We start from the raw sequence: 121,896 nt of genomic DNA on the forward strand, positions 1-121,896 counted from the left end.
GTAACATATGTAGATGTAGCTAAAGTATACATACTGTAAATATGTTTTTAAAACTCTTATTATTATAACAACTTTTTATAACAAGGTACAAGTGTACATACTGTAAATATGATTTTAGAACTTTTATTATTACATTTTTTTATATCAGGGTACAATACTGTAGATATATTTTTAGAACTCTTATATTTTATAAACACCTTTTTTTTTATAAAAACGTACAAGTGTACGTACTGCAATTGTGTGGACACTCCCTGCCTTCTGATGGGGTGTGGGCAACTTTTGTGCCATGATTCCTCAATTTAACAGGTTTATTTTGGATTTGCGTATTTCTGATTATTTTGTTTAATTTGGAAAGAAATCCGCGATGTATTGAAGCCGCGATAAAGGACAATGTAGCATGGGATTTCTGTATTTTGTTCTGCCGCCCTTTATTTGGGGTCTAATCCCACCGTCGTCCGTGAGATAGCAGTGCACTATTTTATGTGATTCTACGGAAATTTTAAAATAGAAGTAGAGTGAAAACAGGAAGTATTTAATCTTAGCCTTGTTTTTACCGTAGATTTGTGAATCCACTTCAATCTAGCTTTACTCTTACGTCTGCAGAAAGCGATTGCTGTAAATTCAGCTCTTGTAAGTAACACAATTATTTCAAATGTTAAAAGAATCGGTCTTGTCTGTGAATTGTAGTCACAGCAAAGCATCAATATAAATGCTAGAATTGATTCAAATGTTAATCAGAATTGCCACAGCAGGATTTTGATATATGGACTTTTGACTCTGACTGTTTTCTAGTTTATAGAGCGTATTGATTCAAATGTGTATTGTCTTCATTTTTTATCACAAATCTGACTTTTTTTTTTTTACTAGACTAAGTCCAGCCAAGCAAATTGTGCCTTAAGTTGGACTGATGTGAACCGCTTAGTTCCAAAAGTCACCTGTTGACAAAGTTGGGTGGGTTCCCACCTTACAGTTTAAAGGGCAAACCCATTAACCCATGACTTCCTCGGACACACAAAAGCAAGACACTTCACCCGGGCCTTTTTTTTCTTACTCGACTTCTTAGAAAAAAAAAAAAGAAAAAAAAAGACGACGGTATCAAATTTTATACATGTCCAAAGAGTGTCAGAGTACAAACACTCCATTGCTGGCTGTTGACTTCCACACGTTCGCCCTCGCCAAACAGTTGTGAAGAGATATCTTTTTATGGTTTTCAAGATCGGAACAAGATAAAGCTAATGCCCTCGTAATCCATTTGTTTGGTGCACTTCGGCTCACTCTTTACAATGAAACACAAGCCATGATGTTTGATACAAAGATATCAATCCCAAACATTTTTGGTTGAACTTCAATCTATTTGACTTTTGAGGGCAATCAAATTGGTTCACCTCCAAATTATTTTGAAGTGAAGCTCACACTACATTAGCTGCTCGTCAGGGTAATAGCCGTGTTTAAGGAATCAATTAGTTTCCCGTGACATGTCTCCCAGGAGCAAGTTGAGGTCTTGCAATAACAAAGGAGGAACAATCATGTCATTGTTGTCTTTTTCCTTACTTGTTGTTTGCTTTGGAAGACCAACAAGATTCCGGATTTTAGGTTCCCCGCGAGACGTCGCGGTGTCGAAACCCTCCGAGGTCCATAATTTGATTCGATGCTGTTAAAATCATCTCATTCCAGACGCCCCCCCCTCCCTCTGCTATTATTGTTATCAGGGATTGTTCGCAATGGTTTCCCGCTGAGATGTGGCTGGGAAACGTGGGGAGAAGTGGAAGGCCTGCAAATGGCCAGCGCTTGCTGTATTTCATCAGCAGGAATGTCGAGAGCGCTTATCAAAGGAAGCACTCGGAGTTCAACCTGCGTCTTTTTACGATCAACCTGAAGCGCATCTGGTCGCTGGCCAGATGCGAAGACGCTCCAGTCGTGTCGGGTCTCTCCACTCCCTGCGAACGCGCGTCAGAACATGCCGTTGACGACGATTAGACCGTTCACGTGTGTGTGTCGGCCTGTGAAAAGTCAAATATTTGCGGTGCTCGAAGCTTCCCCAAGCGGTCGCGCGGAGGGCAAGCTGCCAAGCCGAGCGACTGCGCACAACAAAGCTTGTGGCCTCTGACTTTATTTATTGCTAGCACGCAAGGAGCGAAATCAAGCCTGGAACATTTGATGTTGAAGTTCTAGCACCAGACGTTTGACAGGAAAGCACCAGTTGTTCTCTCTCGTGTGGCCGAATGAGCTTGTGCGGCCCCCCGAGGCCTTGATGGAACAAATTGAATACGCTGACGGTTCGCCGCTGATCGGAAGAGGCATCGGTAAAACGATGATGGCGCGGCATGCATGTACACGCACACCGCCAGACATGCGCTCTCTTGTCTGGCTCGTGGAGGATCGTAAAATTGTCTTCCTGCTCATCCTCGTCTGTGTTCTCGGCACTTATGATGCGCATCACACGCGGGACGACAAGCCCCGCCTCCAACTTCCGTCCATTCTAGGTTCTTGGACTATGATGCTCTTTGTCTTCACTTTTTAAACTGACACAAGTTGACAAATGCACCCTACTAGCCAATTAGAAATTTCTTCCCGTTAGCATCTCACGCTTTACTACTCATACGAGTTGTGTTTCCAGTCCTGCTCCTGTGTGTTGCATTTTTGTGCCACCAACATCACGCAAAAGACCTTCATTAACTCTGACACATTGTTTCCATGTTGTTGTCTGACTCGTATGCCAAACATGTCCCACCAGTGTGTGGAAATGCCTCACTAGTGAGGATCACGAATGTCCTCGTACATGGACCTGGATCTTGACTAAATGTAATCTGTGTGTGTGTGTGTGTGTGCTTTGTGCAAATATTCCACCCCCTCAAAAGCCGCCCCTTCCTTCCGATGACATAAAACATTATTCTATTATATGACGATGTCATGGTTGAATTCCCCCGATGTCTGCTCCCTTCACACCTACTCACTTGCTCCACATATGGCGCACACACACACACATGCAAGTGAAGGGGGGGGGGGGGGGGGTCGATGATGACCGCCTCCAGCTCTCCACACACCCTTTCACTTCCACCCTATGGCTTCTTCTTTGGCAGCTGCATGCAATTGCAAGTGGGGCGCTCATTCCACCCCCGAGTCCCTCTAACATCGTCATGCTAATAGGCTAACCGCTACGCTTCTGACCCCCTCGTGGGGATGCGACCTGAGTGGGAGATAAGACGCTCCATCTGCAGGCCATACGTGCACGCACGCAACACGCACAGCTCTGCCAAATTGTACAAAAAAATATTTGTATTTGGACTTTTATTGGCTGTATTTCGATTGTAAAAGTCAACTGGAATGGATTCGAATCCAAAGAACTTGTACAGTCTCTGCATCACCTGGCTTGAAACGTGCGGCCCACAGTTTCAAGCCCCCCTCCGGGTAATAGCGAGGCCTAACGAGCATTCTTGTCGGTGTCAAAGGTCCGAGCGAGCCTTATCTTGGTAGTAAAAAAAAATAAATCTTATCAAAAGTCATATTTCATGTCAAAAGTGGCGTCCGGCATTTTGAAAACAATCGCGCGGCGGCCACGTGCGGCCTTGTCGCAAGAGGGAGGGTAAACACGCAGGAGTCCTTTGGGGTTACTCATTGAACAACATCAACAATAGGTTGCTTTCTTTTGCTGGAAAAACCACACACACACGTTTCTTGTTTGTATTTTTGTACCCCCTTGACCAAAAAAATTAAAACATGTTTATTTAGCAACAATAAAACCTAACCAACTGATAAGGGCAGTTTGGTCCCTGTATCATCGATGCCAGAGTTTGGTCCGCATTTCCGGCAGTAAGTCGGATTCATTCCCAGTGAGGGTTGGACTCCGCCAAAGGCTGCCCTTTGTCACCGATTCTGTTCATAACTTTTATGGACAGAATTTCTGGGCGCAGGTGTGTCGGATTTGGGGACCTCAGCATTGCGACTCTGCTTTTTGCAGACGACGTGGTGCTGTTGGCTTCTTCAAGCCGTGAGCTCTCACTGGTGCGGTTCGCAGCCGAGTGTGAAGCGGTCGGGATGAGGGTCAGCACCTCTAAATCCGAGTCCATGGTCCTCGGTCGGAAAAGGGTGGAATGCCCTCTCCAGATCAGGGATGAGATCATGCCCCAAGTGGAGGAGTTCAAGTATCTTGGGGTCTTGTTCCTGAGTGAGGGCAGGATGGAGCGTGAGATTGACAGGCGGATCGGTGCAGCGTCGGCAGTAATGCGGACTCTGTACCGGTCCGTCGTGGTGAAGAGAGAGCTGAGCCAAAAGGCAAAGCTCTCAATTTACCGCTTCTACCCTCACCTATAGTCAAGAGCTATGGGTCGTGACCAAAAGAACGAGATCCCGGATACAAGCGGCCGAAATGAGTTTCCTCCGCAGGGTGTCCGGGCTCTCCCTTAGAGATAGGGTGAGAAGCTCGGTCATCCGGAAGAGACTCGGAGTAGAGCCGCTGCTCCTCCGCGTTGAGAGGAGCCAGATGAGGTGGCTCGGGCATCTCATCAGGATGCCTCCTGGACGCCGCCCTGGGGAGGTATTCCGGGCATGTCCCACAGGTAGGAGACCCCGTGGACGACCCAGGAAGCGCTGGGGCTGGGAACGCCTTGGGATCCCCTAGGATGAGTTGGATGAAGTGCTGGGGAGAGGGAAGTTTGGGAGTCCCTCTTAAAGCTGCTGCCCCCACAACCCGACCCCGGATAAGCAGAAAAATGTCGCTGGATGGATATAGTATGGCCATAAATACAGATTTAAATGGCCCATGAGTTGTAATATTGTCTGTCTCCATGTGTTGCTGCACCTTTTGTGTTCAAATCATCTTTAGCTTACCGCCACATTGATGCTAATCATGAGCCCGTCGCAGAGCATTGGCATCAAACAAATATGGTGAGCTCTCTCCAATGGGCAGGTGTGCTCTCCCCGCCGCTGGCCTCCCACTAACCTCACCGTGTACTCGTACGTCGCTTTGGGTGGAGAGCCCCAGACATGCTGGAGACGACGGTTGTAAAGTTGGGAAAGTCTCATGAAAACACCGGCGCGCTTTTCATTCAACTCCATGACTAATCTTTTATGATATCGTTCGAAAAAGAACAAAAAGAAAAGAGTAACGCCCCATTTTTTTGCAGCCAGCCATTAAAGGTGATTTGGCAGGATTAATCTTTGAAAGAAGAGACTTCTGTCATGACTAATGTCTTCCCCATTGCCTTTTTTTTTTTTATGTACGCTACATAAACAGAAATATTGGGACACTCACACAGTCGTCATTCTTGACCTTGACAGTTAAATATTGTGAAATTTTAAAAAATACCAACATGTACAATAGAACTACTTAAATGTTGTGTGCTGGATAAAACACGAATGTTAAACCTCTGGCACAGTTTGCTCATTTGTCATCCAAGCCTTCCCACCTACGCCCAATTTTGAGTCTTCCTTGAGCCTCAGATTCTTGTTTGTGTGGGTGTGCAAACTCCACACAGGAAAGGGCTCGGCCACTGGGCCACCGTGCTACCGATCATATTTGGGAGTTATGTCGGCATTAATATCGCACATGCAAAGGGTAAATGAGCTCCGTGTTCAAATTGAAACAAAGAGGCTTTCATGAAACCTTTACTTGCTCTGCAGGTAATGCTTTCACTTTTATGATGACACAAGTTGACCTCTGGAAGATTAAATCAAAGCCAAATGAAAGCAAAAGCATCGATGTACTTGGCAGATAAGTGTTGTGTTAAGATTAAAATCCTCTCACAAAACAAACCGACAAAGAATTTACTTTTTTTAAGCTCTTGCTTAAAACCTAAAACGTGCAAGCGCGTCTTGTAATGCAGGTTGTGATGTGCTGCCCTCTGCTGTTTATATAGTGCATTACGATTCTAAAATGTACGGCTCTATTAAATTAGAAGTAGGTGGGAAACTACTTATTGAACTTTATCTAACCAAGCATTCAATTCCAAAACGAAACTCGTGTATTGTAAAGATTCGCAAAACACTGGATTTTACTTGATAGACTTTGGGTGAAATTATTATTGGCGAGTCACGTGATTTTTTTTTTTTAACTCTGAGGCGAATAGCATATATAATATATATATACATAGCAAATATATATATATATATATAATATATAAATATAAGTAACTGACACCCTCCCGTTAATTACACAAGATGCAACAATGTACCACTTTTGTCTAAACACATTTCGACATGGCACAAACAGGTGTAAAATCCAAATCTTTAAATATGCAAACTTGTCAATGCGTCAATATTTGTGTTAGCTTCAAGCTAGCAAAAGTTTCTCAATTATTTGATTGAATATTTTGATATTCATTTTTAAAAACAGTATGCATTTTAATTTGGTTGAAATGACAGCGACACAAAGGCTTTGTACAACTCATCATCACACAAATTTCTGAAATTTATTTGGTCCAGTTATTGTACACGTTTCAACCCAGTGTCAACAATACATGCACACACACACGCACACACACACATTCGTACGTGTGTCCGGCTCATCAGTTGCATGAGGGGGAAACTTTTTTTTTCTTTTTTTGCCTCCTCTACGTGGCTGCTAAGCTGACCTAACATTGGAGTCTACTTGATACAGATTAGCACCCGCTTATGAGATAAGAAAATCCAACAAATGTTAGTTTGCTATGAGTGCCGGTTAGCTCGCTCTCAAATCCTCATCGGAGCTGATGATTGCACATTTCTTTCTACTGACTCGGTGGACATGAAGATGAAGCACTGCACAGATAAAACGCACACACATGTTGCACATCACGAGGACATCATCTCCTATCGCACGACTTTAGAGCCAATCAAAAAAGACAGGCCTTCTGGCATTACACAATTCAGGCCTGTCAAGCTTCGGCAACAGCAGACACGTTGTTATATTATTGTTTGTTTAATTGCAACTTTGTGCACGTGGCCAGTGTTTAATATTGAAGGTTACTAAAAGTCAGTGCGGGACATTTCGTAGTTCTCTCACACACACACACAAAGTGACGACGACGTTGCTTTGGATTAGTAATCAACAAAATGACAATCTTGGGTCTGCGTGATTTGTAAACAAAATAGAAACACACAAAGTACGGTGCCGACTTGATTACAGCAAATTGATTGGCTTCATTTCATACATTGATATGTACATAAGCTTTGTCATCCGGAACATCCACTTCATTGGTTCACTTTCAGGTAACAACTCATTTTAGTATTTAAAGGGGGACATATTGTGAGAAATATCATTTCTTTCATTTTATATGAACAATCGGGTCTTCCTACCCACCTTGTGTGAATTTAAACAACCACTAAATTTGTGAACGTGTTCAAGTATCCCCTTCTGCGCTTCCTCCAGCCCATGACATGATGGTCTATGCTGGGTGAAGATCCTGAGCCACTTTCAAGCAACAACATCTCCCCAAGTATTCAATGCCCTAGCCGTTATGTAAAAGCTAACAAGTAACGAGAGCTGGAATGATTTTTGACAGATGTCCAGATTTGAATTCTTCGTCCTGGAAGTGTGATAACAAAATTTGTTACTCTGGAAATTGTTTTAAATTATGACCCCCAAAAATGCATAACGCATCTTTTTTTTTAAATGATTATTTAATTCCCTGTCCACTGGCCAAAATAGTGTTTGTTGCCTAGCAACATCATCTTCATTTTGAGTCAAATTGTTGAATGCTGCAATAGGGGGACATTGTTGCCATTGTTGGTTTTGAATAACACGTTACACGTTTTCTCCGGCATTTCAGAGTCAGAAATGAGAAAGTACTATCTTGGAACAATCACGTGATCTCACGTTATCTTCACACTTAGCGACTCTCCCTATCCCGTGACGTGATGTTCCGTATTATTTACGGTACGACCCAAATGGACACAGGAAGAGTTGCCACTGCTTGAGTATTGTGGTGGTGGTGGGGGGGGGTGTCAATGTGAATGTAATGGTGGGTGTCAGGTGAAGGGCGCCCCCCGGCGGCGGCCTTCTCACAGCGTGGGCGAGTCATCGTCCACGTCCAGCAGCTCCTTGACCAGTTTCTCTCCAAACTGCACTCGGCTGTAGCGCTTGGCAGCGTAGGCGTCGGACATCTTGTAGAGGACGTAGGCGTTGTTGATGGCGATGCTGATGCTCAGCCAGAACACCTGCTGCCATGTCTTGTTGGGCTTATGGAAGATAAAATACCTGGCGACACACACGGGCACATGTGATACGCGCTCGCTGGACGCTTCATTAGGGACGTGTCAAAATGTTTGGCACTCAGGCACACATACTTGCTGAACTTGTCATCGTATTTGCAGATATAGCTGAGATGCGCGGCGAAGGCCTCCACCGCCAGGGGACACGCCACCTCGCCACTTTTTCGCTTGATGATCAAACCTGACGCAAACACGCCGTCTTGTTGAGATTGTTTATATCGTGACCGGATCCATCTCAAAAATGGATCCAAGTCGCCTACCTTGCTTGGTGGGCGAATAGGCGTTGGTGAGGAACCTGAAGTGGCCCTTGTTGTACCAGCTGATGAGCGACATGCTGCCTTGCATCATCACCCGCCAGTGTCCGCGCTGCGCCGGCGTGGAGCCGCACACCAGCATGCTCTGCGGCAGGCCCGTGCAGTCGCTCTTGCGTGTGCTCAGCAGGCCGCAGCAGTAAATGTCTGCGCAGGAACACAAGCACCATGACGCCGTGCATGGAATGCCGTCGTGCGATCGGACGGACCTTGCTTGCTGAACTCGGTGAAGAGTCCGAGGCTGGTGATGGACGGCCCCGTGAAGACGATGGTGTTCTTGCCAGAGATGTTCTGGCACAGCTGCTTGGCCACCAGACTGTGCAGCTGAAGTTTGTTCTTGAGGGCGGCCAGCCCGTCCGAACCTTGGCCCTCTTTCAGATGAACTGAGATCTGCGCACACAAAAGAGGAGGGACGTCCATCTTGTTGATGACACGCGCTGCATTAGGATGATTAGCCAACATGTAGCCCGCCTGTGGCTATCCTGCTAAGTGGCCTGCGTGCGTGTGGTGGCTAATGGAATCTGATCGATTGGCTCCATTAACTCGTCTAACTCCTCTCCGCCTCATCGTCAGAGCAGACGCATCGGTTGAGTGGTAATCATCAGAAATAATTGTAACCCGTTTGCTGAATGGGCGGGACACATTGGCGTTAGTTGCATCATTTTAAAAAAAATAATAAAGCTGCACAGTGCTTCTACTTAGATTTTAAACAGTGATGGCTCCATCCACGCACCTGACAGATGAAACCGGTGGAGGTGCACTGTCGAACCCAGAGACTGAACTTCCTCTTCTTCCTCTTGCGTTGCTCGCGTTCAGTACAGGTGCTGATGAAAACCGGGTCCTCGTCTATTAAGGGTTCGTGAAGAACCTGCAAAACAAAACAAAATCCCACTTGAGTAAGCAAGCAAATACGATGAGTGGATATAATATGTCTGCACACTGTCATTATTCATTTGGACGGTTGCTCAATTTTCTTGTGTTGTATAATTTCCAAGTAATCCGTTGGGAACCATTCGCCTGCTTGTTTTTTTCCCAAAGTGCTCGCAATGGAGGATTTCTCCTCGCTTAAACTGCTGCATCCAAAAGATGGCTTTCCAAGTCTAAACATGGAACGTTACATAATTCCTCCTTGCCCTGCATGTTTGTCCTGACAGTGGTGCGACTGTTTCCATGGCAACCAGTCAGGTCAGCCGCTTCGTTGGGTCGTGACAAAAATGCCGTTTCTGGTTTGCTGACCATTGGACGTCCCAACAGCTTTTTAGCAGGTAATGCTAAAAATGCTAAACATGCTAACACTTTAGAAAGAATGATGTTTCATGTGCATGTGGTTTGTCCTTGCTTTGGCTTTTATGGCTTTTCCTCCTCCTCCTCCTCAGTTAACATTTCCCTGTCAAATACTGAGCTGATGACATTCGCCAGCCACTAGATTAGGAACAGCTTCTTAAGCTAATTAGATCCAACATAACTTTCGAAACAACTCGCTATACTGGCAGCGTCAATCAAATCAGCAAGCAATATTTAATCATCAAGGCAAAACTTTAAACTCGAGCTTTTTGGGTCACATTGAGTGAAATGGATTTTGGACAGCCGTGACACCCGCTGGCATTGACGTCTTACAGATAAAGTATGCTGGCCTAGATACACAATTCTTCGCGTGACACACACACACACACACAGACTGCCCTCAGATTGTCATTCCTTGCGGGGGACTCACTTGGCTCGACCTCAATCAAGAGTACTTTTTTTGTTATCTCGCCGAACGTGAAGTGCAAAGTGCAATTTGATTTTCTCAGCTCTCGTGTAGGAATGAGTGATGTGGGAAAGTTCTTTTCTTTTTTCTATTTAAAGAAATCTAATGGTGACTGGAATGGATATTGCTGGTGTGGACCCACCTGGGTCTGCGAAGGCTTGAAGGTGCAGCTGAAAGCCTGCTGCAGCGAGTCTAAGAAGGGCTGAATCTTGTACAGGCCCTGGTTGCTCCCCTGCGACGGCCTGAATGCCACGATGTGGAAGTACTTGAGGATCTTTTCGAAGCGCGCCTGGCTCATCTTGAGCGCGATGCTGCGGTTGCTGAAGAAGCCCGAGCTCCAGATGCTCAGCACCGACTCGCAGTGGTGCACGCTGGTGGACGTGACGAAGCCCAGGAAGGCCTTCATCTCCTGGGCCGTGACGGGACGCCAGCCCTCGTCGGAGCCGAAGCGCTCTTGGAACTTTTTGGCGTACATGTTGGTCTGCGTCACCATGTTTTGGATGCAGTTGTCTGGGACGAAGAGTTGGAAGAAGTCCAGAGCGCTCGCCGTTGCCGGCATCTTCTGAGCGGGACCTGGAATGAGTTGCACAACATTGGAGAGGCGCAACACTCCATTATCTCGCTTTCAGTGGCTAACAAATTAGAGCGAGTTTGCTGAGTCCCTTTTAACACATGCGAAGAAGCAGCGCGACGGGTACACAATAAGACGTGGGCCGGTGAGCGGCCATCGCCCACTCAGCCCCGATGCTTCTTCCACATTTGAATTCCATTAGACTTGCAAGCTGCAAGAAGGAGGATTGGGCCAAAAGGAATCGTTGCTCGGGATGTGACTCACTTACTCACCGCCGACTTTTCTTCCTCCCAGCAGGCAGGAGTGAATCAAAAGCAGCAGGAGCGGGGGAAGATAATGAAATTATCCCAGCAAATATGCATTTTGTTCCCTATGGATGGATGGAGCAATTGGACCATCTGGCTCTGGATCAACTTAAACAAAATAGTTCCATCAGTGTGCTCATTTTCTAATTTCCCACAATCTTTAAAACAGCAACATAAATTTAAACGTTGCATAACACACAGACGACAGTCAAAACACGGCAAGCCCAGCCCATCCCTGATCTCTTAAGAGCAAATCAGTGTTTTAAATCCCCTCCAACATCACGATAAGCGGTTACATCATTTTATAATCTTGGCCCTCCTCCATCACCCTCGCACGACCCCGAAATGAAGATAAGAAAAACTTGACCTGGAGTCAATCTTAAAAAAAAAAAAAAACACACGTAGTCAAAAATCTGGAATGCTTTCAAACTGCTGTTTCCAAGCCGAAGCGGGAACCAGATGGAATTTTAAAGCCAGGCCAACATGATTTCTGGCTTTTTGACGGCCGCTGATGATTTATGTACACGGCGCGCAGCCCCCTGTGGCGGCGGGCTGTCACATCAATGTCAGTCAGCTGACAAAAAAGCAGGAAGCCGACTTCTCCTGGTGGGAGAAATGGCCATTTGAGGATCAGTAAGCACACACCTTGTGCATTTCAAGTTTCGGGAGGATGGATGATGATGTTGGCCGCACCCACGGCGGTTGTGCAAATTCAGAACCATGCTGCGCAAACACAAGTGCAGGATGTAAAGCATCCGGGAAAACTTTGAATATTGAGCCAGCCATTCCCATTCCAGGTGACTTGGAGTCAACTGCAGACAATAAATTTGTAGTAGTGCTGTGGTGCCCCCGCCCCCTAGCGCCGCCACTGCGGTCTGTACTATTCCGACGTTTGCCTAACAACAGCTACTGTCATAAAATGGACAAAATTAGAAGATTTGTTTTTTGAATTTGTAGAGAAAAAAAAAGACACCATTTGTAGAAATTTCAAGTACTGCTGCCGCGCAGAATGACAGCGTGGCCCAAGTCAATTTACAACCTGGGCAGGAATGAAGGAATGCTCTGCACACCAAAACCGACTCGCCCTTCAGTGCGTCTAAAGAAGATCTACGTTTCTCCACACTGCCAGCAACGGCGTAATGTGTCCACAAGTCGTCTTTTACAACAATTGGACCTGCTTCAGTGCAGAACTTCACTCCCCGACTGATCCCCTGACACTGCACTACCACTAATTAAATGATGGCGTATCCTTTTTTGATTAGAATGGGGCACACCTATTAAAAATGCCCTGTCACGTATGCATTAAATGATCAATGTGCAGTAGTTCCATGTCCAAATATTAAAAACAGCCACATGTCCCTTTTTTCAATCATCAGTGACTCAATAACAAAATTATATTGCTAAACTGCCAGGCCATTTTAATGCAGTGCCGTCTTTCTTCATATTGTGACCACTGACAGCAATTATGATGCTGTGTCACCCCCACCCCCCCACCCCACCCACCCACGTAAGGTAAAATGAGCTACAATTGCCATCAATGTGCTGTCATAAAACGTGAGGACGACCTTCCTCATCCCGCCTCACCGTAAGAGCCTTTAAACGGCGGCACGGTGACATCTTGCAGGGTCTCCGTCCAGCCTTGCTCCTCGGCTTGGCTCCGGGACAGAGCACCGGGCGGACCGGGGCTGCCTGCCCCTGCTCCCCCGCCGTGTGAATTCTCTCTGTCGGCCCGTCTCTGGTGATGGTGGTGGTGGTGGTAGTGGTGGGGATGATGATGATGATAATGGTGGTGGTGCTGCTGCTGCTGTTCCTCCTCGCCCGCCTCAGCGATGTAGTTGTCCGAGTCCGAGTCTCCCGAGGTGCTGTAGAACGGGTTGTCGCTGCTGTCGTCCCCGGACTCGCCGAACACGTCGTCAGATATCTGCAGGCTCTCGTAGCGGGAGCGGGCCGCCTCCAGGAGGGACAGCGCCTTCCGGCCGCACTCCGCCATCTCTCGCCCTCTGCGGCGACGGTGGCGCTTGTCTTGCTGCTGATGCTCGGATCAGCCGCTTCCTCCCTCCCTCCCTCCTCCCTCTCGCCCTCTTACGCGGAAGTCGTCACGATCTCACAGGAAAGCACAGGCTTCGGTAATGGATTGTGAGCACCTGTCTATGGGATCCGGGCCTGGTCCGCCTAAGGATTATGGAACGTTTACGCCTCCTGCTGGACACAAACTAATGGTGCGATCATCTCAACAGGGATAAAAAAAAACCTCGTTCATCGCGGATAATTGGTTCCAAAAAACCACCCGCGATAAGTGAAATCCGCGAAATACGGTCACCAACAAGAAGTACTGGGCAGGCAATCGAGTTTCGCGGAAAGATGCTAATTCGCGATCGCACTAACACGCAAAAACACATGTTTCCTCAATGTAGAAGTTTTATTTTGACTTTAAATGGGTTTTTTTTTAATTTGGAAAAAAATCTGTGATGTAGTGAAGCCGCGATAAACGAAACGCGAAGTAGCGAGGGATCACTGTAATGTGAAAAACTACTCGAGACTTGGACTCAACTTCTCTACAAACAACCCCCGATGAAATTTAATGCACAAACTAAAGTAACAGACATGAAGCAAAATGTACGACAATCACCCGTTTCGTATTTCGAGTCTCGTACCATTTGAAACGTGTATTGCGTGTTTTAAGTTGACACAACTACATAGCGTGAAAATGTAACGACTACATTTTGAATTATGTGTCATGTATTTGTTTCGTCGTCAAGCTTTTCTGCATTCAAAGGGCTCCTTTTGTCAGGTGTTGTTCGTTGTGGACCGAGAGGAAATATTTTTATTTTCTACTTGCAACCGAAGTTCGACGACGCCGAAGATAATCATGAAGACCAAATGTGCTAAATGTGCTCGTGGAGTAACCACAAAGTCGAAGGCCGTCCAGTGCAGTCTGTGCGACGGATGGATTCACATCGCCTGTTGCGGTATTGAGAAGGCGGAATATGAATGCCTACGGATGGTAACCTCCTCGGCTGTGAACTTCCTCTGTGACCACTGTCAGTGTGTATTTAGCGATATGCGCGTAAAGTCAGGACTTCCACCACTCACTCCCCAAAACGCTCCCGTAACTCAAGTTTTGCGCTCTGCAGACTGCTCCCCGGTTCGGGTCACCTTTCCTACCTCATCCTGCTCTACGACAACGCCATTGACAAAGTGTAACTCAGAGCCGGATATCTCCACCCTGACAGCACCCACAGTCCTAAAACAGCCTGCTCCAAAGGCAACCTACGCCGCTGTTGCTGCAAGCCCAGATCCCGACGCGCCCAAAGAAGAAGAAGAAGAAGAAGAAGAAGAAGAAGATGATTTTATTCCTGTACGGAACAAGAAACACAAACCAAAAGCTCCGAATGTCAGCTCTCAGATGCAAACTGTCTTAGACAAACTCTCAGCGCTACAAAAACAGGTGACTGAAAACTCCAAGCATCAGGCAGCCGAAAACTGCAGAGCCAACCCGTCTATTCCACCTCGTGAAAGATGTTTGATAATTGTGAATGCCCCGGAATCTTTGAAAGAATCTTCGGCCGAGAGAATTGTTGACGATCAAACATTTCTCCAACGTATGGTGTCACTCATGTTTGACGAAGGTGAAGAAGGGATACACGTTATCTCAGCTTACAGGCTTGGACGCAAATCGGAGGACTGCTCAAAAACGCGCCCGCTGAAACTCGTACTTAACAACGAAGCGGAATGCCACCGCGTTCTCAAAAGAACCTTTCGCCTGAAAGGTGAAAAGTTCTATGTGCTGCGTGACCTATCGCCGGAGGATCGAATCAAAATGAAAGATGCAGTCACTGAACTTCGTACTCGCCGTGCAGCCGGTGAAACTGATCTACGCATTGTGGATTTTCGCGTTGTTCAGAAGAGGACCAGAGAGACCTGGAGACCGATTACCTTTATCCCGAAGCATTAACATCGCCTCTGGGATTAAGGGTGATCACGGCCAACGTTAGAAGCATTCGTAACAAACTAGATGACATTGAATTCCTTGTAGAGGAACAACATCCTGACCTGCTTGCTTTCACGGAAACGTGGTTAACCCCAGAGATCGCTGATTCTGAGATCCAGCTTCCAGGTTACCTCCTAACCCGGTCCGATCGTCCCGAACACCGAACTGGTGGCGGTGTCATCCTTTACTGGAAAGCGGAACTTCGTGTCCACTCGATAGTAACCAACTGCGATGCTGACAACGGAATTGAAACCCTATGGTGCCGCGTCAACAATGGGCGCAAATCAGTTACAGTTGGCGTCATCTATAGAAGCCCGTCTGCTCAAGGAACTGAGCTTGAGCTACTAGATCAACTTCGATGTCACGGGAGAGGCAGAGACTGTCTGATTGTCGGTGACTTTAATGCGCCCGCTATTGAATGGGACAGCCTCCACTGTAACCTAGATCAAGGAACTTTCGATGCCCAACTGCTTGATACAATCCTCGACTGCAATTTGACCCAGCATGTCATGTCTCCAACCCGTATGTTTCCTGGTCAAACCTCAAACATCCTGGATCTTGTTTTAACAGCGTCCCCAACTGACATCGACAAATTGCAATGTTCGCTGCCAATCGGGAGAAGTGATCACTGTACAATTTCCTTTCACTGGAGCGGTTGTGCATCAATTAACGATTCTGGTAGACCTCGTCGAAATTATTGGCGTACAAATCAACCCACTCTTCAGGAAGCTGCTGCTCAAACAGACTGGAGTATTCCGTCTCATCTCGAACTCGAAGATGCCTGGACCCTGTTTCGTTCCAAACTTGAACTTCTTGTGGAGGAGCATGTGCCAATTTCTCGGAAACGAACCTTCACCAAAGGTCCTCCTTGGTTTGATGGTGAACTAAGACTCTTGCTGAAAAGTCGTCGTAAACTATGGGATCGATTCAAACTGTCTCAATCTCCCGTGGACTATGATCGCTACAAAATAGTTCGAAATCGGTGCACACAAATGAAGCGGAAAAAACGAACCGAATATGAACTGCGTCTGGCGGAGACATCCAAGACTTCCCCAAAGCTCCTGTTCGCTTATTTGAAGAGAAGGACCAAGGCAGGAAGCGGCATACCTCCCCTTCGTTCCCCGGGTTCTGAGGATCTCCTTCTCCAGGATGCCGAAAAAGCTGAATCACTCGGCTCACAATACGCCTCTGTGTATACCGTCGAGCCGCAGATCCTGGATTCCCATATTCCTGTTCCTGACTCAGGCTTCCACCATCTTGTATTTGAGCGAGAAAATGTTATGAAAGCACTTCTGGAGTTACGGCCGGACTCCTCTCCTGGGCCAGATGAGATGCACCCAGCTTTCCTCAGAACTATTGTCGAGCATATTGCAGAACCCGTCCGACACATACTCCAGCTTTCCTTGGAAACCGGACGTCTACCTGTCGACTGGAAAATCGGCACAGTCAAACCAATATTCAAGGGAGGAGCTCGCCATGATCCGACAAATTACAGACCCATATGTCTGACCTCGATCGTTTGTAAGGTCATGGAAAAACTACTAAAGCGGGCTCTACAAAATCACCTGAACGAGCTTGACGTGCTAACTGCTGCTCAGCATGGTTTCCAGGAAGGACGTTCCTGTGTATCGAATCTCTTAGTAGCCAGAGAGAAGTGGGTAGCTGCCGTCGACGCTGGTAAATGCCTTGATGTCATTTTCGTGGACTTTAGCAAAGCCTTTGACAGAGTACCTCACATGCGTCTCCTGCTTAAACTCCAAAGGGTTGGTGTAACTGGGAAGATCTTATCCTGGATTGCTGACTTTCTGGAAGGACGTTATATGCGAGTGAAAGTCAACGACGCATACTCAGCGCCTGTGCTTATGTCTAGTGGAGTGCCACAAGGATCGGTCCTTGGACCCGAACTCTTCAAGCTCTATGTCAACGATCTCCCGCAAGAACTGAACATTGAGTGTTTACTGTACGCGGATGATTTAAAACTTTGGGCTGAAGTTACTAGCGTCGAGGATGCTGACCGTTTCCAAGACGTGTTAGATAGGCTCCAAAGTTGGACGGAAAAATGGCTGCTTCCAATAAACCATGCCAAATGTTCAGTGCTCTCCATGGGAACTCAGAATCCACTCGGGGCGTACCATATTGGAGGATATCTCCTTAAAAACACCACAAGTGAGAAGGACCTTGGTGTCATAGTGTCGTCAGACCTAAAGACTAGTCTTGACACCACGAAGAAGGTCACCGCTGCCACCAGGATGTTTGGATCCATCAGACGGTCTTTTGCCCGTATGACTCCTGCGATTTTCAGACCCCTGTTTATCTCTCACGTGCGTCCCATTCTTGAGTACGGACTGCCTGCAGTATTCCCATTGACCAAGTACGAATCCGATATGCTGGAGCGAGTTCAACGTCGCGGTACGAAAACAGTTGCAAAACTTCACCAGCTTTCCTACGAAGATCGACTGGAACAGCTGAATCTCTTCTCTCTGGCCTACCGTCGTCACCGAGGAGATCTGATATATACCCGGCGCATTCTCCGAGGCGAACTTGGTGAAGACCTGAGGGAGTATTTCATCTTAAATAATGATACATCGACACGTGGTCACAGTTTGAAGCTATACAAACCGAGGAGGTTACGCATCCATGGTGACGCCACTCTCTCTACCCGTGTAGTTAATAGCTGGAACCGCCTACCCGAATCATGTATCACAGCCCAGTCAGAGGAAAGTTTCAAGAGAAGTATTGACGCAGTGTTTAAAGTCTGAAAGGTGATGCTTGGTAGCATCCCTTCAACGTCCGGGAAGTGAAGGAGCTGACAAGGGATTCTTCCCTCTGCTTTCTACCTCTCAATGAAGTCAATGAATTCTATTGAACTAACTTCTCCCCTCCCAAAACGTGAGTTCTCCTACTACGTAGTGTTCCCTGAACGCGTCATTTGCAACCCAGTATCCCCTCGGGAGTTGGAATGGCTTTTCTTGCCGCAGTTTCCGACAATGTTGCAGCCCTTTAGGATTTATTCCCTCGTATAACACCACGTACAAAAGAGGCTGAAGTAGGAGATTTACGATCACGCATTCATTGTGGAAAATTTGCGGCCTTTTTTATTGATGATTTTTTATATCCAAATTCTACTTTGTAATCCAGACGTATTCCCTTTTAGTTTTACGATGCCAATGCAGTAACACGCTGCAGTTAATACCGCCGCCCTCTTAACGGCGCTGTGGTCATCAAGAGTTCTTCGTTGGTCATGTGCCATGTTTGCGGAAGTAACTGCAAACACTAGCAGTTGTCATCTTTTTCTTGTTTTTTATGTTGTTTCAGCTTTGTTTATTTCATTATGAATTTACCAAAGGGCCCCGAATCTTTGTGCTTTGACAAGGATGTTTTTATGAAGGTAAGGTTCGTCTTTACGAACGTAATCGATCGCTCGTTTAAGCTAGCCGATGCAAAAAGGATGTAATGGCTTCTTTCTGTAGTAACTGCACCATTCCCTGAGGATTTACAGTTGTTAATGTGTCTCTAGGATGATTTTGACGTGGACCACTTCGTGGCCGAATGTCGGAAGCAGGTGCAGCTTGAGGAGATGAGGGTGGACTTGGAGCTCTACTACAAGCTGCTCAAAACAGCCATGGTAGAGCTTATCAACAAGGATTATGCTGACTTTGTCAACCTCTCCACCAATCTGGTGAGCGCTTATTTTGCCTTTGTGCTATTTGATTTGTTTACGGGTTACGCCTCCCGGAGAGCCGTTTCCAGGTAGGGTTACGGCCTCAAACGTGTCATCTCGTTTCAGGTGGGGATGGACAAAGCCCTCAATCAGCTCTCTGTGCCACTCGGACAGCTACGAGAGGAGGTCATGGTCTGTGTTTTAGTTTAATACGTATTTAATATACTCCTGTTGGAATGAGCGCTGATGAATCCTATGTGTGCAGAGCCTTCGGTCGTGCGTCAGCGAGGTGATACAAGCTATAGACGCGCAGCTGTCCAAACAGGAAGACCTGCAGAAGAAGAAGGTTGGGGCCTTCCAATGTTATTTTCATGGAACGACACAGTTCTTGTTTGTGTGTCTTTTAATTCCATTGCATCTGTTAGGTTTGTGTCCTGAGGTTGATTCAAGTGGTGCGCTCAGTGGAGAAGATTGAAAAAATCCTCAACTCGCAGAACCCCAAAGAGTCCAACTCACTGGAAAGCAACAGGTGTCACATATTTTTTGCTAGCACTTGTCCTCATCAGGGTCATATGTCATTTTATTCTGTCCGTGTCCAGCCCCTTGTTAGCAGGTCAGATCTTGGAGAGGATCGCCACCGAGTTCAACCAGCTCCAGTTCCACGCCGTGCAGAGCAAAGGCATGCCTCTGCTGGACAAAGTCAGACCGGTGAGTTTTCATCCAGCTCGTCCTCAAGCAACCCGGTCGCCGGCATCCTCCGTAATGGTTTGCGTGGGCCCCTCCAGCGCATCGCGGGCATCACCTCCATGTTGCAGCAGTCCCTGGAGGGTCTTCTCATCGAGGGTCTGCAGACGTCCAACATGGACATGGTGCGCCACTGCCTCAGGACGTACGCCACCATCGACAAGACGCGAGACGCTGAGGCACTGGTAGGACAAGTGCTGGTCAAACCCTTCATGGATCAGGTAAAGGTGCCAAAACCTGGGTGTCGAGGGCACACTCTACTCAAAGTGTCTTTGTGAGAAGTCTTTCTTTCCTCGTCCTGCCGGTAGGTGATTGTGGAGGAGGTGGTCAAGTCCAGTCCCGACGGTCTTCAGGCGATGTTCTCAAGGCTGCTGGAGTTTGTTCCTCATCACTGCAGAATCCTGAGAGAGGTGACTGGGAGAGCCATATCCAGGTTAGTAAACAAAAATAAACAAGTCCTTGACTCATAATTGGGAAAATAACCAATCATTGCCTTTAAGCTAAACACGCATAAGCCAAACTATTCTAAGTGTCCTTCAAGGCAAAGTATTTGGAGTCGGACCTGATAAAAAAAAAAATCTGCCTGAGTAAGAAAATTGTTGTGTCCGCTCTACATGGATGTTCCTTCTCCGGCCAGCGACAAAGCTGACATCGTTCCCGGCTACGACTTCCCAGTCAACTCAGTGTGGCCCGAGATGGTAAAAGGCATTGAGGAGAGGCTATCTTACCTCTTCAACCCTGGAAACCCCGACATTTTCTACCAGGTACGGCGGACAACAAAGGACGCCACTTGACACCCACCTGCTCCCCCCTTATCACCTGACCGCTCTTCATTTGTAGCGTTACAGCGCCAGCGCGGAGTTCGTCCGTCGGTTCGAGCGCCAGTGCAGTTCGCAGGCCAGCGTGAGGCGACTGCGAGCGCACCCGACCTACATTGCCTTCCACAATAAATGGAACCTGCCCGTCTACTTCCAGCTGAGGTTAAAGCTTGTTGTGTGCGCTTTTGATGTTGGAACAAAGTCGGTCGGCACTTAACCATCTCGCCGAGGATTCAAATTTGTTCCCTATCACAGTCAAATAAGCTCGGCAAATTTATTAAAATTTCAAAATCAAGTTTTTCTAATTATCTCGCTTGTATTTTTTAATGTTTAAATAAGTGAAGATGTTGTTATTCTAAGGTAATGTTTATGAATAATACTTTCTGTTTTGTAATTTTAATGTCAAGATTGCAAACAACTGAGCAGAAATCCAATTATCGGATGGCATTCATATTTTTACTAGGATGCATGTGTGCTATGCTGTGTGACAGTCACTCACTTCTTTGAAACATCGGAATGCTTTTCTAGGTACCGAGAAATAGCGGGAAGCCTGGAGAACGCCATTGGTGATGGGTTAGAGGTGGCGCCAGGTGTGTGTTTGGATTCCAACTTTCTTTTGGTGGGGGGGGGGGGGGCAATTTTGTCACAACGTCCATTGAATTAATGAAGTCCATAAATAACCTTTGTAACCATCTCGGCTTCCCTCCAGCTGGCAGCACGTACCACCTTCAGGCGTCGGCGTCGCTGTGGTCTTGCCTGGTGCGCTGCTGGGCCGACAAAGTCTACCTGCCGCCGCTGGCTCATCGCTTCTGGAAGCTGACGCTGCAGCTTTACTCACGATATGGCACCTTCCTGAACGAGGTCAGCTTTCGGGGGATAAACCACCGATGGTCATTTCAGGACTTGTTGACGGATTGACTCGGCGGACAGGTGCTGACCAAGACCGCTCCGCCCGAGGGGAGCAAAGAGCCCAGCAGGCCCCTCCCCAGCTCGGCGTCGTCCACCTCCAGCAGGACGTCCGTGGAGGAGACAGGCAGCGAGAGCGGCAGTTCCGCCTCGCTGTCCACCAAACAGCTGGTCCGCATTGCAGCTGACGTCCAAAAATTACAAGAGCAAGTAAGCGCAATGATCATATTTACTACTTCACCCTAATCCCACTTTGAAACCCTATCCATAGTTTGAAACGCTATCCTTAGTTTGAAACCCTAACTCTAGTTTCAATCCCTACTTTGAATCCGTAACCCTAGTTTAATTTAGTCAGATTGGAAAGTGGAGTTTTTCAGCCTCGGCAAGTGTAAATCTGAAGGGTTTAAATTGCTCTCTTCTTGTCTTTTAGTTACCAGAAGTCTCAGAAATGGTCAGACGGCGATTAGAAGCCATCGGCTTCACAAACTTTGTCATTGTGGAAGGTAAGTGGCAATAATTTTAATGTCACTGTCTCCTTTTACTTTTCTGTCGGTAGCGGAACGTGTCAATCGGTGAGCGATTTGAAAACGGCAGTATTGTGTTTTCCCCCAGAGGCATTAGCAGACTCTAATGCGTGCCTGTCCAGCAGCATCCCGGCACTCAGCACCCGCATGACCCAACACCTGAGTGAGCGTAGCTGCCGCTTCCTCAAGAGCGCGTCCGAGGTGCCCCGACTCTACCGCAGGACTAACAAGGTCGGTCGCCGGAGCACCCAAATTGTCACCGCCGTCGCAGCCTAACGCTTCTTTTTCTTCTGTCTTTTGCCGATAGGAGGCGCCCGTGCGAGCGTCTGCGTACATGGACAACGCCTTGCAGCCGTTACATCAGCTGCTGAGCGACTCAACGGGCCTGGTGGACGCAGCCACGGCGCGCCGGTGGCTGACAGTCACGCTTTCTGAATGCACGCAGAGGTGAGCGCACGCAGAATCAAGTTTTGGTTGTGGAGGAAAAATACAATCAAATAATGTCCATTATGTTTTTTTGTTTTGGGTGGGTTTTTTTTTTATTGGAATTAATTACATACATGCATTTCAAAATATAGTTAGTACTTAAAAAATGTGTGAAAATAAATTCATATATGAAAATATAAAAGTTTTCAAAATTTATACAAAGAACATTATTAGGTAACAAATTAGATTGTAAAACCTTTTAATAATAAACAAATACATTTAAAAATGAGGCAAACTTTGAAAGTGTGTTTAATACATTTCAAAGTAAAATGCATTTCAAACTAAATACATAGTGTTCAAATAAAGTAAAGTCATTTGGGGTCATTCAAGACGATGGTGATGATTTGAGGACATGGACGCGTGCGTGTGTGTGCTAGGTACTACGAGACCATTTCTGAGGTTCTGAGCTCTGTGAGAAAGATGGAGGAGAGTCTGAAGCGACTGAAGCAAGCCAGGAAAGGCGCTGCCGCCGCTACCAGTGCTAGCGCGGCCGGAACCAACGGCGGCCCGTCAGACGACACCAAGATCCGACTTCAGCTGGCTCTGGATGTGGAGTACTTGCGGGAACAGGTGAGTGGCCGGGATGCAGATTCCTTTCTCTCCCTCGTCTTCTCTTCTCCCTATCACACTGAAGAACGTCCAATGCAAACGATTGTCCTATTGCTGTTGTGTGCTCCTTGCGCCACCTCAGATCGAGCAGATGGGTGTGGAGCCTGCCGATGTGGCTATGTTGGCCAGCCTGATGGAGCTGGTCAAGGAGGCCCGAGAGCTTGGCAAACACAACGCGTGAAACGACGCAAAGAAGGGCAAACTTTGGGCAGGCCGCAAAGCCTCGTCTATCATGTGGCAAATTGGGATTGGAAGGGATGAGCGCCATCAGTTGTGCTTGTGCGGTGCTCGATGAAAACCGACCGACTACTCTTATTGTGTGTTGTGAAATGGAATATTTCAGCTGCATAGTAAAAATCTATTTGGGAGTCGATCGCTGACCGTTTTCTTCCTGAATGTTTCCAAGCCCTCAAGAAAAGAAGGAAAAAATACATCAACAATGGCAGCATGGAATGAAACAAAAGCATTTTAAACACCAAGACGACTTAGAAACCCCAACCTTTGTTTGAAACCTAAATTTGAAACCCTCACTGGTTCAAAACTCTACTTTGATACAATAACCCCATTTTGAAACCCAAGTAGCTCAGTTGAGGACTATTCCTGATTTACAATGTCAGCTTCTCAACTGAAATTATTCATTGGTTTTTTGTAGCACTTCATGAATGCAGTAGTTTAAAAAAAATGCCGTCCAATTAAAACGATACTTTTTGTCCACTAGACAGCAGCAACTAGCTATCATATAATATTGCAATAGTTACACATTTGTCAAATAAAGACATAATACGGTGCAATAATGTATTGGAAAGGTCTCTTACATGAACGAAATTACACGATATAACTTGTGTATAAATGTATTGATGAAAAAGGGATGACTTAAAGTTCCACTTCATACTCCGGCCAAACGATGGCGACAAATAACGCCACCCGCCTTTAAAAAAAAAAAAAGTTGCGGTAAACTTCCGTTAGCTACATGCACCTGAGGAATATACGCCAATTTTGCAAACACTCGGCCAAAATCTACATTTATCCCAAAATGTCACCGCCGCTGCGGGCATTCGTGAACAAACGGCTGGTCCCCGCTGCAGAGGAGATATTTGACTGTCGTGAGCGAATAGTCGCAAAATACGAGAAAGAAGCATCCAGCTCGCTGGAGATCATACGCCTCCGAGGGATGCTCTCGGGTTTTCCGTCACAGGTCAGTTTATTCTTTTAATTTCGCTAAATAGAGGTGAATTCTATTTACTATGATCTAATAACTAATTTAAATCTCTAGCCACTTTTGGCGCTTATATAAATGTAGAAGTATGCAAACTGCAGGGTTGATACGGAAGAGGATTAGGGCCAGTGAAGAAAAAAAAAAACGAGGGGTGACAGGATTCTGACTTTTTGCTCAGAATTCTGACTTTATTCTCAGAATTCTGAGAATAAAGTCAGAATTCCGACTTTAAAGTCAGAATTCTGAGAATAAAGTCAGAATTCTGAGTTTAAAGTCAGAAATTGGGAATTCTGACTTTAAAGTCAGAATTCTGACTTTATTCTCAGAATTCTGACTTTAAAGTGGGAATTCTGACTTTAAACTCAGAATTCTGACTTTATTCTCAGAATTCTGACTTTAAAGTCGGAATTCTGACTTTATTCGAATAAAGTCACTTTAAAGTCAGAATTCTGACTTTATTCTCAGAATTCTGACTTTATTCTCAGAATTCTGACTTTAAAGTGGGAATTCTGACTAAAGTCAGAATTCTGACTTTAAAGTCAGAATTCCCACTTTAAATTCTGAATTCTGAGAATAAAGTCAGAATTCTGACTTTAAAGTCAGAATTCCCAATTTCTGACTTTAAAGTCAGAATTCTGACTTTTTTTCTCAGAATTCTGACTTTAAAGTGGGAATTCTGACTTTATTCTCAGAATTCTGACTTTATTCTCAGAATTCTGAGAATAAAGTCAGAATTCCCACTTTAAAGTCAGAATTCTGAGAATAAAGTCAGAATCCTTTCACCCCTCGTTTTTTTTTTCTTCACTGGCCCTAATCCTCTTCCGTAGAGTATAGTAAAAGGAAAGGAGGAAAATATGGAAAATTCCATCAAGCGCCATATTTTGCCATTTTACGCCCGTCCACGTCAGCTGCCCGTTTGAAACTCTTCATGTGCCGCTATAGTTTAGTGAGCATAATCCCAAATTAAGCAGCTCGCCTATTTGTTGGCAGCCCCCCACAACCTGAACCACGCATACCCAATCTCTTTTGTTGTTGTCTTTCAGCCTCAGGACCCGCAAACCACAAACACGCAGCGTATGGATCTATGCGTGACCACGTGTTCCATGCCCCCCGCTGCTTCCCACGTGTAAGTCTGCGTTTTTTTTCTACCTTGCAGTATGATAGTCTGTTGCCGAGAACCGCCGCTGTGCGTCTGTCGCGCGGCCGAAGGGAGGAAAATGCTTGTGTTGTGTTAGCTGCGTGGGAAGTTGAACCCCGACCTCTGATTCTGCGGGGGTTGTTGCCTCACAGCAGGTGACCGCGTGATACCGCAGATCCGACAGGCACTCATAGCGCACAGCAAGGGCGGACATGAAAGAATTGTGAGAAGAGGCCCCCGCTGAACCAAAAGCAATCACTACTGCGTTATGTAAATCAGCGTTCTCAGGCTCCCACTGTACACAAAACACTTCCGTGGGGACTGTGAGGGTCCCAGATTGGGAATTAAAAAAAAAAAAAAGTGATTTAGGGTTATGGTTAGTCAGTACACAATTAAAATGAATAATGCTTTGTTTTATAAAACACACGTGGGATGGATTTAGTATTTTTTTAAGGCATCACTGTGGACATTTTTTTAAGATAAATTATCTGCATGTTTGTTTTTTGTTTTTATCAGTGGTCAAATTCCATATTGAACTGACTAGAACGAAATGAATTTTTGGGGGGGTCAAAGTGTCAGGAATGAGTGGAGCAGGGTTTTTTTGAAGGAAAGGGAGGTTGGTGGACAGAGACAGAACGGGGCAGGCAGAGGCTCGCGTACAGCGGGCAGGGACAGAAGGTCCATTCAGACCGGGAACCGATACATAAAAACAGGTACTGACTGAAAGCCTACCCATGAGACCGGGGAAATGCACGACGGGAGCAGAAACCGACGGGGAGTAACAGTAGACACCGACAGTGACCACATAATACAAAGTGGAGTCGCAGACAGACAAAGACACATGCGAGCTAAACCACTCAGGAAATTGCATTTGAGTCTCAGGACCTCATTTTAGACACAAATGCACTTTCAAGGACCGTGAACACACAGATGCACGCTTGTGTATAGCACGGTCAGCTGATTTGCCTGCTTCACTTCTTCCGCATGCATGTGACAGGTCACTGACCTGACGGCTCTCGATACCATCGGTCAAATTTGCAACTGGGGTGCAAACACGCACCACAGTCTCCTTGAGCTACTTTGCTTTAACATCATCAGCTGCTCATAAGAGAAAAATAAAGAGTAGCCAAAGGACTCATTGGGATGTTTTCGCGAGACTGCGTACTCTTTGAGAGTTATCTCCATTTTTATTGCCTGTTAATCATATGTCCTGAATGTCCTTGACGTTATCGCCCCGTCTTAATCACGATTTCATAAGAAAGTATGATAGGAATGGAAAATAAGGCGATGCGCTTTCTCGGTCGGCCGATCTGACACCGATCGGAGGCGAGGTGTGAAGCCAGGGTTACGTCAATGGAGTTTTAGCTGCACACACATCTCGACATTCATTTCCTGTGCATTTCTCAAAAAATAAAAGTAATCATCCACACTATCTTTGCACTTTTCAACCTTTTCCCATGAGAACTTGGATGGGACTGAACATCACATTCCAACACTGAGAAAAGCAGACAAAGTTGCAAGCACGGTCAGAAATGTCAATTGTCAATGGTCAAACTTCTCGACATTTAGTTCCTGTGCATTTCTCAAAAAGTAGAAGTTTTATGATTACTTCTACTTTTTGAGAAATGCACGGGAAATAAAAGTCGAGATGGCAAGTATGACCATCTATCCACTTTTCAACCTTTTCTCATGAGAATTTGGGTGGGACATTCCAACATTGAGAAAAGCAGAAAAAGGTTCAAACACGGTCAGAAATGTCAGTTTTTAATTGATTATTTTAACATTTACATTGAGATGAAGAGAAAATGAATAAATACAGACAAAATAATTTGTATTAAATAAAACATTTAGATAAAATTGAATAAGGAGCCATTTAAACATATTTAGGGAGGAAATCATAACAGAAAGTGGTTTAGTTTGAATCCAGCTGTTGAGCTATTAAATTGTACGGGTGTGTCTAAAAAGCGCATTCCATATCTTGGACTTTTTTTTTAAGAGGACAAGTATTCCACAAATGGATACAAAGTCCACTTAAGTCATTGCTGAAATAGCAAAGGTCATTCTCGAGACATTCTCTTCCTGACACTGCACTGGGAGAAATCCATTCTAAGTGGGACATTTCTTGCAGCGTGACAGGGAATGCGTACGGGCACATGACCATCCACAAAGTTGCGCGCCGTTGGGAATCCGACAGGAAAGACAAAAAGCGGCTCACACTTTCTCGGACCTCCCTTGAGTCGGAGTCGTCTTTTTGTTTACTTAATTTTTACTTACCATTCTTAATCTCAGGTGGAATTCACTTAGCTGCCATTTAGAGGTTTAGGAGGCCATCTAATGAAATTCCTCCTCTTAAGTCTCACTATGTGGTCAGAGAGGAGGCACTTGTTGGTTGCTGGCTTGAAATCTGGTGCTGATTGCTTGTTTTAGTGCAAATGCCATTTTGGGACTTTTCGGTTTCCTCAAGTCTAGAAGAGGGGAAACAGTCACTGCTAGTTTTACTTTTTCCATGAGGAGTTAAAGTAAACCACAGAGTGAGAACAATATTTTGGAAAGTTTTGTCCCACCACAGTCTTCCAGTCCCAGGCGCCAGTCTCTCGTCACAGATGGTGTCTTGTCCTAAAAAACCCACAGCCTGGCTTTTTATAGCGCCGGGTGTGGATGTCTGCAAACGACCGCCACTGCTTTATGAGCAAACGGTGGAGGCGGATACTCTTCCTGGCCGCAAAAAAACGGGTCAGAAACAACACCGGTGGAGACGCTTGTGATATGACGCGATGCTAGACTTATCACTTTTCACAGACACTCAGGAAAACAAACCCTAACAGAGAAATGATTAGTGTTTGTGCAAGGGTTGGAAACACATGGTCGTGGGCCGCATAGGGCCCACCAGATAATTTAATATTTTTGTGTGGGTTTAACAATACATGCTCACACACACTTGTGTGTCTGCTCCCTTGCTTCAAATGTCAATAGTCTGGGTTTTCAAATGACCATGGTTCAGTCTGGACAGATGATATGACTCACATCATATGATGTTGACTGCTGTTTTGCCCACAGTGTTATTTTTATTGAGGTAACTGTTTTTCAGGGGTTGGCTTGTTTTGGATGTCAGGAAAAGTACATTTGAACTGAAAAAAATTGATTTCTACTTCTATTTATACTATTAACATAAAAAAAATACATAAAATGGGGTCTGATGTGAATTTCTACACTTTTTGCTTGTTAATCTCTACATCCTATTACAGCAATAACCAAGAGTAAGCAAGTCATTTCAGAAACAATGCCACCATTTTGAGGAAAGGCGATTTTCTGCATCGTCTTAAAATATTAGTGTAATTCGACACGGGAGACGTTTGAAATCAAGTTTTGCTAAAACTTGTACTAGTTCATTAAGCTTCGTCGGACCTTTGTCTTTACTCTAGACAGTCACTGCCTTTTCCAAGGAGTCCCTGAACGCAGCGCAGTTTTGCGCTGCTCGACTTGTTCTGATGACACCCACTCACACACGCACAGTCACAGACACACGCGTGCTCAAGCATAACACAGGAGTCCACGCGGTCCTCCGACAAGGTAAGATAAGACAACAATTTCACTGTTAATACGCAATATCCCTCACAATTCCATTCGCTACGATTCCCTAGTGTTATCTCAAGTATATAAACGTGTTCGCCCCAAAAGACTCGCCGTTTTATCTGGAAATTCACCGAATTCACTCATAGACAAATGCGCGAATTTGGCACTATTTAATTTAAATTGACAGCGCGTTCTTATTGCTTGGGTGCCGTGTTGCAAACATAATAGCAAGGAGCGGAAAGAGGACGGGCGCGCCTTCGCCCGCCCGGCTCTTGGGTGACACTCGAGCTGCCATGCCGCCTTTTGTTCGCGGCAAATTAAATTTAGCGCCAAGCCTCTTGTGTCCATAACGCTCTCGGATAGTCGTTTGCTAGTTCCCTCGTGTTTGCATGTAATAAAGTAATAACGGCTATGAGGTTGACTGTAGCCGAAATGCTGACAGTGGCTTGATTGTACTTGACTTTTTAGCCTAAATAGTAAAACTGACGAAAATGGACAAGTGTACCAGCGAATGTGTACTGCAGTACCGATTACAGATCAGGCTTATTATTTCTCATTTTTCTCCTAGTAATGGAATAAACATAAGTTTCTCACTTTTTCCCCAGTTTGGTGTGTACCCCACCCCTCTTGTCTTCGGGGTTATGATAAGGGCAGATTGAGGATATTTGTTAGCTGTGGGCAACGTCTCAAGTTCAAATTGAGAGTCAGGCTGGAAAGAATTGTGATCATTCACACATTTTTTATTTCACATCTGTTAACAAAATAGAAAGAGAAAGCACCTCGAGGACGTGGCAGATTATTTTTCCTGCTGGCAACCTTGTATCTGATCGTACATGTGCGTGCTTCCTGCTTCTGTTATTGCTGCCATTTTTCCCCGATTTGTCATCACACTTAAAAAGGGTTGACCTACTAAACTGGAAAAGTTGCAAAGCCATTACTCAACGCCACCGACGCTGAACGAGACGGAAATGCCTCTTCAAATCCGAATCTCATCAGCCTTCATTTTCTAGAATAGTGTTACCAGATAGCATGAAGGCGTCGTGATATATATTGGGTGAAAAGAGCAACGTGCGCGCTTTCCTGGCAGGGCGCCTGGTCACACGTGCCTGTGCTATTTGCGTTGGGCATGCCCGTCCTAACAGAAGCGAGGACAAGGAGTCAGAATGGTGCCTTTGTTTTCGCTGGGAGGAACAGCTGATGAGAACAGCGACAGCCCGACCATGTGTTGGCCACATGTGTTGACTCATTTGTAAGGCTCATCTAAATTAGCCTATTAATGCTAATGCCCTTTAGCCAATCTTTTTTTTACTATTCCCATGTTTCAGGTTCACCTTAGTTCCTAACCCCCTTGATTGATTTAATCGTGATGAACAAAGTGATTAAATCCTCATGCCTTCACCAGTTCAAACTCGCTTGGATCAACAAACAAGATAGGCTTTATCCCAATTGTGTGTGATAGACGGGAAATGTTTGCAGGGGTTTACAGTGGGTGTGGGGCATTGAGTCCGAGGACAAAGCTCAAAACTAAATTTGCATTATGAATGCATCTTTGTGTTGAGGTTGACTGAGTCAAGTCTCAGTTCCTCAATACGTTTGAGGCAATATCATTTTTATTCATCTTTTGCCAAAAGGTGACATGATCGCATCATCGGTTTAAAGTCCGCTTTCCAGGCTGCAGCTGGGTTGGACTGGATTCTCGATATGGCTTTCTTCCACCGGGGGCGGTCCATGGCCATCTCGTGGTTGAGAGTGCCTATACTGAGAAAATCTTTGGAGCAAAACGTTCTAAAGTCGGATGCCCTTCCTGACACCAACCCAAGGGGAAATTGATTTTCTGTAGCGGTTGACTCCCTTAGCCCATTCCTCTCCCGAGGAGCCCGCTGGGCAGTGGTACTATTTAACCCATAGTTGAGGGCTGGTTTGTGGGCACCAGGGCGTGTCCACACACCGGCGGGCCTGTGTGCCGCACGTCTAGGGGCCAAACCTCTTCCGAGTCCCTCGTAGTTTAGCCTGTGTCCGTGTTGTACCCAGTTACCATGTGTCGCCGGGTGGAGGCACGACATAGGGCTTGCTGTTAGAGAGGCTATGTACTGGCAGGGAGAGACTTACGCTAGACGCATCATAACAACCCGACTTGGTCTTATGAAGTCAGACACATAAAACAAACATCATATGTAGAGTAGAATTGGAAAAATCACATAGTCAGACACTTTGGTTTGAAGGAACCAGTTTGGGAAACTCGTAGCGCCAGTCAGAGGTAGGTTGGCACTCTTCACACTCTGCTGACGCTAAATTGCAAAATTGCTTTCTATTGTTTGGTGCTTTTTTATTTTTTGTACCTGAGCCATGCCACGCCGCCTGTCGGAACTCCTACAAGGGAATCTGCCCAAACGAGCTCCAAACAGGTGAGCGGAGAATGGTTTCCAAAGTGGGATATTTTGGTGTGAACAGTCAAGCACAGCTTCATCAATCGTGTTGCGCATGTGGACTGAGCGGCCTTTTAGTGCGGTCATTATAAATGTCAATACTGCTAAGCATTTTGTCTCTATAAAGGACTGACCTTTTGGCAACAGTTGTTCGATTGCGGATCATCAAAGAACGCACAATAGCATCTAGCGCTCTTCTTTTACCGCACTCTTACCCAATCAAATGGTGGGATTTTATTTTGGGTTGTCGCTCACATGCCAATTCCGCAGACTCCAAAGTGTGTGTGTTGCATTTCAACAGCAAGGCTAGTGATGCCAGCTGGCCAGCAATTCATGTCGACCTTAATGAAAGACGCTTAGCAGGATTCAAAGCTGTGCTGTCAAGTTATGGTGCTGAAAAGAGAAGATATGTTGCTTCTGCTTTGTTTGAATGAAACTGAAAGAGAGACTCGCATCTATTGAATGTAAGCTAGGGCTAAGCCGCAGGTGGCTCACATGCTCGTGGGGGGCTTTGATTAACGGCATGTGAATGCTAATGGGCCAAAGTGGAGTGTACCACATTGCTTCCGACGAATTTCCAGTCTGCTGAGCTTCATTTCGATCAATACGGCAATGATGTTGAAACGTTCAGCATGTTCCACGCATCCGTTTTCCATAGCGCTTAGCTTAGCGGGTGATCTCGAGCTTATCCCAGGCAAGGCGGGGTACACTGTTCAATTGATTGAATCAAAATGGGAAAAAGTTCTATTATCACTGAGCGCATGCCGTGTCGCAACTTGTCTTGGCTGTGTCACGGTACATCAATAATACAAGGCTGGCCTTCGAAGAACAAGGAGAAGGTCGTGGGTGGGGGGGCTCTTTGCGGCGACACCTCAAATGCGCTGCTTAATGGAGGGAGAAATTGAAAGCAGGGCCGCTGGCATGGAAAAAATGACCTTCGATGTGACATCCTCTCTTAAGTGTCCCGCGAAATGAGTCATAATGGTTTTAGCGCAGGTGGGCGGGGAAAGAAGAAAGGCACGTCCCAAAAAGAGAGAGAGTCCGCTACAGGAGACCGCTTGCTTATTTTTTGTCAGGCTCTTTACATGATTGGTGGCTCTGCATGCACGGTTGACGTACTTATGTAAGTTTGCTACATTGCAGCATTTCTTTGCTTGGTTCAAAGCAACATTGTTTGTTCTGTCCATGTCCAATTTGAACTTTGACCAGTTGACTAGCTCAAATATTCACAATTTGGCACGCATCTCTGGCCGTTGATGATAAAAGCTGTTTTTGTGCGTTTGCCGCCGCGCATTGACCGTTATCTTTGGTTTTCAGAGCCGCTGCGCCGTCTTGATCAAAACTCGTCGGACGCATTGCACACAGCAACCATGACTGCCATGAACTCACCCAGAGACAAGTAAGCCAAAATGAAACACCCTGTCTTTTTAAAAATATTACAGAAGAGTATTACCAAATAATTTGTAATATAATTTTGGTTGTTTGTGCTCGTCATTGAAAATATAGAAATGCAGATTCAATCTTTGAAATTATTTTTCAAGTTAAATCATTTTAAAAATGTTGGATTTACATGCAGTTCAATATGACATGATTTGGTAGTCACCCGATAATTGGTCACATTTGGTCACTAAACGATGGGTCCTAAATTCAACCAATGTGGACTTAAAAAAGTCTTTAAAAAAAAAAAAAATGGGCCTCATTACAACAAAAATGAACTTTACTTGATATGTTTTTGTCAGATACAATGCAGTGTGGATCATATTCTTCATCCTGGGCTTGGGAACTCTTCTGCCATGGAACTTCTTCATGACGGCCACCATGGTATGCCATAAGTCTGGGGCTGATAATGCCTGGGGGTTGGGAGAGAGACAGAGACAGACAGGCACGCAGACACGCACACACACACACACACACACACACACACAAAGATGGAAATTAAACCATCTGGTAGTTGACATCCTGCGGTGGCTGCCATGTCCAGCCCAATTCCTTCAGCGTTACTCCACTGAGCTGCAAGGGAGGTTAAATGTTCGAATTTTCACTTATCGGTTAATGAAGGCACAAGGAGAGTCAAACACAGAGCCTCTTCTTGTCTGGCTCTTTGGTCAGATTGGCAACAATATGTGGCATTTCTTGGCAGTACTTCACCAGCAGGCTGAAGGACCCGCCCAGCGAGCTTGCCGCCAATCAGACGGCCAACAGAACGCTGGACGGCGGCGACACCCGCAACATGCTGGAATCTAAGTTCAACAACGTGATGACGTTGTGCGCCATGGTGCCGTTGCTGGTCTTCACCTGCATCAACTCCTTCATCCACCAGAGGTGAACGACGCCCAAGCAATGTGTGTGTATGTGTGTGAGCATGCATGCGAGTGCGTGCGTGGGGAATGTTTGCTTTAATTTTGGTCAGATTAAGAGAACCGCACTTGTTTCTGTAGCCAGACACACCCTGGAATGTTTCTTTTCACGCCGACTCCTCTTAAACGCTACAACGTGGCTGAGCATTTAAATGTTGACGTTTGTTTTTTTTCCTTTCTGCTCAGGATCCCTCAGAAGCTGCGCATCACGGGCAGCCTGACGGTCATCCTGCTGGTCTTCCTGCTGACCGCCTTGCTGGTCAAGGTGGACGTGGAGCCACTGCCCTTTTTCACCCTCACCATGATCAAGATCGTCTTCATCAACTGTGAGTCCCCCCCAAGGCATCATTGATGTGTTAGGTTTGAATCCTGTTGCTAACCAAAACAGCAGCACTGGAAACAGTCTGAATCTCAGATAATAATCTCGCGTTATGCTACTTAGACTTTGACAGCGTTGTGTGTCCCTCTTTCATCGGATGTCAGCTGGGATAGAGTCCGCCCCCTTCCTTGTGATCATTTCCATATGTTTTGGGGCCCAGTGAAAACAAGCAGCTCGGCATCTCCGGGTTCCTTGCATAGTGTGCGATCTCACGCTGTGTTTGTTTGGAAGGCGAAGCCGGTCGAGCAAGCTGCCGTTCCGCCATGTTTGATTCAGACAAACCTGACCCTAAATCTTTGATACCAGGGCTTGCGCAATACTGCCGCTTTGACGTTCAGTATTTCAATGTGTACATATGAATTGTCTAGGAGTGGATTTTGTCTTCTCGTCGCCTTCCTCCCCAAATTGAAGGTCCACTTGTCAGATCAGCCGTTGGATGACTCCAGAAGGCGTAACACACGCTCTCTTGATGCCCCCACCCCAAGCGTTTGGGGCGGTTTTGCAGGGCAGCCTGTTCGGACTGGCGGGGATCCTGCCCACCTCTTACACCACGCCAATCATGAGCGGCCAGGGCCTCGCCGGGACCTTTGCCGCCTTCTCCATGATCTGCGCCCTGGCCTGTACGACACACACAAGAGAAAACACCACGACAGAGTCGACCAACTCGGTTGTGTCGACTGAAAAATGTCAAATCAAAAAACATATTTAGGAAGTTGTTGTCTTAAATGGATGGTGATGGAGTTCTATCTTTCGGCAGCCGGCTCGGCGCTACGGGACAGCGCCTTTGGCTACTTCATCACGGCCTGCTTCGTTATTCTCATCGCCATCGTCGCCTACCTCACTCTGCCCAAGATGGTGAGGCCTCACAAAATCATTTTTTCTTTCTCCACTGCTTTGAGTTTCCCATTATAGCTGCCCTTATGATGGTCATCCTCAGGAGTTTTTCCAGTACTATATGAAGGGCAACGGATCCAAGTCATCTACTGATGACGAGAACAGGCTGGACCTTCTCAAACAAGGTACTGTCCTGTTTATTCATTTGACCATGCGTATTTAATGAGAGCGAGGCGTTCACTTGTCCCACAGAGAATGCTGAGAAGTCCGTGATGAGTGTGACAGAAGACGACAAAAAAGTGGGCGTGTCTGTGCTCCAAATATTCCGCAAGGTAAAAAAAAAAAAGAGAGGACCTTTGTATAGGTTGCCTCTATAATTGAAAATCTATGTACCGTGGTTATTATTGAAATGAAAACAGTAGCGCTTAAAAAAATAAAAAAAAAACTTTATAGCAAGCGTGCCACTTGCAAGTGCTAAAGATTTTGCTGTTTTTGCGTATCAAGATCTGGGTGATGGCCCTGTCTGTGTGCTTCATCTTCACCATCACCATCGGGACGTTCCCGGCCGTCACCGTCGACGTCAAATCCACGGTGGCCAACGGCAGCAGCTGGGGTGAGTCCACATTGTCAACGGTCTTGAAACAAATCTTTACAGCCATTTTGTCAAGTACCGATAGAAAGTTGTGTCCTACACCCATGTCAAAGGAGTTTATCTTTTTAGAAATGTACTTCATCCCCGTGTCGTGTTTCCTCCTCTTCAACGTGATGGACTGGGCTGGCCGCAGTCTGACGGCCGTCTGCATGTGGGTCAGTATTCAACTTCCATCAATCAAATGCACTCAAAAAATATCTTATGTATTTGAGGGTGTGGGGGAAACTAGCTCCATTTTTGGTGGAAAGTGCTTATTGGTTGTATATCTGCGTACTCATCCGCTTACTCACAAATGTTTGGGTTAAAAAATACCATTTGTGTTTTTTTTTGTTTTGTTTTAGCCTGGCAAGGACAGCCTGTGGCTTCCCGCTCTAGTGGGCGTGCGATTGGTGTTTGTGCCACTCTTCATGCTGTGTAACGTGCAGCCCCGCTACAACCTGCCCGTATTCTTCTCGCATGATGCCTGGTACATCGTCTTCATGATCTTCTTCGCCTTCTCCAACGGCTACCTGGCCAGCCTCTGCATGTGCTTCGGACCCAAGTGAGTAAAACACTGAATGCTGCGCAAAAAAAAAAAGCAGCGGACACGCAGATAACCGGTACCTACTAATTAGAGGGTTTTTTTTGTGTGTATTTGTTTTAATCAAAATTGATTAGTGTGTTATATATGACACTGGATACAGTGTGGTTATGCAGTATAAAAAATATGGTGTATAGCAATGTTATGTTGTGGTTTTAAGTGAATGTTATATATGCGTGTACAGGAAAGTGTTGCAGCACGAGGCAGAGACGGCGGGAGCGGTTATGGCCTTCTTTCTGTCCCTGGGCTTGGCGCTGGGGGCCGCCATCTCCTTTGTCTTCCGCGTCATCATCTAAAACGGCCAACGCCACTTAAACAGCACACACACGTAACATCTTCTACTCTTACTTGCTGCCATCTCCGGAGAAAGCCTTTGCTAAGGGTAAGGCCAGAGGACACCCTACCTCTGTCTCACCATGGCAACTATATAAACTTAAACAAACTCACACAATTGAGCTGACTGGTTGTTTCCCAGCATGCAAGCTGGTAACTATCAACGAGGACCTCTTTTCAAATTACGACTGAAGACTGACTGACCACCATTTGTTATAAGAAGCCTCCATATAACTTAAGTATCTGACATAATTTACATCATTATTATTTTGTTATTGAGGCTCTATGGCTTTTTGTTTTATTTGCTTGCACCAAAAAGACATGGCCAAAGTAAATTAGGGTCACACCCTAGAATTAAAACTTTTTTTTTTTTGTAAGCCTACAAGAAAAGTAACTTAAAAATTGGGTGAAATTTGAAAATGAAGTAGTCATATTTTGAGTAATGAGAATTGGTAATATTTGAAAAAGACATTTTTAACTAAGATGTCTTAATACGAGAAACATTTATGTAAAATGTTATGTTTTGTGTGGGTGGGAATCCCCAACATTTTACAAATTGATTCCCATAACTTTTCTAATTATTTTTTTGTAAGATTACAACTTCGATCAATTTGGACAATCTTGGATCTGCAAGATTGTCTGACATGCAACAGGCCACTGCTGCAATTTTCTTATCTAGTGGTTTTGTATATTTTTACGAACTTGCCAAGTTTATTTTTATATCATTGTCAAAGAGCATTTTCCTCATTATTAGTCTGGCCTTCTGCTTTTTGTAGTCAGTTGTAGTACATAGAAAAAGCTTTGAAAACGCAACATTTGTGTATCGGAATCTACGTCTCCAAGTACAATTCAATTAAAGTATTTTTTAAAACTTTGGCTCCCTCATCTGGTCATTTGTAGTATCGCTACATAATTAGCCAAAATCTGGCACATTTTAAGAAAAGCGAAGATGAGTCTTTAGGAAGGATTTAATCAAGGTAAACACTTTATTCAAAAATAAATTACCGAAAATGATTTTAAAAAGGTGGACAGGCATCACACTTTAACCTCACTCAGCCAATCACATTATCAGGCGTCATCAAACACCTGCTCATACTTCTACAGCAGCAACACCACAACAGGTAAATTGAGCCAAACACACACACAAGCTTGATTCACTATAAAACATTTTCTAACTTTATTTAAATATCTAACATGCAGGCTCAATGTGTAACAAAACTGGCGCTTGAGGTGATTGAATGAAGCTACTACTAGCTTATTGGCTCCTGAGAATCGAAGGAGAGCGACGGGTAAAGGGCAAAATTCACATTGAGTATTCTGATTTAACACTATTACAAACCAGCGTTGGTAAAAAATGAAAAAATAACCTGTGCTTTATTCCTTTAGAAAGTTGCAACTAACTAGGTTGGACTTTAACTTGATTAGCACAAACAGAAATAACGAGGTCAACATTTTATTCTGTAAATTATACTAACCTGCCAAAGCCTTGAATTTGCTTAATCTTACTCGTATGGGATTTTAATCTTTCAAATTAAGACCCTATGAAGAAAAAGAACCTTTGGGAGTTTATTAGCCTGCCTACTAAAGCTTTAAATTTGATGTTTCATATAATAAGGCGAGGAGGCTAGATAATTAACACCGACAACCGTGATAATGAGCATAATTGTTAAGTAGTAGTTTACCTAAATATTAAAGTAGATGAAGCATTATCTTAAACCTATGTTGTCATGAAAATATACAACTTTGAGAAAAGCATTTTTAGCCTAAGCGGAAGCAATTAACTCACTTGATGTTAATTGGCTTAAAATGTCAGCCAGGGAGCAAATTAAGTTTTTTTTTATAGCAAAACATGCCATGGACAAAGTACATGGAATTAAACTAAGAGGCAAATTAAAGTCCGTTTGGGTCGTACAACATGGAGAGTAGGAGCCTTTTAGCCTGAAAGCTAAACCAGCTAAAGCCTTAAATTTGCTCAATGTCACATCCACGTCAAAAATGTCAGCAATGGAACAAATTAAGTTTCTATGAATTAGTAAAACAAGTGGACAAAGAAGACTAAGCCAAGAAATATTGAAAACAATATGTACAATTTAGGGGAGCCTAGGCGAAGAGCCAACTAAAGCCTGAGTTGCTTGCTCAGTGTCATTTTTAATTGGTTTATCGTGTCAAAATGTCAGTCGGACCAAATTAAGTAATCCTATGAAAAAGCCAAAGTTAGATCGTGCACTATGTGCAACGTTGCCAAAGGCAGCAGAGTTGAAAATGCCCATCTGAGCACCATGCAGGACAGGACTACAAACCACGTAATGGGTGTTTGGCTCTGAACTGCAAACACAATGGCTGCCCCATACAGTTTCCATTGATGACAAAGCCATAAGGTTACAAACGCATCTTAACCAATGGAGGCGTCAAGTCAGCAGCTTTTCAATACTCTCATTTGCCCTCCGTTTTGTTTCCTGAAGACCTCGTTGGGAATATTTGTGCTTTCAAGGCAACGCGTTTGCATCCATTGTTGAGGATGGTGATGAAAAATTGTCTTTTGGCAAAAGGCCACTGCAAGCTTTGGTGTTGATCTACTCGTCACAGTTCTAAACACATGAGGAAGAGTGATGATGATGATGATGATAATGATGAGGGAAGTGCATCAGTGCGTCTTTAACTTGGCGTTTTGCTGCTGCTGCTGCTGCGAAGAGGACGAGCCACCGCCACTGCCGCCAGGTTCGGTCAGGCTGGCTTTGAGCGAGTTGACCACCGTCTGCCGCACGCTGTCTTCCATGTAATGTTCACTGAGCGGCTTGAGAACCTGCAACGGGCAAAGCACACAGTGAGCAACGCTTAGGGAGGGACAGATAGTGTCAGAATGTCCACAAACATTGCAGTCAAAGGAAAGGAAAGTTAAATTAAGTATAAAATTAGAGGGAGGGGGTCCTTGAGCATGCACGGCATCAAAACATCTCCAAAGTAAAAAAAAAAAAAACTGAATCCAACTGATAGCGTATCCGAACCACAAGACACTGAAAGAAGAAGAGCAATAGCAACCGTGAGATCCTGTTGTGGGCGTGGCCACAGACTCCAACGTGAACAAACGGCTAAAAGTGTGGACGCGACAACGTGCGGCCTTAGTGGCTCTTCCTTTGCCGGTAGTTGTTATTGGGGGGCGAGAGCCCCACCGCCCGGCCCTTTGTTGACGCTCCCAATGCCAGGAGAGCGGCGGGCCACGCTGCCGGCCACGCCACGCCCCTCGTCACGCGCTTGCAAAGTTTGGAAAACACCTGAGGAGCACAGCGGGGAGGGAGAGGAGCAGTTACCCACCAGAACCGGAAGAAAGATCCAAAAGGATCATCCGGAATGAAAGAGGAAAAAAAATGGAGGGAACCGGTGGGAGGAAGTGGAAGGAAAAGAGGAAAAAAAGACAGGAAGCGAAGGCCAGATATGAAGAAACGCCCTAAAATAAGAGTTGCTGTACGTAAGCAACATTTTCCTTCAAATGCTTGATGGGATAGAAAGGAAAACCACAAACAAGGCCCAAGTCATGCGTGCAACCAAACTGACCTGTTCCCACAGCGTCTCTGCCACCAGGTCGATGATGGTTCCCACCTCGCGGAACTCGCCAGAGTACTTGACGTACGCCCACGCGCAGAGCGACAAGAGCGCCAGGCCCATCAGAAGATTGGCCAGCGCCGCCAGCGTACTCAGACCCACAAAGGCCGTTACGCCCGACACCACGTAGGCGACAAACATGACGGCGAAGAGCGTGGCGGGCGTGCGCGCCGCGTAGAAGATGTTCTTGCCGTCGTTGTGCTTGCAGAAGTTTCCGAAGGTCTCGTCCAGCTCGCCCTCCAGCTGGCTCTGGTAGCGCTGGCAGAAATCGGCGCCGCCCATTTTCTTCACCGAGCGGAAGTAGCGCACAGAGTGCTCGCGGAACTCATCGTGGGAGCGCTCCAGGTCGGCGGGGGCGACGTACGGCTTATCGCCGCCGCACACCTGAAATTCCACAGCAACTAGGTGAGTCCGGACATTTGCTACCAGGACTAGAGCAATTAATCAAATTACGAAGGCATTTTCTAATCGCAAGGGCATGCCAGCATGATAAGGGCTACCAATCAAGCACGTCATGTTTTCATTCCTCCGGTCTGACAAACATTCTGACCTGCTCCATGTTCTTGCTGTACATGTCTTTGGCTCCAGCTACGGCAGTCAGGTTGTTGGCTTCCGCCGTTGCCTGGGAAACAGTAAACAAACAAACATTGTGATTGCAGATCTTTATGGGGCAGCACAACAGGTTGGGAAAAAAAAAATGCACGGCAAACCTGTAACATGGACTTTGGATGAGGCAGCTCTTCACCTTGATAGATCTTGATGTACGCCTAAAGGATGTCCCAGTTCACATTAGCGAGAGAAGGCAAAAAGCCGCATGTTGTTTAGCCCGATCTCTACCTTGAAGTACTCCACAAGATCTCGACATGTGACTTTGTTGCCGCCGATCTCCTTCACCACCAGTTGTTCGGGTGCCAGGAGCAGCGGCACCAGCTGCGACAGCTGCCGCTTAAAGTCCCCGTCGATGTCTGGAACGCAGAAAAGGCTGATGCAGTCCATCCGGCGCACGACGTGACGCGCGGTTCACCGACTGTACCTCTCAGTCGGCCATCAAAGTGGAGATTGGTGGACACCTTGAGGCCCGGGTGAGGCAGCAGGAAGCAGCCGATGTTGGAGAAGCACGAGCGGATGTGCTTGCGGACGTTCTGCAGCTCCTCGTGCTGGTTCTGTTTCACCTGTGGGAGCACACGCCAGTCACGTTGGAACGCCCACTCCCCCGGAGGCTCTTCTTCAAACATCGGATAGCAGGCCAGTCTCACCTGCAGGCGCTTCATCAAGAAAGCGTTGCCTCCCTCCAGGCCGTAGTCATACTCGTAGGGGAAACTCCAATCCCGAATGAGGAACATGAGGGACTAATGAACACAGATGACGACGTTTCAACAAGACACCGCGAGTCGGCTCGGAAAACAATAGCTTGGTGGTGTCAAATGTGGAGACTCTGGAATGCGTGTGTAGCGAGCACCTGAAAAGGTTTTAAGTAGACCTCTTCCAAGGCCAGGCGGCCGTACTCCGTGAAGAGCTGCAGAAGGGGAGAAAATACAAATGAAAGTAAAGTTTGGGACGAACTAAAGATGACACCACCAACCTGAAGATGCTGCAGGTCATCTTCCTGAATGTTTTGCGAGAGATTGTACACCTGAGAAGACATGCAACACGTGATTTGCAGGTTCTTTATTTCCATTTTTTTTTTTTTAGGACAAGCCAAACCTGGACGGAGCTGGTCATCGTGCTGAGGGCAAACACTGTGGCACAGTCCTTAATGGTAGACTGGCTGTCGAAGGCTCCCTGCGTGTCCACCAGGAGGACGGCCACCTGAAACAGCGACAGCGTGACCATGCTGCCGCCGCCTCCTCTCATCAATGATCCTTCCTTTCCTCGCACGGGACTACCTTGCTGCCGTCCGGCTTGTCCACCACAAAGACTTCATTCCAGACTTGAATTCCGGTGGTCTCCCTCTCGCAGCCTCCTCTCCACGTGAAACCGGTCAGCGGGTCATCGTCACCGCCGATCCACTGCTTTTTTTGCTGTGAGGAGAACCGCAAAACTATAAATGATACATTCTTGGCATGATTGGAGAAATTCATATTTTCAAATGTCGTCCTACGACTGGAAAAACTTGTTGTGCTTGAGGACACATTCCAAATCTTTTGTCATACTCCGTGTGAAAGACAACATGGCCGCTTGCCATGCTTGCAACGTCTCACTTTCTCTTATTCTGTCAACAGACATCACCCAAGCGACATTCAGCCGTCTCACCTGATTGTACATGTAGCGCAGCATGAAGTCCAGCAGGAAGGACTTGCCCTTGCGGAAGGCGCCAGCAACCGACACCACCACCACATTGAGGTCCCGCACGTGCTCCTGCAGCAGGATCTTCTCCAGCGCGGCGGAGTCCAGCTCAAAGCTGTGCTCGTCCTTGTTGGCCAGCAGGATCTGCACCGGCCGGGCCTTCTCCTCTTCCTCTTCCTGACCAGACCGGGTGCCAATCGGGAAATCTTGAACAGTGAGGTCGAGACGACAAGAGTCCATCCGATACGCACGCCCATGCCTAACCTGTAATTCCTGAACGCCTTCATCAGGTGAAGGAGTCCAGTCGGAGTTCATCTTTTCCAGGAGCAAGTCATCATCCAGGTCCTCGGGTCTGGCTAGAGCACTCCTCTGACTGCGTCGAATCACGGTGACATCTTGGACACCGCTCGAGCCTTCCTCCCACAAAAAGAAATGTCAGGTTAGCGCGCCCCGATTTGGACTGCACAGCATGCAGGCGGAACTTTCACTTTCACTGCATTTTAATCTTCGGCGGGGATCTAGGCCACATTCAAAAATAGCCATGCACTGAGAATCACACAGGACACGAGACCATAAAATCCAAGGACGGTGTCAGGCCTGAGCAACTTAAATGATGGAGGGGAGCATGATTGATCATCAGCACTGCTCGGGGGCCACATAGGACCTTCGTAGTTAAAATGAAATACACAAAATATAGGTAGAAAATCTGTGTATCAAGTGAGCCGCTAGTTGCCCATCCCTGATCCAAAGCGTCTCCCTGACGGATGGGACCGCTGGAGTGCCGCAGTCAAACAATCCAGATGATTTTCCATTCAAATGCAGCACTCATGCAAATTAGGTTGGAGCGGCCCATCCACTCACCGCAGCCACTGGCAGTTCCGCTCATCCCGACTTTGTAAATAATTGAAATGCTTCGGTCCTCGCGCGTAATGCCTCCATCTCCCCGCTTGTAATTGTTCATAATTGAAGAGTCGCCCGAGCCCGTGTTTCGCTCCGCCGCGTCCCGATAACGTCGGCTTGTGTGCGCCCATCTTGGGAGGGCAACCTAAAATTAGCCACCTTACTTCTTATCGTTTGCCGAGCAGATGCTAACCGGCCCGCTTTTCCGAGCGGGCGCACACTAAAAAAGGTCAACACATCTCGACGAGGACAAATTTGTCCGTCATGCATGGCTTTCTTTAACCATAGCGGGCGAGAAGCGAGCACCGACCGCCGTGAGCCTCTTAATCCCCACACTGGCTCCTTGCTTCCAAAAATGGCCATTTGCTCACTTGAAAGAAAACAGTGATGAGGTCAAAGCCAAGGTGCTGCTTAGGACACTTTGGGGGGGGGGGGCAAAAGTTGCGTGCATAAAGCGCTTTTCTCTTGCAACACTGAAAAACTCTCCCAAGGCTTCCCGACAACTTCATTTCTGATGTTAATGGTTTTAAAAACAACCAAGTCAACAACACTAAAGCTCCTTTTCCTGCTTGTAAAAGAATCTCCCCAGGTGATCATGTCACTGTATTGTTTGTGATCCAACCCAAATCCCAACATTTGGCCTTTGATGGGCTTGCGTACAGAGCAAACTGTCACATTTGTTACGACAGGATCTCACTGAAAGTGCTTTTGGCTTCTGTAAAACCAAGTGGACTGACAAAAACTGGCAGTCTGACACAGAACCCAAGAGAGTTTTATTTAGCTAGTTTGTCCTTCCTATCCTGAGCAGGACTCATGCTGGCGGATACGCTCAGACGAATGGTTGTGAAACAGAGGCGCCTGTGTGCACAGCTAAATACCAATGTTCCAGATATTTAATCCCACTTTGCACTAAAACTTATTGAAGCAAATAGCTTGTTACTACCTTTTGCATGTCAACTCCTTGGCGTTTAGCGCAAACCTTCCCGTTTACATTCCGATGTCCACCCAAGAAGAGATAACAGCAACGTCACGTGGTTTATCGACCGTGACCCCTCGGGTCGCTTAGCTTTGAAAACCAGCTGAACCGTCATTAAGTGTACAAGCGTCTCAAATGATTAAGGCCAGAGAAAGCAAGCGGAATGTGAAAGTATTCGACCCTTATAAGAAACCAAACTAATTCAGCCTTTTCAGGATGAATAAACCAATAACTCTGAACCAAAACATCAACCTGCCTCGGGGCCTCTCCGGACGTGAGCAGGGCAAATGTGCAACTGTTGAGAGATGGAGAGGACAAAGTGCACAATAAGAGCAGTTAGCTTGGATTAAAGTGCACATCTACAACATGCATAATTAGATATTTACAGACTGTATATTTGTCAGCCAACTAACACTTAAACAATTTCAGTACAGTGTGTGTGGTGGGAGTTCTCTAATAAAGAACGATCCACTTCGGCTCAGGACAGAATAACCATTGTTGGTCGGTTCACTTCACAACAGTGAGCACTAAGCAAGCAGCAAAACATTATTAGCCTCGTTACACGGATGCTCAGCAAGCGTACTAATAATAGGCCGTGTAAAAATATCAGGGTTATTAGTGGAACGACCGGGATTTGCCGTGTGCGTGTGTGTGTTTGTTTTCATCACAAAAATCAATAGCTACATACATCAAGATTATACATCACTGAACATCGCTCGCGGAACCCGGCGATGTGTGCCCGTGGACCAAGCCGGTCGACTGGCTGGTCCAGGTGAAAGTGGCAGAAGAGAGGGACAGGTGTCCCGCGCAAGACGCTAGGGTGTCCGGCTCCGACTCGTATTACAGTGCTTTCACTTGAGGTCAGCTTTGGTTCTAAGGTGGCAATATCGATCGCTGTGATGGTTGCTCCCTTTCTGCTTGAACGAGCACTGTGATTGTGTCGTCGCGAAACGAACCCAAACGCGGGACGCCGCGCGGCGTCCTAGGCTAACAGGCGAGCGGGCTAAGCCAAGACAAATGGCAGGAACGGATTGGACGCCGATCGCGTTTCCAACCACTCGTTTGTGTTCAGGTCCAGCCTGCACGCGGTAATCGTGGAAAAGCAGAGGCCGCTTACCTTGCTCAGCTCGTGTGCTTTTACAGTTTGGCTCAAAGTGAGCTCTGCTCCTCAGCCCGCGCACCTCCGCCATCTTGGGTCTGAGCTAACTGCCCCGCTGACGTCACAACCGAGTGGGGGCCGACGCTTACTTCCATGCTTAAATGTTGGCGCACCACTCTTCACCGGAGGTTTTCGCCCTCAAAGTTCTCCCCAGCCCCCGAGAGCGTTCATTTTAATAGCTGAGAAAGGTGATCGACGTCAAGTATGAGATATTTGTCGTGCTTTAATGCGAGGCGCTCACGTGAACACGTGTCTATTGTCTTTATCAAGAACCGGGGGTCATTAGCACATCCCTCACAGTTCTGAGTTTTAAGTCGAAACTCTGTGGCTACTACATTTATGTGGGTGCTTCACCTTCATTCATTATTGGAGCCCAGATTTTGGTGTGACCCCCCTGTCTTAAAATTCTAACGTCACCTGTCAGCTGGGCTTGGCTTCCGTTATCAAAATGATTATTGCGCTCCATTGAATGGATGGAATGATAAGATTATGTCATGTTGCGATGACATTTTTTTAGATAGTAACACCTGAATTATAGTTACATATAATGTGTATTGCAGGGGCTTCGACACAGGCGGACCACCTTGAAAACGTGAACCTTTAGCAGGTAAGCCACTCATCATCACCTAATTGTTCCAGCTTTTGTGAGTGTTTTGGTTAATGCATATGTGTGTGTGTTTTATATAGTGGTTGGCCACCCTAAACTCATCCTTCTCTCATTGTTTGTACAGTTAAAACTTTTATGGTGGTGACACTAACATGCAAATAAGAGCCATGCTCGCGGTGAAGATAAGACCTATCTTCTGTTTGAACACACATTGAGCTTTTATGGCATTTCACCTGCATTCAGGAAGGCTAAATGCTAAAGCAAAGCGAGCCATAAAACCTGCTCTTCATCTCATTTGATAAAGTCACTTGGAGTGTTTGCTCAGCTGTTTGCCGACACGAGGGAAAGACAATCTGCTCGGAGCAGAAATAGGAAGGCGGCGTATCTTGGAGGTCTCCTAATCCTTTGACAAGTTCCTCTCGGCTGCAGAGGGCCAACCTTCGCGACAGGGAGAAATCGGACTCTCTGTCTCTAATGGGTCATATGTCAAAGCAGGTCCTTTTGTTTGAAAGTTCCGCTCCTGTGCGGCGCTTGAGTGAGAGTACATCGTTTAGTCAAGTTAACGGAACATTCTCATAGACACACGACATTGTGGAGCCACCGCAAAAGTCTAAATCAAAGACGCAAACAATATTGTGGAGCGAGCGCCGACACATCTGTCTTCTGACATTTACATGCGCACAACATTGCGGCGACCCAATCACGTGTCACAGTCACGTGAATCTGTCATCACTCCTAATAGTGTTTGTGTTTTTGTTTATGTTCTGCACACCGCACTGTAGACTTTGCTTTGACATGATTGCTCCACATTAATGTGTCAGTTCATGATTGAGACTTCAACTCTGACGTCTGATTGGGCCTTTATGACTCTTTCCCGTCGCCACTCCACAATGTTATGTGTGTGTGTGCGTTATGTCAATTTTGGCATCGCCTCTCAAACTCCACTTTCACCTGACATACATAGACACAAATCAACATGATGTATTGACACAGCAAAGAGGAGCAAGACAAGGAAAAGTGGTGGACAAACACTGATAAAGAGGTTGAAAGCCACACGTCCTGAAATAACCCGAGGCTCACACGACTCTCTTTTGAGACTTGGCTGCCATGGTGCGACAGGTCGCACCATGACCGGGACATCCCCCGCATAGCTGCCCCCATCCAGGGATTATAATTGACATTTAGAAACCCATCTGCAGGTTTACATTGAAAGATGAACATGGCAGCATTTTGCGCTACTCCCCGAGTAGACTTCAACGCTATTTCAGTCAGTTTATAACAATCAGAGGGTTAATTTAGTGTTTTTTGATGGGGGCAGGGGGCTTTTGTAACTTTTCATACAGCGGAAGTTGGGTAAAGAATTTGCAGAGGAATTCCCAAAGCAGTGTTTTTTGTATTAGCCAATTTCGACAAAAAATAAATAAAACAGAAAACCCGCAGCTTCACTTTAGTTTGCGTTCTAGTTGTGGTTGGTGGGCTCCTCCTAGCGGCTCAAGACATAAATGCATTTAATCAGTACGTGACAAGTAATATTTCAATGCTACCACATGGTGGCAGCACAGACTAGAATTTAAACCTTTTTTTAACCTATGACCTGGCCATTTCTTTTAGAAATCAAAGTTGACCTTTGAGCACAAGAATTTGCTCACTCCTGCTTCATAACTATAAAAAAAACATAATGCGTCTGCTACTTTTAAAGGATCTGATGGCACTCAAATCAAAATAAATGACAGAAGTGATGCTCTCAAAGCATTAAAATAAAGTATTTCAATGAATTACAATTATTTGTTGAGCTCCTAAAAAAAATACAAATAGTCCGAGCAGCGCTTGTCTTCTGTTAGTAAGCCATGCAGGCTCCGAGCCCCTGGCAAGATTCCCCGTGCCTCCGGGCGCTCCCGGGCAGCCAGAAAAGCACGGCAGCGGGGGATCTCATCACTCTCTCCACACTTCTGCTGTCAGCACTTTTTGTTTGCAGTAACATAGCCGAGTGGCAAGGCGTGCACTCCCAGGTAACTGGACTGCATGCGGCGATGCTGGCACACCAGAAGAACCATGTCGAACCAAACGAGCAATACTCCACTAGATGGTTACCTAGATCGGTATGTGGGTGGTTAGCTATGTTTTGTTGGTCCTCATTTAGGCCTCATGTATTGATGTTTTCAATCGTAGTTTTTTTTTAGGTTTTCAGTTCCATTTGTGACCTTGTCATTATTTTACCCAAGTATTGATTCATTGGCGAATCATGTATGAAAAACTTCGTAACTAACTATTCAATTCATATTTTGTGCAGCTCCTACTATTATCAGTTGTTTTGCTTAATGAGAATAAAATATTTGAGTGACTGATCTAAGAAGTATGAGAAAATATGCATTTATCAGGTGCTTCCAAGTTTTGTTTGATTTTCTTGGTTTCGCAGCACACAGCTGCTCAAGTAACTCACTAAGCGAGAGTTGCGTTTTGTCATCGGCATCCTGCTGAGATTTTTAAATCTTGTTTTTCTTCTTTTTGCTCTGTAATTAGCTAGACTTTTTAATTCCGCCACAAGATTGAAATCACTTTTCACTTTCCCGCTTCTTTCCAAACATGCAAAATGGTCTCCCCCCTACTCACTCCCATCTTTTGTTTTCCGAACACTTTCACACCTCGTGTGACGCGCTATTGTCCGTAAACAGGCGGCCCTTAACCAGGCTGCAACCCTCTGTTTCTGCTTTGGCCACCGTTTAGTGCCGTTGCCATGGCGATCGCCGTCCATCAATTTAGGGTGGATAGCTTGTGAATGACTGGCGAAAACGAAGGGGCGTGTTTGTGTGCAAGTTGAGGTCAAAGTTGAAAAATCACTCAAGCTCCAGAAGAGCTGACAGCACCTTTCCAGAAAGTCCTTCAACTGGATAAGTTGGGACTCTTGCGTATTACATTTTATGCAATGAAGAGTTGTATTTGTCACATTAGTGTTAAAGCAAAGACATATAACTGACTGCAAACATTTCGAGTCAAACATTTAACGCATTTAATGAAAATAATAAATGTTGCATTGTTATTTAATGTTAAATGCATATTCCCCATTATCTTATTTCTAATGTTTTATTTCGTGAGGAAGCACTGTTAGCCAGCCATTCATTTTCTTCATAAACTCTCATCTGGTGTGACAACATGCACTAAAATGGTCATTGTGTATATTCAAAAGTTTCTGTGCCGTTTTTCTCTCCGTACCGTATGTGTGCTCATATTCTACCACACCATCTTGCAACGTGAGCGTGACCGGTGTCTCTCTTGGCTTCCCTTTTTTGTGGGCCATCAAAGGGGCCTGAGCAAAGAGACATGAGCCTTAATTGTTGTGCTTTATCAAGGGGATAAAGGCGGGACGGGCATCAATTGAGCGCGCCTTTATTGTGTGACAGACTGACGGCGAGGTAATTGGCAGGGGCCGGGGGGGGAGGGGGGTGTTGAGGATGATGGCGGGCGGGAGACGACCCAAAGCCAGCGAAATCGGAACATGAATTTCGTGCAGTTGCCACCTTTATGTTATGTCATCGCAAATTTGACTCTGAGCTGTGATTTCTCCCCAATGACTCCATGTTTGAGACCTACACTGCAATGTTTGAGTAAAACAAAGACTGTGACGTGTAATTACAACAACATTTGTTGTTTGGCTGTCTAATAGCCATTTTTATTTTCTTGATTTGAACTCCACATTCACTTGACATAAACTGTAACATACCGGTACTATTGTTTATTATTATTCCAAAAATGGACAACATAAGCGGCCCCTCCCATCTGCAGTCGAGTAAATAGAGGGGTACAATTTGCGGAAATATGGTGGCTAACTTTCCTTTAGTGTCCGCAAATACGCCTATTAGCATTTTAAGAGTTCCGCAGCATTTAAATGTTTGCCGAGTTGGATATTCGCAACGCGGCGCAGCTTGCTAATGTCGCCGGCTAATATTGGCCGGCGTCCATTACCTCTGAACCGATGGCTCGGCGTCTGATTATGTGGCGGCCATGTGACGGCCGTTAGAGAATCATTTCCAATCTGTGCTCGAGACAGCACTTTTAATTAGCGCCTTTAGCTTTGATCAAGACTGTGAGCGCGAGGGGGGGGAGATCGACTTTGCACCATCCTGACTGGAGAGGCGTTTGGTGGCAAGTCTACTGACTTCGCTCTATAATTGTTGAAATATTTGGGTAAAAAAAAAAAAAGGAGGACTAACTGCGCTGGCTGACATGAATATATGAGCGTTTTTATGCCTGCAGTCAAAAGGCAGAGTTAAGTGGGCCTTGTTGCGTGCCAGTGAGCAGGGTGGAAGAGAGTGGCGCTGGGAGGGGGGCAGATGAAGGCGAGCCCCACGCCCCCTCGCCGGAGCACCATGCCTAATCAGCCCTTTCTCGCCAGGGTCAAGACTTTCTGTCTGGGTCCGCGGCGCTGCCTGCCACCGAGGGCCGGCCCATTCAGTCGCACAATGTCCCTGTCAGTCCCGACAACACTTCCTGACTCCGCTGGCTCCAGCCCTCGCAGGGATACACAATATTTCACAGCTCCCGACAATGGGCTGTCTGCCCGCACCCACCATATGGTTACTATGGGCCCGCAATATTGACACACATCACTAATTATTCAAAGAGACCGCAGCGCCGAGTCGGGGAGTTTCCCTCCCCTGCCGCTCGGATATGCGGACGCTAGTGTGGGATTACGCTCACATTTACATTTCGGAAAAAAAGACATATTGAAGGTTCTGTGTGCAACTAATTGTATGTATTATTACCCTTTGTCCTGATATGTACAGAATGTTGCAGGCAGTTATTAATATTTAATTCTACCTTGTGCTGCAGTCACATCAATGTTCTTTTTCAACATGAAAGAGCGCAAAATGCACGTTGGTTAATTGGCCGCTGTTTGCTTTGCTGTGGAATTGTGCCGTGATTGTCTAATTGCGCTGCAGCTACTATGTGTGATTACATTTTTCTGAATACTATCGAGACAAACTTGCCGCTGCATTCGAGAACATTTTTCCATCTCAGCCTTGGCAGGAGGGAGAGGCGGAATGGCTTAATCATAGTTGAATCTGTTTTTTGAAATCACGCTAAATGGCGTTGTTCCACATTTCCTTACGGCCATTTAACTGCTGTGGCAAACTTTTGCAAATTAGCCGCCACCTCTAATCTACCTTCTGCTGCTTTTGAGAACACTGGAGAATTGGAAACATCTCAGTTTGAGTCAGACTTGAAAGCCTCGCAGTGGTATGTTGAGAACCGAAACTCGACGTGACTTCCTGACTGCAATATTTGCAATGGTCTGCTAGCGAACCCTGAATTTGTCTTAGTTTTGCTTGTCTTCTTTTTTTTTGAACTGCCATTTCCGTATTTTCTCACAGCAGGCCCAGCCTGTCCCCGAACGGGAGCGGTGGGAACGTTCCCCTGTGCAGCCGGCCATGACAGGCCCATGTCGGGCCGGGCCTCGGCTCCTCCACTCCGTGGAGTGGGTGATTGACAGGTCTCACCGGGGGAGGTGGGACTCCATATCTGTCATTCAGAACGGCCAAGACGCCACCTGAAGGAATCGCTTATGGGATCTCGGCATCAAACGAGCCAACGGAAGAGGCAAGTTTTTGTTGACAGAAAAAGCCCTTTGTTGGAATTACGTAACGTGAAACTTAAAAGAACCGAGGCAACATGAACACAACATTGTGGGGTGAATGATCTAATTTCTTGAATTGAAAACCTACATGAAATTGATCACATTATAACGTGACTGAGATTTTTTATTTCCGGTGGACCAACGTCAGGCTTCTGTAAAATTCAGCCCAAGCTTTGGCAGAGCACGCCTGCTCCACATGGGAAGGACGGCCCGAGTCAAACCCTGAACCTCAGAACTGTGAGTGCCTCATTAAAAAGTTAATTTTCCATCACACGTCCCCTTTAACACGTGAGCGCGGGCCTGACAACCAAATAACGAGTGCGGGAGCGGGCCTTTAAAGTCAGCTAACGGTGAAGGTTGCCACAGGTCCAGATGTTGGCGAGCTTCGCCGTCCTCTCCCGGCTCGTGTTATGCGCTGTGCCACATCTGTGCAGGCGTAGGTGCGCCATATTGCGCGCCATCTGCCGCACATGCAGCGCGGCCAGAAAGTGCTCATTTTAAGCAAGGCCGTAAACGCTCCAATTGACGGGCAACGGAACAGCGGCTTTTCTAAGGGCGCTCCCAGGACCCGAGCCCAGCCGCAAAGCATTTGGCAGCCGACGGACAGATTTCGCCTTCCCGCTCGCCGCGTGAAATTCTTTGTCGAAGCCGTGACCCGCCAGCCGCGGAAAAAAGGAGGCGCCCAATGGGCTTCCTTTTCCGGCACGCATCTTCACCATCTGCTCTTCCTCCGCACCTCCGTCTCGTTCGGTCTCTCGGCCGGGCCGAGGGGGCAGTACGGATGCGAATGTCACCCCGTCACAATGTTGCTTGAGGGAAATTGACTCTTTAGCCTCGGCGCTGTCGGCGGCCATATGCTGATGTTTTCATATTCGGCAGATCCGCGCGCGGGGAGCCGTAACGTCTGCTCCAGTCAAAATTACGAGGAGCCGCCACGCCTCGTCTGTCGCGCCGCCCAACTCCCAATCCGAGCGTCCCGTTAATGGCGTCCCTTCGCCGGCAGTTTCGTGCCCCCGTTGGCAGGATTCCGTCTTGGTTTTCGCGTGTTTAGCGCCTTTCTTATTAAACATTCACAGGCAAAGGGCCGTCTCGCCGAGCGCCGAGCTGTGGGGGGCTTATTCATATTTCATGCCTATGTCTGCACCCGCCCCTTTAATTAGGCCGCTAGTTTGTCGTTAAAGTCCGCCGAGAGCAAACTTTTCTCTCGTTCCGAAACTTCTTGTGCTGATGTACAGCTTTTCCAAGCGACGGAGGGTTTGGTTCGCCGGTGTTCAAACTACGGCCTGCGGGCTGTTTGCTGCCCGCCACCCGTTTTTGGCTGGCCCGCAGCATATATTCAAAGTAACACTAATATTTCAAGGCATTGATATGTTGCCACATGCGGCAAAATCAGGTCAGAAGTTGACTGATTCACACAGCCTCCGTTCAGCTAAACCCGATCGAAGGCAGGCTCTCATTGAGGTTCCTCAGTGGACCTGCGGGTCCCGGCTGAGCATGTTACATAAGTGTGGGCCATTTAGAAATGGCGTCCGCCGTCCGCCCAGGTCAGCCTTGTTGCTTGTAATCGGCGACATGGCGCGGCGCGGCGTGCGGCTGACAGATGCCCGCTCCAGCTGGTACAGAAGGGGGGGTGGAGTTTTATCGCCCAATTGGAACGGGGGTCCTCGCACCCCTCCACGGCGCTGGCCGCCGTCGCCGCATTTAATGAGTCACGAATTGCCTGTTTGTCTTCTGCTCCCTGCTGTTTCCGCACTCCCCCTTCCAGAACAATCCCTGAAACACATGCTGCCGCGCTCCGCCGAGCAGCCGGACTCGGCGGCCCAGCCAAACCGTTAGGCACAACAAAGTTGTCATCTTTCTTTTATTCTTCCTACCGCCTTCCCTCCTTCTTTTTTGGGGGCAATTCCTCGCCTCATCTGAGCGAGGGACGGGCCGCCGTGTCGTAAAGCCGCCCGATCAGATGCTGCGCCTGACCTCGCCAATATGGCTGCCCCGAGTAAGCGGCGGCCGTTTGACAAACGCGTAAATTGCTGTATAATTGGGCTGCTGCTGTCGAGTCGACGCTTGACATGACAACAAGGAGACAGTGAACAGTTGGTGATTGCAGCCAGCGCAAAAAAAAGACAAAACTTTGCAGCAAGATTACAAATTCTTCTTGGCTTCAAGTGAGATCCAAGAAGACATGCTGAGACGCTTGGATGACCATCACATGGAGCAGACACAGCACACAGCACACACACACCTCCTCCAACATGTGCTCTGTTTCAGCTCAGCATTGCTAAATTGCAGATTTGTGATGGCGCCTTCAATGCAGTACCACGGTGTGCTGCAAAATGGCAGGCAGGCAGAACTGAGGTCTCCTGAAGTAGACGCAGCCCAAGGAGGACAAGGAAAAGACCCTCCACGAGTGTGATACTTTTACCGTTTTATTATTTGCTATTGTGACAAAGCACAATGTTGCCCCCCCCACGCGCCAACCCCAGGTGTGCAGTAGCTTGAGTTAGCGTCAAGTCCCATCCCTGAAATCTTGGCAGTGCCCGGGTTCGTCCCAGCGGTGTGAAATCCCCGTGGTACGGGGCGGCTTCTTTGTGCGCGTCTCCCGGCTCTGCGAGCGGCATTCTTCTCATTGTCCGGCTCAGCGAGACAGAGGCGGACGGCGTGAAAAGCTCCTCGGCGGGGGAAAACAATGTCTCCGGGGACGCCCATAAATGTCTGCCGCTGAGTTTGGGGGCCCATTGACTCTTTGCCTCCCTGCCAAGCGGGACCCTGTCAGACCAGCCCCTCTCTCTAACAGCTTAATTAGCAGAAAGGACAACAATGTCCCAGCCTGTTTTGGAAACAAGAAAGGGCCTGAAAAAGGCCGCTCTGCCCGCCTCTCATTGTCCCGCCATTACAGCCAGTCCAAGTCTCCTCTTCAGCTCAGGACAAATAAAACAACATTCCTGCACTGTTGCGTGAGGAGCATGACGACCGGCTTGACGGACAAGCCACTTCTCGGCCTCTTTCGTCTGCAGAAAGGGGAGGAGGGAGGCGCTCTGATTTACGCTGGCGCTCTTGTGCTCACGCCGCATTCGAGAAAGTTGGACATTTCGGAAAACTACAATGGGATGACGCTTGAAGTTGGGGTATCTACTTGAAATCAATGCTCAATTTGAGGGCTGAAAAAGACGACATCTGATTCAAAAAAATAAACATAAAGAAAAGGTCAATTTTTGCTTGATGGATTTTAACCAATGTGAACTGATTCTTTCCGGCGACTCGACAGATGCCATGTCCAATTCTTGAGTGGTGAATCCTTTGACCTTTAGACCCCTGGTAATAAGATTTCCATTTTTCACAATAATGCTGAGGGTGGATGATGATCATCCACTTTGTTGTGTTATGCTATTCTTTCATGTTTTGTTTTTCTTCCGAAATCTTTACGTGTCATCAAACTGCAGGACCAGATGGATTTTTACGTGAACGAGGCTATTTTTTATTTTTATTTGTTTCAGTGCCGGTGGCTTGAAATATGACTTGACGTGAAACCATAAAAGGCAGCGTTCCAAAAGTTGGACAGCCTCTGCTCTCGCCCCCCTGCGTGTGAGAAGTAAGCTGGGAAAAAAAAGTCTTCTTCCTTCCTGGGAAGTTGTGGATGAGGACGTTCTCTCCATAAAAGCCGGCAGCACCTCCGAGAGGAGCTAATTTATGCCGCCGCCGCCACGGCGTAAATCGCCTCTAGATCATATTTGTGCGCCGGACCGGTGGGTGGTCTGACACGGGAGGGTTGAACATGGTTCAAGTGCCGCCGCGCTCAATGAGCAGCACAAAGTTTCACAAAGTTCCGTGGCTGGAATTGACAAGACGGAGCGACACGGCGCTCGGGCTGGCCCAGCCCTGAACTTCAGGCTCACAACAGCACTTGTTCCCGCTGGATTTATTGACGCCCCGTCCAAAAGGTGTAAAATCAACACAATGAGCGCGTTTAAAGCCAACACCCACTCGCTTTTCTTTGCGCACGGTGATAAACTTGAACTCAAAAAAATGGACATCAACTAAAAAAAAAAAAATCAGGTCTTAAATCTCGCCGGATGTTTAAGTGCTTCGAGCACAAAGGGGAGAAAGTGAAGTTAGGCGTCGCGCACACAATGTGCTACTTGTGTCTTTCAGTCATTATTTATCAGCACTTGAGTCAAAACGCTCAAATCTGTTTGAATGGAGGGAATATCAGTGGACGACAGCATCTAATTAATACGATTTTAAAATGAGAACTGAAAAGGTTGAATGTAAGCCTAATTTTTCCTAAAAACCCTTGCTAATCGTTAGCACGTCGGCCATGTTTTCTCTCTGCAAGGCCACTTTGCGACATGAATAGAATCAAAACTAAAGCGAGTTTGGTTTGGTGACAGTGGCCGACCTCTTCCGAGCGACACTCGGAGGAGCGTCAGACAACCCCTGAGAGTTAATCATTACCGCAAGAGCGCTGTGAAGGCGGGCTGAGCCCTCAAAGCGTCGCACAGCAAGGCACGGGCAGCTCACAGAAGGCCTGATAAATGATGCGACACACCTTCAAAGTATTCCTCAACAAAGAGCGAGCAGGGATGGGCGGGAATCCGGCCACCACACAGAAAAGTATTTTTTTTTCTTTGTGTGTGTTTATTATATTATATTATATTATATTATATTATATTATATTATATTATATTATATTATATTATATTATATTATATTATATTATATTATATTATATTATATTATATTATATTATATTATATTGTTTGAGTTATATTGTTCAATAAATGTTGGGTGTTTTTTATCTTGGTTGTTTAAGTACTTAGGGAAAATAGTCTTTTAGTGCAAAAGTAAATAAGTAGCAGAAGGAAAATGTTGCGTTTGCTAATGTGAACAACTGACAAAATGCAACTTACTTGAACAGTTGTAACGCCAGCTGCAGATTTTGAGCTTCAAATGTTTTTTATCTGACTTAAGAAATTCTATCTTGCTTCTCAATCAAGATTTCAACTTTACGTCTGTCTATTCCCATCCTTTTTGCGTTTTTTGGTGAGATACGCTGAGGTGTCACACGCTATCTTTGTAGGCATTTTTTTTTTCTCTGAGACAGCCTGTGAAGTCGGGACGGGAGGAGTCCAGCCGGGGCTAAAATGACAGAGAGGCAGAGGCCACGGCTTCTCTCTGAGATGAACATTAATAACGGCGGCCAGCACAAAAGATCAGAGAGATCACCTCCATTGTGCTGCCATCTCGCCCCCGTGACACCCCGCGTTCTGCCCATGTTAGAAGAAGAAGAATGGAGGCGCTTAACCTGGTGACATGGCTGGCGTGTCACACTGATCCAGACCATCATGATGCGGAGATTAATGCTACGCACATTCACTAGAATGCTGATTTGGGGGATATTAAGCTCTATTCATTGCACAGTTATGTTTTAATCAGGCTGTCTTCTAATAACTGGCACAAAAAAAAAACTACCAACGGATCAGAATAACTGTCAGCTGCGGCACAAACATTTTCCGGTTTCTACTAGAGGGTAAAATAATGTGGGAAAGGCCTACAAGAACAGCTGAACTTTATTTACAGTTATTCAGAGGCACTTTAAATGGTGGCAGGTCTATACTGACTCACATTGAATGAGAGTTTAGATGGGATTAGTTCATTCTGAATTCTGCCACAAGTCTGCATAGTAACAGGTGATGCTGGCCAGGCCCGCTTCTTCCAACGTTGAGCCACAGAACAGACAAAGCAGAGATTTGTAGTAAGAAATAATATATAATTGTAATATCTTGTCACGTCGTGAAGCTCTCACCAGTCTAGCGTTTGATATTGACGGCTTTTTGAGGAGCCTTCAGGTGCCCCGGGGTCAATAGAGCAGCTCTGACCAGCTTGGTCATTAATCATCCAGGTGGACAGGAGACAGAAGAGCAGCAGCGAGAGCTGGACAGGTGCGGACGGACCAGCGCCTGTCCTTGACCTCCATCTTGGCTGCCATCCACTTACTCTGTTTTTATGTCGCAATCTTTATTGACAGCATGAGTGGAGCACGTGGTGATTGAAGTGAAAGTAAAATCTATTCCATGTTTCTGAGAAATGTAGGTGAAAAGGCCTTTGTTAGAGTGGCAGAGTGTTCTAAATTTTAATCAGCGATTTGATGATGCTGATGTCTGTTTTCTTGGTCTCACCTGTTTAAGTGCTGCGGATTTGGTTAGCAACAAAGTTTGAATGGGATGAGCAGTTACATTCTTATTTGACATATTAATGTAGAATGATTAAACTGTTGATTTGTTTTTTTTTTCCTTTCTTCTCTGACCGCCACAACACACACACACACAAAGAAGATGAATGTGCTGAAATCCGAAAGCAAACATCTGAGCTTGTCAAGGCGGGCGAGAGTGACGCCGTCGCTTAAGCAGCTGACAAATGAACTCCCCCTCCTTTCCCTCGCAGCCCCTCCCGAGGGATGCCGCGTTCGTTCAGAGCCATTTTTCAACCAATTTATTTCTTGATGTGCTCTAACCTGGGGCATCTCCCGCTGGGGAGGCTTTATGCGGTGATTAATGACGGCTGTTTAGCGGCGGTACCTAGGGGAGCCGGAGCCCATCTGCACCAGCCTGGCAGGTACAACGCAGACAGAGCGGGACAGGCCCAAGAATGACCGGCGCACAGGTGTCATACACCCGGTAGATGACTCCCCATTTGACCTCATATTGCAAGAAAATATAACAATCCAGAACCCCCCATGAACCCTCCACGATTTGCCTGTTGGACAACCTTGGAACTCCAACTGTTTGGTCGTCGGAAAACTAGTGGCCCAACGGTACCTAAAAGTTGACCAAACACTCTTACGCCGACGCATTTCCACGCACGCTTTCAAAGGCACCCTGTGAGGTTTCGTCCGGACGATTTAGCCATCCATGATACGCTTGGACGCCTCGTCTGCTTCACTCCCGGACGCCGGGAGGAGCGTAATGAGATTAGGCTGTAGACAGGTTGGCGGCCAGTTGCTGTCACAACTACTCTGCTCTCCGTAGCGTCGACATGCGCAAAGCCAAACACTTGATGGTGATTAATGAGCGAGCTAATGTGAAGTCTGCTACTGTCGGTCACATCTGCGCTCGCTCAGCTAGCACAAAGTTGAGCTGTTTAGCTAGCGACAGGCCGCCGCTCGCGTTCCAGCTCGCTAATGGCTCCAAATCACGCGGCTAATTGATGACTTCTTCTTCTGCTGCAGCTTTGTGGACGTGCACCTCATCATTACAATGGGGCCTTCTGCACGCACAATGTCCCGCCCCCCGAAGTCCCGTGGCCCCAGACAGCTTTGAAGCCCGCCGAGATCAAAACGCAACTAGGTGAGCACCGTGTGACCCGACCGCAGACAAATGGCCGCGAGGGAGGCGGGACAATGACTTTGGAAGATAAAATCATATTTGCAGGGCGGGCGTCCAAAGCCACCGTGGACCCCCCCCCCCCCCTTTCCACTTTCCCTTTCTTGTGTGAATATGGACAATGACTGTTTGCATTTACACAACCATAAATCAGACGTGCCCATTGCCACAGAGCAGCTGGCACGTTTGCCAATGATTAGAATTATTAATCACGCCCATTGGTCACGCGCTTCAAGCCGGGGTGGCGTGCAAAGCAGGCTGCTTGCGGGAAGTGGGGGGGGGGGGGGGGGGGGGAGAGAAAAAGCCTGGAGTGTGGGGCAGACCTCCGCCAAGGCCAAGACAATGCCAGGCTGTGGGGGATTCTTACATCAACTAGTACAATACTGCTAACAAACTGAGCAAAATACTGTTGCCAGAGCCAACTGGTACTGTAAATACCTGCACGGTGCATAATGAGCTGGACACAAGCATGGTACGTCCACTCGTATTGCCTTTCTTCATCGGCAGGCCTGACAAATGGCCTGAGCTGCGAAAACCGTTTTTTTTTTTCAACATCGGCACCAAATACCAGGAGACACGTGAGGGCCAACGCGGGTCACAGCTCGTCGCTTGGCACAACGTCGGCGTCCAGAACAGATGTGTTCATCCGACGAGAAGAAATAGCAGCTCGCGCCCGTGACTTTTGTGGACTGCTAATAGGCAACAGGGGACTATTTGATTTCACAGTCCGCCAGTACAATTAAAGCTGTCGACACATTCTTACATTTTTTCCACTTTATGGTCACAGGAAAATGTCAGACGCTGTGCCAATTATGTCCCCGTGAACATGAACCATAATAAGGGCGCAGTCCAGCATTATGGCCAGATGGTGCTGTTTTCCTCTATTTTTATTTTATAGTTAATACAGAGCAGTTGTGAGGGTTAGCTTCACAAAAGTGACAAATGTATGCAGAAATCTGATTTCAGAAACCTGAAGAATCTGAAAAGGTTCTAACATCTACATGCAGGTACTAGAGCCGGAACAACTATTGAACTTAAAAAAAAGAAAAGTCAGTTTACAAGTAGACAAAGACTGCAATAGATGCTTTTGAATATACCTGTGCTCGCCCTTCTCGGCGGGCCTCCCGGCAGGAGGTGGCTGAATTGACAGGCGCTTTGACGAATGACCTCCAGTCAACTCTCCATCCTTCCTTCCTTCCATCTCCTCCTCCAGCCAACCCTCCGCGATGCGCGGCCCTCGCATAACATAGCAACACAGCGTCCCCCGGGCAGGCCCGCACAGGAGGCCCCGTCTAGGAGGCCAGAGCTGGAGACAAAAGCCCCCCTCCACTCTGACAAAAGCCTCCACCACCTTGAGCCCCCCGCCCCCTTACCAAGTCCTCCAGGGAGAGTGCTCTCCGCTGGGCAGCGGCTGTTAATAAGCCGCTAATGAGGAAACAGACCTCTATTCTCTGCTAACATCAAGACAGATGGACGCATCTGACGTGTTTGTTTTCAACTTCCTGTGGAGATGACAGATATCAAGGCTCTGAAAGTTTGCAAAGCTCAGAGATGGAACACATTTCGTTGTCAAAAACTCTGATATTGATCTTAATGATGAGGTTCTTGGGAATCAAATGAGAAAAATTACACAATAAATACAATTGCTGCCATCAACTTAGTTTGCTCATGCTTTAGATATTCTTTTCTTGTCCCTTCAACAGACAAGACACAAAATTAACCGGAAATCTCTTTGAAATGATTCAGAAAAGAATTTGGTGTTATTTTTTGTAAGATCACATCCTCTGACACCTGGGCACTTTCTCCCCAGGTGGGCCGGTCCAGATGTGGTCCAGAGGGGACGTGCGCCAACGGTACGAGGAAGTGTGCCTTTTGTCCACGTCTGACAGGAGGTCCGCACCGGAGTGGAGCCCTCCAGGAGGCCCTTCCGCAGCAGTGTGTGTCGGGTCCATCACACGCAGGTATTGATAGGGACCGCCCCCCAGCGGGACCCTTAATAGGCCTCTAACGGGATGACCAGCCTGCGGACGGCCCCCGCCAACCCCCCGTCACTTACATGATCACAGATGGAGGGTGAAGTTGGGGGTTTGACGGACAGACGGGGAAATTTGGGGATGAGCGGGGGGAGTGTTGAAGGGGGTGAGTGACGGCTCTTGCTGGGGTGTCAGAAAGTGACAGTGCTGTCCTCATGTTGAGGGAAAGTCTTTATCCTGGGGCGATGTTTTTTTTTTTTTCCTTTGTTTCACTTTTTCCCATAGTAGTGGGTTTTTAGTTCATAAAACAATCAAAAGTGCTTTTAGCACATTAGAAATGCATGTTCAAAATGGCAGCTAAGGCAAAAAGATCCAATCCCATTCGATAATTGCAAATGGCGCAAGTTCCTTCAGTACATCATCAGATTCCCTCGAAAATCTTTGTAAAACTTGACTTTGTTTGGTGCCTGGGAAAACATCAAGAATGGCTTCTAGAGCTTTATAAATGTCCCTTTCTTGTTGTTTTTGCTCTCAAAGACCTAAAACCAGCCACATGTTTCTACAGATGCCCAAAAACAACTACAAAACTCTTTAATCATCTTAAATCTGACTCTTGATTAAAATTTCTGTCACCTAAAAAAAACAACCACATTTTTTAGATAATAGACTATCAATGTGTTCTTAGTGTCTCTTAAAATGAAAACAAAACATTTTCTTCAATGGGGATGCACAACCCAGGAAGTGCAAGCGGGGAACAGAAGAAATAATAGGGCGTACACCGGTGGCCTGAAAAAACAAAAAACTAAACTAAACTAAATGAACAGATTGAAGAGCACACAGTCTATGCAAATTCTATGATGAGCTTTTTTTGTTTCAAATATTGAAAGATTTTGGCAGATAATATAGACAACCATGGATTGGATTACTCATGTGTGGACCTGTTGGGAGGGGACTGTTGAGTCTTCTAGTTGGATGGGGATGACTCAGAAGAAGAAGTAAGAGCTATGCTATGCTATGCTATGCTATGCTATGCTATGCTATGCTATGCTATGCTATGCTATGCTGTGCTGTGCTGTGCTGTGCTATGTCATGTTTAACAACTCATATATGCTATTGCAGCTCTTTTAGTAGCATTTCAAAACTGAGGTCAGAGTTGTGTTGCTAATTATGTTTCCAATCATAAACGCACACACACACACACACACACACACACACACACACGCATGCCCATCATATCAATGTCCAGTGTGATTGGGTGGGCGCCCTCAGGGGGGACATGAAGCAGCCTACAAAACGTTAACATCTGTCACACATTACTGAGCCAGGGCACTTTTCATTGGCCCATATGATCACACATGGACACACACATGAATGCAAACACACGCACGCACGCACACACGGTTTGGGGGTGCTGTCATTTCTGCTTTCCCATCCAGTGATAATGCCAGTTTAGAATTGCTGCTGATCTTTGCTGAGTGGGGGGGTTCCGCCCTCGGATGATTGCATCTAGATGACGTTGCTATCGCTGGATCAAAACTAAGCAAATCATTTAAAAAATTATAATAATAGTAACTAACTAAAATAACAAATAACACTTTGATCAAAACATTTGTACCGGTTATAAACCTAGCAATTGAACGGGGTGTGTAGACTTTTTATATCTATACATGATACATCCAAAACCAGTTACATCTCTAATGAAGTCGCGCCTTTCTTGGCACGCATGTCGCACGTCTTTTGCGTGTTTGTTTGCTCTCCAGCAGCAACAACACCACCGACAAGCTGTCAGTGTGTTGTTGACGTTGATGAAAAGCACCAACTGTGACGGAGTCTGCCTGGCAGCTCCTTTAATGGTGCGCTCTGCCGTGCCAACTGAATGTGGGCCAGGGCCAACAGGCTAATAGGAAATCACGGCGCGTGCTAAGCTAGGCTAGGCTAGGCTAGGCTAGGCTAGGCAGTGAATGAACTTAAACCAAAATCAAGCGCTGAAAAAGGTCGAGAGGTATTGGTAGACGTGCTTTTGGGAGTGAAGCTGTTGTCAAGTTGTTGATTTACGATCCTGCGTCTGCTCAATAGCCACGTTTTCATTTCAGTGATTGTTGTTCATAAATTTATCGGGAGACCGATATGAATTTTCAAAAAGCACATCGAGAGACACTGGTATTGTTTCCCAGGGACGTCGCCTGCCTAATTTAATTTGATTTGTACAGCAATGCCACTGCGTGTGTTTGTGAACATTTCCGTGCGTTGGCATGCCAGCTCTGAGACTGGCAGAGCGCTGGGTGACAGTCTTTCTCAGCAGGAGGAGTGTTGGGACAAAGTGAAACATGATCGTGAGGAGGCGGCTGATTCCGTTCCCAAGCCAAGAACAGACATCGCAGATAAAGACATCACATTGCATCGTTGTCAAAACAACATTTAGTTTACAAACATTAAATAAATGAGTTAAGCAGCAAAATTCACCCGTTTTCATCTATCTCAGGGGGTGGCCATTTTGCCACTTGCTGTCGACTGAAAATGACATCACAGTTGTCTCAGGTCACAACCAATCACGGCTCAGCTTCAGAAAGGGGGTGAGCCGTGATTGGTCGTGACAACAAAGTCCTCATGCACAAAGAAATTGAGTTAGCAAATCTCAACGTCCCGTCGCTGCAATAGGACAATTTTCTGAATCACAAAACACCAAGAGGTGAGGCTGCGTTTCGTTGGAGCGCCAATAACCGCTCTGTATGAACTATAAAAGGCGCACGTCCCTTCCCTCCGATGACACGTGTAAAGCATCCATCCGATGACACCATTTAAACACATTCATCCTCGCCTGTTTTCCTGCCGTCATTATTCCCGAGAGACTCATTGCTGGCGACATATTCCAAACATGCGGTGGCCAGCGATCCACACGCACGCACACACACACTGCGCAGGACAGTTGTTTTTGAGCAGTTTTGGGGGCAGCCGGACCCTGACGGGGAGCCACCAAACTATTGAGGCGACCGGCTGGCACGCCGACAAGCGCCAGTCCCAGAGCACGTTTACGACCAACGCTGAGCGCCATCTGTCAGTCACTGTAGGAGAGGAGCGCTCACACACGCGCACACACACTTCCCGTCTGGCTCGGTACACTTCCATGAGTGGAAGGTCGGACCCACGATATTGAGAGTGCGGGCTTCTCGCGACAAAAACACTGAGCATGGCGACGAGCATGACTCGACTGCTTTTTATCTCCATCTTTTAGTCATTGTAATGATCACTTACCAAAAATTATTCATTTCTATTCATACATTTAATTCAGAAAATATGTTTTTTTGTATTGTAATATGTAATTTTTAGTTAAAATTGAAAACATAGTATAAAACACAAAAAGTTTCTCGTGTTGAATGCCTATTCAGAAATTATGGTTCTATTAGTTGGGCCCTAATCACATTTAATTATTAAAAATATATTTAAATTGAGTAATTTTTTTCAGGGACAAAATAAAGGTTTAAAATTTTCTTAAAGATGATTTAGATCTATGGTCACTTTCTAAGTAACTAAATCACTGTCGCTTTTACTTCATTGGTTATAAATAAATTAATACGTAAACAGATAAAATGGCAAAAAATACTAGATAATGTCATTAAATTCCTCCCTTTTTTGTTTTTGCACAAAATAAATACAGTACATAAAACGACATTTCCTGTAATCAAACAGTATTCCCTCATGTGCAAAAAAAGTTTGTTACTTTCACTTAAATTGCACTTTTTGTCATCTTTATTGTTGGACTGATTTATGGTGGTTGATGCGACGACATCTCGGAAGTATTTAAATGTTGCAGATGGTATCTTTGAGGAGCATCCTGGTGTTTAACGGCACCCTGCCTATTCTGTAAATAAACAAGACATTGCATATTATTTGCTTAGCTCATCACTTGTTGACATTTTAATTCATTTTTTCATGACTTTCAATTCAATAAATAAAAACACGGGAGTGGCGTCGCGTTACGCTTTATGATTATGACACTTCCTGTCGCAGCCCGACGATGGGTGCAGCACCGCGACCCCGCCCCGGACAAAAAGTGTCAATTAACATGCAAATGAGCGCTTGTCGCCAACGGCAATGGCAAGGCGCTCTTATGATGGAAATATGTTGCCCATTTTGGCCCGTGTGGGTTCAACATTAGTCAGCTGAGCACGGTGGGAGCAACGAACCCCCCCTTACTCCCGAGGCCTCCCCCAGGGCGGAGGCAGGTGCACTGTCCCCCCCTGACTCACACACAACGATCAGGCGGTTTTAATCGTGCCGGTTCAGCCTGTCCTCCTGGTCAATAAGTTATTCCCTCAACTGCTTTTGTTCCAGGCCGCCTTCTCTTTATTCACAGTAAATTCACTTTCTCCCGACGCCCTCGGGTACACACGCAAACACACACGTGCAGCCGACGAGCAAACCACTAGCAGATGTGCTTTCCATTAAACTTTGTATTTGGGGCCCGTGCCGTCTCAACATTTGAGATCGCGGGCCGAGTAGGGTCATGATGTCGCTGTCACCTGATTGGCCGGCATTTTGAGTCAGCGTTTAAATCAGTGTTTTTCTGTCCTCTGATTGGTCAGTTAATTAAAACACATTTGTGCACATTTTTGGTTATGATGCATTTTCTTGGCTTTTGAAAATGTTTTTGAGATTGGATAAATATTGATTGTGATTGCAGCGTGAGTCGTGGCAGTTTTGTTGCATTTTTCCAGCTAATGAAGACGTGCCGTTGTGACATCATTATAGGCGCTTGCACTCTGTTTAGCTTTTCACCTGAATGCCGGCGTCCGTAAGGAGCTCTCATTTACATGCTCGCCTTAAACATGCGCGTGACATTTGTGGGCCGCCACCCCCCGGCGAACGTAAACCAGGCGGCCTTCGCAGTTGTTGGCCTCCTAATTAGGCCGAATGAAGAAGTATTGAGGAGTCCATTTGCTTTGAAAAGCCAGCATAATAAAGCGCAAGTCACTGCTAAGCAGCTTCCCTTGACAACATCCTCCTCAGTGTAGCGCGCTTAAAAGGCCGGCGCAGCTACCCGCCTATTTACATCCCATCTGCCAGCTCTCACGCACACGCACACACACACACGCACACACACGCACGCACACACACGCAGCCGTCATTCCTAAAGACAAAAACAGCAGCGAAAAATGAACTCTTTCACTCCTTCTCGAGTCACAAAAGGCCTCCTCTCCCTTCTGCCTCCCTCTTTTCTTTGCTTTAATCTTCATTTGCATGAGCTCCCCCCACCCACCCCAAAAAAGCAAAATGTGTATAATCCTCTGCTTTTTAGCATCGTGTAATCCCACCACCTCTCTGTGATGTCATTCTCCCCTTGTGGGTCCCACGTGAACAATTAGCTTGTAATCTGCAAACATGCATTCTGTCATTGCAGAGATGAGACGTGGGGGGCAGGATGGGGGGGGGGGTTGTTGGTGTGTTTGTGGTGGGGGGGGGGGGCACCCGAGGGACCCGGTGAACAAACTGCTCAGCGCTCCCCTGTGTAGACTGACAATCCAACTGAACTGCTTTCATGTCACCTTTTTTGCTTTTGTGCTTGGGGAAAAAAATCCAATAGATAAAATGCATTTTATGATTTGTTTTTTTTTTGCCAAATGATTTTGTTTACGTGTTACCGTTCACTTTGCATTTTGAGTTATTAGAACTCTATGATCCCATGCAGGGATGGAGAGATGGATGTATGTCTATTCATCCCACCAGACTGTAATACAACACAGCTTTTTCCCCCAAGAGTAAATTTGAATTAAGTGCATTAAATTTATTTTGCTGGAATTTCTTTTGAATTTGTTTTTAAAGTAAAACATTCGTATTTAACTGATTTTTATGTACCCCAATAAAATGTATGCATCGTTTGATTATTCTTTTACAGTGAATAAAGACTAGAATTGAATGGAATATTCTCTCTAATAGAATTCAAATGAGCTCATGTGAATTTCATACACTGCAGGCCCGAATTCTTTTAGGGCATTTTAAGGGGGGGGGGGGGGGAATATATTGATATCGAGGTGAAAGCACATTTTCGGCATCATGTGTCTGCAGGTGTGTTCATAAACGTGATGTTCAACTCATTTGTTGAAACGTGCGTAAATGTTCTCAAATAAAAGAGTAAAGCAGTAAAATACGATCCATAATTTTTGTTTTATTGAAATGTCATCCAGGACCTCTGGGTGATTCATAATAAATATTTCATCAACAATGTAAAAAAATAAAGACAGGCAGTCTCTGGGCGTAACAAAACGTCAACATTCGGGCAACATGCACAAAAGTAACAAGAAAGAGAATCGAGATGTTTTTACAACGAGCCACTTAATGAGTCAATTGCAAAACTATAAAGCCAGTGTTTGCTACATTTTTGAAAAAGAAAAAAAACCACTTTTTTAAAATATGGAACTCACTTTTTTTTTTTTTTTTAAATCCTTGGTACAAGGCACAAAGCGCAATCTTCATTTTCACAAAATAAAGAGAACCAAAATGTTCATGCAGAATTTTTTTTTCTCGTTTTGTTTTTGTTTTGTTTTTACCTTCAAGTTTGAAAGGGTCAGTCTTTCAGGAGTCCTTGGTACAAGGATAGAAATAACACACATTTTCTCATATGGACCCAACAAGAAAACAGACAGCAACATGCACGAATTCGCGCGCCATGCCCTCAAACCGTCTTTAGAAATGATCGACAAATCATTTCATGCCGTCCTTGGCCTCCCCCGTCAGTCTCGTCAGGCCGGAGGAGGTGATGGGGATGTGTGTTGGCGGCGGCGCGGGAGGAGCGGGAGGGGGCGGCACCTGGCAGATGGCGCACGGGCACGGCAACCCGGCCCAGTGCTGGAACCCGGAGCCCAGCTGCAGGCTGGGGGGCGCAGCGGCCGGCGAACCCTTCATCAAGGCGTGCGGGGCCCGGATGGGGAGGCTGGAGGACGTAGTGGACGTGGTGGACGACGACAGGCCGCCGCCCAGGAGCGGGTGTACCTGGTGGGCGGCTGCGGCTGCCGCGGCAGCAGCCGCCGCTGCCGCCGCCGCTGCGGCTCCCGGGTGCGCCACGGTGCCACAGTGGAAGGCCGAGTGCTGGCCGCCGTAGATTTCCCCCACCAGCCGCTTCATCTCGTCCAGGGAGCTGTTGAGCATGAGGATGTAGTTCCGGGCCAGCAGCAGCGTGGCGATCTTGGACAGCTTGCGCACGGAGGGACCGTGCGCGTAGGGCATGACTTCTCGCAGGCCGTCCATAGCCAAGTTGAGGTCGTGCATGCGTTTGCGCTCGCGGCCGTTGATCTTGAGGCGTAGCTGGTACATCTCCTCCTCGGTCACCTGCTTCTTCAGCTTGAACTTGTTGCTGCCTCCGTCGCCGCTGCTGCTCTCCACCGACGACGAAGACGAGGCTGACTTGGACTCGGACATCTTGCCGGCCTGCGTGGACGAGGAGACGGGGTGCTGGTGGTGGTGGTGCAGGCTGAAGTGAGGGTGCAGGTGGTGGAAGTGGTGGGCAGGGAGGTGCTCTCGGAGGAACATGGCATCCATGTCTGGGGATGAAGCTCTGCTGCTCGGGCTGGAGTCTGAATTCATTTTATGGCTCGGCCTCCGAGGCTTCCTCCCCCTTTCTCTCTTTCTCACTCGCTTTCTACCTCTCTCGATCCCCCCCTCGGCTCCCCTCTCTCTCTCTTTCGATTTCCACCTGCGCGCTTTTACGCAGCGGCTCCGTTTCTTGTCTGTGCTGGCTCTGTGAGGTGTCAGTGGCTTTTTATACAGGCGGCCACACAAAAGCCGCTTCGCTATTCATAACGCCTTGTTAGGACGATGACGCGCCTCTTTTTTGAAGAGGAGGAGGCGGAGACGTGCTTTGACTGTCCCACTGACCGCCGTACGCATCCATCCAGCGCCATTGTCAGGACACTGTCAGGGGCGGGGCGAGGCGGGGGACGAGCTCGCCTCTTCTCTCCACTCACTCCTCGATTTTCATTTTCACTCAAGCGTTCTCGTTTTCTGTCTTTTTTTTTTTGAGAGCCCGGCCGTGAGTAAGAGGGAGAGGCCTAAAGCTCATCTTGACGCACGGATTCCCCCCCACACACACACACACACACCGCTTCCTGCTGAAAAGTAAAGAAATAAAAGCATTGAGAGTCAAATATTGAGAAGTCAGGAATGAAAGGAGCTCCAAAATTGGGGGAGTGTTTGTAAAGCCAGCCTGTGACCTCCTGAGCACACAGGTTCCACACAGGTTGAGGTGCTTTTGAGCAAGGCATCCATCTAGCAGTTGCTCTAATAGCTTGTAAAAGAAATATTTTTTACACTGCAGGAAAGGTCTGCTAGGAGTACTTGCTGACTAGTTAAATTTGTCACTTTTTGTGAGGCATGCAAACGGCGAGGAGGAGCGAGGTGCAAAAGTCCCCTGGGGACATTTTGGGAGAGTTTTGTTTTCTTGTTGTTGGCAGTGCGAGTGGCGAGTGGCAAGCAAGCAAGCGGTGAGGAAGGAGAAGCAGAAAAATAGCACTTTCTGTCTTGACGAGACTTATTTCTATGGAATTTGACCCCCCCCTCCTGTCAAACAAATGATGAGTAGTGGATTAAAAAAAATGCAGTGTGAATCTGGATCGTCTTCTTATGACTCCAAGCTAAATTTTTTACTGTTTGTCTCTCCATCCATACATTCATCCATCTGTCCGTGCATCCATCCATTTGACTTGATGTTTCTCCATCTCTCTTTCTCCATCCATGTCTCCCTCTGCACATGCTGTTTCTCTCTATCGGTGCCTTCTTCCACAGTCTGTGTGTGCTTTGCCATGGTGAGGCGTGCGGATGAAGTCGAGCGGCGGCGGTGTGCGCTGTGCCATCCATATGGCAGCATGTAGGCGACCCCAGACAGAAGCCCACCCGCCCAAGCTTTTTATTTGGGCTCAGTCTGGCTTGAATGGCACACCAGGACCACAAAGTCCAACAATGACTAATCGGCCTGTGTCTCTTTTGCTCGCTCACAACGCAAGCAAGCAGTGACAGGAAAATATTTCACAACTGGCTTAGCATAAGAACACATCTGGGTTTCAGCTTTTTAAAGCCGTGCTTGGTAGACTTGGACACAAAAGTACTTGGCACATGACCTCAGTCCTGCAACTTTTAAATAACATTTTTTTATTTCATCATACTTGTATTTTTTTTTTATTCAAGTCAATGAGGACAAATCTTACTAAATTTGAATTTTAGCTGTCTGGTCTGAATGTAATAAATGTGACGATTATGTAAATTCACACCGGAAAGAAAGTAAAACATCAATGTCAGCATTTTCATTTCCAACAGGTGCTTATACGTCTGAAGTGAAATTGCTTTGAGTCACCGATATTTCAATAATGTGCGCACGTGTGATTACCGTTTTCTTCCATGTATAATGCGCCCCCATGTATAATACGCACCCTAAAAATGGCATGTTGATGCTGGAAAAAAGCCTGTCCCCATGTATAATACGCACCCAAATTTTGACTCCTACTTAAGTCCGTGAACGTAAAATTATTTCAGAAAAAAGATCATCTTTGGGAACAACCGGATGTTATTCTGCCGGTCAGTATCACTGCGCATGCGCTAGCATACTCAATAGCGAAGAAAAGTTTCGGATTTGTGTAGGGTGCATTGTGACAGCAAACAAGCAGGTGATCTAGCAAGCGTCTGATACGAGAGCATTGTGTTCGTATGGAGTGTGTTTGGAGTGAACAGCAGAGAAGAAAGCGCATCTGTAATGGCGGCCTCCATATGATATCCAGATTTAAAAAAAAAAAAAAAAAAAAAATTTTTTTTTTTGTATCCATGTATAATGCGCACCCCAGATTTTAGGACAATAAATTAGTTACATTTTGCGCATTATACATGGAAAAAAACGGTAAATACATTTAAAGGCAACGATATATACATACTAGTATATATTCTTAGTACTTGTTACTGCTGTCAGTTTTATATTCAGATAATTTACTATTTCTGGCTTTAGTGTCATAGTAAAACAATTAATCACATGTACTGAAAAGCGTTTCTATAGAGGTTTGATTGTATTTGGGACAATTGATATTTTGGTGTGTGCGTGTGTGCGTGTGTGTGTGTGCGTGTGCGTGTGTGTGCGCGCGCGTGTGTGAGTATGTTCGTGTATGTGTGGTTTTATAACACAACAATATCTTTAAACTTAGGTTTCATATTCAGATGATTTTTGCTTTTCATGCTCTCCTTGAAAATTACTCATATCCTAAGCAAAACTTTGCATTTCTCTGCAAAATTAAGGTTTCAAATTTTTTAATCAAACTTTCAATGGCACACTCTGGTTTTATCTTTTCATAAATTATTAATAAAAATAAAATTATATATATATATATATATATATGATTATACATGTTATATAATTTATAAATATTTTATTATGTTATTTTTACTGTGAAAACATTCAAATTCAAAATTGCAAAATTGAGTGGGCACATTATAAAACGAGCTATTTGGACATAAAATCAAGTCCAGTGTGGACCAACAGCTCGCAATGACAAACATCGTTCCTTTGTCCGTCCATCCATCCGTCCCTCCGTGCGTCCGTCCGTCCGTCGACTCCTCACCCGTCCTCCCTCCACCCATGGCACTTGAAATAATAATCAAGTTTCTACCCGACTCTCCTCCCGCGTGCTGCGCCATGAGATTGCCCTGCTCGAACAGTTAAATAAAGAAAAGAAATAGAAAAGGAGAAAAAGGCCCAAACGCGCATTGACGGGGCCCTCATTGTTGGGCTTGGCCAAAAAGGAGGGAGGGAGGAGAGGGGAGGAGAGGGAGAGGCCCTTTGCTCCTCATAAAGGTGCGAGAGCAAAGCGGCGGGCCCGCCTTTGCTCTCGCCTGGTGGCATTTCAAAGTGTCAAGCTTTGAATACCAATTGCTTGAACTGGACATATGTGGATCCGCTGTAAACCTGCTAATCCCGTCCCCAAGTGTTCCTTTGTGTATCGGGGGGGGGGCTTGGCCGCCCCCTGACAGAAAGTGTTCCTAATCCGGCCAATGTGTCTCAATGAGGTGTGTGTGTCGGCTATCAAGTTGTGTGCCGCAACCGCCTCGAGAGGCTTTGCTTTCATATCATGACGCACTCAAAGTTAGCGATAGGACGCCGAAAGTTTTGATTGAATCTAAAACACACTCTAACCTTCACGGGAGATACTAAATGTACCAGCTCGCAAGACTTTCAACTTTATTTTTAGAACACAACCAGAGCTGCATTAGCATGCTGTACATAGAAAAAAACAGAGTCCTCAGTACCTCCGGTTCCTTCTGGACCTGAGGAGCTAAAAGAGGTCAGGAAGGCCAGAACTGGAGTTCCGTGCTCCCTCCTCTGAGCTCCAGTTAGGAGGTGAGCGGCAGCATTACGGACCAACTTGCTGGAGGACTGGCTTCCTTCGAGTGTGAAAACTAGCTGAGCGTCATTATAGTAAAACAAGCGCATTGAACTTGCACTTTTAACGAGCTAATAACCGTCATGGGTGGGCCTTGGAGTCCCTCCACCACCACCCCCACCCACCGACCAACTCCACCCACCCTCTCTACAACGAAAAGGACGAGGACAGTAATTGGTGGTCAAATGCAACATCTTCCAACTGAGAGCACTGTGATGCTTCATTAGAGACGTTAGGAGGTCAAGGCCACGGTGGAGATCAGGTCAAGGGTGCCTTGCGTCCAAATATGTAAGTTTGCAAATCTATGTTATATTTTACCATTAAAACAAAAATAACTAGCCATATACAAATATAGATTTGAGGTAAATACATATGAAGACAAGTTTGAAAATGCATTAAAATAAATAAATAGTATAAAATTCAAAGATGTACAATAAAAATGAGGTAGATATTTTTGGGAAAGTGTAATTGAAGAACATGACATATATGTGTAATTAAATGCCAAATATGTCAAAATGTGATGAACACAGTTTTTTAACACACACACACATATATATATATATATATGTATATATCTCATTGCTTTTTGTTTTAATCCTATGATAAAAGCAATTTTCATCAAAGTTTGAGGAATTGCAGCAGCATATGGAGAGCACCAATCAATCCGAGGTGCACGAGTTGTCACGAAAGCAACATTTTGCACTGACACCACAAGTGCAAATGCTGGTTAGAACTTTTTCCTATTGATGCCTCTGAATTGAAGTTGAAAGAGAAAATATCAAGACGAGCATTTTGTCTGCGTTTCACCACCCGCAAACAAACCTTTCAAATGGAGCGCCCGACTTTTAATTAATGTTGATCAAATCGTGGGGAGTTTGTTAATCGCGCACCTCACAATCGTCTATTGAAGTCCTAATTGATATTTGCGGCGCCGGGGTGTTAATTAGCAACAAAACAAGTAGACGGGACTGACTGGAAAGAGCAGGCTTTCGCCGTCGGACAAAACTTTGATGCCCCAAAAGAGAAAAGAAAAAGTACGTGTAGTGTGGTGTGAAATTGAGTTTTATGTTCGAGCAGCAGATTGCAGGCCTTGAAGTGGACCTTTTTACACCATCTACACACGCACATGCACTCATGCGTTCACAAGCCCACCTCACCCCCTCACCCGTCTTAAATCTTACATGTTAATCTCCCCTTGCTCCCTTCTTGCAGATACACAAACATGCTGTCCTTTCACAGGGCGCCCTCGCATCGCCCCCCACCCTCATTTTCTGCTCATGTGCACCCATTGCGAAGGGCCCAAGCAGACACAAAGTGACGCGGCCGCACTGGAGGATGGGAGGAGTCGGATTGTGCTCCCGATGAAAGGAGTTAAAAGGGGAACCCTGTTGCAAATATGCTGCCTGGTTGCTTAAATGTGTGTGTGTGTGTGTGTGTGTGTGTGTGTGTGTGTGTGTGTGTGTGTGTGTGTGTGTGTGTGTGTGTGCGTGCGTTTGTGTGTGTGTGTGCGTGTGTCTGGTTGCGCGCATGCGTATGTGTCTGCTGCATTGAGTTGGGTACTCAACTCATGTTCAGTTAACGATGCAACCTGGCTGCCCTGTGATTGGTCAGTCTGCGTTTGGGGGCGTGGCTTCCTGACAGGTGAATTGCATGATGTCACGGCGACGTCGTCGGGAGCTTGCACTTTAATATTTATACGTGCGGAATCTCACGTTGGCCTTTTCGAGACACGCGTGGCGCACACGTCCAACAGTAAAACGGCACCAGGCGCCCACGACATTTTTCAACTTTGTTTGACACATTTAAAATGCTAATAAGCCCTTTATTATGTGCTACATCAAATGCAAATGCTGCGTTTTACTGCCGCCGAGTTGGGTCCACGTCGGCATTTGCATATCTTATGTGCGTCTCCTTTGCATGCGGGAGGGGGCAGAGGGGGATCGACGGGCGTGCCGACTCCTAATAAATAACATTAAAAAGGCGCCTCCCGATAAACAAGCCCCAATAACGCGGCCCTAATAACGAATGCGAGGCCGCGGCCCGTTTAAACGGGGCCGTTTGACACCGGCGGCATATGGTGTGCAAATCCGGCCCGAGCGGAGAGCGGCGACGCCCACCGCAGCGATGCGGAATTGTCACGGCCCACCAGACGGATTGAGAAAACACGTCTTTAGTGGCAGACGCTTTATGATGGGAGAAAAATGCTGCCGAGGAATTTGTCTCTTTAGGACCAACTGGAATACGATGGCGAAGGCTTGTGTGTGTGTGTGTGTGTGTGTGTGTGAGAGAGAGAGAGAGAGAGAGAGAGAGAGAGAGAGAGAGAGAGAGAGAGAGAGAGAGAGAGAGAGAGAGAGAGAGAGTATAAAAGTGTATATATGAGAGGAAAGTGTGCAGAAGACAGAGAGTATGTGCAAGGTGACAGTGTAACGTGAGAGTGTCTGAGTGTGTGTACATGTGAGAGTAAGTGGGCAAGACACTATGACAGTATGTGAGTAATACGTGAGAAGTTAAGAGTGAGTTTCTGTGATCATTTGCGTGTAAATGTGTGAGTCTGAATGTGTGAGTGCGTGAATGTGAGAGAAACCGAGTGAGCGAGAGAGAGCTAGTGTAAGAGTGGATGAGTGTGACTGCGATTGTTTGTATGGGGCAAAGTGAGAGAGTGTGTGAGAGCGCGGCGTGTGCGTGCAGTGTGAGTGGGGGACAGAGGGAGCTTAAGACTGAAGGTTTGTGAGAGTAAATGAGGAATTGTGTGCGCGCGTGCATAGTCGCAAGTCTTCCTCTTAATGTTTAGCTAAAGGCCTTCATCAGGTCCCGTGGCGGGACCCGTTAAGCGGAGGCGGCGTAAACATTCCATAAAGCCTGTCATCATATTTTGCCCGTTACGGCGGCGCCGAGGCAATACGTTACAAATACGAGCTGCTGTGCGCCCACACTTTCCAGTGTCTGTCCTTTAGAGCTGTTGTGTCTTCTCAGGTGACTCGTGCACGCTTTCGAGGGACAGCCTGACTTTTACAAGTAAAATAGTACTCTCAAGCAGTAGTCTCCAACCACCGGGCCACTTTGGACCAGGCCACACAGATGAAAGAAACAATTTACAGTACCTCAGGTTGATTAATTTCAAGGTTTATTGTTGTAGCACTGCACTCCAGGGGGCAGTATTGACGCAGACAGACATAACGCACAATAAAGTGTATTTGAATGAGTGGTTTTGGAGCCACAACGTTCATCAAATGCTTTTAAATGTCTCTCAAGTATGTCATCACAAGTCACAAGACTGACCGGTCGGCCGGCAGCGCTTCCAGTGTGCCAAGTGCGGATGCTGAAACTCGCTTTTGTCCTCGTCCGCTTCCTCCCACCGCTCTGTCCTTAATCTCTCGTCCTGCTCCCTCGTCTCGCTTTCACCGGCCGCCTAATCCGCTCCACAGCCGTGAAAACTCTCCATGAGAGACAGATGACCCGTTCTAATGGGAACGGGGCACCATGCGCTTGCGCGCGCACTCACTCACACGCGCGCGCGCGCGCACACACACATCATTGCCTTCTTTTTTTGATGAATTGAGTCATAATAAGATCCACAATACTGTGGACTACATGATTTGAATTTCATGTAGCATGTCATTAACTTTGTTAGCTTAGCTGACTCCTAGCCAAGCCAGGATTTTTTTAAATTCTGCCCCCAAAACCTGTTTGACATCACAGCATTTGAGAGATTTCCTGGACATGTCGATCATGAGTAGACCCACATAAAGTCTCAAATGAAAAGATTCAGGAAATCAGCCATTTTGGTTTGAAATTACCATCTAAAGAGCTCTATCATTTGTCCTTTTCATTCAAAGACAAACCCATCCTAGAGATTTTGTCCCATTGCTACTAAATCTGAACCGGGTACACAAGAACTAGGTGCGGCAAAAAAGACATCAAAAAGTTTTGGTCATTGTGTGTTGGTGTAGCATGGCAACAAAGTCTGAGGCCCCCGTGATGAAACACAAGACACATTCTGGCTCATGTTTAGGAAGAATTTCCCTCAAAACCAGTTCAACTTGACAAGATGAGATTTGGTAGACACGTCGATCAAGAGAGCACCCACAAAAACATGGTTCAAAACATTTTGTCCGATAGCAAGCTAAAACCACAATTATTAAATTGCAGATTTGAATTTTGGTCAGCACATGTCAATGGAGCGTGGTGGCAGAATTTGCTGATGCGCCCAAAAAGTGCACAGAGGAGCCGAGATACGCAAGTCCCAGCAGTAGCTCCTTCTCCATCTGCACCCAGAAGACCTCCACAATGAGGCGAACATGTCACTGCCTGAGCCCGAACAGAGGGATGGAGAGCGGACAGGGGAGGGGGGGGGGAGCGGGGGACACATTAACAAGCTATAATCTCAACTGCCTTATCCATAATGCATTGTGTGGGCCAATTTACATGGTGCTGTTCCCTCTGGGGGAAAGGAGATCATCCATCAGGCTACTTTATGAGCTCCCTCACACTCTCTTCCTCACGCACGCGCGCACACAAGCACACACTGCGGCTTATTTATCTCTCCCCGTCCCTCTGTTTTGCCACTGCCGATGCTTCAAAACACTGCTGCCTCGATAAAACATTTCCGAGGCCAGTCAGGCAGACGGGAACTGGCAGGGTGCTGGCGTTTTTGTGGTTTTCCCCCTTTTTCTTAAATGATGACAACATTGTTGCAAAATGTGCTGCACGTCCACGGCCAGTTTGAGTCGCTGGCCGCACACTCTCACTTTGGCGTTACTTTGCAATTTGTCATTCTTTCCCATTTATGACTTGAACCAATTCACTAATTTTTGCTTTTTCATTCATTATTAGCTTAATTAATGATGAGATAAAAAAAAAAAGCCACAGTACTGATAAAGCTCTCGTGTTATTTGAGTAAAATCTTGTTTGGAAGGTCGATATTATATGGCAAGAATGCATTTATGGATAATTCGTCTTTGTTCAAACTTGTCTAAATATTTATTTAGCGTTGGAGCAAAATTAGGAGTGAGCTACAGGGAGAATCTGCTGCTGGAGTTTGCATTAACTTGCACATTACTTTGCATTTTGTCGTTGATTTCCATTGATTTCAAATCATATTTTGTACACATTATTCTTTCTTATTGCACATTATTATTATTTGAAAGAATGTAATCACAACTGATATAATAAATATAGACTGAAGTAAACATTATAGTATTGAATCAAATTAATTGGCATAAAATGGTTGTTGTTTTGCATCGTTCTATTGATCGGCATAAAACTTTCTGAAAATGTATGCGTCATTTTTATTTTCAACCAATTATATGGTGGATTTTTGTGAAGTTATAAAACCAAAATATTGCAATTGCTTTCCATGAATTTCTGCAAGTTTTTTTTTAATTAGTTCAAGCTATGGATGAAATTGAAAGAGTTTAGTTTGTTTTGGAAGGATGCACTTAAATCACGGGTTTGTCAGTCAACCACAGTGGACTTGTCGCTTTTAGACAAACGATTAGTTTTAAGTTAAAAAAGAAAAAAATGATGAAACGTGAAATTATGTTTTTTAGTATCATATAATGTACATGAACTTTGCATGTTTATGCTATATGAACATTTGTTATTCTTTAGAGAACACTTGTAGTATATTACAATGATGCATTTTTATTTTCTAGTAAAATTTATCCTCCTTGTTTGTGTGATTTTAGTTTAAATGTCGAGGATATTTCAGCACGGCTTTAATTCGAAACATAGTGTATATTAAATCAGCGCCTGACGAGCGCGCCATAAAAAATGCTTGTTTACTATTTGGAAGTCATTTCATTTGGCAGAGTTTACAGCACGGAGGCAAGTCCAGTTAAATTTGATTGTGCCACACTTTTTGAATAATTGATACTCAGACAGCTGGAGCCGAGATTACGACTAAAAATCCCGCTTCAGAAATGTTTAAATTTTTGATGGTTTATCCTGACGCAAGCTGTTGTCGTCGAGCGTAATGATGTTAATTTAGTCACCCCATCATTTGTTGGTGATTTGTTTTGTTTTCTAATGAGTTCTTCAGACACTTAGTCTAACGTCAATTAAAACAGGCAAATTTGCAGCTAAAAGATAACAATTTTCTGTCTGGGAGGAAAAAAATGATAAATGAGGGGAAGCGGTTTATGTGCAATGTGTGTTTGTCCCCCATGAATACACACTTAAGTCCACCATGTGTCACACAAATTAATTGTCCGGACACATATGGACACTCAAAATGAGCTCATGTAAGAATTTCTTTTTCTTTTGTGGCCTGCCTGATGTCAAGGGTCACGTCCCCAATGGTAGAAAGACGAGAACTCTTTCTCTCTCTCACACACAAACACACACACACATACGCACAACCTCCTGTTGTGCTAAATAACCTCATCTTGTCTTGTGTAGACCCGTGAAAAGAACAATCTGAAACGTCTCTGCAGTCAAGGTGGACCATCATGTCGTGTGCATACATAGAAAGACAAGAACACGTACGCACACCTCCAAATATAGTGACAATGGGTTGACAGTGAATAAAAATCATTGTAATTGCGATGGCTTGGTCTCCGCACACCGTTTAGTATAACAAATAAGTAATAATTTGCTAATGGTAACATTATGTTGAGTCGGTTTAGGGGCAATTAAAGTGAGTGATATTTACATATGCCTAATGAATCACCGGCCGCGGCAGTTGAGGCCCTCGTGAATATTCATGCAGGCATTTCTCTCCGCTACTCGCCCCCGCCTCCCTCCTCACCCCGCCGCCGTTTATAAACTGAATTATAGCTGATTTGCCCTTTTCAAAAGAGCAACATGGCTGAGTCGCCCGCAAGGAGGCGGCCAAACAATAACGTCTGATGATAAACATGTTTTAGTGGGCGCGAGACGGACAAATCTGGGCCCATTTACAGCTGGGCCTGTAATGAGCGTTAATAAAGTCAACTTGCAATTGTGGCGCGCTACTGACGCTTTTGCAAATTCACCTGTCAGGTGCGACCATTCACGTTTAGCATGTTTGTCATGCTAATGTGGTTGAGCAGGTGCCTTGTCTTGAAAACTACACACCTACTGAAAAAAAGTACAGACTGGTTGCAGGTCAATTGCAGGTTACATCAAAGCTCAAAATAATAGCTTTTGCATCGTTTGAGAGGCAAAATTAGCCTAAAAAATAGCCCTTTGTGTGTCTTTTTAATGACGCCACTCAGCTAGCAAGAGCGAAACTGGGGGAAGAATTACGTTTGTTAGTCAGAGGGGTGGCATATAAGATTAAAAAGATTAATATAACATCAAATTTGTGTAATATCAGTCATGTCTATTTTCACGACAGGGTGGTAGGTTTAGATGATGAATGTTCTCAAAAGCTGAGATGCCAGACCAGGGAAGGTGAGGGGAATCCGGTGAGCAGCCATTCAAGTACGAAACAAAAAACTAAACGAGATTCAAACCCTCAACCCGAGGATAGTGAGGCACATTTGCACCACTTGTGCTCCAGGTCGCCCTTGTTGTCCAGGTCTGCTTGAAAACTCACGTGTATCTGCCGCCCCCTTGCGCTAATTTGTGGTTACTGCCATGGCGCAAAAAAGGGGGTCGAAAAAGTGCTCGAAAGGTTATTTATTGAAAGAAATATTCGTAAATATTTTGTAGTATTTTATAAAGGTTAATAGTATAACCGAAATCGTTCAATCAATGGCGTTATTGATGAAATGGTCTCTTTTTATGGGTTAAGACAGAATCCCTCTTGTCATGGCCTCATACGTATGAAAGGAGAGCCACAGCTGCCGGTTCACTTTTCAGCCATTTATTGAAGATCAATAAAACATTTCAACATAATGGCTCAGGTCTTCCTGGTGACTATTAAATGTGATGCGTTTAATCCTCGCTTTGCTCCCTTTTATACACAAAGCTGACGTAGATGACGGACGTTTCCGGCAGTTTGGGCAGGCGCAGGTCGGGAAAGGGCATGGTGCCATCGCTGTCGATATGCGTCTGCACCGTGTACACCTTGACGCCGGCGGCGCCGCCCCGCAGCACTGAACCGTGGATGACGCCCAACCGGGCTTGCTCGTGGAACGCCGCCCCCAGCTCACGCCCCAGGAAGATGTCCTGCACCTGCGCCACCGTGGCCCGACACCTCCACCTGTCGGCGTCAAAATGGAGGTCGTTGTCGCTCTCGGGCTCCATCTTTCTTTGGGGTGTTTGCGGGAAGTCGATGACGCTCAGTCGCTCCAGGTGCTGCACCGCAAAGTGTCCCTCCAAAGAAAGGGCGGCGCTCTCCCCATGCCTGCCGCTGCCGCAGTCCATCAGCGTTAGGTGGAGCACCTCTGAGTTGTTGAGCAGGCGGGCGGCGTTCCGGGGCGACGTGTACCACACGGTCAGGCGCCGCATGTGGAAGACTGGCGAGGAGAAGGGCGCCGCCGGGAGGCGTCGTAGACTTGGCATTGTGATGTCCCTGCAGCAGCAGGCATCCAGAGAGGCCTGGTTGCACGCGTCCGGCTCTTGGCTGCACGAGTAGTAGTAGAAGCTGTCGTGCGTCACGTAGGCCAAATGCAAGTCCGAGCGCTGCGGTGCCGCTGATACCCACAGCAGGACGCACAGGAGCGGCACCGGGGGGGCCAGGGAGCCCATCGCTAACGGGCACGGGGCTCGGCCACCACCTTGATTGGTACTCCCATTCGACCTGAAATAAGATGAGGAAACCCAATGTAACCACAGACCCACCCTGCCAAATTTGCCAAGTTTATAAAATGAGGTTTAAAAAAGCCAAAGGATCTTGAGTGCTGCCAATCAACTCAACCAAAAACCATAAGTACAACCTCGACAATTGGATGCTACTTTGTCTAGCATCTTTCTTATGTCTATGCTTTTTTTTTAACTCGCCCTCCTGCCTTCTCTCTGTGATGTGCACTCACTCATGGCCAACAATAAGGCACTCTAATGTCTAAGCCCATTTGCTGGCTGTCATGTCGGATGAAAACAATCCAAGGTTCCCTTTCTTCGTGCTTATGTTTGTCTTGCTGCCTCTATATACTGCATTCTCAAACGAATGACTTGCCATGACTTTAGTGGGGCAGCTTTAAAGAAAAACAAAAAAACTCAACACCCTCAATATGTGATCATGCTGTGTGAGTGTTCCTAATCTTTTGACTGACATACTGACGACGTACATACTGTAGCACATGTGTTTTTCACTAATTCGGGTTTTCTAGCGTGCATTCTTAGCATATGAGCGCGTCGCTCTCGGTCTTGGTTGCTAACAAGTGAGACGATCTGGGGACATCTGGACTCAATCAGGTCCTTCGCCACTGACTGTGCGCCGCCTCGCTTTCGGCAACGCGGCAGACATAAACATCTACTGGGGAGCAACTTAGACACCTGCTGACCTCATCAATTCAGTCTATAAAAAAATAAAAGTACGCACAATATGAAATACACAAACATTGCAGAGGACTTGTTTCTCACCTTGACTGCAAAAACGGTGGCGGGGGATGCTGTTCGCGATAAAACACTTTCCTTTCAGTTTGCTGCTTTTTATAAAATATGTGTGTGATATATCTTTACATTTAATGCAAAATTAAGGACTTTTGGTGGGGGAGAATGCAAAATATGCATACAAAGCACATTACACACACTTGAGTTTAAAGAAGAAGTCAACCCCCAAAATGTTTGTTCAATATAAATAATATGTTGTATGCGTTCCCACTAGTCTAAACACAATATTTGGATAAATATTTTTTGGTGGAATATGAATTAAGCAGCAAAATCCAACCGTTAAAATCCATCTCAGGGGCAGCCATTTTGTCTCTCACTGTCGACTGAAAATGACATCACAGTTGCTCACGGCTCAGGTAACAACCAATCACAGTTTAGTGATGTTTTTGTTAACTAGAAAAATATTAAGATTGTTTCCTTTTGAAAAAAGAATACTCCCTTTAAAATCAGTTCAAAATCCAAGCACAGTAGTTGATTTTTAGGCCGCATGATTTCCTTTTCTTGAGCGTAGGCTTTAGTAGCAAGCCGTCTTCCACTTGTCACCCCGATTAAGGATAATTACAGCAGGACTTGGACCGCTTACTGGGGCATCTCCAGTTCAGTCTTTGTACAAAAGATTACATTTCCTGTTTTGGCTGCTTTGCCGCATCCATTCTGGCAAAAGCACGCAGGCACACTTGACCGCTGCATTCCTGCTCTGGCCTTGGCTCAAATGGAACCAGAACACAGTGTTGTCTTTTTTAAAACCTATTTCCCCACAACTTCTTTACCCTTTACATTCTGTTATCGACAGAATGTGTCTTTCCTTGGAATTGGAAACGCTTCTTTAGAATTTGGCTGAATTTATGGTTGTCGTTGTTTGTGTTATTTGTTGGGCTCACTCACATTGAAACAAATTACAGCTTGCAAGATGTCGCTGTCTCCTCGGCATCTCTAAATAGAGTTTGTGCAGTTGTAAACAAAACTCAGCACACTTTTGTCTTTGTTGTGAGGGCTCTCTCAAATAAAACAAAATGGTTTTAAAATCATTATGAGAGTATGTATTACATTCAGAAACACGTAGAAATAAAAACTGAAGCGGTCTCTAGTTTCAGGCTCACGTTTAAATATTTCCATTGTATACCAGGAATAAAAAAATAACTGGAATGAAATGGAATATCCCTGTGAGGTTTTTAGAATTGCATAGCACAGGCATCACCTAATGATTCTTCATATTTGAGAAGATTCAACATCAACACAGTCTCTGTTTATGTCAACAAGAACCCACATGTGGAATATGTTGACAATTATTTTTTTTCTCTTCCTTTCTGGCTACAAGATTGTATCAGTCCCACGATCTGGATTTTGACTTCATTATGCTCGATGGATCAATTTGCACTACACTGATGTCGGAGCGGGCTTCGTGTAAAGTTTAGTGGATCCATACTGAAGGGAAGGAAAGAGTGAGGCCAGCTACCACGGCAGCTGAAGTCTTTCGGTGACGAGTCTATCAGCAAAAGAATATTATGTAACACACATGGAGGAATGCAATGACAAGTGTACATTACAAAGTATCACCGTTGCCTCCCCTTACACACACACAAACAGACAGACAGACACACACGCACGCACGCACACACGCGTGCACACACGCGTGCGCACACGCTTAGAGCATCATTTTTGACAAACGTTATGTAGTAGCAGTATTGTAGCGTGTAACTCACCACTGAAGAGCTTCTGCGTGACTGCGTCGGGGTGTGCGGCAGCACGGGAAGAAAAGATCACATGTTGGCTTGACGTCAGGATGTGGGAAGTTTCCCGCAAGTAAGCTGGAGTATGCAAAAAAAAAAAAAAAAGCTGGAGTATGCGCTGCTCTCACCAATACATTAGGCACACCCAGCTGCATATTTAGCACTTTTAGGCCTGTCCAGAATTGCAAAAAACGTTTTTTTTGCATGGATTTGTTGGTTTTATACTGGCAAGAGTATACAGGGCAGTTTGGGGAGGTTTACTATGTTCTATATACGGTGAAAAAATAGAAACAAGCCGTTTTTCATGAGCTCGGGTGAAAGTTTTATTAGCTTACATTGTAATTTTGCTCCAACAGTATTCACAAATCTGTAAGAATCGTTTATTAGTGAGCATTTCTGTTGTACTTCTGAAACTCAACTCACAAATGTGTCATATCACGATGATGATTAGATAGCATGAATATTGTACAGTTTACTTATTACTGGCTATGCTTTCTTCTGCACGGTACTTGAGTACAATTTATTTTTATTGAAGAAAAAACCGAGAATATAAACAGTTGGAGTGTGTGAAGACGTCACTCTGACGCTGTGCAACAACCGGAAGTTGTATCCAAATGGAATCGAAGTCGGTTCTACGCAAAGCTTTCCTGTGTCGTTGCATGGCTTGTTGTTAGCATAAACGCCGCCAGTGGGTCTCTGGCTGTCGAGGACGCCATGAAGTGGCCGTGTTTGAACACTCTTCTCGTCACTTTTTTCCTCTTGGGAATCGGATCGGCCCACGGTAAGAAAACTGCCCTCATTTAGCTAGCCTGCTCGAGTCTGTCACTGCGGTTGGGATTCGGGACACGACTAATTCTTGCAATTGCAGTAAACAATTGCGCCTACATTTATTAATGGGAATTTGGTGACAAGGCTAATTCCTTGCATGCGTCGCTCCGTCATGTCCAATTAAAATTAGTTACTGTACTAGCTACCATAGCCATCATGGAGCCTTTGCACTACATTGATGTCAGTTTAACTGAAAGTATGTTTAGTGAATCGACGAGTTAAATTGAATGCACATATTCGTCCTGAAAATTGCAACAGCACAGTGGTAGGTTAGTATACAACTTAACGTGATCATTTATTCCTAACCAGTTGCAATTCGAAAAGGTAAACAATGACTTGCCATTTTAAGCAGCTAGCGCAATAATGGGAATTCGGCAGCTTTTGTTGTGAGACAACCGATCATGAGTCTAAACTGCAAACACATCACTTCCCCTTCGTAGTCTTTAATGTTGCCACAAAGAGTGATTGAACCATTGTCGCAAAACAATTTGTGTATAGCATGTTGTGAATCGCCAGGGCCGCTTGTATTCCTCCTGTACATGTAATGACGGTTGCATCGGCGACAACCACAGTGTGAGCAGTTCAACGGCACGTGAGGCAATTTAGCGTCTGAGTATTCCCCTAAAGTTCAGCACACATGCCTTGTCGTCACAAACACAAGAGTGGGGCTTCCCAAGGCAAAACGACACCCCCTGCATTGACTTTCTTTTTGTAGTGTTTCGTCCCAGCCCAGACTGCAGCACACACCCTCAACCCGCTGCCCTTGAACGGTTTCCTCTTTCTCTTCCCGTTTCAGTAGGAGACCTCTGAGGCGAGCGCCATGTACCAAAACCCACACATGAACGATCATGTAGAGTAAGCCACATCACTGACATTGAAACCCACCACCGTGATTTGACAGGAAGTGAAATTGAGCGCTGCGGTCGAAGACCTTTTTTGGCAGGTTTAACTCACTGATGCGGTTTGATCGTGTCTCACCTAGTCATGTTTTGACATGTGTGCGTAGTTTTTGATAACAAAACGAAAGCACCGACAGCAATGGCTTGTGTTACATTGTTGCTCGACCTGAAAAAGAGCAAATGTACTTGCTGCCTCTGTGTGAATGCAAACACAGACGCCAGGGGCAACAGGGGCTTCAGCCCAAAGAAAACATTTCATATTAAATCACAATCTCTGTATTGAGGAATTAAAAAAGAGCTACCCACATCAAGAGTGATTGGTCTCCAAAGCTGGTGTGAATGTAAATAAAGATGTATTATAGTGTATTAAATGTGTCTCCTCAGTGGCGCCCCCAAGTGATGTGATTTTGCACTGCAGCAGCCTGGTCAACAAGGTGGCATGGAGCTATGACAACCCACCTACGGGACTCCGATTCCGGGTGGACATCGGCAGGTTCTACAAGTCGCCGGGGTTTGTGTCCTCCATCCTTTGAGTGTGAGAATGTGATTGGCTTCTTCTACCCAAGCCTAAAGTGATCAATTGTTTTGGCCGTCATTCTGCAGTAACATTGGTCCGCTGTGGGTGGACCCGCCTGACCTGCAGGCGGATGTGTCCTTCCTGTCAGACCAGACGGAGGACTACTTCCTGGCGGTGACCGCCGTCCTCGAGAAGGAAGAATCGGAGGCGGCTCCCGCCGATGGCATTTCCTTCAGCTACAATTTGGACTCTCCTGCTGCTCAAAAATGTGAGATTGGCCATGTTTCCATGGTTACAAGTGGAGTAGAGATGCAAAGGGCTTCCCCTTTTCTTCAGGTTCCTTGGACCTCCCTCCTGTGACCGTGCTGGACCAGCATGATAACACGGTGCTGATCAGCTTCCAACATCCGTGGCTCACGTACGAGCATGCGCTTGTTACCAGTCTTCAGGCCGGAGATAAGAGGAAGAGGAGACACGTGCAGCCGGACAACCCTCTGCCCGTCTTCAAATACGATGTCACCATCGACAAGGTAGGCCTCCAACTGAGGGTCCGCCAGACATAGATTGACAGTCTGGCCAATTATTGGCCCTAAAGAAGTAAAGAGGGGGGGACAGAGTGGCTACAAACCGATATGGAACATATTATTAGAACACATTGCTCAATAAATAGTGTTAATGTTCTCAATTATATTTGTTAGATGCTTGTCATTAGCTGTTATGTTCTGCAGCTAATAAATAGCTTATGTCAAACTCAGTCATTGTCATTTCCTGCTACCTTGTGGCATTGAAAGGGAATTATAGCACATGATGAATCTTTTTAGGATTTTGATTTTCATGGCTATTTTTGAGAGTGAGAGAGTAAAAAGCTTTTGTTATAATTCCAACATAATTTGGTACATTTTAAATCACACGTGTCAAACTCAAGGCCTGGGGGCCAGATACGGCCCGCCACATAATTTTATGTGGCCCGCGAAGACAAATTGTGCATCAAATTCATGTCATTACTAGAATTGCAAATTGTCTTCACTTTTAATATCTTTTTTTAAATATTTGACCAGTTTTTACTCACCAGATTTGAAAAAGAGTTCTTTGTCAGTTTGCTTTGTAGCTTTTACTGTATATAATATGAGGTGCTCATACATTTATTTGGGCTGACAGTCATACTGGCCCTCCGAAAGAAGCTATGACTACAATGCAAAAATTAGTTTGACACCCCTGTTTTAAATTGACGTATTGAAATATCTTTCCCCTTGTCAAACTTTGAATTAATCTTGGAAAAATAAGCATGCAGAAATCAACCATCCTGACAAAATGTTTGTTCTTGTAAAGGTGTTTTTTTTCCCCAAAATATAATTTATATTAACATCAAAGAGCCCATCTTAATTGATGTGTGTGTATCTGGCGCCTCCTAGTGGCCACGTCTCCCTTCCAACTTACCTTGCCCCCCCCCCCCTTGCAGAAGCCATTTGCCGACCTGCGCTGCACGGAGAACGTGTGCGAACACAACCTGCCCGTGGACGCCAGCGAGCAGAAGCACTGCGCCACGATCAAGGGGGAGCTGGAGAGGATTGGCGTTCTCGGCACACAGGACTACTGCGCTCAGCCCATGCAGGAAAACAGTTGAGTGTGTTCAATTGCGACCGCTCACGTACAGCATGACGCGTTAGACCAGGGGTGGGCAAACCTTTTGACTTGCGGGCCGAATCGGGTTCTAAGTTTTGACCAGGGGCCCGAACCAGGAGGAGATGGATGTAGTGTTTGTGTGAAGTAATATAAATGACATGTAAAGGTCATTGCATAAAAGGTTTTTACTTTTAGTAGATACTAAAACATGGATATTAAAAAAAAAAAAAGAATCTTTTTGAAAACAAATGCATTTATTAACAGCATTAAAAAAATATTTCCCCAAAAAACTATTATCAGTGATTCTTATTAAATACGACACTGTTATGATGAATAACATTTTCCATCACTTGAGCGCCTGCAGGTCGATTTATGAAATATGTTTATCTAATGAAGCAAAATCACATCCAACGGCAAACATTCTGACCAAATACATCATCTTGAAGAATAAGTGAAAGAATACATCTAAATAAAGTAACAAAGAAATCAATAAGTAAAAAAGTTATTTTAAAGTCCCAATGATCGTCACACACACATCTGGGTGTGGTGAAATTTGTCCTCTGCATTTGACCCATCCCCGTGTGATCTTGATCCATCCCCTGGGGGAGAGGGGAGCAGTGAGCAGCAACGGCGCCGCGCTCGGTAATCATTTGGTGATCTAACCCCCCAATTCCATCCCTTAATGCTAAGTGCCAAGCAGGGAGGCAATGGGTCCCATTTTTAAAGCTTTGGTATGACCCGGCCGGGGTTTGAACCCACAACCTTCCAGTCTCAGGGCGGACACTCTACCAATAGGCCACTGAGCTGGTGTATTATATTAGTGGTCTCCAACCTTTTTTGCGCCACGGACCGGTTACATGTCAGAAATATTTTTGCGGGCCGGCATTTATATAAATAAATAATACATTTACCGTATTTTCCGCCCTATTAGGCGCACCGGGGTATAAGGTGCACCTTCAATGAACGGCCCATTTTAAAACTTTGTCCATATATAAGGCGCACCGGCCTATAAGGCGCATAAAATAGAAGCTTTACTGCAACAAACTGAGGTTGACTAGGGTTGCGGTATGCACCCACTAGCCAATAACCAACGAGCCCTCTGTAAACAATTGCGTTTCTAAAACGATCTCCTATAAAATGATTGGAACTGACTAAAGTTCAATCTAACACATTGGTACTACTTACCTATGTTTCCCTTCCATATCGATCCGTAGATTTACTCGAAACATGAACAGAGCAGCCTATTTTGACATGAAATAGCCTCGCGCGTATAGCAGCTATCGTTATAGCATTAGCCATCCGCAAAAACCCATGACCCTCAGCTCGCAATCTCCCATGAGCCTCAGCAAAGTGTAAACAATCGCGTCTCTCAAACGAGCTCCTATAAAATGATCAGAACTGACTAAAGTTCGATCTAACGCATTAACGCATTGGGGACCACTGTATTATATTATAATATTATAATAGTATTGTTGGTTTCCCTTTTTTGCTAGTGCATCATAGTCTGGAGTAAAATTTGTTGTGGTAATTCTTAGGATAGAGGCGAGGTGTCGGTCCGTTAACCTAGATCTGTGACGGGCTTTGTTGACGTTCATGTGGCTGAACATCTTCTCACACGCGTAGGTCGAGCCAAATTGTCCACTCTTTTTTTAACATTCGGCACTCAGTGTCCACCTTTCTTTTCTTCGGGCCACTCATTTTAATGGAAGGATTCCAGGGGAAGGTTTGTGGGTGGCATTAGCGTAAAACTGTATCTGAAAACTCAGCGCGCGAATTACGAGAATATTGACGTCACAGCCTACACTCGAAAATCGGCACTGATAGATGAAATTACTACGTACTACTGAGTACGCACACGCACTTGTGAGTGTGCACCGAGCTTTCTGACACGGCTCCCGGGAGTAAAAGCGCGGGCGGGCGCTTCCCCATCTACTGGGGGAACATAGTAATTGCAGGCAAAATGACCCCAAAAAAAATTAATAATACGATTTATTCAGGTTTGGCGGACCGGATTAAACGGCTCCGTGGGCCGTAGTTTGCCCATGTCTGCGTTAGACACGTGTCGGTCCTCAATCGCCGAGTCATGTTATAAGAAGCAATCTGTTAGCGGATGCAAATACACTTTCATTTTTCTTTTTTAAATGTAGAGAACATCATCACCACTGTGGTGGCGTCTCTGTTGGTCCTGGTTGCCGTCCTTACCGTCCTCCTCATGATTTGCTGGAAAAAGACCAAAGCCTCATCCAATCTACCATCCTCGCTGGTGTGAGCTTTGCATGTCCGTGTCGTTTTGATGCCTTTGTCTGACATTTTTCTTTTTCTCATGTGTGCACCTTGCAGCGCTTCAACGGATTTGTTGATGAGACCCCCGTAGCATCCCTGTCGGTTTCCAACTCATCCGTGCCGCTGATTGTGGAGGAGAGGCCCGTGTTGCCTGGCGAGACAGAGCAGTCTGGCGAGCCGCAAGTGCACGAAGAGTCGGAGCAGTCCGACGAGCCGGAACTGTCCGGAGAGGATGCCGCTGGTGACATGGAGGATGAAGAGCATCAGGCGTACATGGGGGGCGAGCGAATAGAAGAAGATGAGGACATGGAGACTTCGAACGATAATGGCTACGAGAAACACCAAGTTATCGTCAGAGTGTCATCTGACGAGGACATTGAGGGCTATCGTAGCTGAATCGTAGCTGAAGGTTTGAGTTAAAAACGTTTTCGTTCCTGCAGCTTAACATAACATCTAAGTCAGCACTGCTAGAATTCCCCCCGCCCAAGAAAAAAAAAAAGCTTGTGCTCTCTTCATGAGGTCAAAGATCTTAAGTTGTGATGCTAATGCAATTGTCTGCAAACCTTTTGGACTTTCGAGTCTCGGGCGCTCCAATTGATCCCGCGCAAGGCTGCACAGAAAGCGCCAATGTGAACCACAATACTGTGATTCTTGCTCACTGGAATTTATTTTGCTCGTGTGTTTTCTTTGATGTTCATGAGATATTGCACCTAACTGCACCTATCTCTTTCTTTCTCTTTCGCTCTCTCTGTAGGTGTGTGTGTGTGTGTGTGTGTGTGTGTGTGTGTGTGTGTGTGTGTGTGTGTGTGTGTGTGTGTGTGTGTGTGTACATCTCTCGCTCTCTCTCTCTAACTCGCTCTAACTCTCAACTCTCACACTTTGAACCTGGTAAGAATTGTTCTTGTTTTTTTTTTTTTGGTCGGGTCGAACTAAAAAAAAAAAAAGTGCTCAAACATGTTTTTTTGTGTATGACCAGAGAATTTCAATATTTTTATGTTCTTTGCATGGTCTTGTAATGGTATGCAGAAATGTACAATTTTACTTCCGATACTTCAGTTGTCAATCAATCTACGAAAGCAATCAGTAGTTCAGTATGACTTTAGAGTCTGTGCCTGTTCCGTCTTTTCCTGTTTTGATATTTATCAAAGGCAAATATCAGTGTTGGTCACATGTGAGTAACAAGTACACACTTTATTGAATTAAATTGATCATTTCTCCATCAGAATTTGTAGGGAACACGTACATCCAACTAACTGCAATGTATATAGATTAATGATCGATCATTAAAACAAAATGACATTCAAGTCTAAGCGCCACACTTTGGTCAATGTTTGAGCGAGGATGTTTACAAGCCCGCGATGCAAATTCGTTTTGACCGGCAGCTAAAGAAGTAATATACTGGCTGACATTTAACGTCTTCCCCTGGAACCAAACCTGGGACTGAAAGTGTTTGTTTGTGGGTGTTTGCTCTGATGCCTGCCGGGGAGCTTGCCTTCCTCTTTGCATGCAGAGTGGAAGTGCGATGCACACGCACGCTTCCAGTAATTCGCTTCATTGTCTGCGGTCCTGTTATTGAGCCAGGAGTTCTTATACTAAATGGGCTCACTGGTGAAATATTCAACTTTTCAAAGTTGCATTTATGATTTAAATAGCGCTTTCGCAACAGCTGTTGCTGTAACAAAGCGCTCTATTGTGTTGTATTCTTTGATATTAAAAATATTTGTTAAATTGTTTTTGTAAAATGAATATTGTTGACCTCTTTGCAAACTTCCTGACCATGCATTTCTTCAATCCCAAATAAAGTCCAGATGTTCTAATGGTCACTTTAGCAAGTGTGTGTTGACTCCTATTTAAGAGATGCATCCTGGGTTTTAAGCGGGTGTGTACACTTATGCAACCACATTTGTACAAGGCATTTGGGCTGTGGGTGTGTTGACCTCATATCCGCAGTATTCCTCTGCATGTGCTGGCATGTTGAAAAAGCACTTAGTCATTGTTCACATGGATTTCTGTCAAAACACGTGGCCAGTGGTCTATAAGTTGAGAACAGAAAGAGGAAGTGGGTGGCTGTTAAAGGTTGGAGGCTGCAGGGTCCGTCTGACAGTTGGCAAAATGAACCGTGTGCTGATTGGAGGCCTGCTGCTGCTCAACATCGCCACAGTGGCAGGTTAACAAATGCTGTTTTTTTTTTTTTTACACTTTATCGTATTATCATGTTGATGTCTGGTGTTGTTTTTAGTGTCCAAAGTGTCGCCGGCTCCTGCACACGTCAAGTTTGACTCTGTGGACTTTAAGAATGTCCTTCGCTGGATGCCGCCTGCCAACTGCAGCAACTTGCGCTACGATGTCCAGTGGAAGATGTGAGGACATGCAAATAACACACAAAATCTGAATTTTATTGCTTTTACAATACGTGGACAATAATGTCACAAGTGCATTTCCTATGGAGTCCAGCAAGGCTTCTTTTGTGGTTTACATTATTTCCATTTTTTTTTTAAATGGCAAAATGAATGCAATGGAAGAGCCAAATGAGATGTTTTCCCAAACGGAGATGACCGACGTTATATTGAGAAGTATGAGACCTAATAATGACATACTATGTCATGATTGTGTGCTTCTTTGTGCTGGTCAGTTATGGCGATGCTCAGTGGCGGGATGTGGACGGCTGCCAGGGCGTCTGCAAGAGCCACTGTGACCTCAGCGGGGTCACGTCGGACCTCCAAGAGTGGTACTATGCCAGGGTGAGAGCATCTTCCTCATCGTTGAACAAGTCAGCCTGGATCCTGTCCCCGAGATTCAGCCCCCGATGGGACAGTGAGTGTTTTTGTTTCAAGACATGGCAAAAGCAATAATGGCCTAAAATGGCCCCAACCAATCAAGATGGCAGACTTTCTGTGGTTTTTTTGGGCATGGCTTCTTTAAGACCGCTCAAATTGCACATTGCCAAAGGAACCACATTTTGGGTTCTGAATTTTCTAGAATAAATGCTACCTTGAGTTTCATGATTTATGCTGAACCCTGACACTTTGTAGCCATGTTTGTCCTAAAATGGTCACTGTAAACTAAAATGGCAGCCAAAATTAGCGCACCGCTGCTAAGGCTGAACGTCAGTGAGAAAGGCATCGTGGTGCGCGTGAGGACCCCCCAGCCCGTGGCCAGGAAGATCCAAACCAGTCGCCTTCATGTCACTCTCGTCTATGTCGTCTACCTCCTCAATGAAGCGGGCAAGGAGGTATGTCTCAAGCAAAAGTGAGAATAAGTGCACCAAAAAAAAAAAATACACTGAATTCACTTTAACCCCCAACCTCACAACTCCCAAAAAAATAATCTTTCATTGCCTGTGGACAAAACTCCAAAATCCACTGAGGTCATATTTTCTTTTGTCAGGAGATGTTTGAACTGCTTTGCTGCTCGGGGAAATTTGTGATGAGCAAAGTGGAGCACAAGACGAAATATTGCTTCCAGGCTCAGAGTGTCGCAGAGCTGCAGGGACACCGCAGCGCTCGCGGACCTAAAAAGTGCATCACCACCACATGAGCATGGTAACATAACACAACATAACACACATATTTGACATCAATAATAAGGCATTCCACGTAAAACACATGATTAAGAGCATTGGACATGCACTCATTTGACTCATTAGTGCGTGTGTATGCACATTCGTGCATCTGTAAATTTGTCCCACAGATCTTTTTCACATGATGTCCATGGCCACTTCCAAGATGGCCAAGTGTTTGACGGACGCGCCATCCCAAGAGTGCAAATGGTTTTGATATCTTTGATGTTGACACACTTATCAAGTGAAACGACTCCGTAAGCCATCACGGCACCCACATGTGGAGCTCAGAATGATGACATTGTGGCGGACCTCAGAACATGGTCTCTCACCCAGCAGGCCTAAAGTTAGGGGTGGGGTCCTCAGTGATGTCATGCTCTCTTTGTATCTTTGATTAATTTTGTCTAGTCAGTTGTTGGCAGACAGCCATAGAATAATGACGCATTCCTCCGTTCTGCCACAATTGATCAATTAATACATAAATAAAAGCCGAAAACATAGTGTGCAATTAATTTTCAATTATTTATGTATTTCAGTCAGAATAGTGTACAAAAATTAAACATCTAAAACGTAGAATGTGTCACGTTTTGATACTCATCACAAAGCCTTGTTTTGAGAGCAATCATTCAACTACGGAGATGGCCTAAGTACAAACATCTTAACACAAAATGGAAACGTAAAGTAACGCTCAAGTTTTTTATTAAAATAAGATGTTTGTGCTGACTTTTATTCATAAATTCCCTCCCAAAATAGCCCCAAATCGCGCAACATTCACCTACTTCCTGGTTGTTGACACCTGTGCGCATGCGCAGGGCGTGTTACTCTGTTGCGTCGAACGTTGCCGTGGGAGTGGGCTGGCGCCTGGACCACTCCATTCAGATCTATTGGCGAGCCACAAATTAAGCGCTAGTCAGTCCCAGAGCCCCCCAGCAGCGGTCGGATATGTCGGAAAGTGGGTGCCAGGAGCCGGCGACGCGGCCCGGCATACCGTCGGTGGGCAACCGAGTAACGGTGGTGCTGGGCGCGCAGTGGGGCGACGAGGGGAAGGGCAAAGTTGTGGACCTGCTGGCGCAAGACGCCGACATGGTGTGCAGATGTCAGGTTGGTGTTGCGTTCACTTGTTTCGCGCTCTTGGTTCCCGCCTCTATCACTGGCTGTATTTCCTTCATTACTAAAAAGATGTATACGTGCATCTCTACGTTGCTACCCCTTTAACTGGCTTAAAGCCAGTATTATCAGACACTTTGTTGCCAACGGTGTTTTTCTGCTAATGTCACCTTGACGTCTTGCTAGGTTCACGTATTCGTAGCAGGTCTTTGAAGGCACCTTATGGGCTCCTTCGAAGTGACCGACAAGCTTTGAACTAGCAATAATGGTGGACACGTATAAATTACGTGATGTTCGTCCTATTTGACAGAACGGGACTCCTACACTTGGGCGAGGAATGAAGAGTATTACAAGGCGTCGTGAAATCAAAATACTGCAATTTTCTTCACAAGTCACCACTATTCTCACCCGAAAACTTAAATATTGTTACATACTGATTATGAATATGCAACAATACACGAATTGGGTAACGTTGCGAATAAACATTGCATTTTAATCATGCAACCAATGTCCGAATTAAGTAAATCCAAAAGATTCAGATGTTTTTATTCTGTGCAATACCCAATTCACCACAATCGGTAGTGTGGTTGACCTATATTCATATGGTACACTATTTAGAGCCAATACCAAAAACATGTTTACTAAAGCCAATATTTGACATTATTATGTCAGCAGCTTTGTGTACACTTTCTCGCTGCCCCTCACTAGAAATTGCAGTGTTCAAGAGGTGCGGCGTGGCGTGTGCCAGGTGTTGTTTCAAGAGCTTTTTATAAAACAGCCTTTGCCAGTATTCTTGGCTCGGTGGTGTTCTTTACTGACCCGTGAGGCACTTGGTGTTTAACAACCATGCTGGGGTGACAGACTGAGCACCCGGCAGTGGTCTTTACAATGCGCCGTTGTTTGTCTCTTGGTGATGATTGGATGAGGCCAAAGCAATGGTAAACCTGTTTGTACACAACATGCTCGCAATATAGAGCAGGCGATATCAACATTTTGTAATTTTGTCACACTGCAGATTACGAAAGTGAGCAGGAAATGTAACCGCCCCAGGCTCTAAGCTGCATGTCAACTCTCTAAACAAATACAGTCTAGCTCAGCCTCTGGTTAGCGGACTTCATGTCAAGTCTTATAAAACTTTTTAGTTTTGTCATTTCCTGCTGAATAAATACTGAACATTTGTCATTCTGCTACACTGCGAGTGACCCTCAATTTCTTGTAATAGCGTGTGTGTCTTTTAAGCGCTGGATGCGTCACCACCTGAAGACGAGGAATCATGTTCCTCAAATAAAAAAAAAAGGTCACCTGACTGTTCTGTTGCCTGCCCCAACGCTAACTAATTACTAATGTTACGACACAGGGGTCACTTTTGCCCGGAGAGTAAGCAGTAATATGAGCACACACACACACACACACACACACACACGTTGTTACGTAACCTCTTCCGTAGAATTGAAGTACACCTTCACGGAAGCCCTGATGATCAAAAACGAGCTCTTCAAGGTAAAGAGGCCCATTTTCCCAGCAACAAGCACGCCGAGAATTGCCACTCCTACATTCTGACTTTGATTGAAAAGATTTCAAAAGTATTTCTGCAGAAACGCAGTCCACTGTCTTGACAAACTAGACCATACTGTAGAATTTATGTTTGGACCATGAAGGGTCGAGTTCTTTCACCCGCTTGTCAGCAAGAATTATTTGGTTCCAAAAAGCTTCGTCAGCACGCCTGAACAAACCCGTTAAAACAATGAATGTTGTATATTTAAGTTTGGTCATTGCAGCCCTATTCAGTTCAGAGCCTAATAGGGCACCAGATACTTTACTTAGTGAGTTAGCTTCTTTATCGTCAGCCTAATTGCTATAACTCAACCAATCAAACGTATTCGTCCCTTGGCCCTTGACACGTTCCTCGGGCTCGCCGAGCATGTCACATGTCCTCGGCCTTTAGTGATAATCTGTGCAACGTGGACAATTTCCCAAGTGCCTCTAGATTCTTTGCGCGGTGCTGGGCGAAGTCACGCACGTCTTTAAAAGGGCAACGCCTTTCTCTACCTTTGGGGTGCTGTTGTCCGCGTCCAGGAATAACCACAAGCACATGTGGTCGCGGCACATGCTGCCTGCACTCCATTTATCGCCTCGGGCTCCTTGGGAAAAGGGAACACGTCCTGGTCACGGGGCAGCTCAGCGGCTCACCCACAAGTGCATTCAATATGGAACTTGTCGTGACAAGTGGCAGAATATTTCCGTTATTCAGCTATAACTGCAAATTGTTGGACTTTGGTGTCTTGCTCTCTACCGAGTAACATTCCTGCTTCTTGTTGCGACTATTCGGTTTGCATTCCCCCTTCCCAATGGGCAGAGATGGATGTGTGTGTGTCTCCTCCGCAGGGCGGCAACAACGCGGGACACACCGTGGTGGTCGACTCAGTGGAGTACGACTTCCACCTCCTCCCCAGCGGCATCATTAACCCCAACGTCACCGCCTTCATCGGTGCGTCTTGCTCGGCGTCGCCCCAAAAGTGCCATTTCCACGAGGCCACCTTCTCGTCTTCCATTTGCACGACCCACCCCTTTACTAGCTGGAGCGCTCCCACTTCTGTTTAGTGCCATCAACATGCCTTTTTGTGCCTGTTCCCTTTTAACTGGCCTCAAGCGTAACGATTCTGACTTGTAGCCAAATGTCAATGCATCTGCAGTCGCTTCATTAACTAATGGGGTTAAAATGTCCCCCGGTCCGCTCTTCACCAAGCGTTCTTCTGCTTTTGTTCTTTCCACACCAGGTAACGGTGTGGTGATCCACCTCCCGGGACTGTTTGAAGAGGCCGCAAAGAATGAGCGAAAAGGCAATAGTGAGTTGATGTGTGCGTGCGGCGCTGGCTTCTGTCAACACGCCGAGCGTTAAACTGTCTTTGGGGACGCAGGTCTGAAAGACTGGGAGAAAAGGTTGATCATCTCAGACCGGGCGCACATTGGTGAGTCCCGTCTGCGGGATGCGTGTGTATGTGTGCGAGTGTGTTTCTCAACCCTTTCTGGGGCTTCTCGGCAGTGTTTGACTTCCACCAAGCCGTGGACGGCGTTCAGGAGCAGCTGAGGCAAGAGCAAGTAGGCAAGAAGTAAGCAAACAACCACACACCTTGACCAAAACTAGTTTTAAGCGTGTCAAAAAAGAATTACACAATGGATATTATTTTGATGTTTTTTTTTTTACAGTTTAATGTGAAAACAAAATTAAGTGTAGGTGGTGCTTGTGTACGTTACAAAACAGATTTCAAAAGCATAATAAAAGAGTAACGTCTCGTAAAAAACATTTTTGAATTAAGTTTATGTGCGGATGCAATCTAAAATATTCGACACACAATACACTCACTTCTCAAAGTCTCGGCTTGGGATGGTCAATTTGATGTTTTTGTTTCACAGTCTGAAAGGATTTGTATTTGATTTACAATAATCCCTCATTTTCCGCTGGGTTATGTTCCGAAAAGAGTCTGTGATAGGCGAAGTCCTTGAAGTAGAAACCTTTATTGCTTTTGCCATTATTATACATGTATATCATTGATATATTGAAAGAACAAAACCTGTTTTCAGGCCCAAGCATTTGTGACGTAAAGAAGAGAAGTAAATGCTTTCTTACAAATAACTACACTAAAATAATTTTAATCATAAATACGAAGCACAAATAATTTTAATCATCAATGCGAAGTACGTACTGTCGTCATATGTCTTGCTATTGATTGGTTATACTAAAACTCAGAGGATTTGTAACATAACACCTTAAGTTGAGGTGAGTATAAGTCTCCCATTCCATCTCAAACGCGATTGAGCATGCATTTTACCTGATTTGGAAAATCATCACAAAAGAGCTACTGCAAGTGTTTGACTGAACAGTTTCCATAAACGTACGTAGAGGATTCCACACTTCTGCTTGTTGACGCTATTATCTTTACTTTTTCTATTAACGGCGTACGTGAAGAATGTCGAGCGGGGGCCTGCGAAGCATTTAGTTTATTAGAAGAGAGGCTCCAGTGATTGCTTACAAGAGTAAGCTGACGCAACTTCATCTCCTTAAAGCCCGAGAGGCTCTGCCAAAATGCGTGTGTGTGTTAGAGAGAAAGGGAATGCTTTTAAAGGCTCGGGTAGATTGCTGCAAGCAACGAGCTGGTGTCTTTCCAACATCTTTAGGCATCCTTCAAGTGGCGCCCCGATGTCAAGTCGCGCCTTGCCAAATCTCTCTTAACAACACAGACATGAAGCAATAATGATGATCGCAGAGATTCATTTACAGGTCACGACCACAAGAATAAGCACAGGATCAATAATGTTGGTCCAAACGGTATTATTTGGAGTGCAGAGATATATTTATAGTGTTTTGCATTCCTGTTTGGAACTCTCTCATTCAAGGACAGGAAATGGAATGGAATCGTGACTACCGCTCTTCCGCTTTTGGCAAACTGGTTTGAAAAGGCTGTTGGAGAATTTACTACTTGCGGTCTCCAAATTTTGGGGGATGGTTTTTATCAATCCTGTTCCTGTTTCCATAATATAGAGATTGCATTTTGTTCTTTTTACTGTACTAAATGTGAACCAAACTGTTTTATTTCCTGTTTTGTAGCTACACACTTTGCCGGTGTTAATGATAAAATCCAATAGCCATCACGTGTGAGGATAGTTGCCGTGCACGTTCAGCTAATTGCCCGTGTGAGTGTCATGTTACTGGTTAGCAAGTCGAAAAGGGAAAATGCGGTGTCGGCAACAAGCAGGTGCTCCCGAAGTCTCAAAGGGCATTCAGCGGTTCGTAATAAGTTTCTGATGGTCATGTGCTAAATCCAAATATTCAAGCGTCTCTTGAGTAAAGGTGATATCACATTGTTACAATGACATGCTAATTTTTTCTTTGTTCTTGCATGGCTTAGTCTGGGGACGACAAAGAAGGGCATCGGTCCGGTGTATTCGACCAAAGCGGCACGCAGCGGCCTCAGGATATGCGACCTGCTGGCCGACTTCACACACTTCTCCGAGAGGTCTGCTGGGCCTCCGTCGTATGCGACTTTCCGACAGGAATGCACTCTTCTACCCGATTCTTCAAACAGCTCATTTTTATGAACGGCGCAGGTACAAAGTCTTGGCCCGGCAGTACCAGGCCATGTACCCCAGTCTGCACATAGACATGGACGGCGAGCTGGCCAGATTAAAGGTAAAGACTGTAATAATACAAATAAATGTGTTACATAAATGTTTTATCCCCCCCCCAGACGTACGTGGAGCAGATCAAGCCAATGGTGAGGGACGGTGTGCACTACATGTACGAGGCTCTTCACGGGCCTTCCAAGAACATCCTGGTAGAGGGAGCCAACGCAGCACTGCTGGACATCGACTTTGGTCAGTCGTGAAGCGCACACATTCTTCAATTGTGTATGACTAAACACACACAGTAGTTGTAGTGCCATTCACCTATTGTGGATTTTTTCTGCTAAAGAGATTTTGCGGAAAACATCACGCTGCCTGAAAAATATTTTCATAGGTTTAACTGTATGCAAGACGGGTTTTAGTCATGTTTTCGAGTGGCCGCAAAAGCAACATTCTGCTCCGTGGGTAATTAAAGTCACGCATGACTTTTGTTGGGCATTACCGGAGAACCTTCGGCGCAATCGACACGCCGCATTGCCAGCGGTGTCCGGTCGCAGCCACTCGACCTGACCCAGCTGCCTTGCCAACTATATCAGGACTTGCTAAATTAAACGTGTCACGCCAACCTGGGGCACACCAGTGGTGTGAAATTTCAAATTTTACTCCTTACTTTTGAAAACAGCCAAAAACCAAAAACGGGTTAGAGTAAGAGTAACCCTGATGAGCGAGATCATAATTTTCTCAACAACTTTGTGTCTTTTTCAGGGACATACCCGTTTGTGACGTCGTCCAACTGTACGGTGGGTGGGGTGTGCACGGGTCTCGGCATGCCGCCGCAGAATGTCGGCCAGGTCTATGGAGTGGTCAAGGCCTACACCACTCGGGTGGGCATCGGGGCCTTCCCTTCTGAACAGAACAATGTAAGGCATTGACAACAAACAAAGCTATCTTGAAAGATGGCTTCGTAATACTTTTTAACATCAATTCATCAAAAGTGAGCATTTCCTTTCTGTACCAATTTTTTCTACTTCACCTTTTCCTTGTGAGCCAAAATCTATTTTAACTTGCTTGCGCCTTTTTCTGGCCTTCAGGACATTGGTGAGCTGCTGCAGAGCCGTGGCAAGGAGGTCGGGGTGACCACGGGCAGAAAGCGGCGCTGCGGTTGGCTCGACCTGGTGCTCATCAAATACGCGCACATGATCAACGGCTTCACAGCGTGAGTTAACCACCTCGCTCGCAAATATTTGTTGCCGGCTAACTCCCTTTCCACCCTCGTAGTTTAGCACTAACCAAACTGGACATACTTGACGTCCTCCCGGAGATCAAAGTGGGCGTGGCGTACAAAGTTGACGGGCAAACTATACCGTACTTCCCCGGTGAGTGATGGTTTGGTTTTTTTAACCACTGTAAACGCGAGGATGCGGTATTCAATTGTTGTGACCATGTGGGCAGCCAACCAGGAGGTGCTCTTGCATGTGGAGGTCCAATATGAGACGCTGCCAGGCTGGAACACCAACACGACGGCCGCCAGGAGCTTCGACGAGCTCCCGGAGAACGCCCAGAAATACGTGTGCTTCGTCGAGGAGCACGTCGGAGTGCCTGGTACAAATGCACGCACAGACAAAATGACAATTTCAGTGCATGTTTGTTCAATACTTTCACATTGTTAAAAACTAATTGTAGGCAGGAAGCCATTGTGTGACTTTTTACACTGACTGAAAAGAGTCATTTGTGTTTCCTCGCAGTCAAATGGATCGGAGTGGGCAAATCACGGGAGTCCATGATCCAGCGCTTCTAGACACCACCGACCTTGTCAGCCTTTTCCTCCACGCACGTAGGCAGCCTAACTACCTGACTGGACTCTCTTGATTCCCGACATGACTGTGGAATTGGGAAGGCATTTTACACATGTATCGTCAGAACCGCTTCTGTGCCGAGATTTGAAACCTCATCAGCTGTTTGTACCGGAGCCTCAATAAGCTCAGCATACACCAGCGCCATTAACACACAGTCGTGCCGTGCCGTATCCGTCTGTTCTTCTGTTTTAAAGATGCTTTGTGTTTCTTTCTGTCAGGTGGAAGTGGCACTTTTCTCACCGACAGGTAGCAGGTGTGTCAAACTCATTTTTGTCGCGGGCCGCATCGTAGTTACAGTTTCCTGTCAACCCAAATAAATGTACGAACGCCTCATATTATATACTGTATAAGCTACAAAACAAACTGACAAATAATTTGTTTTGAAATCAGACTAGTGAAAACTTCTTAAATATTTTAAAAAGAAGATTTTTAAAAGTGGACAATTTGCAATTTTAGTGATACATCTACTGCACCATTTGTCTTTGTCGGGCTACAGAAAATGATGTGGCGAGCCGTACATGGCCCCCGGGCCTTGAGTTTGACACGTGGGTAAAAGGGATCTTTTCATATTTGCCTTTGTTTGCAGTCAATGAAAACGACGCAACCAAAAAGAGATTTCAAACTTGTAGCCACTCGTCTTTCTTCCTGTTACACACAACGCATGCCCCTGTTTTTTTGTAACGGTTTTATTCACACTAAGTGAGTTTCCCTTTAATTGCCACAGAAAGTCTGGTGTAACGCTTACTCTTGGGTTCTGATTGCTGTTACTGTTGCACTTTTTTGTAATTTAAATAAATTTTATGGATCAGAGCAAATGGAGCTCGAGCCTCACAGTGAAAATTAAATGTGGAATACTGATGTTATTCATTTAGAAAATGTAATATACTGTATCCATACATGTATGCTGTACGTGTGTTTTTGTTTCAAATCTAATCAAACCAAAAATTTAATGTTAAACAAAAATCTATTTTTGTATTTATATGTTAAAGTTGTGGTCATAATTTAATAAAGAGAATACTTTCTAGTTACAGAAATACAAATGAACTGAAAAAATCATTTGTAACAGTAGGATGTGCTGGAGCTAAAACAACCGTTAAAAATATGTTTTAATTTGATATTATAGTAATTACATTAAAAATTGTCAGGATTCCTTTAGATAGTAAACAATTATTGCTAAGCTTCTGAATGTGGTTTATATATTTTCACTAAAACAATACTTATGACATTATACATATATGACATAAGTATATATATATATATACTTATGACATATATATATATATGTATATGTATATATATATATATATATATATATATATATATATATACTTATGTCATTATACATGTCATAATAAAATGGCTCTCTCTCGCTCTCTCTATATAGATATAGATATATAAAACTAATATATCGGCATTGTTAAAATGCCATGCCATCCAATTACAAAAAAATCACTTCAAGGAAAAGATAAATTCAGGGTGTCGTAAATTCAAGGTTTCACTTTGACCACAAGATGTCGCCCTTCAACTGCAAATGATGGAAACGCTCAACGCACCTGGAAACTGTTACGCTTACTGTACAGTTTTTACTTTTCTTTGTGTAGATTCTCAGTCAACCAGGGACTCCGTAAGTGTTAAATCAAAGCACGTAGACGTCCATCAATTTGTTGTGTTTTCTGTAAACGGTTCAAGAAGATGACTTGGACAACTGCATTAATCGGCTTACGTTCCTGAAGTCTTTGAACGTAGAGCTCAGCTCTCCAAGCACAGTTTCACCTGCCGCTCATTTGCATCCACTCGCTGGCCTTCCTGTCCACATTTGACTACATCTGCATGCCCAACAAACAAACAGGCACAGATGTGAGACCCGTGCACTCATGATTTTTACATACATAACAAAAAGGCCCACGATGGAGCCTTTCTTGAGACTTCAGTTGCAGGCCAACTGCGCACCTCGCCCAAGCAATTTTTACATGTTTCCTCCTCATCTGCCACCCCTCCCCCTGTTATTCAAGCAAGGCCCCATTTTAATCCAAGTGAAGCCTCTTTGTCCACTGGAAGAGACTGGCTATGCGGACAAGCAAATGAGTTCTTTCTCCTCTTTGGGCCCAGTGTGGCGTTCAGGCGCTCACGCTAGATTGTGAATTTACAGAAAAGGGCCCCTTCACATATCCCCTTGAATGGAACAATCTTTAATTTGTGGTGTAAGTGGGCGTGTGATCTTTTGACCGACATACAAAGACCACGATTGGAAGTCAGCCATGCCAGTCCTCAAAAAAGTGTTTTATGACTTGTCACGTGGCATGTGTTGTAACAATTTAAGAATTGGAAGGTGATCTGTGCTACCATATTTGCCCAACCGTGCTGGCTGCAAGGAACCATATTTGGTCACTTACTATAACTTGCAATGAACACCAAACCTTGAACAAGGTGATTAAAAAGTATTAAAGTCTATAGTATAAGAAAATGTGAACTTGAATCAGTATACTTGGTTGTATAAATTAGCAGCTAAGTAACAAACAAATGTCAGTGTTAATCTTTTTAAGGATGCTTTATAAATGGTTAAATATGAAATAGAGCAAGACTCAACAGTTGACCCCCTGACTGCAGAATGCATGGCTGTTTTTTATATATTTTTTTAACCCTCTGCTTTGACTTTCTGTGTGTTTTACCTCCACCTGCCTCCATTCTTCTCGTCCAAAAAGACCCCCCCCCCTCGCCCGTCCCTCTCATCGTCCTTGTGCTCCACACAAGGCAAACACAACAGATGTGTGAGCAGCGACACCCTCAACAGCTGTTGACTCCTCTTCCCTTCTTGACCCCTCACATAAATATCTTCTCGCAACGTCGCCTGACTAAAAGGTCGAAAATTCCTTTTTTTTTTTCTTTTTTTCAAGCAACAAAAAGTAAGCAATGGAACGAACACAAAAGTAAAAACACCCTTTACACGCACTTAATAGACTTTATTGTTATTTGTATTGCTCGAGATGGAGTCATTATTGTACACAGTGTTAGAAATCAGTCCTGATTCGCATGCAGCATGCCTTGCACTCTTGCAGTGCTCGTTTCCTGCAAGGCTCAAGACTTCTTGCTGCTCTTGATGTGACCTTATTGCTTCCTGGCAGCCGCATCTGGCCGTTGTCCAATATGCTTAGCGGCCAGCTTCTAGCAAGCCTCTCTTCTCTTCTCGGCCTTTTGCTGATCTCCCCACTCACTAAACACTCTCCCACCCTGTACGCTCCGACCTCGGAACCTGTGCAAGCACCCCTCACCCCCCCAAGCCCCCAGGGCCCAGCTGCTGTCGCCTTCGCAGCCGTCCAGCTCAGCATGAGAAGCCCAGCAGCTGTTGATCAATGGGCAGCCGGAGCCAACGCCTGCTTGACACACACACACACCCTATCCTGACCCCCCCTGCTTACACACACAGATGCATGGACAAACACACTCCCCTGGGACACAACAGATGGGGGTGAGCCAGCGCAGAGGGTGTGGTGGGCGACAAAAGGCCTGGCTTAGGTGTGTCCCAGTGATTTTGCTCGGGATCTAAAAAGTTTTTAAGTTAGTGAGATGGGGGACCCCTAACTGCCCTGGGACTAAATATTCATGACTTGTTTAACAGGATGGAACGGAACCAAATCCAATTGAGTTTAGTCTTGATCCATCGGCGCTAAGTGATGTGCACATTCTAACACCATGGCTGGGAACAGAGAGGAACTACAGCTGGCGTAACCAAATTAACTATTAGGTTGCTATATTTAGCGACTTTTCTGATCACTGCTTTTCAAAATGTAATTAGTGAGTTTAATTGCTCATTTTTGTATTACTACTTTCGACTTGAGAAGAAAGGAGCCCAGGAGTTACAGAGTGATGTTTATACTCAACATCACAAAAGCAGTGATTTGGTGCATCTGATTGTCAATACTTTGCTGAGGTTGCCTTGCACCTCTCATATTACATAACGTGTTGCGGACCCCCCAGGTTAGGGCTCACAGATCTTTAGAGACCCCAGTTTGAGACAAACTGCAGTAGATGATGATGCGTGGACAGGTGTTGGCGTCAGCGTGGTCCAGACTCGTTTCGGCAGCTGCCGTCCCCCCCACCCCTTGACAGAAGCATCCACTCCACCACCATCGTCACCTCTCAGCTTTTTATGGACCTGGCCTGTTTTGACTTTAAATATTTGCCCAGGAGGTGCTTCCTCTGTTTGGGGGAAACGCCGAGGTCACGCTTTTGCTAGCCGATGCGCGCACACACACGCTCATCTTTTTTGTATGTGTGTATATTTACATTCAACTGGTCGAAACGCACACCTGTACGGCCAGAGGTTGGGAGTCGGTTGGTCTGGGAGGAGGCGGGGCTAATTGTTCACATTCCACAGAAACATCATGTCATGCATCGTTGTGACTATTCCAATGCATTTGTACAACTTTCGAGGTTGGACTTTAAACATGGATGAGAAGACTGTGAAACAAAACGACACGACCGCAGCGAGATCTGTTTGAAGCCAACCAAGGCAAATGTAATGTTATTAAAACATGCTCATCTCAAGGTGACACCTCTGTAAAGCGTCTTCTGTTCTTTCCTCGAATCTCCGGGGAGTTTTCCGCCTGTGATCCGTCGTTGAGACAGCCAAGCTAGGCGAGGCGACGCAAAGATGAGGAAACACGGAAGCCCGACGTGGATACAAAAGAGAGTGGGAAGATAATTACAACTCCAGTGAAAGATTCCGACGGTGATCCCACAGAAAACACCAGCTGAGTTCAAAGTCCAGGAGGGACGACAGAGAGAGGGAGAAAGCCGCATAAACAGGAACGCCAAGATTTTTTCTTTTTTTAGATGAACAAGAGTGGTGGTGTGCACCTTGCCCTGCCATCTGGGCCCCCATCACACACACACACACACAGGCACACATGCACGCACGTACACACATACACACGCACACACACGCACGCACACGCACACACACACACACACATACGGTCTGTTAGTAAGGAAGACGGAGATGGCGGCAATTGCAAGGAAGCTTACCTGCAAATATTTTCAACTGTCATAGTGGGCGACACATGGGAGGGCTAACTAATGTCGGTATTTAACACACACAAAGAACACACACAAACACACGCACACACACTTGGACACTTCATTAAGTACACTATCTGTGGACAAGTGGTTTAGAATGTGGCCTGCGATAGAGTTTTTGCTTTTATGCAAGAACCACACAAGAGCCAGTTTGCCCATTTTACACTTGCAAGCGGAGGGAGCCAACATAACTTTTGTGCACCACAAAAGTGCTTGAAAGCAACTCCAAACTCTGCTCCCGCAGCAATCGTATTTCTTCTCAACAAGGAAAGTGGGTTGTGCAGAACATGTCTTTATCTTGTGAAAGCTTCTGCTTGGGTCGTCTCTGCAAACTGGTTTCAGTAAGTTTCAGAGGTGGTCTCATCTCTTTATCTTCACAATGGTCAGCTAGCAGATGTTTACACTCCTGGGTGGAGCACAACTCAAGTTTACCACAAGCATAGGCAGAATGAACAGTTCTGAGTCAGCACTTGAAAATAATCACAAGATCCCAAAAAAGTTGTCAACACTAGCCTTGTGAGAAAAATGTCCCAGGTTCAACCTGGACAGCTGCGGCTTAGTGGCAAATGTTACGTCCAAGAATGCTGGGAATTTAGGAAGAGCCCCCTTGAAGAAACTCTTTCCACGTAAATGGCCACCCCTGAGGCATTTGGCTCTCACCAAAAAGCAAAAAAAAAAAAATCCCGAAGCTATGTTCCGCAGTCAACTTGAAAAACTCAAAAGCTTGGGCCCTTGCAAGTCAAGCTTTCAGTTAACTTCAATTCATAGTTCGCACTGGGCCAGTTTGAGCTCTATTGCTAACCCAAACAGCAGCCCTCAGCATATGAGACCCGCCCACTCCCCACAAGTGCAGATAAAAATAAAAGCAATGAGTAAATATGGTGGTTGCTAATAGTCGTATACAGTCATCCTCCACATTTGCGGTGACAATGGTTCTTCCCCTCGGCGCCGCGGCAAGCGGGCCGGCCGTAAACGGCTATAGATGGCGTCCATATGGCCGTGGCTGATGGGGGCCATTTTCTGTATTGTTCACTTTGTCAGCCGTGCTGACGAGCGGGGAGAGCGAGACGGAGACGGAGCCAGCTAATGATGATGCAGAGTGCAGATGTGCTTCGGTGCAGCCCGGTCGTTAAGCAACAACAGCTTGTCTTGTGTGTGTGTGTGTGTGTGTGTGTGTGTGTGCGTGTGCGTGTGTGTGCATGCTACAACCACAGCTGCTTGCCAGCCTGTCTGCCTTCTTCGTCCTGACTTCATATACGACTAATACTTACACACACGTTTGTCTTCAACTTTTAAAGGTGCACCTTGTTCATAAAGGTAACAAAGGAGAGCTTTATAGTTGCACCCTCCGATTGAACAGCTGAAATTGTATCATCAGTGGAAAAAGTAAGCAAAATAGAGTTAATTAGGTTGCTTTGACATGATTTGTGCTCTGTTTTTTTGTTTTTTTTAAAAACTACAAACACACTAACCAAAAGTCCCCCAAAATCCTCCCCGTGTCCATTTTTCCTCTCCGCCTTCTTCTGTCGAACTGTACAGATGGTCCCAAGCTGCCTTCAATAATCCAACGTCGGGCCATGCCAGTGCACCGCGGGCTACACCCCTGATGCCACGCACGCACGGATACAGTGCCAGTTCCCTAGGCTGGACCCAACGTCCCCTCCGTAGCCCAGATTGGATTGGCCATGCCTGGGGGCACATTGATTGTTTTTATCGTTGACAATTGATGACTAGGTCTACTTTTTATCACACAAGATTGAGCGAGCAGATGTTTTTGTTTCAGGTGTGGACCCAAGAAGAGGTGCAGGTGAGCGGATGGTCGTCGAGATGGAGGAAGGAATGTGACAGATGGGTCATGCCTGGGCAGAACTGGGAGCCTGGCATCGCACGGAGAGTACGCACACACACACGCGCACACACACACATCTCGTCACATGCCGTCCTATCCTTTGAGTCCGGCAAGTCATAAATAGACAAATAGATGGCACCACAGCGGACATCTTGTTGACAATATGTTGCCTGTTTGCTGTTGCATTTTGTCCTCTGAAAATGGGATTTTTCATGTTCGCCTCACACGTGCAAGGTTCTTGATTTGAATCTCTGCTGTCAGCTTTCCCCAATTACCAACGTTTTGCATTTATCGTGCCTTTTTGTTCAAAAAGCCTACTGCTCCCACACCAGGTAAAAAGTTCAGTATCACTTTATAGCGTGATAAATTGCACATTATAATGTGATAAATTCCTTCTTATAATGTAATGAAGTTCACATATAAGTTTCGTGTCACGTCATTATAACATGATAAATTTCACATCATTTGAATTCAAATGATGTGAAATTTACCACATTAAAAGTTGAAATGAATCTTGTTATAATGAGAAATTGATCACATAACATGAAGTTTATCACATTAAAATGTGACATTTATAAGGTTATAGCGGAAAATGTAATACATTGAAAGGTGAAAACTTGGCATTAAATGGCCATCATTTGCTATGAAAAGCATAAAATTGACCTTGCCACATTTTGGGGCATCAGTCGAGCACACAACCCTCGCTATCGTCCATCTCAAGATGATAAAGCTCTTAGTGGTGCACATGTGTCGTCGTTGTAAGGGGTGCCAAGTGTTTGCCCAACGACACCCCGAACACGCCCTGCTGGCACCTCTTATCTGGCACGCACAGCTGGCACAAGGTGGCAGAGGCCAGCCGCGAGATCACGATGGAGGGAGGGGGGGGGGGGCTGTGTTTGTTATTGTTGGACCCGCGTCTGCTCTCGCCGCTTCTGTTGACGACCCAACTGTACTCGAGTACAAAAGTGAAGTGTTAGTTTGGATACCTTTGTGCTCTAATTTGTGCTTGTATTGAGATGAATGGGAGGGGTTGAAAGCTAACCTCAACATGAGGGTGGGGCTTAGCTACAAACCAGTGTAATAAGTGAGATTTTTATTATCGTTATTTTTTTATTCGTTTTGACTTTGGCATTGTTTGTTTTTAGTAGCGGACTTGTTCATTTTTATTAGCATTTTTAATGCAAAATGCTTAGTTTTAGCGTAGTTTAAGTTCTGATATTAATTTTAGTTTTTATTATACATACATACATACATGCATATATATATATATATATATATATATATATATATATATATATAAATTGAATTCTGTTTTCAGTATTTTGTTTGTTTTTTCTTGGCCTCCCTGACGGAATCAGTGGACATGCTTTCCTCTTGTAAACCTAGTTCTGCATAAATACACGAGTGGATTGTGTTCACTTCACATGATATTTTGTGTGCGTTTTTGCAAATGCGTGTGAAAATGGGGGGTGGGTGTGCACTCTTTCTTTCTTTCTTACACACATGCAGACACCCAAAACCTCAACTTGTACCCCCTCGGAAAAAAAGGGAGGAGAGTGAAGTGGGGCGGCTGGTTGACCGGATGGATGGATGATTGGGAACATTGCCGCCCCCCCCCACTTGGCCTCCACGCACACACAAAAATCCCCCCAGTGTCACCACCTTCTTCCCACACATGGTGCCCCCCCCCCCTTCTCCTGGCCAATGCAGTGCCACTGTATTGTGCACATGCAGAGGCCTGCTTGTTGCTTGCCTTCTGTCCTGCTGCGCCGAGTGCTTTGACAAAGGGGCTCCTTTTAAATATGCAGACACGCATTGATCCCGCACACACGCAAACAAACATGCACACACAGACACACAGACACACACACACACATATGCAGGCAGTGTTCTCACTCCAGTTTTCCTCTCTCACTCGCCCAGGCCCGCCATGTATGTGTCCTGTCCTTTATTTTCCCACAGACAATCAACAAGTCTCTCACAAGCATAAAAAGCCTCCAGAGGGCTTAGCCCCCCTTCGGCCCTCCTCATGAGAGGGGGCGCTCTTAGCAGGACTGAGTAGCTAAAAGCTCCTTTTCGTCTCTTTTTGTCCTGCCATTCTTACTGTACATTTAGCCAAAGATGCATCAGCTTGATTTTAATAGAAAGCCTACAAGAAATACAAAATATTTTGGTGTATTTTATTTAGCTTGAAAGAATTCTGCATTTGTTTTGCATTAGGGGCAAACAAGCCAAATATTGTCGTAGCTTGACAAACAAGAATAATGTTATAACAATTGTATAATAATAATATAATAACAATAATAATAGAAACTTAGGTTATACTATTAGTGAAAAATCCATGGATGAAATGGAATACAAATTAAATAAATATCGGATATAATTGCATGGGCAAGGATGGTTAGAGTTGGTAACCAAATGTGCCTCCTGGTAGACATGTTAATCATTTTTTGTGAGAAGAATGAAACATCAGGAGGAGGCGCAGTGGCCTTTATGTCAACGCCCCCTCTGCCCCTTTGGTATAGAGGCAGCTTGGCAGAGGCTGTCCCTGTCCCTGTCCCTCACGCGAGGGGCCCTCCCGGCCCCCAGACGGGACGGAGGAGCCTGGGCGCGGTGTCGAGCCTCCCAACATGTTGAACAGGGCCGCCGCCTTGGGCGCAACCAAATGCTTCTGCAGCTGCCCCTTTGTCCCCCCCCCCCCCCACTCACCCCACGAACCCACCCTACCTCCGCTTCCCTTAAGTAAACAAAGGACAGCAACAAATTAATGACCTACATTCACCACCAACCTCACACAGCCCACGAACAAGCGCTCGCTTGCAAACAGATGTTCAACGATGCAATCAATAACGCCACACCAAAAGGGCGGCGATATTCTCTTCTATGACCTTTTGGAAACAGCAACACTTTGGTCATTACAAACAACAAAAATGTTGTACCTAAAGTAAAATCGGATGTACAAAAATATTAACAAAGTAAACATATTCACAACAATAATAAGAAATAGAACACTCAAACAATATTGATTCTGAAGGCTTTTTCTTGTGCACTAAAATGAACATTGGTCAGGTTATGACGTTTTTCACGATCTGTCTTCTCTGACCTCATGACCTGAAAAGGCGAGAGCACTTGCGCATGCCTTTTGCGTATCAGACTGTTTAACCGTGAACTTTTTTTCAGGTTCGCAGCAAAATTAGGCGCTCATCAGACATCGAGATTAGCGGCCAGCTTATGGCGTGAGTATGTGTGTGTACGTCTTGGGGGTTCGGGGGGGGGCGGGGTTGGGGTGAGGTAGGCTTACTGAGGAGACCATCTGGGGCCTAATGAACGCTGCCCAGCTCTCGATGCATCTGTAAGAGCAGCTAAAGCTCATTTCTTTGCTGCAAAACTACTTGAGGAGCTTTACAAGCTGAGTTGGAGGAGGGAGGGGAGAGGTGGGGTGCGCAACAAGCTGCCGCACAATTTTTACGTGGCTCTAACGCTTCAGATGCAGCCTACGCGTGCAGCTAGCGCCAAAAGCTCCACCTTTTGGGAGACAACCGGAATGATATTTAACATAGTACAAATCTTATCATGAGAACCTGACGTATCAAAGAAAAAATTAGGGTGGATATGGCGGTTATCAGTGAGAATCTTACTTGCATCTCTGATTTAAAAATGTGTTCACCAGTGTTAATTAATGGTGAGCCGCACTACTCGGATGCACACAGCAGAGGCACTGTTGAGTATCAATGAAGGAAAATCATGATGGCAGCCATGATATCGACTTGGCAACATTATTTTGATCAATAGACATGGAAATAAATATATTAAATGGTGGAAGATAATGATTCGTTTTCAATTCAAGGAAATATATTTTTACAGATAAAACTATTTCACTGATCTATGAAAGTATTTTTTTATTGCATTGTCAGTTATTTTTAAAATTAATTTAAACATCTAAATGATTTCATTTTTATTATTTCTTAAAAATCATTGTGACTTTCAAAATGATGACAGGGCAAAAAAAAAAGGCAGTGGTCTAATGTGAAGAATCTGATAATTTATTGCAGTTTGCACACAATTGAAAAATGTTAACGTCAACAGCACACCGGAAATGACCAAAACTAAACACAATTTGAATTTACTTCCCCTTGAGAAAAATAAACTATGATTGTCAAAGCTAAAAATGACTAAAACTCAATTTCAAATGAATTGTAAAACTAAAACAAATGTATTTAATCTCAACAGGGGCGCAAATAGATCTGAAAAAAAGTAATTGCTTGTTTTTATTCCCCCAGATGGTGATTGTCCTTTTACCCCCAGACATTTGAAGCCCCCCATAAACATTTATTTTCTAAAAAAAAAAAAAAAAACACCCACAGTCCCACACTCCTTGTTTTCAAGTAAACACGGCAAAATAGTTGAAGTGTGGTTAGTTCACAGCCTGACACTCGCAAATAAATTATTACAAATACAATTAAATTAAAATAATAATAATTCCAAAAGAAAATCTTAAGAACAATCAGCATGGACTACAGCAGTTTAAGGCGGTCAAGTAAAACCAGAAAAGAAATCAAACGACAGCAGTAATGATGCAAACCGCAGCAGGTCAGATGGCTGGGCGGGTTTGGGGCACACACGCACACATTGAGGTCTGGTGCGTTCAGCAACTCCTTTGTTTTTTTGGATTGTATAAACGCTTTACGATTCTTTTAAAATCCCAAACTGAGCTCCACCCCCCCAATACTAAAAATTTTGTTTAAAAAAAACAAAAAAAACAAAACCCCCACAATTTTTTAAAACTCTGCTCTGATGAAAACAACTCCAGTGATGTTTTGGATAAATTCTTTTCTTTTTTTTTTTAAACAAAAACATGTCCAATTACAAATGGGGACTTAAAAGGCATCTTTCACGCATATATTTTAACGTTCTTGTTTAAAATATAGCTTAAAAAGGTGCTTTTTGTCACGCACACACACACACACACACACACAGCAGAGATCAGTGCACACATTGACACCAGCTTCAAAAGCTTCAGCAACATTTCCCACCCACAAATTTCCAACTTTTAAGGACAAAATCCTCTAAGTTTTCCCCCCTCCCCCACCAGTCGTAGTCAGCTTGGCTTCACCCTGGAGTAGTAGTAGTAGTAGTCGTATATTCACAAATATGTAAAAAAAAAGTCAAATTTGATCAATTACAATGTGTACAGTAACACAGCAAATTCACATTATTGTCTTAAAAACAATCTTAAAATATACAAGTGTGGACGTCATGCAACAACAGCAAGTTAAAAAAAAAAGGGGAAAAAAATTCCAATAAAATTATTCATAATAATAATAATCATAAATGAATTTAAACTATAACAGAACAATTTACAACCTTAAATTAAATACTTTCCTCAACAAAACGGTCTGCCAACTAGATTGAAGAAAACTATCAGTAAATCATTTGTAAAATGTTAGAAAATACTTCAAACTGATTGGAAACAAGAAAAAAAAGAGGCTGTGCATTGCATGAGTGCCAACATTTCACGTTGTCAGTCGCTCCCTGAACACGTCACAGGCAACACGCTTCGCTCGCCACCGTGCCAATGGAACATCATGAATACACATGCACGGACACACAGTCTCTCACACACACAGGCGCAACCAAACATGCACACACATCTTTCGAAGGATGCATGGTGATACCCGTTAAGCGTATCGCTGGCCGAGTGGTGAGATGAGAGACGGAAATGAAAAGTTGAAACGCCAGACCTTCAGCGACACTGAGAATGCAATGACCCGACCCAACCCCCCCACCCCCAATTCAGTAGTAACGTGTTCATGTGCTATTAAAGTGCAAGACTCACTTGGATGGCCACGCCCCCTTCAAAGGCGAATTCCCAACCGCCGTGCAGCCTCATGTCAGCCCAAAATGAGCATCTCTTCACGCCATTTCATCTCGTTTCATCGTTTATCTATCGAAGCCGCCGGCCACGTATAGTGAGGGGCAGGACAATGATGTACTCTTCCACTAGATGGTGTCAGGTACAATTAACCCGTGCAAGTAAATTGAGAGGCAGCTAGATTTCTCCTGATATCAATTTACATGCAGTGAACCCCCGCACCCCCCCCACCCCCTTTGAGGTTTGTTATTTGTATAATCACCTTTTTCTTCCCTGGAATCAGCAGCTTTTGTGCATGATGCCACTAATAAAAAAGCACAAATTGGCGTCAACTCTAATATGAACTTTTCACTGATTTTCACAGGCAGGTCTGGAATGACCCACCGTGACAGATAGGGGTTCACTGGTAAATATCCTTTCGTTAATTACTTGCATGGAGGGGGGGGGGGGGGGGGGCGGCGCTATTCTCAGCAGGGGCTATCTGTCAACTGTACTTTTTGTGCCATTTTGATCATTTTCCGAAGCTGCACCGGGGCTGGACAAAAGGTCAAGAGGCGGCGCTTTGAAAGGCGACGCCGGCGCAGGGCAACGGCGGGCGCGTCTACTTCCAGAGTTCCTGCGAGCTGTCCTCGATGGCCCAGTCCCTGACGTTGGGCAGCGCCAGCGGCTCGCTCTTGACTGACAGCGAGTTGACCAGCTCGCAGTGGAACTTGCGGATGTGCCGGTAGAGGTCGCCCGACTGCGTGAAGCGGCGCTCGCACCACTTGCAGGCATGCGGCTTCTCGCGCGTGTGCACCACGGCATGGCGGCTCAGGTTGTGCGAGTACTGGAAGCTCTTGCCGCAGGTGGCGCACGTGTAGGGCTTCTCGCCCGAGTGCGTGCGCTCGTGGCGCTTGAGCGTGTACATGCAGGAGAAGGTCTTGCTGCATATGGTGCACGTGGGCACGTTGACGTCGCCGCCGGCCGGCTTGGAGCGCACCCCCTCTTGCTCACGGAAGTGCGAGCTCAGGTGCAGCTGCAAGATGTGCGGCGAGGGGAACACCTTGTTGCACAGCGGGCACATGAAGATCTGTGTGTGGGGTGGTGCCAGCATGTTGGACACGTAGGGCAGCAGAGCACCGTCAGCGCCGCCGCCCGCTGACGCCTCGGCCGGAACCTCGTCGCCGGGCGGCTTGTCGTCGCGCTCCAGCTCCGACGCCAGCGAGGCCTCGCGCAAGGCCGACAGGTGCGCCTCCAGGCCCAGGCGCCGCTGCGCCGACAGGGGGCCGCCCACACCGCCGTGCCCCGCCGTCTTGCCGCTGTGCTCCATCTCGTAGTCCCCGCCAGCCAGGTCCTCGTCCTCGTCCGACGCCGCGCTCCTCTCCACCTTTACCCTGATGGCTGGTGGGCTGCGGAGGCTGTCCGGCGGGGAGCCGCTGCCAAAGTAGCCGGCGTGGTGGTTGACGACCGCTGTGGGTTTGACAGACAAGTCCAAGACGCAGTCGGTGGCGTCGCTGGACAACCTGCTGCGGTGGCTTCGCGAGCGCTGTGACCTCTGCGAAAAGGATCCGGTAGAACTGGATGGGCTCCCGGCGGGCGACGCCGGCTTGACGTCGGCCTCGCCGTGGCACGGGCTGGCTGGGGCCACCGCGGCCGGCGTTCCGGGCCTGTCAGCGGAAGGCATCCTCAGCCAAAGCGCCGCCGCCGCCGTCGTCTTGCCCTCGTCCTCATCGTCGCTCAGGTCGGCGGCGGCAGCAGCGGGCCGGCCTGGCGAGCCATCCGAGAAGCTGTCGGCCTTGTCGGAGCAGCTGGAGCCGGCGCCGTCGTCCTCGCGCCGCGTGCTGTCGGCCTCGGTGGCGGTGGCCTTGCGCTTGAGCCGCTTCTTGCACACCTTGACGATGTCGTACATGTGCAGGTAGGATGCGGCGGCCAGCACGTCCTCCACAGGCAGGTCCTGGAAGCGCAACTTGCCTTCGTACATGAACTCCAGCAGCAGCGAGAAGGCTGGTGCCGTTACAATGTCGCTGTTGAGGTGCACCACGTCGCGCTTGTCCAGCTGGTCCTTGTAGAAGAGGTGGAAGTACATGCTGCAGGAGGCCAACACTGCGCGGTGCGCGCGGAACTGCGCCTCGCCCACCAGCACCGTGGAGTCGCACAGGAAGCCCTGGTGCCGCTGCTCGCTCAGACACTGGAGCAAATGTCGGCTGTGGTCGGGAAACTCCATCCTGCTGTCCTCATAACCTGCACAGACCATCAGAAAAAGATTTTATATTTGGGTTTTACGTACACTGAGCACGGCCATCTTCTGTTTAAATGCCTGCGTTAACTTTAGCGTATTTGATTACCAGAATGTCCAATAATCCAACACACTCTCGTCATCAATTATTATTCTCATTGAATCAGAAAATAGAGAAAATAGAAATAAAATTACATATTGTTGAATCCCAAAAATGAAAATCAAATTTTGCTCATCTATTCAACATTCAACACTTAAATTAGAGTACAGTGGAAAATGAATGAATTGAAAAGATAAAAAATATAATAAAATCAGATTGCGCTCTTGTCTAGTAAACACTTGGGTGGCACCGCAACCAGGAGTTCTACTCAGTAAATTAGGATAGGTTGGAAAATGTAATTCCTTTCTGTGGGTCATTTCAATTAGTGGAAAAAATATCAAATTATTATTATCATGATCATTAATATTATCCGGCACTCAGCATCGTACAAGAAGTGCTTCTAAATAAATGTGAAGATAGTATGAAACGGAATTCATTATAGCAGTTCGGACCAGAGAGTGACTGAAGTTGAATTTGCTCTTGTCGACTGTCGTGCTCCGTCTAAATGAATGTTGTGGGAAATGTCAAAAATGATGTTAGACCTTAATATGAATAGTGTGGAAAAATATATTCATGGACAAAAATCTAATCGTCCTCCAGTGCCACAAGGTGCATCTCGGAAAAATTCAACCATTACGGCACATGTCAGCGAGTCAGCTCAAAAAGAAAATATTGCATGATTGGATTTTTCATAACTTTGAATGAAAACTGCAAATTCACCATCTCAACAAATTGGAACCTAACGCAAGAAACAAATACAAATGAGCTACTTTTAAAAAGGACTTCCAAAGTCATGGAGCCCAAACCAAAGATTATTATTTGTTCTTTTTGCAAAGTAAAATCCATCCAAGTGTGCTGCACATTCCTTCCTGGCATGCGGCAATATTGGCGCTGCCTGATCATTTGTGCGGCGTGGCCCGCCGCTGCTCCTACGCTGGTTATTTTTATAAGCCCACTTTGGCCTGGCTCGCCTTTTAGGTAACCGGCTTTCCACAACTAACGCACCTACCTAAGCGTCACCTCCACCCGCGCACGGCTTGACAAAACTCCAGCGAGCCCCCCACCGCCCCCGGCGGGCCCCCATTTTACAAAGACCCACCTGTTAACCACGTTGCTTTGTCCCTCCTGAGAAAATACATGCCGCTCACTCGCTCGCTGGCTTTTCTGGCGATGCTCGTTAGCCCGAACGCTTAAATGGCCTCATTTGAATGAAGCCTCGGTAAGAATGGACGAGTGTGTGCGCTGTGTGCGCGACTTTTAATGAGGGGCAGGGGAGGGGGTGTGCAATGGGGGGGGGGGGGCTTACAGGGACAAGGGTGAATTAGCCCCTCCTCTAGACACGCTCCCAAGACGTGGTCTTACGAGAAAAACCTTCGCACATCCTCCTCCTCCTCTGCCCAGAAGAAGAAGATTTACGATACAATCACTGTAAGTGCCCCGCTCGTCACAGCATCAATCCTAATCCTTAAGATGCCTAAAAATAAGACGCGGGCATGGACCGGTCCCGTCCCGGCTCAGGGGGGGTCCAGGGACGGACGGCGAGGAAGGCAGGCGGGCGTGCGGGGAGGGGGTGAGCGAGAGGGGAGGGGGGTGGGGGGCTTAGCCACATCTGATCCAGCTGACGGGGGCCATATGGCAGCTGCTAGCCAGATAAAGAGATTAAGACGAGCGGCGAGTGCGATTACAGCTGTCTAGCCAATTCGGACAGCGCAAAGCTGCAACTTCAAAATTAGGCTCTTCTGCGCTGGCCGGGTTGAGCGTGAGCGCTCGCACCCGGCCGCTGCTTTCGAGAATAAATAAAAGTCGAGCCGTTGGAAGAAACTCGTGTTTTGACATTTCACAGCCGCACGCTTCACGCGGATAACGTGATAAGGGGTGCGCTCTCAAAGAATTATACAGTATACATCTGACTTCCAGTCCATGCTCAAGCAATTATTTTACTGCAACAAAAACCTGAATGTAAAATAACCCCGGCGTCTCTAGTCCGTACTCTAATCTGAGGCACAAAAAATGGAGCTGCTTTCAACTGCAAGAACATTTCAAATGAGACAAATTTGTGTTTCTATTTCTACTCCACACTCGACACACAGCCAAATGACAACTTTTCGAAAAAATCCATTTTGTTACTCCTCACTCAGGGCTGATAACAGACAAATTAAATAGAATGCTCAGGCTTGAAAATTTCAAATCGCGCTTCAGTTTTGATCCTTTTTTTTTTTTTTTAAACAATCTTCTCGTCCACACACACACGCAACAGTAAGACCAACTGCCAAACGAGAACATTTGAATGCTTTAGTGAGAACTTTGAAGTGAATGACTGAGTGCCGTGACAAACAAATGAAGTAATCCCACTACGAGTCCATTACCACCGAAAACGTTTCAAACACTTGAAGACCATCTCGACTTTAAAGCGACCCGCGGAAGAACGTAATGAAGGAATTAAAACACCACCATCTAGTCCGTACTCGAGATTTACACCGTTGGCCAACTCTTCCGACACAACGCAACACGCACACACGTCACGGGAGCCGATACCTGCAGCGGTCCGCATCCACTCGATGAGGTCCAGCGTGGCCGAGGAGCCGGAGCTCTGTGACTTGTGCGCGCTCACTCTCTTTCTCGCTTTCCCTCTCGCTTGCTCGTCCGTCCTTTGCTTCTCTCGCCTGTCCTGTGAGTGGGTAGCGAGTGAGCCGGCAAATGCGTGTGAGGAGGAGGAAGGGGAAAAAAAAAGCAGCAGCAGCAACACCAGCAGCAGCTCACTGTTGAAAGTGCGAGGGACAGATGCAAAGTGGCCGAGATGTTGGAGGGGGAACCAGATACCACCTCCCACCTCCTCCTCCTCTTGCCTGCTACTAACTGCCACACACACACACGCACACTAACTCTCCCAGGCTGTCTCACAATAAAGGGCCAGGGAGGGAGGAGGGGTGTGGGTGGATGGCAGCCTGTCAGCTGCTCTGACATCATCCTCAGATGGAGATGCTACCTCCAGCTGTGCTCTTTCTACAGCCATATGCTGCCTCCTCTACACTCCTGCCACCAGACTCCTCTTTCATTTCAACCAACAACTTTGTCGCCTCTCCCCCCCCCCCCTTTTCTCTCTCTTGTCTTTCTCTAGCTGGGAAACGACATGAGCGACTAACAGCAGCAGCAGCACTGTTTTTTTTTTTTCAAATCCAGCCTAAACGTAAGCACCCAAAAGTTGCCAAATGACGGCCAGCAAGTTGTTTCGAGTAGCGTTTCGTCTCCCTCTGAGACAAAAGGCACATTTGCGACTGACAGACACACGTAGCTGATATTGTTTGCCACTTTTTCACGCTCCGGCGACGCTCATTCATTCCAGACCCCCACCCGCCCAGGCAACCTACGATACGAGGCAACAATGGAGCTTTAAGACATCTAATGTGTACAACTTTTTTGGCATCATCAACATGGTGCACACGTGAATTTTGAAAATTATGAAACATCTGCTTTAATTTTCTTTCGCAGGAATATTGATGATGTTCAACCGGGACATATTTAGTGATCCAAAAGCATCCAAAACAGGTGAAAAATCCCAATATACGTTTATATTTCATTAGTAATTATTAGGTAATTCATTACTAGTTTGCAATTTGTTTTGTTTTTTGTTGTTGTCCGGTGAAATACAAAGTTTTGATGTTCTGCCTGAAATTCATACCTTTATTGTTGTCAACATTCAAGAATCCAAGAAGATTTTTTTTCTCATTAGAACTATTTTAAATTGATCAGCCAATTAATCAGTTATGCCTGCTCACACTGCACTGAGCATTGGATAGCTCCCGATACGAGTTGCTGAAACAACTTTCTCCTCACCTGCCCCTGTGTGATTTTTTACCCCAAGCCCAATAGGGTCATTAAGCCCGGCCCGTTTGGAAGATGTGGATCACAACTAGTTGGCCGTGATGACGGTGCTGTGAAGGATTCCATAAGAATCCTTCCAGGAATACATGAAAGTGTGATAGTGGAGGCTGGAAAAGCACGTTAAAGGAGGGAATTACTTGAGAGGTAAAAAATTGTAGTTTAGATTTTATGACATCAGTTCTATTCTGAATAACTTCGTACATATGAGGGCCAGAACGCCGACAAAACAAACACTCCACCCATTACTGCTCCATAACTTATAAAAGCTCTGTGCTGACTGTCGACCTTTCAATCGGTGAGGCAGATGGATAAAAAAATTGAATACATCAAGTGGCGTTAACTGAAAAAATTGAAGAAGTAATAGTTGGTCGTTACAGTATACATATACGTCCTTGGATTTTCTTTAAAACTTTGAGAACCCCTGGTTTAAAAATGAATGCATGTGTTACGTCTGAAGACGAAAACGTCCCAATTTGATCTTGAGAAACTTTTTCAAACGGCTCACTTTAAATAACTGCAGGTGGCCATCTTTCAAGTCGGAGCAATAAAGTAGTAGTGACAAGCCTACCACCTATGTAATGGTGATGCATACATTTGATTTAACAAGTTATTTTTTCTGTTCGAAGATGATGGCCAAGCTATAAAGAAGACACCCCCGGTGAAGGAGCCACGCAGAGCCCGGAGAGAAGCTAGCTACGAACGGCTAAAAGTGGAGGCGAGCGTCGAAAGAAAGCTGGCGTGTGGAGGACTGGAGCTATGTCCTCCATAGGACTTTCCTTTCTTCCTTTAGGCCTCGCTACTATGACAACAGTTGCTAAAAAAAGGCGAGCTAACACAACACAGTCATGCTAGGGATAAGGAAGCTACTTTTGACTCGCTCCCTCAAGCTCTCCACACGCTCGCCGTATTTCAAGCGCCACTTACAGGCAGCACGCTCCGACGTCCCCCGCTGAATCCTCCTCGGCTTTCCCCCCCGCTTCCCCTTTACGCCGACTTTGTTTCGCTTTCCATAGCAGCCTTGTGGAGAAAGGGGAAGGGGAGAGGGACTCTGCGGCGGCCAGATGTTTCCGAGCTGTTGCTGCCTCCGTCCCTGCCTGGCTGCTGTTTTCTCCCCACACAACAGATCGCAACTCGGACTGGGACTTGACTGGCAAGGCTGGGAGCCAATGGTGGAGGGTAGACAAGGAGCAGGAGCTGAGGGGGGGCGGTGTATGTGTCTTCTTGCTTTTCGCCTTCGTTCTTCGTCGGTCGGCGGAGGTTGACTCCGAGCAGGCGGCAAGACACACACCGAGAGGGCAGGGAGGGAGAAGCGGCTCGGCCAAACCGACTGGTTGGGCGACTGTGTGAGACGAGGACGGGCAGGGAGCGCAGGCTGCGGAGAGAAAAGAGTCGGGCTGCGTGGTGCCTCATGGGTAATGCAGTCCGGCTGGAATGTGCAGGTGCACAGCGGTGAAAACGCCTCGACACCAAAGCAGGTTTTAATAAGTTAACCCCTCACGAAAAATAACAATACTGAATATTATCCAGGACTATGAATTGATATTGAGGTATACTTTTTTACTCATAGGATGATTTTTAGTGCCACTGAGCCAACGTTCAACTGAACTGCTTTCATCTGCTGACGTCAC

General features: G+C 45.9%; 10 protein-coding genes and 2 long non-coding RNA genes across 22 annotated transcripts; 7 read left to right on the top strand and 5 right to left on the bottom strand.

Moving 5' to 3' along the window:
- Positions 1-6,385: 6,385 nt before the first annotated feature.
- On the bottom strand, positions 6,386-13,203 carry pgbd5 (piggyBac transposable element derived 5). Its single transcript, XM_061285823.1, has 7 exons — positions 12,709-13,203; positions 10,391-10,821; positions 9,232-9,366; positions 8,708-8,888; positions 8,448-8,645; positions 8,263-8,368; positions 6,386-8,173 (listed from the first exon to the last, which is right to left on the bottom strand). Exons 1-7 carry the CDS (start codon positions 13,112-13,114, stop codon positions 7,978-7,980), a joined length of 1,653 nt encoding a protein of 550 aa, XP_061141807.1. The 5' UTR covers positions 13,115-13,203; the 3' UTR covers positions 6,386-7,977.
- Positions 13,204-18,335: 5,132 nt separating this feature from the next.
- Positions 18,336-23,236, top strand: cog2 (component of oligomeric golgi complex 2). Its single transcript, XM_061285872.1, has 18 exons — positions 18,336-18,503; positions 18,633-18,794; positions 18,903-18,968; positions 19,042-19,122; positions 19,202-19,305; positions 19,376-19,484; positions 19,562-19,741; positions 19,829-19,953; positions 20,158-20,284; positions 20,361-20,500; positions 20,867-20,928; positions 21,048-21,199; positions 21,269-21,454; positions 21,675-21,747; positions 21,857-21,999; positions 22,076-22,215; positions 22,632-22,824; positions 22,946-23,236. Exons 1-18 carry the CDS (start codon positions 18,447-18,449, stop codon positions 23,042-23,044), a joined length of 2,199 nt encoding a protein of 732 aa, XP_061141856.1. The 5' UTR covers positions 18,336-18,446; the 3' UTR covers positions 23,045-23,236.
- A 634-nt stretch (positions 23,237-23,870) lies between these two features.
- LOC133158586 (equilibrative nucleoside transporter 1-like) lies at positions 23,871-37,222 on the top strand. 4 transcript variants are annotated; one of them, XM_061285877.1, is made up of 14 exons: positions 23,871-24,058; positions 25,123-25,205; positions 32,534-32,615; positions 32,956-33,037; positions 33,357-33,538; positions 33,760-33,899; positions 34,438-34,572; positions 34,710-34,807; positions 34,890-34,971; positions 35,039-35,118; positions 35,291-35,399; positions 35,508-35,593; positions 35,780-35,979; positions 36,203-37,222. In XM_061285877.1, the coding sequence occupies exons 3-14, from the start codon at positions 32,587-32,589 to the stop codon at positions 36,312-36,314; spliced, it is 1,335 nt and encodes a 444-aa protein (XP_061141861.1). In that variant the 5' UTR covers positions 23,871-24,058; positions 25,123-25,205; positions 32,534-32,586; the 3' UTR covers positions 36,315-37,222. The 4 variants fall into 4 exon arrangements, with proteins under 4 accessions (XP_061141861.1, XP_061141858.1, XP_061141859.1 ...); XM_061285875.1 differs by lacking the exons at positions 23,871-24,058; positions 25,123-25,205 and adding exons at positions 28,726-28,787; positions 31,135-31,195; XM_061285874.1 differs by lacking the exons at positions 23,871-24,058; positions 25,123-25,205 and adding an exon at positions 28,635-28,787.
- A 91-nt stretch (positions 37,223-37,313) lies between these two features.
- LOC133158585 (atlastin-2-like) lies at positions 37,314-45,380 on the bottom strand. Its single transcript, XM_061285873.1, has 14 exons — positions 45,231-45,380; positions 42,502-42,650; positions 42,205-42,414; positions 41,838-41,972; positions 41,656-41,760; positions 41,534-41,584; positions 41,411-41,467; positions 41,208-41,300; positions 40,985-41,123; positions 40,789-40,916; positions 40,662-40,718; positions 40,502-40,573; positions 39,904-40,335; positions 37,314-39,154 (listed from the first exon to the last, which is right to left on the bottom strand). Exons 1-14 carry the CDS (start codon positions 45,301-45,303, stop codon positions 38,996-38,998), a joined length of 1,860 nt encoding a protein of 619 aa, XP_061141857.1. The 5' UTR covers positions 45,304-45,380; the 3' UTR covers positions 37,314-38,995.
- Positions 42,541-51,641, top strand: LOC133158588 (uncharacterized). Of its 3 annotated transcripts, none has more exons than XR_009715243.1 (3): positions 42,541-42,676; positions 45,833-45,879; positions 51,249-51,641. It is a non-coding gene; the product is annotated as an uncharacterized LOC133158588 (long non-coding RNA). The 3 variants fall into 3 exon arrangements; XR_009715244.1 differs by lacking the exon at positions 42,541-42,676 and adding an exon at positions 44,720-45,460; XR_009715242.1 differs by lacking the exon at positions 42,541-42,676 and adding an exon at positions 44,720-44,973 and having other exon boundaries at positions 51,249-51,638.
- Positions 51,642-51,657: 16 nt separating this feature from the next.
- Positions 51,658-66,262, top strand: LOC133158589 (uncharacterized). Its single transcript, XR_009715245.1, has 3 exons — positions 51,658-51,748; positions 58,737-58,854; positions 60,701-66,262. It is a non-coding gene; the product is annotated as an uncharacterized LOC133158589 (long non-coding RNA).
- A 785-nt stretch (positions 66,263-67,047) lies between these two features.
- olig3 (oligodendrocyte transcription factor 3) lies at positions 67,048-68,529 on the bottom strand. The gene has a single exon (XM_061285660.1). The coding sequence runs from the start codon at positions 68,439-68,441 to the stop codon at positions 67,563-67,565; it is 879 nt and encodes a 292-aa protein (XP_061141644.1). The 5' UTR covers positions 68,442-68,529; the 3' UTR covers positions 67,048-67,562.
- Positions 68,530-80,044: 11,515 nt separating this feature from the next.
- Positions 80,045-84,079, bottom strand: si:ch73-52p7.1 (uncharacterized protein LOC100321084 homolog). Of its 2 annotated transcripts, none has more exons than XM_061284899.1 (2): positions 83,455-83,587; positions 80,045-80,939 (listed from the first exon to the last, which is right to left on the bottom strand). In XM_061284899.1, exon 2 carries the CDS (start codon positions 80,885-80,887, stop codon positions 80,132-80,134), a length of 756 nt encoding a protein of 251 aa, XP_061140883.1. In that variant the 5' UTR covers positions 80,888-80,939; positions 83,455-83,587; the 3' UTR covers positions 80,045-80,131. The 2 variants fall into 2 exon arrangements, 1 of the variants encoding a protein (XP_061140883.1); XR_009715126.1 differs by lacking the exon at positions 80,045-80,939 and adding an exon at positions 82,835-83,237 and having other exon boundaries at positions 83,455-84,079.
- LOC133158062 (uncharacterized) lies at positions 84,063-91,459 on the top strand. 2 transcript variants are annotated; one of them, XM_061284898.1, is made up of 8 exons: positions 84,128-84,262; positions 85,106-85,164; positions 85,593-85,719; positions 85,812-85,993; positions 86,062-86,255; positions 87,185-87,344; positions 89,496-89,611; positions 89,689-91,459. In XM_061284898.1, coding segments are annotated over exons 2-8 (1,119 nt in total). In that variant the 5' UTR covers positions 84,128-84,262; positions 85,106-85,163; the 3' UTR covers positions 90,028-91,459. The 2 variants fall into 2 exon arrangements, with proteins under 2 accessions (XP_061140881.1, XP_061140882.1); XM_061284897.1 differs by lacking the exon at positions 85,106-85,164 and having other exon boundaries at positions 84,063-84,262.
- Positions 91,460-91,638: 179 nt separating this feature from the next.
- On the top strand, positions 91,639-93,690 carry il22ra2 (interleukin 22 receptor, alpha 2). Its single transcript, XM_061285216.1, has 6 exons — positions 91,639-91,798; positions 91,871-91,991; positions 92,264-92,445; positions 92,706-92,863; positions 93,019-93,173; positions 93,322-93,690. The coding sequence occupies exons 1-5, from the start codon at positions 91,744-91,746 to the stop codon at positions 93,166-93,168; spliced, it is 666 nt and encodes a 221-aa protein (XP_061141200.1). The 5' UTR covers positions 91,639-91,743; the 3' UTR covers positions 93,169-93,173; positions 93,322-93,690.
- A 305-nt stretch (positions 93,691-93,995) lies between these two features.
- On the top strand, positions 93,996-102,172 carry adss2 (adenylosuccinate synthase 2). The gene is made up of 13 exons (XM_061285215.1): positions 93,996-94,291; positions 96,683-96,785; positions 97,075-97,143; positions 97,216-97,266; positions 97,341-97,407; positions 99,205-99,312; positions 99,404-99,485; positions 99,544-99,670; positions 100,184-100,338; positions 100,510-100,634; positions 100,697-100,794; positions 100,871-101,020; positions 101,164-102,172. Exons 1-13 carry the CDS (start codon positions 94,133-94,135, stop codon positions 101,214-101,216), a joined length of 1,347 nt encoding a protein of 448 aa, XP_061141199.1. The 5' UTR covers positions 93,996-94,132; the 3' UTR covers positions 101,217-102,172.
- Positions 102,173-112,226: 10,054 nt separating this feature from the next.
- zbtb18 (zinc finger and BTB domain containing 18) lies at positions 112,227-121,663 on the bottom strand. 4 transcript variants are annotated; one of them, XM_061285294.1, is made up of 3 exons: positions 121,193-121,333; positions 118,922-119,054; positions 112,227-116,291 (listed from the first exon to the last, which is right to left on the bottom strand). In XM_061285294.1, exons 2-3 carry the CDS (start codon positions 118,935-118,937, stop codon positions 114,673-114,675), a joined length of 1,635 nt encoding a protein of 544 aa, XP_061141278.1. In that variant the 5' UTR covers positions 118,938-119,054; positions 121,193-121,333; the 3' UTR covers positions 112,227-114,672. The 4 variants fall into 4 exon arrangements, with proteins under 4 accessions (XP_061141278.1, XP_061141275.1, XP_061141279.1 ...); XM_061285291.1 differs by having other exon boundaries at positions 119,147-121,332; XM_061285295.1 differs by lacking the exon at positions 118,922-119,054 and having other exon boundaries at positions 121,193-121,663.
- Positions 121,664-121,896: the final 233 nt, after the last annotated feature.

This window comes from Syngnathus typhle, linkage group LG8, assembly GCF_033458585.1.
Source record: "Syngnathus typhle isolate RoL2023-S1 ecotype Sweden linkage group LG8, RoL_Styp_1.0, whole genome shotgun sequence".
Lineage (NCBI taxonomy): Eukaryota > Metazoa > Chordata > Actinopteri > Syngnathiformes > Syngnathidae > Syngnathus > Syngnathus typhle.

Excerpts from the sequence above, each read along its gene's own strand:
- pgbd5 (XM_061285823.1), bottom strand. The coding sequence starts at position 13,114 with ATGGCGGAGTGCGGCCGGAAGGCGCTGTCCCTCCTGGAGGCGGCCCGC. Across the intron at positions 8,646-8,707 it reads CACCGAGTTCAGCAAGCAAG|ACATTTACTGCTGCGGCCTG; the intron begins GTCCGTCCGATC and ends GTTCCTGCGCAG. Across the intron at positions 8,174-8,262 it reads TACGATGACAAGTTCAGCAA|GTATTTTATCTTCCATAAGC; the intron begins GTATGTGTGCCT and ends GTGTGTCGCCAG.
- cog2 (XM_061285872.1), top strand. The coding sequence starts at position 18,447 with ATGAATTTACCAAAGGGCCCCGAATCTTTGTGCTTTGACAAGGATGTT. Across the intron at positions 19,123-19,201 it reads AAGACCTGCAGAAGAAGAAG|GTTTGTGTCCTGAGGTTGAT; the intron begins GTTGGGGCCTTC and ends TGCATCTGTTAG. Across the intron at positions 21,748-21,856 it reads AAACTTTGTCATTGTGGAAG|AGGCATTAGCAGACTCTAAT; the intron begins GTAAGTGGCAAT and ends GTTTTCCCCCAG.
- LOC133158586 (XM_061285874.1), top strand. The coding sequence starts at position 28,706 with ATGACACCCACTCACACACGCACAGTCACAGACACACGCGTGCTCAAG. Across the intron at positions 34,972-35,038 it reads GCTGGACCTTCTCAAACAAG|AGAATGCTGAGAAGTCCGTG; the intron begins GTACTGTCCTGT and ends CTTGTCCCACAG. Across the intron at positions 35,980-36,202 it reads TGCATGTGCTTCGGACCCAA|GAAAGTGTTGCAGCACGAGG; the intron begins GTGAGTAAAACA and ends ATGCGTGTACAG.
- LOC133158585 (XM_061285873.1), bottom strand. The coding sequence starts at position 45,303 with ATGGCGGAGGTGCGCGGGCTGAGGAGCAGAGCTCACTTTGAGCCAAAC. Across the intron at positions 42,415-42,501 it reads AAGGCGTTCAGGAATTACAG|GAAGAGGAAGAGGAGAAGGC; the intron begins GTTAGGCATGGG and ends CGGTCTGGTCAG. Across the intron at positions 40,574-40,661 it reads ATCCAAAGTCCATGTTACAG|GCAACGGCGGAAGCCAACAA; the intron begins GTTTGCCGTGCA and ends ACTGTTTCCCAG.
- olig3 (XM_061285660.1), bottom strand. The coding sequence starts at position 68,441 with ATGAATTCAGACTCCAGCCCGAGCAGCAGAGCTTCATCCCCAGACATG.
- si:ch73-52p7.1 (XM_061284899.1), bottom strand. The coding sequence starts at position 80,887 with ATGGGCTCCCTGGCCCCCCCGGTGCCGCTCCTGTGCGTCCTGCTGTGG.
- LOC133158062 (XM_061284897.1), top strand. The coding sequence starts at position 84,196 with ATGAAGTGGCCGTGTTTGAACACTCTTCTCGTCACTTTTTTCCTCTTG. Across the intron at positions 85,720-85,811 it reads AGGTTCTACAAGTCGCCGGG|TAACATTGGTCCGCTGTGGG; the intron begins GTTTGTGTCCTC and ends GTCATTCTGCAG. Across the intron at positions 85,994-86,061 it reads CTCTCCTGCTGCTCAAAAAT|GTTCCTTGGACCTCCCTCCT; the intron begins GTGAGATTGGCC and ends CCTTTTCTTCAG.
- il22ra2 (XM_061285216.1), top strand. The coding sequence starts at position 91,744 with ATGAACCGTGTGCTGATTGGAGGCCTGCTGCTGCTCAACATCGCCACA. Across the intron at positions 91,992-92,263 it reads TACGATGTCCAGTGGAAGAT|TTATGGCGATGCTCAGTGGC; the intron begins GTGAGGACATGC and ends TGTGCTGGTCAG. Across the intron at positions 92,864-93,018 it reads TCAATGAAGCGGGCAAGGAG|GAGATGTTTGAACTGCTTTG; the intron begins GTATGTCTCAAG and ends TTCTTTTGTCAG.
- adss2 (XM_061285215.1), top strand. The coding sequence starts at position 94,133 with ATGTCGGAAAGTGGGTGCCAGGAGCCGGCGACGCGGCCCGGCATACCG. Across the intron at positions 97,144-97,215 it reads GAATGAGCGAAAAGGCAATA|GTCTGAAAGACTGGGAGAAA; the intron begins GTGAGTTGATGT and ends TTGGGGACGCAG. Across the intron at positions 97,267-97,340 it reads CTCAGACCGGGCGCACATTG|TGTTTGACTTCCACCAAGCC; the intron begins GTGAGTCCCGTC and ends GCTTCTCGGCAG.
- zbtb18 (XM_061285291.1), bottom strand. The coding sequence starts at position 119,353 with ATGATGTCAGAGCAGCTGACAGGCTGCCATCCACCCACACCCCTCCTC. Across the intron at positions 119,055-119,146 it reads TGTCCCTCGCACTTTCAACA|GACAGGCGAGAGAAGCAAAG; the intron begins GTGAGCTGCTGC and ends ACCCACTCACAG. Across the intron at positions 116,292-118,921 it reads GTGGATGCGGACCGCTGCAG|GTTATGAGGACAGCAGGATG; the intron begins GTATCGGCTCCC and ends TGGTCTGTGCAG.